Source organism: Lethenteron reissneri, unplaced genomic scaffold (genome assembly GCF_015708825.2).
Source record: "Lethenteron reissneri isolate LAM-NWPU_2019-01 unplaced genomic scaffold, ASM1570882v1 scaffold_1640, whole genome shotgun sequence".
Taxonomy (NCBI): domain Eukaryota; kingdom Metazoa; phylum Chordata; class Hyperoartia; order Petromyzontiformes; family Petromyzontidae; genus Lethenteron; species Lethenteron reissneri.
This window is the reverse complement of record NW_026891378.1, coordinates 4,153,518-4,279,555: the sequence shown is the minus strand read 5'-3', so window position 1 is coordinate 4,279,555 and position 126,038 is coordinate 4,153,518. Positions and strand designations below refer to the sequence as shown.

The following is a 126,038-nucleotide window of genomic DNA, read 5'->3' as shown; positions in this document are numbered from 1 at the left end:
CAGCCAGTCGTTTTAGTCAGTCGACCCGTGGCACCTGGGTCTGCCCCGTGACCTCCTGCAAGCAGGCGTTTGATACTTCACGTGGCCTCAACGAGCACCTAGCCTGGTACAAGCTTCGTGGTGACGTTACCGCCACTTAGTGGCAAATGCCGGTTGTTGTAATTTTTCTGTGTGCATCTGTCTGTGTGTGTATATCTGCGTGTGGATCTGTGTATATGTATATGCATTTGTGTGTATCTGTATGTGTACACATGTCTCACACTATAACTATGTACACAGCATAACCAATGCTAAGTGCACCACTTTTTGCACGCGTGCCACGATATTCATGCAGTTAGCATAGCGCGAAGTAGAGGGGGGAGACACAGAGACACAAGGCTCCACTCGGAGACACGGGGTGGGAGACACGGGGTGGGAGACACGGGGAAAGACACGAGTAGAGACACGTGAAGAGACACGGCGGAGACAAGGCAGAGAGTCACATGGAGAGAGACAGGGAAACACGGGGAGACACAGGAGGAGAAACGGAGGGAGACACGGAGGGAGACACGAAGGGAGACAGAGGGGAGACACGAGGAGATATGGGGAGATACAGAGAACACACGTGGAGACACAAGGAGACGCATTCTGACACAGTCTCACACACAAATACAAAACACGTGGAGAGATATTGGGAAACAGAGATACATACAGATGGAAACAAAAAAAAAGTTACCCCGTATAGCCTCTAACAGACTGTTGGGGAAGGTGCTGTTAGTAAGCACCTATGAAGGCCAGCGCTGTGGCACATGAGGGGGTGGGTGGCTAGCACCACACCAGGTTGTCTTTGTCTCCCTAATGGCGATGTTTACTACATACGCACCGCTGCACCCAGTACTCATTTGAGGCTGTGTCTGCCTAGGGGAGACCCATAACCGGTTGTTCAGATAGTCGTCACTGGTCTTGGTGGACGTGAAAGGGAATCAAACTCGGGTCTCTGCCAGGTTTATAGTGCAGTGCGCTAACCGTTGTACCATCGCTCCTCACAGATGATGAAAACGCACACTTAAAGACACAGACACGTGGAGACAGACAGAGAGACACACACATGTGTACACATCACCACGTCGCCTGTGCCAGGCTAGCTGCACTCCAAGGCCATATGAAGTGTTGAAGGCTCGCTAACAGGTTATGGGACACGGTATATACCCAGGTGGTGCCCATGGATTGACTGACTGAGATGACTCCGGGAAAGAAACACACAAATACAAAGATCTCCCGTATACCCTCACCAGGCAGTTGGTTCAAGTGCTGTTAGCGAGCACCTATGATGGCCGGCAGATGCTTAGTTTTGTTAGGGCTAATGGTAAGGCCCCACCTCTTAGTGGCACATTCAAGGTTCAGCAACAACATATCCATCTCCTTCTCCTAGTGTGCATCACCAAACCATCAGCATACATGTGGGAACCAGAAGACATCCCTGCCGCACCCCAAGGTGAATAAGTAATGGCTCTCATTCTGGGTCACGTGGCTTTACCCGAGCCTGCCCACCATCATGAAGGCCCTTAATGATTGTGAGCAGAGAGTCAGAGACTCATAATCAACGTTTTTGGGTTTAGATCGCGTTATTTATAAATGTGTCGTAACCCTCCACCACCCGACACGGCCAATCAGTAAAAAAGTGTCACGTTGACAAAGGACAATTAGTTCACTGCTTTAGCCCACCGGTGTGTTGAAGCGTGAAACCAGAACATTTACAATTTGAGTACGACGTTTCGCTGGTAATTGCATCCAGCATCATCGGGCAATTCTCCAGAATGGTGAGGCTCTGCTCTGTCTCCCGTTCTTATATAGAGCAGCAGCAGGGTGACGTCATCATTGACTCATTAACTCATCAGGTGCAAAGATTTGAGGGGGGGGGGTTATTGTAATTATATACTAGATTAGTAATCAGGCTATTATAAATAACGCGATCTAAACCCAAAAACGTTGATTATGAATAATATTGGTCGCGAAAGCCTACGTGTTAAACAGTCAGAGACTCCCAAAGCACAAAAAAACAACCCAAAACCCTCACCTATTGATGGTGTGATAGGCCTTGATCAGGTCAAAAAAGCTGATGTAGGTCATGTTGTAACTCCCTACACCTTTCCTATAGCAGAAGGATGTAGAATACGACATCTGTGCAGAATATCCCTGGCCTTAAACCACATTGGGGCTCCACAAGCCTCTCCTCAGCATGCCTGGCAAGGCAAAGTTTGATTAACCTTTTCTGGCATCGTGAGGAGGGAGATCCCCCCTGTAGTTGTTACAATCTGTGCCTTCCCTCTTCTTAAACAGAGGGACCAACAGGGCAACCTTTCAATACTCTGGAACCTGTCCTGTGGTCCAGTTAGTTGTGATGTCATATAAGGCAGTCTGCCCACAGACGCCACCCTCTCTCAACATTTCGCTTGGGAGATCGTCTCTGCTTGGCGCTTTTCCTGGTCTCAGACTCCGGATTGTCCCGCGTACTTTTCTCCACAGATTGCACCTCAGCCAACCACTCGGAAGGTTTGGTTACTTTTGCCAATGTTTGAGGCACCACAACCCCAGCAGGGTTGTCCCCCAAGACCTCGTAGAAATGCTCAGACAACCTGCAGACCCGTTTTTTGGGGTTGGAGATCGGATCACTGTTATTTGCCTTAAGGGTGATGATAGGTGAGGTACTGCAAGTAACTTTTTTGATGGACTGAAAGAGTTATTTATGATTGTGGGCTGATTAGGCAGATTCCATGCAGCCCTGCACAGCTCTCTAAACCTCCGGGCGAAGGCTGCAGTAAGCTTTCTCATTCTCCAATATTGGATGTTGTAGACGACGGTAGTGGGCCTGTCGTTTTCCTTTAACCAGCCAGAACACCTCCTCCTTCAGCCGTGATCTCTGGGGAGTTCTAGACCACATTCCCAATGCAGCAATTATCTGCATGAGCCACAGTCCTGAACATCACCTATTTCCCTGTGCAACAAGTGGAGGGGGGGATGATGTTGAAATTCCTACTCGCAACTTTCCTCAGCTAGTTGAGACCAGGCTACTGTGGGTTTGAATGGGGTCCTCGATGGACACCCACCACCGTAGTGGAAGGATGCCAGGTGCATCTTACAGATGACAAGGCGACGGTCAGTGGGCAGATCAGCTCCACGGACAGTCTTGGTATCAAGGCCATGGGCCCGCATCCACTTGGCCATCACTATATAGTCCAGAAAATGTTTTTGGTTGGAACCGGCGTGCATACATGGTGTTGCGTGGATGTGCCAATCCCAAAACCGTGTAATTACAAGCCATTCAGCTGCACAGAAGTCTAGCAGCTTAATACCGTTATTTTCGAGCCAATCTGGCCCATGCCTTTCAATCACTCTGTCCCAGGTGTCCACATCATCACCCACTCAGGAATTAAAGCCACCCAACACGATGACTATCCCAAGGGGTCAATTTAGCTCACAGTTGGGACAAGAGGTTTATAAACAGCGTCTGACTCATCAGTCTTATCTAGATTCCTCCACTGATGTTCATCTTCGGTGGTGGGGCAGTAAGCAACCACCAACACTATTCCTCACAACCAACACTGACACACAAAAAGGTGGATACACAAAGACAAAAAAAATGATACCCCGTATAGCCTTAACATACTGTTGGGGCAAGTGCTGTGAGCGAGCACCTATTACGGTCGGTACAGCACATGAGGGGGTGGGTGGACAGCACCACGCCCGTCTGGCTTTGTCTCCCCAGTAGCGATGTTTGTTTTCTTTTACACATCGTACCAGGTACTCATTTGATGCTGATTCGACCTAGAGGAGGGCCCAGGACCTGTTCAGATAATTGCTATCACTAGTGTTGGTGTCCTTGAGTGGGAATCGAACTCGGGTCACCGGGTTAGTAGCAGCAGCACACTAACTGCTGCGCCACTACTTCTCCACATACAAGTACAGTTGGACACACAGACTGGTGGACACATACACACATATACACATAGGTGGACACACATTAACACAGGTGGACACATAAAAACTAAAAGACGAAACAAAGATCCCCGTATAGCCTTAACAGACTTGGAGACAAACACAGGTGCACACACACAGGTGGACACGTACAGATGGACACACATGTACAGGTAGACACATACACTTAGGTGAACACACGTATACATATACACTCAGGTGGACACATAGATGGACACACATACGGGTGGACACGCACACACAAACAGGTGGACACACATACACATAGGTGGACAGACATACAGGTAGACACACATACAGGTAGACACACAGGTGGACATATGCGGACACACACACGACACACACGGCTGCCACGTGGGAGCCAGCACGCTGCTGCTGCCGCCGCCGCGGTGGTTAACAGGGCGATGACGTCACGGCGCTGTACTCAGGGCACTTGAGCATCTCCGCGCCACGCCCGTCGCCCCGCCCCCACGACTCGAGGCCCCGCCCCCACTCGTCCAGGCCGCGCCCCTCGCCCCACTCCTCGTCCACGTACACGGGGACGACGGCATCGGCAGCGAGCCCCACCCCACCACGGCCCCCACCCCTACCCACTCCACCACCACCACCCCTCCCCCAGGCGGAGGCGTCGACCACGTAGCGCTCCCCGCCCCACTCGTCGCCCTTGGCCAATGGGAGCGCGAGGTGCGAGGAGCTGTCGGAGAGGGTGCGCGAGCGAGGGGGCGGCGACGGCGGGTGCAGCATGCGCGCCGATTGGTTGGAGCCGTCCGAGAGGCGGGGCCTGTTGCGGTGGGCCCCGCCCCCCATCCCACCGGCCCCGCCCATCCCCCCACCCATCCCACCCCCCGCCCCGCGTGGACCTCCCCCCGAGTAGCGGCGGGTGAAGAGGTAGACACACAGAACCCCAGCGCCCTGCGGAATATATAAAAATATAACTATTAAACTAAAATAACATTTTTTTTTTACCATTTGTAAGGCCCACACAGCTATACTGTAAACTATGAACTGTGTTTTCTTATTTTTGCAGGTGTAAGGCCCACTGAGCTATACTCTAAAGCAGTGATTCTTAACCTTTCACTTGCACTCCTTACGTTTCTCAAGCGTAATTTTTTTAAATAATATTAATAAATACATTGGGTTTGATGAAACAAAGTAGTTGTACTTTAGGTGCCCAGAAAGGGCATGCGCCCAAGGTTAAGAACCACTGCTGTGAAAGGACCACTGAGCTATGCTGTAACCACCTTTTTAATTTTACCAGGTGTCAGGACAACTTTTTAAGAATACATTAAACTATAAAAAAAAATTTATGAACCTCGTGAAAAAAAACCTCTATTACAGACAATATTGGTCGCGACAGCCCTACTACAGAGCACCGTTGTTTGCATGTTTTGTTAGTCGCCCATCCCATTGACCTAACCAGCCTCTCCCACTCCTCCCATTAGCCCCTCCAACCATTCCCTCCTATTCCCCACTTGCCCCTCCCACTCCCCAGAAGCATCTCCCACACTCCACTAGCCCCTCCCACCCTCTTCTCCCATTCCCCACCCCAGCATCCCCACCTCGCTGAGGAAGAATGATGCCCCAGCGAGGAGGAAGGAGACTCCGTAGCGGTAGTGGAAAGCGAGGGGCGCCGGGCCGGCCCTGGAGCGCACCTCATCATGGACGTCGTTCACGCCCGAGATGTAGAGCACCAGGCCGAGCACTAGCGACAGGCCTGAGGAGAGCAGCGGCGTCAGCATTAGCATCGTCAGTGGTATCGTCAGTGGGATTATCAGTAACATTGTCAGTGGGATTGTCAGTAGCATTGTTTGTAGCATTGTCAGTGGGATCGTCAGTAGTATCATTATAACACTATGTCACACAATTTTTGTTCCTGGGTACTAAGTGTTATTTATTTTTTATGCCTAAAAAGTATAGAGAATGGCTATTATTCCCAACAAACTTTGCTTTTGTGACCAGCACTTATTGTGAACGAAAGACATCAATGCACATGTTTTCTCATTGAAAATAGTAAAATTTCGAAATATCGATGTCACGGTCACAAAAGCAAGGTTTGTGGGGAATAATAGCAATTTTTTTTTACTTTTGAAGCTTAAGCAATTAGGAAATAACACTACTCAGGAACATTTTTTGTGACGCAATATAATCATCAGGAGCATCAGCAATGGCATCGTCAGTAGCATCGTTAGCATGAGTAGCATCGTTAGCATGAGCATCAGCAACATCATCATCAAGAGCATAAGCAATGGCATCGTGAGTGTAAGTGGGTGGAATACATGAGTGAGTGGTTGAATGAGTGGGTGAGTGGATTGGTGGGTGAGTGAATGGATGGGTGAGTGAGTTGTATGACGTGTTGGGAGTGGTGGTGGTTGTGCCACACCTGACGGTATGAAGAGCAACACACCATTGAAAGGAGAGGTAGCACGCTGGTATCAGTGAGTGAGTGGGTGAGTGGGTAAGTGAGCGGGTAGGTGAGTGAGTGGGTGAGCAAATGAGTGAGTCAGTAAGTGAGTGGGTCTTTATCTGTGGGTGTTTGTATCTCGGTATTTTTTAGTGTGCGTTCATTTCGCGTTTTTTATTGGTTAACGTTTTCGTTTGTTTTAACGTTAAGATTGTTGAACACTTTAATTTGTTCTTAATTTTGGAGCTTTCGTGACTGCAGGAATTATTCTTTGGTTCTTTCGGTAAAGTCACGTATAACGATAAAATAATAAATTAAATAATAGCATACTACGACGTTTTGATTGCAACACAAGCAATCATCATCAGGTATAAAAGAAATAGCAACAAAAATCTAACCAGAAAACTATAGACAGAAATATAAGCAGACAGATATCACAAAGATACACAGAGAGAGAACACGTATCGGCACAAAGAGAGAGGGATCGTCTCTGTGACGAGGCCTTAAATATAGAGGGGGGGCGGGGGCTGAGAGAGGGAGGGGGCAGAGAAAAAATTAGCATGTCAATGAGTGGACGACGACGTGGTACGGTACCGCAAGCTTGAAAATTAGGAGAAAGACACACTAAAATTAAATAACCTAGCATAATATCGAAATGTAATGTAATGCAACACAGAGAGTCGGTCAACACACAATTAACGCATAGCCTGCTTAGGTGGGTTGGATGAGTGAGTGAATAGGTGGGTGGGTGGATGAGTGAATAGGTGGGTGGGTGGATGAGTGGGTGGGTGGGTGGGTGGGTGGGTAAGTGGGTGGGTGGGTGGGTGGGTAAGTGGGTGGGTGGGTGGGTGGGTGGGTGAGTGGGTGGGTGGGTGGGTGAGTGGGTGGGTGGGTGAGTGGGTGGGTGGGTGAGTGGGTTGGATGAGTGGGTGGGTGGGTGGGTGGATGAGTGGGTGGGTGGGTGAGTGGGTGGGTGGGTGGGTTGGTGAGTGAATGGGTGGGTGGGTTGGTGAGTGAGTGAGTGGTAGTGGTGGCTGCTGTGCCACACCTGAGAGTATGAAGAGCACCCCGCTCAGTAGAGGCAGCACGCTGGTGTGAGCCCTCACATGGCTCACGGCATTGAGGAGCAGCCCCAAGGACATGAGCAGAAGACTCGCGAGTGGAAAGGGGGTGAAGTTACGCACCATGCCTGTGTAACACAGTGTGTAATGATGTCACGCAGTGTGTAATGATGTCACACAGTGTCACATAGTGTCACACAATGTATCACACTGTCATCTATTCCCTAAATGACTACTTCACTCCGTACTCACTCACACATTTGCCCAGTCAAACACCAATTTACTCACTCACCCACTCAACCACTCGCTCATCTACTTAGTGCACACTCACTCACCCACCCACTCACCTAGAAACCAATTGACTAATCCACAACCGACTCCCTCAACCATCCACCCACCCATACATACATGCACTCACCCACTCACTCAGCCACTTTCTTTCTCATGCACCGACTCATTAAATCACCCACTCACGTACACATCCACTGACCAACTCAATCACTGACTAATCCACCCGCTCATCCACCGATTAATTCACACAATCACCCAACCACTCACTAAACCATGCACCCAATCACTAATCCACCAACTCACTAATTTATTTACCTACTAACTCATCCATCCAACCACTCGCTCACGCACTCACCCACTTCCTCATCCACCGACTCACCCACCCACCAACCAACTAACTCATTCACCCACTCACTTACCTAACTCACTCCCTGACCCACTTCTCACCCACTCACCTGCTAACTCACGCTCTCACCCACTCACCAACTCACTCAGCTCACATATTCACCCGCTAACTCACACCCTCACCCATTCACTCACCCACTCACGCATCTACTCATTCACTCACTCCCACACTCACCCACTCACGCACTCTCACCCAATTACTCACCCAATTACTCACTCAGCCACCTACTTACTCACGAACCCCACTCACTGACCCACTCACTCATCTTCTCACCCACTCAGTCACCCATCCACTCACTCACACAGCCACTCAGTCACTCACCCACCCACTCACTCACCCATCCACTTATTAATTCAACGACTCACTCAATCACTCACCCACATATGCACGCCCTCACCCACATATGCACGAACTCACTCACTCATGCACTCACTCACCCACTTTCTCATGCACGCACTCATGCACCTAATCACCAACTCACCCACGCACCCAATCATCAACTCACTCACTCAATTTCCCACTCACGGACTCACTCATCCACTCACTCACTCAATCACTTTCTCACTCATCCACCGACTCACTCAATCACCCATGCACTCACACACTCACCAACCCACTCACTCCCCAACCCACTCACTCACCAACCCACTCACTCACCAACCCACTCTCTCACTAATCCACCCACTCACACACCCACCCACTCGCTTTACCACTTTCTCACTCATCCACCGACTCACTCAATCACCCACCAAACTCACCCAGTCACTCACCCACTCAATCACGCACTCAATCACGCACTCACTCACCCGAGCAATTACTCACTTAACCACCCACCCACTCACTCCTCCACTCACCTACTCACCAAAATATGCATCCACTTCCTCACTCATCTACCCACTTACCCACTCATGCACTCACTCACCCACTTACTCATCTACTGGCTCACTCAATCATTCACACAGCCACGCACTCACTTACCCACTCAATCACCCATTCACTCATTCACACTCCCCACTCCCACTTGCTCACACACCCGCTCACTCACCCACGCAATCACGCACTCACCATTCACCAACTCACTCACGCACTCACTCACCCACTCACTCATACACTCACGTAGGAAGTTGGCTGTTGCCTCTGATCCTGCGAATTCTGAACTTTCAAATCCCGGGATACTGGAGCAGCGTTTAACACCTGGAAGACACACACACATATATATACACGTAAACATACGCTCGTGTACATACAAATACGTGTATGCACACGTGTACATGCACACACACACACATATACACACTCACCCGTGTGTGGGAGGTTGATTGAGTAAATCGGTGTATGAGTGGATGGGTGAGTGGTTGATTGAGTGGGTGGGTGTTTTAGTGAGTCGGTGGATGAGTGGGTGGGTGAGTGGTTGATTGTGTTGGTAGATGAGTCGGTGGATGAGATGCTATGTGGGTGGGTGAGGGAGTGATTGAGTGTATAGGTAGGTGAGTGAGCTAGTTTGCGAGTGTGTGGGCGAGTGAGTGGGTGATTGAGTTGGTGAGTTGGTGGATGAGTCATTCGATGGGTGTGTGTGAGTGAGTTGGTGGATGAGTCGGTGGATGAGTGAATGAGTAAGTGTGTGAGTGAGTAGATAAGTGTGTGAATGAGTGAGTGGGCGAGTGATTTAGTGAAGATTGTGAGTGAGTGGGCGAGCGACTGAGTGAAGATTGTGAATGAGTGGGCGAGAGATTGAGTGAAGATTGTGAGTGAGTGGGCGAGCGATTGAGTGAAGATTGTGAGTGAGTGGGCGAGCGATTGAGTGAAGATTGTGAGTGAGTGGGCGAGCGATTGAGTGAAAATTGTGAGTGAGTGGGCGAGCGATTGAGTGAAAATTGTGAGTGAGTGGGCGAGCGATTGAGTGAAGATTGTGAGTGAGTGGGCGAGCGATTGAGTGAAGATTGTGAGTGAGTGGGCGAGCGATTGAGTGAAGATTGTGAATGAGTGGGCGAGAGATTGAGTGAAGATTGTGAGTGAGTGGGCGAGCGATTGAGTGAAGAGTGTGAGTGAGTGGGCGAGCGATTGAGTGAAGATTGTGAGTGAGTGGGCGAGCGATTGAGTGAAAATTGTGAGTGAGTGGGCGAGCGATTGAGTGAAAATTGTGAGTGAGTGGGCGAGCGATTGAGTGAAGATTGTGAGTGAGTGGGCGAGCGATTGAGTGAAGATTGTGAATGAGTGGGCGAGCGATTGAGTGAAGATTGTGAGTGAGTGGGCGAGCGATTGAGTGAAGATTGTGAGTGAGTGGGCGAGCGATTGAGTGAAGATTGTGAATGAGTGGGCGAGAGATTGAGTGAAGATTGTGAGTGAGTGGGCGAGCGATTGAGTGAAGATTGTGAGTGAGTGGGCGAGCGATTGAGTGAAGATTGTGAGTGAGTGGGCGAGCGATTGAGTGAAAATTGTGAGTGAGTGGGCGAGCGATTGAGTGAAAATTGTGAGTGAGTGGGCGAGCGATTGAGTGAAGATTGTGAGCGAGTGGCCGAGCGATTGAGTGAAGATTGTGAGTGAGTGGGCGAGCGATTGAGTGAAGATTGTGAGTGAGTGGGCGAGCGATTGAGTGAAATTGTGAGTGAGTGAGCGAGCGATTGAGTGAAGATTGTGAGTGAGTGGGCAAGCGATTGAGTGAAGATTGTGAGTGAGTGGGCGAGCGATTGAGTGCAGATTGTGAATGAGTGGGCGAGCGATTGAGTGAGATTGTGAGTGAGTGGGCGAGCGATTGAGTAAAGATTGTGAGTGAGTGGGCGAGCGATTGAGTGAAGATTTTAAATGAGTGGGGCGAGCGATTGAGTGAAGATTGTGAGTGAGTGGGCGAGCGACTGAGTGAAGAGTGTGAGTGAGTGGGCGAGCGATTGAGTGAAGATTGTGAGTGAGTGGGGCCGCGATTGAGTAAAATTGTGAATGAGTGGGCGAGCAATTGAGTGAAGATTGTGAGTGAGTGGGCGAGCAATTGAGTGAAGATTGCGTGAAGATTGAGAGTGAGTGGGCGAGCGATTGAGTGATGATTGTGAGTGAGTGGGCGAGCGATTGCGTGAAGATTGAGAGTGAGTGGGCGAGCGATTGAGTGATGATTGTGAGTGAGTGGGCGAGCGATTGAGTGATGATTGTGAGTGAGTGGGCGAGCGATTGAGTGAAGATTGTGAGTGAGTGGGCGAGCGATTGAGTGAAGATTGTGAGTGAGTGGGCGAGCGATTGAGTGAAGATTGTGAATGAGTGGGCGAGCGATTGAGTGAAGATTGTGAGTGAGTGGGCGAGCGATTGAGTGAAGATTGTGAGTGAGTGGGCGAGCAATTGAGTGAAGATTGTGAGTGAGTGGGCGAGCGATTGAGTGAAGATTGTGAGTGAGTGGGCGAGTGATTGAGTGAAGATTGTGAGTGAGCGAGTGAGCGATCACCGTTACCCACCCATATCTGTACACACTCGCCACAAGCCCGAGTGCAGGGAGACGCGGACGCGACGGGACAGGTTGCGAGCATGCGTCTCCAGCTCCTGGGCATGGAGCCACCAGTCCGTGCTCACAGCCAAGAGCAGCGATGCCACAGCAAGCAGAGCGGCGCACGCGCTCAGCAACGCCAGGGCGCGCGGCCCGCACGCGGACATCTAGCAGCGGAGGGACAGGTTGGCATCATCGACGTACACGAATAGCAGTCGAGAGAGACTGGCATCATCGTAATACACAGCTCGCAGCGGAGAGACTGGCGTCACTGTGATACAGAGCTAGCAGTGGAGAGAGACTGGCAGCAACATAGTTATCATCATCAACAACATCATCAGCAACATCATCGCCATCCCCACCATCACCAATATCATCACCAACATCACCGCCATCACTATCACCACCACCAATATCATCATCTTTGCCATCATCATCATCACCATCACGAACATCATCACGAACATCACCATCACCGACTGATAGCCAAGTCGCTTCTGAAAAAAAGACCTATACAGCATAGAGCTACCTGGTAAATCAATAAATAAAATTTTAATCAGAACAAGAGTTTAGTTCTTATCAGTCTGTACACGAGAGAATCGCTATGTGAACTCAGTTCATTCGCGAGCTTAAATCCCACGATCTCAGCAGTAAAAAAATATATATTTAAGTTACAGACAGTCCTTAACTTACGACTTACGAACACCACAACAACAACCGCCATTCGCCACTAAGTGGCGGTGACGTCACCACGACGCTTGTGCCAGGCCATGTGCACCTTGAGGCCACGTAAAGTGTCGAACACCCGCTGGCAGGAGGTCACGGGGCAGACCCAGGTGCCACGGGTCGACTGACTGAGATGACCAAGATGACTGGATGATGCACCACCTGTGCCCCCTACTGTGCCAACTTGCTGTGCTTTAGCCACCCGGCGCTCCGCTCGTTGTTGTGAGCATCGCTCCTCCGCCCTCCGTTGTTGTTGGAGGGCGACTGCCTCCAACTGCCCTGTAGCGTCCTTCACGAGCCTCCTCCACAGAGGCCGATCTTGCCACCACTGGTACAGTCATCGGCAAGTCCACTCACCTCCACATCCTCCTGTACCACATCACTCCATCTCTTCTCTAGCCCATACTGCGCCGTTTAGCCCCCTCGATCCGGCCGAACAAAAGTAGTTTAGGCATGCGGTGGCTGGGCATGCGGGCTACATGACCCAGCCAACGCAACCTTGTCTGCCGGAGGAGCTCACCAATGGGACTTTGCCCAGATCTTTCAAGGATTTCTTAGCTCCTCATTCAATCCAGCCTGGTTGAACCCAGGATGGATCGTAGGCAGGCCAGCCTAAATGTTTCTAACCGGCGCAGATGCTCCATTAGGGGGGTCCACGTTTTGCAAGCGTAGAGCAGGGAGGGAATGACTGTGGCCGAGAAGACCTGAAGCTTCGTGCGGAGCGACAGACCAGGTAGCTTCCACACAGCGTTACGCAACTGATAAAAAGATATTGCCGCTCGACTGATTCAGAGTGAGACCTCTGCCGTTAAACTGGAGCCGGCCATAAGCACACTGCCCAGGCAGGTGCTTTGGTTTGGTGGGGCTGATGGTAAGGCCCCACCACGAACACCACCCACACTTACGAACACCCTCAGTTACGAACATCACCCACACTTACGTACACCCTCACTTACGAACACCACCCACACTTACGAACACCCACACTTACGAACACCCACACTTACAAACATCGGCATTTATGAACATCCCCCATCACCAATATCATCATGGCCATCATCACCACCACCATCACCAACATCTTCACCATCACCGACTGTGATAGCCAGGTCACTTCTCATGAAAGACCTATACACTATATAGTTCCCTGGTAAATCAATCAATATAATTAAAATCATAGCTCTTACGTGAACTCAGTTCAATTGTGGAGCTTAAACAGAACTCCAAGATCCCAGCAGTGCCACTACCTCAGCGCATCTATAGCAGGTTAGCGCTACACTACGAACTCAGCAGAGACCCGAGTTCGATTCCCGCTCACGGCCATGAACACCAGTGACGATTACCGGTCCTTGGCCTCATCTAGATCGACACAGCCTCAAATGAGTGCCTGGTGTGGTGTACAATAAACATCGCCACTGGGGGAGACAAAGCCAACCGGGCGTGGTGCTGGCCACCTACCCCCTCGCTATGAACAGCATTTGCCAAAAGAGTACGTTGCAGGCGATATGGGGGGTTTACCCAGAAAGGGTAAAACCTATTCTCATTTTGTCATCCGTATGAGGACCAGAATGGGATTTTAACTTTTAAAACATAGGCATTACCGGCAGTCCTCGACTTACAAACACCCGACTTACCAAAACCAGCACTTACAAACATCCTCACTTACGTACACCTGACATAAGAACAACCGACTTACAAACACCCCTACGTGCCAACACCCACACTTACAAACACTCAACTTACGAACACCCAAAGCCTTAACAGACTCTTGCGAAAAGTTATGTTCATAGTGAGTAGCAGCGCCTATGAAGGGCAGCACTATGGCATACGAAGAGGTCAGTGGGTGGACCAGCACTGCCACGCCCGGCCATCTTTGTTTCCCCAGTGGTGATGTTTAAACACCACTACACCAGGTACTCAATGGAGGCTAAGTCTACCCAGGGCAGGCCCAGGTACTGGCTATCACTGCTCTGGGTTGCCGTAAGCAGGAATCAAACTCGGGTCTCTGCCAGGTTCGTAGCACCAACTCTCTCCCCAACTACCGCTGTTTTTCCAGAAGTCCCGTACAGAGACTGAGATGGACTTGACTCGCTCACCCACTCACTCACTCGCTCATTCACACTAAGCAGAGCAGGGAGCATCTCTCACCTCCGATTTGCACTACATTAGAGACTCAAAACTGTCAATAGGCTCAACACTACCCATAGACTCAACAATGCCCATAGACTAAATACTACCCATAGACTCAACAATGCCAAAAGACTCAACACTACCCATATACTCAACAATGCCCAGCGACTCAACATTACCCATAGACTAAACAGTAACCATAGACTCAACACTACCCAGAGACTCAACAATGCCCAGAGACTAAACACTGCACCATAGCCTCAACACTGCCCATAATCTCAACACTACCCATAGACTCAACACTACCCATAGACTCAACAATGCCCAGAGACTCAACACTACCCATAGACTCAACAATGCCCAGAGACTCAACACTACCCAGAGACTCAACACTGCCCATAGTCTCAACACTACCCATAGCCTCAACACTGACCATAGTCTCAACACTACCCATTGACTCAACACTACCCATAGACTAAACACTCTCCATAGACTCAACACTACCCAGAGACTCAACACTGCCCATAGACTCAACACTACCCATAGACTTAACACTCCCCATAGACTCAACACTGCCCATAGACTAAACACTAACCATAGACTCAACACTACCCAGAGACTCAACACTACCCAGAGACTCAACACTATCCATAGATTTTTCGATTTAAAGCTTTCGTGACTGCAGGGATTCATCTTCTTGGTTCTTTCGGTAAAGTCACGTAGAATGGAAATAATAAAATAACAAAATAAAACATAATAAAATAATTCTCACGACGTTTCGGCCACAACGCAAGCAGACGCTGTCTCCACGACAGACCTGGTCTTCACCTGAGGACGGCTGCTTGCGTTGTGGCCGAAACGTCGTGAGAATTATTTTATTATGTTTTATTTTGTTGTTTTATTATTTCAATTCTACGTGACTTTACCGAAAGAACCAAGAAGACTATCCATAGAGTCAACACTACCCATAGACTCAACACTTCCCAGTTACTCAATAATGCCCATAGTTTTCTACATACCACTGCACCAGGCACTCATTTGAGGGTCAGGCTTAATCGACCTACGAGTGTAGGTCCCTAGTTACCGCTGTAAGCTTTCGCGACCAATACGATGCATAATAGAGGTTTTTGTTGGTCAGATCGTGTCAATATAAATGTTTTGTTACTCCCGCCACCACCTGACACGGCCAATTAGTGAAGAGTTTGTCACGTAAACCAAACGTTCCAAATTTGTTACCAGGACAGCACTAATTGGTTGTGTGTTGTAGAGTAAAATCACCACAACATCTACAATTCGATTACGACGTTTCACCAGTTATTTCAACAAGCATCGTCAGGCGATAGACAGATTTATGGAGAAATCTTCATCCTGCTTCGTTCTTAATTAGAGGGATAGATAATAAACATAGTAGGTACATATAACTGCTATTTATATTTATTTTACCAAGTAAGGCCCCACTGAGCTGCTATATAGACAAATCCATGCGACCATGGGGAGCGAAAGAGAGAAGCAAACTTCAAATATACAGCAGCAGGCATTATCTGGATGGGGATCTAACCCAAGATTCGACTCACACTGCAGCATAGGATATCATACAAATTCCACTCACTCACTCTGTAGAACAGGGGGATATGATACAAACTGAACTCACACCACTTTGTAGAGCAGGAGGAGAACATAAAAAAACTCCACTGTAGGACAAGGGGAGATCATCCAAACTCCACTCCCTCACTCTTTAGAATACGGGGAGATCATACAACTTCACTCACTCCCCACTCTATAGAACAGGGGGAGATCATACAAACTACACTATCACTCTGTAGAACAGGGGGATATCATGCAAACACCACACTCTCATGAAAAGACAGCCTTCAGCAGGCTGCTATGGCAAGTGCTGTATGTGAGCCGCTATAAAGGCTGGCACAAGACACGAGAGGGAGGGTGGCTCGGACCACGCCCGGCTGCCTTTGTCTCACCAGTGACAATGTTTACTAAATACCGCACGAGATATTTATTTGAGACTGAGTCGTCCTAGGGGAGGCCCAAGACCGGTTCAAATAATTGTCAAATGTGTTGGGCGAGAGCGGGAATCGAACACGGGTCTCAGCCGGGTTCGTCGCGCAGCGTGATAACCGCTACTAGACTACAGCTCACCACTTACACTCGCACACCAAGACAAAGATCCAAAGTATAGCCTTAACAGACCGTTGGGACAAGTTCTCTTAGCGAGCACCTATTAAGGTCGGCACTGTGGCATACGAGGGGGTGGGTGGCCAGCATCATTCGAGACCACCTTTGTCTACCTAGTGGCGATATTTACACACCCCACCAAGTACTTATTTGAGGCTGAATCGACCTAGGGGAATCCGAGTACCGGTTCAGATAATATAATCACGATCACTGGTGTTGGCCGTGAGCCAGAATCGAACTCAGGTCGCGAGATTCGTCGCGCAGCGTAGCGCTAGCCACTACACTTACAACAACAACAACCGCCATTCGCCACGGCACTTGTGCCAGGCAAAGTGCACGTTAAGGCCACGTGAAGTGTCGAACGCCTGCTGTCAGGAGGTCATGGAGCAGACCCAGGTGCGATGAGTCGACTGACTGAAAGGACTGGCTGATGCGCCACCTGTGTCCCCTACTGTACAAATTGCTGTGATTTGCCACCCGGCGCTCTGCTCGTTGTTGTGAGTGTCGCTCCTCTGCCCTCCGTTGTTGTTGGAGGGTGACTGCCTCCAACTGTCCAGTAGCGTTCTTCACGAGCCTCCTCCACAGAGGCCGATCTTGACACCGCTACTACCAGTCATTGGTAAGTCCACTCAGAGGGTCAGGGACTCCGAAAGCACGAAGAACAACCCAGAGCACAGGCCTACTGATGGTATCATAGGCCTTGACCAGGTCAATAAAGCAGAGATGTAGGTCTTATTGGAATTCCCTACACATCTGCTGTAGCAGACGGACAGAAAATATGGCATCTGTGCAGGACCGCCCTTTCCTGAAACCCCATTGGGGCTCCGCAAGCCTCTCCTCAGCGTGCCTAGCCAGGCAATGTTGAATAATCCTTGCCAGGACCTTTCCCGGCACACTGAGGAGTGAGATGCCCGTCTAGTTGGTATAGTCTGTGCGGTCTCCCTTCTTAAAGAGGGGGACCATCCAGGGCATCCTTCCAGTCCTTGCGGAACCCGTCCAATGGTCCAGATTGTTGTTATGATGTCATGTAGGGCAGTCTGTGCACAAACGCCACCCTCCCTCAGCATTTCGCTTGGGAGATCATCTCTGCCCGGTGCCTTTCCTGGTCTCAGACTCTGGATCGCCTTCAGTACTTCCTCAACAGATGGCACCTCAGCCATTCACTCACAGGAGGTGACTACTTCTTCCAATATTTGAGGCACTGTAGCCTCAGCAGGGCTATTCCCACGTTGCCCCATGATGTTTTCCATGCTGAGGGAATTGCCCTCCCCCAACACCTTACAGAAATGTTCAGAAAATTTGCAAAGCTGTTCCTGGGGGTCGGAGTTACTTTTTTCATGGAATTAAATAGTGATTTGTGATCGCAGGCTACTGAGGCAGACTCCATCTCCTCAGCAACCCGCGACCACTACCTATCCTTGCAGCGCCTCACGGCTCTCCAAACTTCCGAGCGAAGGCTGCAGTAAGCCTCCTAATTCTCTGACATGGGATGGTGTAGACCCTACACTACACGCACAGACACACATATACTACACACACTGCACACACACTACACATACAATACACACACTACAAACACACTACATACAAACTATATACGCACAACCCCACACACTACACACACACTACACACACACTACATACACTCTACACACACTACTGCACACACATTACACACACTACATACACACACTCTACACACACTACGCACACACACTACACACACACACACTACACACACTCTACACACACTACACACACACACTACACACACACTACACACACTACATACACTCTACACACACTACGCACACACATTACACACACTACATACACACACTCTACACACACTACGCACACACACTACACACACACACTACACACACTCTACAAACACTACACACACACACTATACACACACTACACACACACACTACACACACTACATACACTCTACACACACTACGCACACACATTACACACACTACATACACACACTCTACACACACTACGCACACACACTACACACACAAACACACTACACACACTCTACACACACTACACACACACACTACACACACACTACACACACTACATACACTCTACACACACGACGCACACACATTACATACACTCTACACACACTACGCACACACACTACACACACTCTACACACACTACACACACACACTACACACACACTACACACACTACGCACACACATTACATACACTCTACACACACTACGCACACACTGCACACGGGGTTCAGTGTGTCTCGCTGATCTCGTCAACGATCATCACGCGAACTCGGCTCGGTCATCCTCGAAACAGCAGCAGCAGCATCGGCGGCTTTTGGCTGTGAGCCGTAAAACAATGAAGGTCACTGCAGCATTACGCCGCGCTTGTAGATGCTATCTATATACTACATACTACTATACACTACACTATACACTACACGATATAGTACTATACAATACTCTATACACTTCACTATATAGTACGATATACAACACTAGTATACACTACACCTTTATACACAAAACTATACACAACTATACACTATTCTATATATACTACCATACATTACACTATACTATATACCACTATACACTACACTATACACTACACGAGTATACACTAGACTATATACTACATTATACACGACAATACTCTACACTACACTATTATACACGAGATACTACCCTACACACTACATCATATACTACCCTACACACCTCACTATACACTATACTATACACTACACTATTTTATGCTGCTATACAATACACTACACAATAGACTATACGCGACACTAAAACACTACACTGTTATACACTGCTTCTTCTTCTTGTTCGTCCATCATAGTTGATGATGACCATGGCTCGTTTGTCATTTTGTTGGGTTTTGATGAGTGCACAGATGGCTGAACAGGACAATCCGAGCCCGGAATTATCTGTGGCACACTGGACAGGTCAGGGAGGATGTAGAGCTCTGAGGTGCAGCCACAAGTCCTTTCTTGGTAGATTTGCGCTGCTGCCTCTTCAAGATGGCACAGGAGCTTCTCCTACTCTCACAGAGGACTGCACCGTCCTGTACTTTTCTTCTCCAGGCAGGTCGGTCCTGTGCTAGGGATTCCCAGCTTTTCAGGTCGAATCCAAAGCTCTTCAAGGAAGCTTTAAGGATGTCTTTGTAGCGCTTTTTGGGGCCACCTTGTGCTCGCTTGCCATTCTTCAGCTCGCCAAAGAAGACTTGTTTTGGAAGTCTCGCGCAGGGCATTCTGGTCACGTGGCCAGTCCATCTAAGCTGTTCCTTCGCAAGCAAGGTGTAGATGATGGGGATATTGGCCTTGCTGAGGACTTCCGTGTCAGGGATTCTGTCTTGCCACTTAATCCTCAGCAGTTTCCTCAGAAAACTCAAGTGGAGATGATTAAAATTATTGGCATGGCGCTGGTAAACTGTCCAGACTTCGCACCCATATAGAAGAGTTGCACACGATACCAATGAACTTGTCTGAAACACCCATACTTGGTCATTATTTTTCATAGGCACTCCCGGCTGACTGTGTCGAATGCTTTTGTTAGATTAACGAAAGCATATATAGATCAAGATTTTGTTCTTGGCATTTCTCCTGTAACTGTCGGGCAATAAATACCATGTCAGTGGTTCCACGGTCTTTTCTGAAACCACACTGACTCTCAGGTAGCAGACCCTGGTCTGGGTGGACAATTAGGCGGTTCAGAATGATTCTTGCCAAGATTTTGCCAGCGATTGATAGTATGGAGATGCTTCTATGGTTGCCGCAGTCCTGCCGATTGCCTTTCCTCTGATAGAGATGGATTATAGAGGCATCCATCTTCTTGGTTTTTTCGGCAAAGTCACGTAGAAGGGAAGTAATAAAATAATAGAAATAAAACATAATAAAATAATTCTCACGACGTTTCGGCCACAACGCAACTTGAGGCAGTCTCGCAATTGCCTCCTCATTTATGCATGCTGACTGGTTGAGGACTACGCTGAAGTGTTCAACCCACCTTGCAAGTATTTTTTCCTTCTTTGTGAGGAGTGTTGTTCCATCTGCATTCAGGAGAGGTGAAGTTCCTGAGTGTTGCGGACCATAGACCTGCTTGAGTGCATCATAGAGGCACTTGGTGTTGTTACTGTCAGCGTAGGACTAAATCTCCTCAGCTTTTGCGCACAGCCAGGTGTCTTGCATGACTCTGAGTCTCCGCTGGACAACCCTGCGAATGTTGAAGAAGGCAGATTTCTTTAAGCTTGAGCAGCTGTCATTCAGATATGCTTCATGCAGGTGGTGTTTTACGTCAAGGAGTGCTCGGATTTCTTCATCGTTTTCATCAAACCAATCTTGATGTGTACGTATGGGGACACCAAGTGATTCAAGGGCTGTAGAATGCACCACGGTCTTGAGAGCAGTCCAGTCTGTCTCAGCGTCTGTATTCTCGAAGCTTAGAGACTCCAGGTGATGGTCTAGAGCCTCAACAAAGGCCAGTCTGGCGTGTTCCTCTTGTAGGCGAGTGATGTTAAGACGCTTGACACGTCTTTTTCCTTGTGGGCGTCTGGGAGGCTTAATCCAGATGTTAAGTTTGGAGATGATGAGACGATGGTCATTCCAACATTCAGCACCACACATTACCTTGGTCACCCTGACATCGTGCCGGTCGCTCCTGTTCATGATGACGTAGTCAATTAAGTGCCAGTGGTGTTATCGAGAATGCATCCATGAAGTTTTCTTGCGCTTTTGGTAGTTGGAATATCGTGTTGGTGATGAGCAGGTCAAATTCAGAGCATATTTTCAGCAGTAGAACACCGTTGCTGTTACATTTTCCAATGCCATGTGCACCTATGACGCCATTCCATGATTGATGGTCACTTCTAACTCTGGCGTTGAAGTCACCAAGTATCAGGAGTTTGTCCGAGCTGGCTGTGGCAGCAATAATGACTTCCAGGTCATTATAAAACTTGGTTTTGATCTCGTCAGATTTGGTCATGGTAGGGGCATAGGCACTGATGATGGTGGCCTCCTTTTCACCCAATAGGTGGAGCTTTAAGGTAATTCATCGATCGTTTATCCCCTTGGGTTGGCTTGCCAGTTGGTTGACCAGGTGGTTTTTTACTCCAAAACCAACACCAGCATCACGTTTCTCCTCCTGGCCTCGTCCGCTCCAGAAGAATGTGTAACCTGCACCCACTTCAGTAACCTGTCCAGTATTGGCCAGTCGGGTCTCACTAAGGGTAGCAACATCCACATTGTATCTGGCGAGCTCTCTGTCCACGAGGGCGGTGCGTCTCTCAGGTCTTTTTGATCCAGATGTGTCCATCAAAGTGCGCACATTCCAGGCGCCAACAGTGAGTGGTATCACTTTGGTCTTTTTCATTTCATTTGTTTTTCTTTTTGTTTTTCGATCGCAAGTATGGGATCCCGCCAGCTGCGGTAGGCTGGCCAGGATGTTTTGAAGCAGGCAATGTTTAGGGTACCTTTTCTAACCCTTTCCTCACTACGGAGGTGAGCAGTGTGATCCTGAATAGGGCTGCCCAGTCACTCAGGGTGCTGCCGGACCTCACTGCTGCTTCGGTCCAGTGAGGGAACGACCAATATCCTGAGCCGCCTGCGTGCAGGTTTGCGGCTACAGCTTCCAGCATATCCGTGCCTGCTGCATCGTCGCTCACCCATCGCCACAGGACTTGGATAATGACGATGGTAAAAAGTGCCATGACTTGCGCAGAGAACTTGGATTTAAGTGAGGGTGATTTGCGAAGCGTCAACCTCACTCTCTCGATCAGCCCCATCTGTACCCAGTGGCAAGACGTAGTCAAGACGACTGGAGATGGTCCTGGTTGCAGTGGAAGGTCCAAAGACCCTTTTTGGTGGAATTTCCTCCACCAGGGGTTCCACACGCCCAGGCTCAGACAAGCTGAGTTTTCCGGGTTAGTTAACCGCCGCCCGGGGTTCGGCGTTGGCAGCTGCTGACTATACTGACTCACCAGGGATGTTGAGCCTGGTGTGCGCCTACGGTAGCAGCTAGAGGACCGGGCCAGATGGAACAAGCCTGAGGCACAACTAGCTGGTCAGACACACTACACTGATAAACACTACACTATACACTACTATACAATACACTATACACTACACGACTATATTCGACACTAATTTACACTATACTACACTAATATACATATGTATACTATGCTTTACATTGCACTACTATACACTAAACGAAAACTCTAAATTGACAAACTAATTTCTTTAGAACTGCTTCTTGTTGTTGTGTTTAGTTTGTTGTCCTTCACCCCACACCTACATTTAGCATGGTTGGCTACGTATGCTGTGAAATAAGTTCAACAAACATGTATACTGCCCATGAACTCAACACTACCCGAAGACTCCACACAACCAATGAACTCAATGTTACCCATAGACTAAACACTGCCCAAAGACTCAACACTGCCAATTGACTCAACACTACCCATAGACTCAACACTGCCCATAGACTCAACAATACCCATTGACCCAACACTGCGCATAAACACAACAATAGCCAAAAACTCAACACTACCCATAGACTCAACACTACCCATGAACTCAATGTTACCCTATACACTCAACACTACCAAAAGACTCAACACTGCCAATAGACTCAACACTACCCATAGACTCAACACTACCCATAGACTCAACACTGCCCATAGACTCAACACTACCCATAGTCTCAACACTGCCCACAGATATAAAACTGCAAGTAAACTTAACAATACCCATAGACTCAACAATACCCATAGACTTAACACTGTGCATAAACTCAACAATACCCAAAAACTCACCACTACCCATAGACTCAACACTACCCATAGACTCAACACTACCCATAGACTTAACACTACCCACAGACTCAACATTTCGTATAAACTCAACAATACCCAAACACACAACACTACCAATAAATCTTGATTTTAATATTTCGTGACTGCAGGAATCCATACTCTTTGGTTCTTTCAGTATAGTCACGTAGATAGAAAATGAATAGTTCACAACGTTTTGATCGCAACACAAGCAACCGTCATCAGGTGAGACAGCAGTTGTCCTGTTGTGTTTGTCTCATCTGATGACGGTTGCTTGTGTTCCGATAGAAACGTCGTGATCTATTAATTTTCTATCTACATGACTTTACCGAAACTACCAATAAACTTAAGACTAAATTTCGATTTAAAGCTTTCGTGACTGCAGGGATTCATCTTCTTGGTTCTTTCAGTAAAGTCACGTAGAAGGGAAGAAATAAAATAATAAAAATAAAACATAATAAAATAATTCTCACGACGTTTCGGCCACAACGCTAGCAGCCGTCCTCAGGTGAAGACCAGGTCTGTCGGGGAGACAGCGTCTGAATCAAACGCTGGCCGAAACGTCGTGAGAATTATTTTATTATGTTTTATTTTTATTATTTTATTACTTCCCTTCTACGTGACTTTACCGAAAGAACCAAGAAGATGAAACTTAACACTACTAATAGACTCAAAACTGCCCATAGACTAAACACTACCCATAGACTCAACACTTCGCAAAAACTCAACAATACCAAAAAACTCAACACTTCCCAAAGACTCAACTATCCATAGACTCAGCACTACCCACCACAATAACCAACATCATCACCATCACCAACATCATCACAGCCGTCACTAACATCATCATCACAATCACCGACATCATCGCCATCCTCATCATCACCATCGTCATCATCACCATCGTCACCATCACCACCTCCATCATTGTGACCACCGTAATCATCAACAACAACAATCGCCATTCACCACTAAGTGGCGATGACGTCACCACAACGCTTGTTCCAGGCTATGTGCACCCCGAGGCCACGTGAAGTGTCGAACGCCCGCTGGCAGGAGGTCACAGGGTAGACCCAGGTGCCACGGGTCGACTGACTAAGATGACTGGAGGATGGAACACCTGTGCCCCTTACTGTGCCAACTTGCTGTGCTTTAGCCACCCGGCGCTCTGTTCGTTGTTGTGAGCGTCGCTCCTCCGCCCTCCGTTGTTGTTGGAGGGCGACTGCCTCCAACTGCTCAGTAGCGTCCTTCACGAGCCTCCTCCACAGAGGCCGATCGGCAAGTTCACTCAGCTCCACATCCTCCTGTACCACATCACGCCATCTCTTCTCTAGCCCGTGCCACGCTCGTTTAGCCCCCTCGATCCGGCCGAACAAAAGCTGTTTAGGCATGCGGTGACTTGGCATGCGGGGTACATGGCCCAGCCAACGCAGCCTTGCCTGCCGGAGGAGCTCACCGATGGGACTTTGTCCAGATCTTTCAAGGATTTGTGGGTTCCTCACACAATCCAGCCTGGTTAAACCCAGGATGCATCGTAGGCAGGCCAGCCTAAATGTTTGTAACCGGCGAAGATGTTCCATTAGGGGGGTCCAGGTGTCGCAAGCGTAGAGAAGGGAGGGAATGACTGATGCCGAAAAGACCCGAAGCTTCGTGCGGAGTGACAGACCAGGTAGCTTCCACACAGCGTAACGCAACCCATGAAAAGATAAAGGTGCTCGACTGATTCGGAGTGAGACCTCTGCTATTAAACCGGAGCCGGTAATGAGCACACTGCCCAGGTATGGGAAACTCTATACTCTCTCCACAACTGCCCCATCACCGATTTGGAGTTGTGGGGGTGGAGTGCCCGATGGTACAAAATACCCTGGCAGGTGCTTAGTTTTGGTGGGGCTGATGGTAAGGCCCCCACCTCTTGGTGGCAAGCTCCAGGTTTAGCAGCAGCACCTCCAACTCCTCCTCTGAGTGAGCAGCAATCACCAGATCATCGGCATACATAACATGGTTGAGCAAAAGGTAGCCATCCCTTTACCGCACCTGGGCATCGATCAGCCTCCCATTATATCTGTACCAGATAGAAATTCCTCCAGTGTGGGAGCCAGAGGACATCCCTGTCGCACGCTAAGGTGTACAGCGAATGGCTCTGACTCCCGGCCACGTAGTTTTACCCGGGCCCGCTCACCATCATGAAGGTCCTTAATGATCGTGAGCAGAGGGTCAGGGACTCCGAAAGCACGAATAAAAACCCAGAGACCAGGCCTACTGATACTATCATAGGCCTTGACCAGGTCAAAAAAGCAGAGATGTAGGTCTTGTTGGAATTCCCTACACCTCTGCTGTAGCAGACAGACAGAAAATATGGCATCCGTGCAGGACCGCCTTATCCTGAAAGCACATTGAGGCTCCACAAGCCTTTCCTGAGCGTGCCTAGCAAGGCGATGTGGAATAATCCTTGCCAGGACCTTTCCCGGCATACTGAGGAGTGAGATGCCCCTGCACGGTCCCCCTTCTTAAAGAGGGGGATCACAAGGGCATCCTTCCAGTCCTGCGAAACCCATGCAGTGGTTCAGACTGCTGTTATAATGTCATGTAGGGCAGTCTGTGCACAAACGCCACCCTCCCTCAGCATTTCTCTTGGAAGATCATCTCTGCCTGGTGCCTTTCCTGGTCTCAGACTCTGGATCGCATGTATTACTCATTCAACAGATGGCACCTCAGCCAGCCACTCACAGAGTGTGAATTCTTCAAATATTTGAGGCACCGCAGCCTCAGCAGGGTCATCCCCACTTTGTCCCATGATGTTTTCCAAGCCTAGGGATTCCCCCTCCCCCAGGACCTCACAGAAATGCTCAGCAAATCTGACAACCTGTTCCTGGGGGTCGGAGATTGGATCACTGTTCTTTCCCCTAATGATGGTAATAGGTGTGGTGCTGCAGGTTACTTTTTTGATGGAGTTAAATAGGGATTTATGATCGCGGGCCATTGAGGAGGACTCCATATCCTCAACAACCAGCGACCACTACCCATCCTTGCAGTGCCTCAGGGATCTCCTAACCTCCGAGCGAAAGCTGCAGTAAGCCTCCTCATTCTCTGACGTGGGATGCTGTAGAGGATTAGAGTGGGCCTGTCGCTTTTTCTCAACCATCTGTCAGCCAGGGTCTTTGGGGAGGTCTGGACCGCGTACCCAAAGCAGCCATTGCAGCTGCATGAGTCACGGTCCTAAACCTCGCCCATTTACCCTCGACATCAGGAGGATTGGGGGACGATGCCAACCCTAGCCGCAAGCGATGATGAAATTCTCGCTTGCAAATTTCATCAGCTGAGACCAGGCCCACCTTAGGTTGGAATGGGGTCCTGGGTGTACACCCACCACCGGAGTGGAAGAATGGCAGGCGCATCTTACAGATGACTAGTCGATGGTCAGAGGGCAGATCAGCTCCACGGTAGGTCCTGGTGTCAAGGACATGGGCTCGCATCCGCTGATCCGTCACTATGTAGTCCAGCAGATGTTCTTGCTTAGACCCGGCATGCATCCATGATGTTGTGTGGGTGCGCCGATGCCAGAACAGCGTGTTGGTAATTACAAGCCCATGAGCTGCACAAAAATATAGCAGCCTCCTACCGTTTGTATTGAGCTGATCTGGACCATGCCATACAATCACTCCAGACCAGGTCATCATCACCAACACCACCATCACCACCATCATCGCTACCACGATCACCACCATCATTAAGACACCATCATCATCACGATCATCATTACCAACATCATCACCACCTTCATCACCACCATCATCACCATCACCACCATCACGATCATCATTACCACCATCATCACCACCACCACCATCATCACCACCATCATCGCCATCACCACCATCACCACCATCATTATCACCACCATCGCATTTCATCATCATCACGATCAACACCAACACCATCACCACCATTGTTGCCACCTATCACCACCATCATTATCACCATCATCGCCTTCATTACTACAATCATCACCACCACCATCATCACAAACATCAACACCATAATCGCCATCATCACCAACATCACCAACATCATCACCACTACCATCACCACCACGATCACCATCATTACCATCACCACCATCAGCACCACCAAAATAATAACCACCACCATCATCATCACCACCATCACCACCACCATCACCACCGTCACCATCACCACCATCATCACCATCATCATCACGACCACCATGATGACTACCACCATCATGATCATAACGATCAACACAACCACCATCATCATCACAACCACCATAATCAACATCATTGCCGTCATCATCACCACCACAATCATAACCACCACCATCACCACTATCAACAACATCACCATCATCACGACCATCATCACCACCATCATCATCACCACCATAACCGCCACCAATATCATCACCACCACCACGACCATGATCACTGCCATCACCACCACCATCATCACCACCACAATCATCACCACCATAATCACCATCAACACCACTAACACTTTCATCACCACCATCATCACCACCAACACCTTTATTACCACCATCATCACCATCACCATTATCACCACCACCATCCTCACCACCAACATAATTACCATCACCATCACCTTCACCACGACCACCACCATCCTCACTATCATCATCACCCTCATCACTACCACCATCTTCACCATCACCACCACCATCATCACCATCACAATCATCACCACTACCATCATCATCATGATCATAATCACCACCATCACCACCACGGTCATCATCATCACCACCACCACCACTAACAAAACCAACACCACCACCACAATCATCACGACCATCATCACCATCACCACCATCACCGTCATCATCACGATCATCACCATCATCATCATTAGCGCCACCACCATCCTCACCATCATCACTATCACCACCACCATCATCACTATCATCACCACCAACATCACCACCAACATCACCACCAACACCATCATCAACACCATCATCAGCGCCATTATCACCACCACCATCTCCATCACAACCACTATCACCACCATCAATACCACTAACACTATCATCACCCCCATCATGACTACCAACACCATCATTACCAACATCATCGCCATCACCATTATCACCACCACCATCCTCACCACCAACATAATGACCACCACCATCACCTTCACCACCACCACCATCCTCACTATCATCAGCACTATCATCGCCAAAAACATCACCATCATAATCATCACTATCATCACCATCATCACCAGCACCACCACCAACACCATCCTCACTATCATAACCACCATCATCACCACCAACATCACCACCAACACCATCATCAACACCATCATCAGCGCCATCATCACGACCACCATCATCACCACTATCATCACTATCACCACCATCATCACCATCATCATCACCATTACCATCATCACCATCCCCATCACAACCACCATCATCACCATCACCACCACCAACACCACCATCAACACCATAATCACCACTATCATCACCACAATCATCACCACCAACACCATCATCAACACCATCACCATGACCATCACCTTCATCACCATCACCACCACCACCTTCACCACCATCCTCATTATCACCACCATCACCATCCTCATCATCACCATCATCACTACCAGCACCAACGCCATGACCATGACCATCACCATGATCACCATCAAACCATCCCCATCATCACCATCACCACCATCACCATGGCCATCACCATCATCACCATCACCACCACCACCACAATCATCACCACCATCATCACTATCACAACCATCACCACCATCATCACCACCAACATCACCACCATCATCACTATCACCACCACCATCATCACCAGCATCATCATCACCACCACCATCACCATCCCCATCACAACCACCATCATCACCATCACCACCACCAACACCACCATCAATACCATAATTACCACCATCATCACCACAATCATCACCACCAACACCATTATCAACACCATCCCCATGACCATCACCTTCATCACTATCACCAACACCATCATCACCACCACCACCACCACCATCACCACCACGATCATCATCACCATCATCACCACCACCTTCATCACCATCCTCATCATCAACACCATCCTCATCATCACCACCATCACCATTCTCATCATCACCATCATCACTACCAGCACCACCGCCATGACCATGATCATCACAATGATCACCATCAAAACCATCCCCATCATCACCATCAACACCATCACCATGACCATCACCATCATCACCACCATCAGCACCAACACCATCACCACAACCACCATCACCACTATCATCACCACCATCACCCCGATCATCACACCATCATCACCACCGCCTTCACCAGCACCATCAACATCACCACCATCATCACAACCATCATCACCATCAACACCATCATCATCACCACCATCACCACTATCATCACCACCATTACCCCGATCATCATCACCATCATCACCACCGCCATCACCAGCACCACCACCATCATCATCATCACAACCATCACCACCATCCCACCGCTAATTTAAGCGGCACGCACGGAGGAGGGGAATTCCTCGGTCACGTGACGCTTGGGACGTGGGCTGCATGCTGATGCTGATGGTGACGATGGTGATGGTAGTGACGGTGTCGGGTGATGATTTTGGTGGTGGTGGTGATGATGATGGTAGAAGTCATGATGATGATGGTGATGATGATAATGGTAGTGGTGACTGTAGTCGTTATGGTGGTGATGATGTTGGTGATGGTGTTCGTGATGGTGTTCGTGAAGACTGTGGTGGTGATGGTGGTGATGATGGTGATAATGGTGGTCGTGATGATAGTAATAATGGTGGTGATGATGATGATGGTCATGGTGATGATAGTGGTGATGGTGGTGGTGATGGTGATTATGATGATGGTGATGATAGTGATGACGGTGGTCGTGATGATAGTGATGATGGTGATGGTGGTCGTGATGATGGTGGTGATGGTTGTCACGGGAACCAAAACCAGACAGTAACACAATGCACGCATCCCGTATCTCTCCCCGTGTCTCTGTGTCTCTCCCCGTGTCTCGGTGTCTCCCCCCTGTCTCTCCCTTATTCCCTCCCCATGTCTCCCCGTGTCTCCGCATGTCTTTCCCCGTGTCTCCCCGTGTCTCTCCCCGTGTCTCACCCCATGTCTCCCCGTGTCTCTCCCGTGTATCTCCAATGTCTCTCCCCGTGTCTCACCCCGTGTCTCTCCCCTTGTCTCACCGCATGTCTCCCCTGTCTCTCCCGTATCTCTCCCATGCCGCACCGTGTCTCCCTCCGTATCTCCCACCGTATATCCCCCGTGTTCCCCCCCCCCCCCACCATGTCCCTCCCTGTCTCCCCGTGTATCTGTGTCTCCCCCTACGTCTCTCCCCCGCATATCCCCGCGCGTCTCCCACCGCGTCTCTCCCCGTGTCTCCCCCCGTGTTTCTCTCAAACCCCCCCCCCACCCCGTGTCTCCCCCGTGTCTCCCCCGTGTCTCCAAGTGTCTCTCCCCCATGCCCCCCCGTCCGTCCGTGTCTCCCACCGTGTCTCCCACCGTGTATCACCGTGTCTCTCCCACCGTGTCTCCGCGTGTCTCACCTTGCTTCTCGCTGTCTCCGCTGCGCGATGAAAACCCACGGACTGAAAATGAGATCTCAAACCCCTCCCTCTCTCTCTCTTGCTCCCTCTCTCGCTCGCTCGCTCTCACACACTCCCTCTCCTTCTCTAGCTCTCTTGTAACCTTCTCCCCCTCTCTCTCTCCCACGCTCCCCCTCTCCTTCTCTAGCTCTCTATTACCCCTCTCTCCCTCTCTCCCTCTCCCACGCTCTCCCTTTTTCACTCTCTCTTATTTTTTACGATCAGAGGAAACAAGAAGATGCTCGGTGTAGTCGGCACTTTGCTTCGTTCATCACTTCGTATTATTTTGTCTTTTTTCGTCTTTTTTTATGCTTTGCTCTATGTAAACCCCTTCCCCCCCTTTTAAATGAAAGATTTCACGATAGATTTCACGCCCCCCCCCCGTCCCCCCCCGTATCTCCCTCTATATTTTGTAAGATCAAAAGAAACATTCAAAAATTACTCAGTGATTCGGCGATTTCTTTCTTTCATCCTGTCGGTATTTTTACGGCCTTTTTTTGGAGGGAGCTCTGTCTAGCTTTTTAAATACAAGAGACGCAACATTTACACGGTGCAAACACAACAACAACAAACACCTCGGAAACCTCAAGCTCAGCTCCCCCCTCCATCGGCAATCGAACATAAAGCACACTCCTCTAGCCCAACGCGTCAAGAAGGCTGGGGACACCTCCTCGTCAACCGAGCTTAGAGGAATGTTTAGCCACGTTCTGGCAGAAAACCTATGGGCTTTTGAAGATGCGACAGTGGCTTGGTTGAACGATTTCCTTCAATGGAAAATTCCCCAGCCCTATGGATAGCCAGTTTAGCATTGTTCACCAACCCTTCTATATCGTTGGTGCCCTCGTTCCCCCTATAGTAGGATATTTCGTAGCAGCTTATAGAGGTGAGTCTAGGCGTTTTGCAGTGCGCACATCGATCCGCTCCTGTTTCGATCTCACCACAGGATACACACATTTTTGTTTTTGTCTCTGTGAAATGTGCCAGAAATGTGTTCATGGTGGTCACCGTCCCATGGGCAATGCTTCCAGCTCAGGTCATCCTAGCGCATATACGATGGATTGGAGTAAAAGAGCTCCCAATGAGGCCTCACGCGATCAATGCAAGGGCATCGTCTCCCCCAAAGCATGGCCTTTGCGTGACATTATTATTTGCTAATGATGGAATTGGAGCATTTGAGCGCAACAGCTTCCTCCGCTCTACATCTGAGAAGCACCCCCTCCTGGCCATTCCCTGAGGTGTGTGCCCCAAGTGCTGCTTTGAAGAAGAGAGTTGAGTACTTCCTTTGCTGGGACGATATTCAGCTTTGGTGACACTCGGCCACCGCTAGCAGACTCGTCGCCAGCACTCAGGGCAGGTACGCTCCCCACTCCTATTGAGAAAGCCTTACTATGTACTTCATTCACAAGCTTCGCAGCAAGTCTACCCGAGTGCATTCCAGTCATTGCAGCTATCTTGGTAGGGAGAACCCACTGCCCCTCCGTGCCTGGTTTCACCAGATCGCCCACCCGCATGAGACACGTGCCTACCACGCGTTTCTCCATGGTTGGGCCTAAACAAGAGAGGGATAGTGCTCTGTTGGGGTTCCGCAACAGCGCCTCGTGAGATAATTCTGATGCTGACCGGGGGTTTATTCCGTCGGGGTAGTGACGAGAAAATCCCTGGTCTGTAGGCCACTCCTGTAGAAGTGGGGAATCTGCATGAGTGGAATAGCCCGTCATGTCCATACAAAAGAGCCGTGTGATGCACTGCAGGCCCCCCAGGTTATTTAGAAATAAGTATTATTTTAGAAAACTTTTTTGAAAACACGCTTTTATGAAATGTACTAGTAATGGCAAAACTCCATGACTCCAGGAAGTGGCCCTGAAGCTTGCCTGTAACGTAAGGGACCGTGGCCAATTCAATTACAACCAACGTCAGTTGACCGTGGACAATTAGACCCAAGTCGAAACATAACATATACAAATATAGTTTTTTTTTGTATGATAGAATGTAGTATTGGCATGACTATGACATAAGTACAGGTAGGAACAACAGTTCCACACTGCCCACCAGGGATTATTTGTCTGTCTGTCGTGCATAGCCACGCCCTCGATTTGTATTTCATAGAGCGCTTCGGGCGGGCTCAGCACCTCTTCAAAACGATCCCAATTATTATGTAACGGTTTATATCCCCAGGTTCCAGGAGCATGCTGCAATGGCGCAGACACTGTTTGCTCCACAACAGTGTTTTGGCCAACTCGGGGAACTGGCTTTGTCCCACTTTCCCCCACAAGAAGCCCACTGCACTTCACAAAGGTTATCCTGGAGGAGGACGCACGAGAATATACCTCTTGGCACTCGTGTAGCCGTTCGATCTTGCCAAAACTTTGTAAAAACAGGAGAATGTCATCGGCATGTGCTGGTGAGAGTCACTCTCATACTGGGCCCCTTCAGAGTTTAGTCGGCGTCAAGTAGACGCGGAAAAGGCTCCACAATGAGGGTGTTAGATCTGTCCTGACATAGGACACCCCTTGCCTGATACCTATTTTAAAGTGTATAGGAGCAGTTAGCGCACCGACAACTTTGACGAGACACCGGAGCATACTGTAGAGCAACCCAATTAACCAAATGAAGCTCGTGCCAAAACCAAAACCGAGTAGCCCACTGCATTTCTCTCAATTCATCCGGAGGAAGACGCACGATAATATATCTCTTGGCACTCGTGTAACAGTTCAATATCGTCAAAGCTTCGTAAGAAGAATGTCGTCAGCACATGCTGGAAGAGTCTCTTTCATATCGGGCTCCTTCAGAGTTAAGCCGGTGATCTCTGTCAAAGTAGACAGAAAAGGTTCCACCACGACGGTGGAGAGCTGCCCTGACACTGGACAGCTCTTGACTGAATACTCTTATGAAGTCGATAGGAGCAGTTAGTGCACCGTTAACTTTGACGAGACACTGGGCCATGCTGCAGAGAACCCCAACTAACCGTATGAAGTTCGTGCCAAAACCAAAAGCTTTTAGGGTGCCAAGTAGAAACCGGTAATCAACCCTGTCCAAGGCTTTCTCTTGATCAAGGGAGAGAAAGGCAAGTGAAAAGTAAAAATGCTCCGACAGTGATCAAATATCTCACTTAGAAAATACCATCATGGATGGTCCTCCCTGGACTAGTGTATAACTGGCCATTGCCAATAACCTGAGCCAACACCCTCTTAAGCCTTGCAGATACAGCTTTCACAAGAATCTTACAGTTTATGCTCAGCACTGAGACTGGACGCTAATTCTTCAGGTGTCTGAGGTCACCCATTTTTGGAAGTAGTGTGAGCACGGCTTTCCTCCAGGATTGAGGCATCACGTTGGTATCCACGGCTTCATTTTAATAGCTTTGTAATCATGCCACAGGGAGTGCCAAAAATGGCGATAACACTCCCACATCAGCCCATCATTGCCTGGATATTTGCTCCTGGCCATGGCATTCACTGCCATGTATAGTTCACCCTGTTTGACCTCTTCTTCCAGAAAGTATTCTTCACCCAAAGTACACAGGTCCTTCCAGATTTCATCTTGCGTCTGTGTGGATATATACTCTGGAAAAATAGATTTATATTGTACTGGGCTACTGTTGAAGCTATTTGATTATTGTATTGAAACAAGGACCCCCTTGTCATCAAATAAAACCTCCATAGCTTTGTGCTTACCATTCTGCTTCCCTAACGAGAAGAAAAGTGTTGAGCTAACATGCATATCCAGCGTGTATGTAAAACGAACACGTAAAAATGACCCTTTTTGCCTTTTCTTTCGGAAAACCTTTTAGACATTCCAGAGTCTCCACGTATTCCTGTATTATGCCTGGATTGTCCCCAATCTTCCACCTTTGCTCTACGTTATGGAACCTTCTCTCAAGCTCCTGCATTTCCTGGTCAACGTGTTTTGTGTTTCCCCATGTAACGACTGACACAGTTTTTGTAAATTGTACTTTCCCTATGTCCCACCATTGTGCTACGTTATTAAAGCAATAAAAAAACGACAATGATTAACGAAGTAAAGTGCCAAATAAACAAGCATGAACAAAATAATAAAAAGTAGGGATGGAGGCGCTTGTGTGCAGACTGCCCTACTTGACATCACAATGACAACAACAACAGTAGTCTGGAGCTCTTGGACGGGTTCCACAGAATTGGAGGGATACCCATAGTGGTCCCCGATTCTTATAAGAAAAGGGACTGCACAGATCGTAACAACTCCAGAGGGATATATCTCTCTCCTCCTCCTCAATATGTGGCCAGGAAAGTATCCTGGCAATGATTATTCAACATTAAAAGACAAAGATCCCCCGTATAGCCTTTAATAGGCTGTTGGGGCAAGTGTTGTTAGCGAGCACCTTTAAAGGCCAGGCATGGCACACGAAGGAGTCGATGGGCAACACCACGGCCGGCCGCCTTTGTCTCCCCAGCGGGAATCGAATTCGTGTCACCGGGTTCGTAGCGCGGCACACTAACCACGACTAGACTACCACTCCCCACTTATTCAACATCGTCCCCTTTGCCAGCAATGCTAAAGAGAGGGTTGTGGAGCCCCTGTATGGGTTTCAGACGGAAGCGATCCTACATGGAAGCTACTTTGTTTATCTGTTTGTATGCTACAGCAGAGTTCTAGAAGATTTCAACTGGTATTAACATCTCTGCCTTATTTGCATGATTAAAGGCATACTAATATAACGTCAATGTGAAGTCCCAGACTGTCTGCTTGCAATCATTAAGGACCCGTTGAATCTATGGACAGTGTTGAGTCTATGAGCGGTGTCGAGTCTAATGTTTGTGTTGAGTCTATGGATAGTATGTATGTTGAATCTTTTGGCACCGTACGTAGCCAACCGTGCTAATTGGAGGTGCAATGTTGAGTTTATGGATAGTGTTGAGTCTATGGGTAGTGTTGAGTCTATGGGTAGTGTTAAGTCTATGGCTATTATGTATCTATATTTAACTTCTTTGACACCGTACTTATCCAACCGTGCTAATTGGAGGTGCGGCGAAAGACAACAACCTAAACACAACAACAAGCATTTATAAAGAAGTTAGTTTTAAATCTAGATGATTTAAAAGTGCATATCTCCCATGACTTCCTAGCATTGAAATGAAGAGCATTCCAGACGACCATTTTATGTTCATCTGCTACAAGGAGATATTCAGGGAATTTTAAACGGTACCAACATCTATGTTTATTGACCGAGCCAAAGGCCCTATAATATCTTTAGTAAGCCAGGCTTTGGAATATTATTTGTACTGACCATCTGCTCAGGATTGTGAAAATTAACTTCACGATGGTTGGGCAGGGTCCCGCAGTAAAGCCGAATAGCCAGGAGCCAGAGCCATTTACTTTTCACCTTATCGGTGAAACGACGGGGGGGGGAGATGTACTCTGGCCCCTACAATTATTTAACTTCTTCTTTGACCCCCTGCGCTAAACGTAGATTCGAAAAAGCTTTCCACGGCGGCTGTACGCGAGGGATTCGCCTGTGTGTGCAGGTGTAATTTTGAATCAGGTAGAGTGGCACGACCATTCCATTGGTTTGTGTAGCACTGTGCAGAAGATATTTAAATAATATGTGTATTTATTTACTAATTCCAAGTAAGGCCCCCATTGAGCTGTATTGGTTAGTTTTCAGAAGCGACCTGGCCATCACAAATCATAACTCAGCAAAGTGGGCTTATGATCATCACGTGGCAATGTATAGCAACGGTTGAATAACTCTGAAGGCATGTTAATTCTAAATTTAGAGGGGAAAAATTGGAGGACGTAGAAAAAAACCCACGCGACCACGGGGAAAAAGAGAGAGACACACAAACTTTAAAATACAGCAGGCAGAGAAACGGTGGAAAAACGTTTCAAACCCGTTTATAAATTGGTTCTGTGTATCGAGTAGTAGTGCTGGGTTTAAACGACACACATTTATGTTCGCACGATTTAACTTCACCAACAAAAAACAACCTCTATTTTGGGTGGTTAATGCCACTTGCTTATGTTGTGTAGTGATCTAATTACAACCGAAAATACTCACCCGACGTTATGAAGACGGCGTGAATGCAGGGCCAGGTTAAAGTTATTGTAGGCACTAGGCACTTCTGTTTTGTTCGGTATTCAGTGAAAACTCTCTCCAGTTGGCACTAGTGCCCCATGTCATTACTACCACTGCTGTCACTGTTTGTTTCACGCGTTGCTTCGTCCAGCTGCTGGACAGATCTCGCTCCTGATATTGTCCATTATTTAGTCTGTGCCATCATTGAATGTCGGCGCCCTGTGTGCCGCAGATAAGTAGTTGTTGAGAAAAAACAAGGCAAGCCTAAAAATATAAGCAATACAATCTTCAACTATGTTGTTAACTTTGATAATCATATCAGATTACGCAGCTTTAAAATTATGCTGTTCATTTTCATCAATAACAAATCTAAAGTTTTGACACATGGCAAACGCCATATTGCTTTGCATTCGTTTAAGCCTTAAAGATTAGTTTGAATGTTATGTGAGGTGTAATATGCCTCACAACGAGTCAATGACTTGTTACCACTGCTAAGAATTTGCAACGAGCAGCCATATGAATATATTTATTCAAAAATATATCTTGGTTATATGTTTGTTATCATACAAACAAAACATTATCAAACCTTTTTCATAGGCCCTAGACACAGTGCAATTGGATAATACGGACCTGGTGGATGGGTGAATGAGTGAATGTGTTGGTGGCTGGGTGAGTGGGTAAATGAGTAGACCCTGGGCACAGTGCCTCAATATTGTGGCCTATTGGATAATACGGTGCTGATGGGCGGGTGAATCATTCAGTCAGTGGGTGGCTGAGTGAATGGGTGAGTGAATAGACCTGAGGCACAGTGCCTACTTTGACGGTTGGATAATATGGCCCTGCGTGCATGACACGGACAGTCAGGAAGTATAACACGTAGGCTTTCGCGACCAATATCATCCATAATAGAGGTTTTTGTGTTAGATCGCGTAAATATATGAATGTGTCATTAAAACCCTCTGGTAACGAACAAAGGTTTAGCCAAATGTATCCCAAGACGAGCTGAACACTGTCTAAAGAACACTTACTTCTTGTGGCAAGGTGACTTCTATAAACAAAAGGAAGGAGCAGCAATGGGCTCTCCTTTGTCTCCTGTGATAGCGAATTTGTACATAGAAGATTTTGCAACAAAAGCAATAGCTACAAGCACACTCAAACCATTTGATTGGTTTAGATATGTGGATGACACATTGGTGGACTGGCCACACGGCAAAGTACACTGGATGCATTTCAAAATCATCTCAACTCGCAAAACCCATCTATCCAGTTCATCATAGAAATGGAAGCTGACAAAACTCTACCATTTCTGGATATTCTGCTCAGACGGGGTAGAAATGGTAAAATAACACTGTTTACCAAAAGAAAATACATACTGACGCTTATCTGAATGCAGAGTCACACCATTACCCCGCACAGCAATCTGCTCTTATGAAGACGCTCATTCATCGAGCTAAGAAGTGTTAGATGGTGACAGTCTGAGAAGTGAAATTCAACACGTTAAAGAAGCGCTGCAAATCAAATAACAAGAGAATTGAAACTGCCAAAGTAATTAAAACGATCAAAATACCATACATTGCGGGAGTAACTTATTAACTAGCCAGATGTTTGGAAAAACAAAACATCCGAGTCAGATTTGGCACGGTACATAAAATACAGAAATTAATATCTGGTACAAAAGATGTATTACCGAAGCTATCAACAAAAGGTGTGCACGGGATTAACTGGGCGTGTGGTAAAAGTTATGTTGGGCTAACAGGACGAATGATTAGCACGAGACTAAAAGAACATCAGAGAAATATTAAATTATCCCAAATATAACTGTCAGCAGTAGCAGAACACGCATGCCAACAAGGACACTCAATTGATTTTGATAATATCATGAGGCCTTATTTGGCAGTACCAAAATATAATAATAGGGTCTTTCCCCTTTTTTCTGGCAAAAGGTTTCAATTTTGTCGCCAGAAAAAGGGGAAAACCCCTATTAGTATATTTTGGTACAGGCAAAGGAGGCCTCATGATGTAGATGCTTACCTCGAGCACTCATTACTCTGATATTGCGTTGTCTTTGAACTGTGCGCCTTTTGGCGTCATCTGGTCGAGCACCGTATGAGACTAGGCTCTAAGGAAAGCTGTCTCTGGTGTGGACTAATCAGTTCCAAGGACAATGCATAAATTATCAGAGTGTTGTTTTTTGTTTGCATTCTGACTGCAAGTATTGTGGTTAATGTAAACATGATTCCTTGCAAAAGGTTTCAGTTTTGTCGCCAGAAAAAAAGGGGAAAACCCCTATTATTATTTATTTTGATAATGTTCAAGTTTCGTGCAAAACAAGTTACTACTGGCCAAGACTAATTAAAGAATCTATCGAAATTGAAAGAAGTGCTGCGTGGAAGCGAATCAGCAAATAGTACATTATTTAAATGCATTGCCGACAAAGGGTAGCATACTTCAATAGGGATTACCATTGGTAGAGCTATTTTAATAAGCACTCCTCCCCAGGAAACTTTGGCCGACGGAAGGCTAAAGCTGTCTCAGCAGATCTTGCGTCACAATTCACACTCTTAATTCAATATAATAAAAAAAGAGGAACTTAATGCAGAGATTTAAATAATAGCACCAAACGTGAATTCATTAACCACTGACACCCCTCTGGTCTTCGCACCTGATTGGGCTCACAAAGTGACGAGATCACATTTATCCCCATCCATTTAATACTGGTGTAATACGAGAGTTCACCGCCGATCACCGATCGGTGGGATAGGCTCCGCCGCCTGGGCCATCAACCAATCAGAGGGATGAGCCAACGTTCGTCACTAGTACAGCACACCGGTGTGTTGGAGAGCCAAGCCACAACATTTACAATCTGAATACGACTTATAGTCCGTAATTCCAACTAGCTTCATCAGGCAACAGCCAGATTTGTGAAGTCCACCTGTTTCGTTCCTTATATAGAGGCGTAGATGTGGTGAACACACGTGCACGCTCTTGTTGCACACAAGAATGGAGGGCAGAGAAGCGACGCTCACAACCACGAGCGGAGCGCCGGGCAGCTAAAACCGCAAGTTGGCACAGTAGTGGGCACAGGTGGTGCATGGGTCAGTCATCTTAGTCAGCCAACCCATGGCACCTGGGGGCCGTCCATAAATGACGTCACGCGATTTTGGACGATTTTGTCCCACTCCCCCCCATTGTCACACGGCGTCACAAAAAGTCAGACCCCCCCTCAGATATGACGTCACAAAGCTCTGCCCCCCCCCCCCCAAAAAAAAAACATGCTTCAATATTAATTTTGGAGCTTTCGTGACTGCAGACATATGTCTGTCTATAGTTTTCTAGTTAGATTTTTGTTGCTATTTCTTTTATGCCTGATGATGATTGCTTGTGTTGCAATCGAAACGTCGTAATATGCTATTATTTAATTTATTATTTTATCTTTAGACGTGACTTAACCGAAAGAACCAAAGAATAACATGCTTCAAATCGCTTTGAACTATTGTCATTGTAGTGTGTATTTAATGTGGCACTGCACTCTGATGTTGTAGGAGAAAACATTTATAAAATATATATTTAATTAAGTAGAACGTGCTGTCTATATTTATTTCAAGTTGCGCATTTTGATGTGACGTCACATTTCTCACCCCCCCCCTCCCCCATTGTCACACATCGTCACAAATGTCTGACCCCCCCCCCCCCAGGTGCGTGACGTCATTTATGGACGCCCCCCCCCTGGGTCTGTCCCGTGATCTCCTGCCAGCGGGCGTTCGACACCTCACGTGGCCTTAACGTGCACATGGCCTGGCACAAGCGTCGTGGTGACGTCACCGCCACTTTAGTGGCCAATGGCGGTTGTTGTTGTTGTTGTGTGTATGTCTGTGTGGGGAGCGGTCGTGTAGTGGTTTGCGTGCTGCGTTACGAACCTGGCGACCCAGGTTTGATTCTGGCTTATAGCCACCAACACCAGTCACGATTATCTGAACCGGTGCTGGGCCTCCCCTAGGTCGACTCAGCCTCAAATTAGTATCTGGTGCGGTGTGTTGTAAACATCGCCACTAGGGAGACAAAGGCGGTCGGGCGTGGTGCTGGCCACCCACCCCCATGCGTACCGTTCAAGCCTTCATAGGTGCTCCTTAAACAGCACTTGCCCCAACAAGTATGTTAATGATATACGGGGGATCTTTGTCTTTGTGCATGTGTGTGAGGCGTCTCTGTGTGAGTGTGTATATGCGACTGTTTCTACGTGTGATGTGTGTATACGCGTGATGACGCCGCTAGTAACCCTGATAAGATTCTATTCATAGCAGCGGTGACTCCTGCTCAATGACGGAGCGAGAGAGAGTGTGTGTGAGAGATAAAGAGCGAGAGAGAGAAAATAAATATATTGTGAAATCTTTCATTTAAAAAGGGGGGTTTTACATAAAGCAAAGCATTAAAAAAAAACAAAAAAAAACGAAATGATGAACAAAGCAAAGTGCCGACTACACCGAGCATCTTCTTGTTTCCTCTGAGCGTAAACAAAGGAGAGAAAATGTGTGAGAGATAAAGAGCGAGAGTGTGAGAGAGGAGAGAGAGAGGGAGAGAGAGCAAGATAGAGTATGTGTGAGAGAGAAAATGCATTCTTCATCATTAGACCTCCTTTGCCAGTACCAAAATATAATAATAGGGTTTTTACCCTTTTTTCTGGCAACAAAACTGAAACATATTTTTACACGGAATCATGTGTGCATTAACCACAATACTTGTATAATATATGCATTTATTATCAGTGTGTTTTTTGTTTGCAAAACAGGGGGGAAACCCTATTATTAAATGCATTATTATGATCGTTATTGTTGCGTTAATAATACGACTCACACTCGCACAGAAACGCATCGACTCACACAAACATTCATAGACTCACACAGAGACCTATAGACTCACACAGACATTCATAGACTCACATCGAGACCCATGCACTCACACAGAGACCTATAGACTCACACAAACATTCATAGACTCACATCGAGACCCATGCACTCACACAGAGACCTATAGACTCACACAAACATTCATAGACTCACATCGAGACCCATGCACTCACACAGAGACCTATAGACTCACACAGACATTCATAGACTCACACAGAGACCCATAGACTAACAGAGAACCCGTACACTCACATCGAGACCCATGCACTCACACAGAGACTCATAACGTCACAAAAATAATAATCGAATCTTGGGGTCACTTTGTGAGTCTATGGATCTCTCCGTGTCTCCCCGTGTCTCTGTGTAATCAGTGTATCCCCGTGTCTCCCCGTGTCTCACCGTGTAATCAGTGTCTCCCTGTGTCTCTCTGTCTCCCCGTGTCTCTCTGTCTCCCCGTGTCTCACCGTGTAATCAGTGTCTCCCGGTGACTCACCATGGGATCAGTGTTTCTCTGTGTCTCTCGGTCTCCCCGTGTCTCCCCGTGTAATCAGTGTCTCCCTGTGTCTCCCCGTGTCCCCCCGTGTCTACCCGTGTCTACCCCGTGTCTCTCCCCGTGTCTCCCCGTATCTCCCCGTGTAATCAGTGTCTCCCCGTGTCTCCCCGTGTCTCTCCCCGTGCCCCCCTTGTCTCCGCGTGTAATCAATGTATCCCTGTGTCTCCCCGTGTAATCAGCGTCTCCCCGTACATTCCCTTCGTCCCTCCCGTGTCTCCCCATGTCCCAGTGTCAGCATCACCCCGTTTCTAAAAATAGCCTCGCCACAGACCCCCAGAGGGCTGCCCCCACTATTCCCACCACCCATCCCCCCACCCCCTCAACCATCTACACAGCCAAAGACGACCCAGATAGCATTCTGGAGATTCTCGAGGCAAGTGCAGTGAGCGTCTGTGAAGACACAAAATGTTGCAGGTGCTGGAATATTTTTTTTTGCCAGCACTGCATCCGGCCGGCCGCCCGAACGCCTTTGTCTCACCTTCGTTGACGAATCATTGCTACACAGCGCACCCCGTGAAATGCACGCTATGCAACACACACTATGCAACACACACTATGCAACAAAGATCCCCCGTGTAGCCTAAGCAGACTGTAGGGGCAAGTGCTGTTAGCGAGCACCTATGAAGGCCGGAACGGTACACGAGGGGGTGGGTGGCCAGCACCACGCCCGACCGCCTTTGTCTCCCCAGTGGCGATGTTTACACACCGAACCAGGTACTCATTTAAGGCTGAGTCGAACTAGGTGAGGCCCAGGACCGGTTCAGATAATCGTCACTGGTGTTGGCCGTGAGCGGGAATCGAACCCGGGTCGCCAGGTTCATAGCGCAGCGCGCTAACCGCTACACTACCGCTCCCCTATGCAACACACACTATGCAACACACACTATGCAACACACACTATGCAATACACACTATGCAATACACACTATGCAATACACACTATGCAATACACAGTATACAACACACGCTATGGAACACACACTATGCAATACACGATATGCAATACACGGTATTCAATGCACGCTATGTAATACATATTTTCCAATTCACACTATGCAATACCCGATATTCAATACACTGTATTCAATACACGCTAAGCAATACACGCTAAGCAATACACACTATGCAACACACACTATGCAACACACACTATGCAATACACACTATGCAATACACACTATGCAATACACACTATGCAATACACACTATGCAAAACACACTATGCAATACACACTATGCAATACACACTGTGCAATACACACTATGCAACACACACTATGCAATACACACTATGCAATACACACTATGCAATATACACTATGCAATAAATACTATGCAATACACACTATGCAATACACACTATGCAATGCACAGTATACAACACACGCTCTGGAATATACACTATGCAATACACACTATGCAATACACTGTATTCAATACACGCTAAGCAATGCACGATATTCAATACAAGACATACAATACACACTATGCAATACACACTATGCAATGCAAGCTATGCAATACAAGATATACAATACACGCTATACAATACACCCTATACATTACGCACTATGCAATACACGCTAACTCCTGTGTGGGGATTTGCTAGCAGAACATTCTACAACAATCGCCTAGCGGTTGCAAAATTGTAACTGGGTAACCTGTTAAAACAGAAAATCGTTTAAAAAAAAGAAATCTGGTCATCGTTTCTGAATGTCAAGGATCACTCGACCCCATCACTCCATTCACAGACACAACTCAACAAACGCAGCTCTTCGTTATTAAGAGTATTATTGGGGTATAAAAAATGATTGTGATTCTGTGGGTCTCCGTGTGAGTCTGTGTCTCTTTGCGAGCCTGTGGGACTCTCTGTGAGTCAATGGGTCTCTTTGAGAGTATATCGGGCTCTCTGTGAGTATGTGGGTCTCTGTGTGAGTCTGTGGGTGTTTATGTTAGTGTGTGGGTCTTTGTGTGTGTACTTGTAACTCGTTGTAAGTCTGTAGGTCTCCATGTGAGGTTCTGGGTCCTCGTGTGAGTCTGTCGGTCTCTGTGTGGGTCAGTGGGTCTCTTTGTGAGTCGGTGTGTCTCCGTGTGAGTCTGTGGGTCTCTATGTGAGTCAGTGGGTCTTTGTGTGAGTCGGTGTGGCCCAATTTATATCTGCAGGTCTCTACTTGAATCTGTGGGTATCTGTATGAGTCTGTGGGTTTTCTGAGTCAGTGGGTCTCTGTTTAGTCCGTGGATCTCTGCTTGAGTCTGTGGGTCTTTTTGCGAACCTGTGGGTAACCCTGCGAGTCAGTGGGTTCCTTTGCGAGTATGTGGTTCTTTGTGTGATTCTGTGGGTCTCGCCGTGAATCTGTGGGTCTCTGTATGAGTCAGTGGGTCTCTGTGTGAGCCCGTGGGTTTCTTTGCGAGCCTGTGGGTCTCTCTGTGAGTCAGTGGGTCCCGATGCGAGTATGTGGTTATTTGTGTGAGTATGTGGATCTCCGTGTGAGTCGATGGGGCTCTGTGTGTATCTGGAGGCCTCTACATGAATGTGCGTGTCTCTCTGTGAGTATGTGGGTCTTTGTGTGAGTCTGTTGGTTTCTGTTCGAGTAAATGGCGCTCTGTTTGAGTTTGCAGGTCTCTATGTGAATATGTGGGTCTATGTGAGACTTTGGGTCGCACATACACCCAATCAATTACTCACCCACACACTCAACAACAACAACCGCCATTCACCACTAAGTGGCGGTGACGTTACCACGACACTTGTGCCAGGCTATGTGCACGTTAAGGCTACGTGAAGTGTCGAATGCCCGCTGGCAGGAGGTCAAGGGGCAGACCCAGATGCCACAGGTCGACTGACTGAGACGACTGGCTGATGCACCACCTGTGCCCCATACTGTGCCAACTTGCTGTGCTTTTGCCACCTGGCGCTCCGCTCGTTGTGAGCGTAGCTCCTCCGCCCTCCGTTGTTGTTGGAGGGCGACTGCCTCCAACTGCCCAGTAGCGTCCTTCACGAGCCTCCTCTGAAGAGGCCGATCTTGACACCGCTGGTACCAGGTCATCGGCAAGTCCACTCAGCTCCACATCTTCCTGTACCACATCACTCCATCTCTTCTCTAGCCCGTGCCGCGCCCGTTTAGTCCCCTCGATCGGGCTGAATAAAATCTGTTTAGGCTTGCGGTAGCTGGGCATGCAGGCTACATGGCCCAGCCAACGCCTGCTTGCCTGACAGAGGAGTACACCGATTGGACTTGTCCAGATCTTTCAAGGATTTGTGAGCTCCTCACACAATCCAGCCTGGTTAAAACCAATATGGATGGTAGGCAGGCCAGCCTAAATGTTTCTAACCGGCGAAGATGGTCCATTAGGGGGTCCACATTAAGCAAGCATAGAGAAGGGAAGGAATGACTGTGGCTGATAAGACCTGAAGCTTCGTGCAGAGCGACAGACCAGGTAGCTTCCGCACAGCATTACGCAACTGATGAAAATATAATGCTGCTCGACTGATTCGGTAGTGAGACCTCTGCTGTTAAACCGGAGCCGGTCATTGTCCAGGTATGGGAAACTCTCCACTCTCTCCACAACTGCCCTATCACCAATTGAGAGTTGTGGGGGTGGAGTGTCCAATGGTACACAATATCCAGGCAGGTGCTTAGTTTTGGTGGGGATGATGGTAAGTCCCCACCACTTAGTGGCAACCTCCAGTTTCAGCAGCAGCGCTTCCAACTACTCCTCTGAGTGAGCAGCAATTACCAGATCATCGGGATATGTAACATGGTTGAGCAATAGGGAGCCATTCCTTGACCGCACCCGGGCATCGATCAGCCTCTCATTGTATCTATGTCAGATGGAAATTCCTCCGGTTCAGGTATTGAAGGCTTCACGAACAACGTGGTCAAAATAGATGTTAAACAATGTGGGAGCCAGAGGACATTTTTGTCGCACCCCAAGGTGTACAGGGAATGGCTACGACTTCCAGCCACGTAGTTTTACCGGGGCCCACTCACCATCATGAAGGTCCTTAATGATCATGAGCAGAGGGTCAGGGACTCCGAAAGCACGAAGAACAACCCAGCCCAGGCCTACTAATGGTATCATAGGCCTTGTCCAGGTCAATAAACCAGAGTTGTATGTCTTGATGGAATTCCCTACACCTCTGCTGTAGCAGACGGACAGAAAATATGGCATCTGTGCAGGACTGCCATTTCCGGAAACCGCATTGGGGCTCTGCAAGCCTCTCCTCAGCTTGCCTAGCAAGGCGATGTTGAATAAACCTTTACATGAACTTTCCTGGCACACTGAGGGGTGAGATGCCACTGTAGTTGTTACAGTCTTTGTGGTCCCCCTTCTTAAAGAGGGGGACCACCAGGGCATTCTTCTAATCCTGCGGAACCCGCCCAGTGGTCCAGACTGTTGTTATGATGTCATGTAGGGCAGTCTGTCCACAAACGCCACCCTCCCTCAGAATTTTGCTTGGGAAATAATCTCTGCTCGGTGCCTTTGCTGGTCTCAGGCTCTGGATCGCCTTCAGTACTTCCTCAACAGATGGCACCTCAGCCAGCCACACACAGGGGCTGACTTCTTCTTCCAACATTTGAGGCACCGCAGCCTCGGCAGGGTCATCCCCACTTTATTGCACGTTGTTTTCCAGGCTAGGGATTTATCCTCCCCCAGGACCTCACAGAAATGCTCAGCAAATCTGCAAACCTGTTCCGGGGGGTTGGAGATTGGATCACCGTTCTTTCCCTTAATGATGGTGATAGGTGTGGCGCTGCAGGTTACTTTTTTGATGGAATTAAAGAGTAATTTGTGATTGCGGGCCATTGAGGCAGATTCTATCTCCTCAGCAACCCGCGACCACCACCCATCTTTGCATCGCCTCACGGCTCTCCGAAGCCTCATCATTCTCTGACGTGGGATTCTGTAGCCGATGAGAGTGGGCCTGTTGTTTTTTCTCAGCCGGCTTGAACACTTCCTCTGTCAGCCAGGGTCTCTGGGGTGGTCTGGACCGTGTACCCAAAGCAGCCATTGCAGCTGCATGAGCCACAGTCCTAAACTTCGCCCATTTCCCCTCGACATCAGGAGGAGTGGGGGAAGATGCCAACCTCAGCCACAAGCGATGATGAAATTTTCACGTGCAACTTTCATCAACTAGCTGAGACCATATTACTCAGGGTTTAAATGGGGTCCTGGGTGTACACCCACCACTGGAGTGGAAGAATGGCAGGCACATTTAACAGATGACAAGTCGATGGTCAGTGGGTAGATCAGCTACACGATAGGTCCTGGTGTCAAGAACATGGGCCCACTTCCGCTGTTCAGTCATTATGTAGTCAAGAAGATGTTCTTGCTTGGTCACGGCATGCATCCATGATGTTGTGTGGATGCGCCGATGCCGAAACATGGTGTTGGTAATTACAAGCCCATGGGCTGCACAAAATTCCAGCAAACTCTTGCCGATGTTTTTGAGCTGATTGGCCCATGCCTTCCAATTACTCCAGACCAGGTGCCAGCATCATGACCAACTCGGGCATTGAAGTCACCTAACAATATAACTCTATCCCGAGGGGCCACTTTAGCTAACACCTGTGACAGGAAGTCATAGAAGGCCTTGCCTGCATCCCTCCATGGATGTTTGTCTTCGGTGGGGGAATAAGAGACCACGACCACCACTCCTTGCCTCTGGTTGATGGGAAGGTGATCCCAAAGTAGCCTGGGGCTTATAGCTTCCCACACCTCACCTTCACGCTCCACGCCCCCTTCATTCTTTCGTTCAGAAGAAGAGCCACTCCCTGTTGTTTGGCAGTCTGCTGCCCCGAGAAGAGGACTGTCCACCGCTCATGGTGGCAGGAGCCAGAGCCAGTCCACCGGACCTCCTAAATATCACAGAGATCCAGGTGGTACCAGTCCAGCTCCCGACAGATGAGTGGCAGCCTCTCCTCCGCAGTGAGCGTTCGAACATTCCACGTAGCCAGACGTAGTGTTTTTTTGTTGTTTCTGGAGAAGCCCCAAGGGTAAGGATTCAGTCTCCTGGCTACGCCAAATAGGGTTTGGCCAGGAGACATCATAGATGCCTGTTCCCCCGGGGCCTCCGGTAAAAGCTTATTCATTAAATTTTTCCGTCGTGGTTGTGTGGTAATTAATTGAAGGTGGAGGAGTTACCAGCCCCTCGCACCCGTCCAGAGCCCCCATTTGGCCGCTGTGGTGGATACAAACAATGCATTGGGGAAAGGCCAATTTAAATTGGCTCTCCCCCCATGGCACTGCCCACCACAGCGTTGCCACCCAGCACCACGATGAGGTAGGGGGTTGTTTTTGCCGGACTTTGGGTCTCACATAGATCCAATCAATCACTCACCCATACACTCACCCAACCACTCACCCACACACCCACTCACGCACCCATTCATCCACCCACCCACTCACTTACTCATCCACTCAATCACCCCCCCCCCCCCGCCACGTACTCACTCACCCACCCAAACACCCAGCTAAACAACAACAACTGCCATTCGCCACTAAGTGGCGGTGACGTCACCACGACGCTTGTGCCAGGCCATGTGCACCTTGAGGCCACGTGAAGTGTCGAACGCCTGCTGGCAGGAGGTCACGGGGCAGACCCAGGTACCACGGGTCGACTGACTGAGATGACCGAGATGACCGAGATGACTGGCTGATGCACCATCTGTGCCTCCTACTGTGCTTCAGTCATCCAGCGCTCCGCTCATTGTTGTGAGCGTCGCTCCTCCGCCCTCCTGTCGTTGTTGGAGGGCGACTGCCTCCAACTGCCAAGCAGCGTCCTTAACGAGCCTCCTCCTCCTCCACAGATGACGACCTTGACACCGTTAGTACCAGTCCAATTACAAGTCCACTCATCTCCACATCCTCCTGTACCGCACCAATCCATCTCTTATCTCGCCTGTGCCGTGCCACTTTATCCCCATCTCCACTGGCTGAACAGAACGAGGTTACAAACACATATGTGTAACACATTGACAATGCAATGCATTATGAATGTGTTAAGTCTTAAGATGTAATCTAAACTATAAACTACTTATATTTTACCTGGGTAAGCACCACCACTGAGCTATGTAGATATTTATCAGAAGCGACATGTCTCTCACAAATGACAGCGTAACGAATTGGCTTATCATCATCACGTGGAAATGCATAGTAGACAAATACTCTAAGCACGTGTTTTTGCTTAAATGTGAAGGGGAAAACCGGAGCATCTGGAGAAAATTCCAAGCGACCACGGGGAGAGAGAGAGAGAAAAACGCAAAATCTAAATATATAGCAGGCATCGTCAGGGTCGGGATCGAGCCCACGATCGCCTGTATACCAGGCAAGGTGAAATGTGATATCCTCTTCCCTGTGCATTGCAAGGGTTCCATCATGTGCAGTCACTAACTTGGACATAATCAATACAAAATTGACTACAATTGATCTGCTGCAGTCGTATGCATCACACTTAGAGGTCGTCCATAAATGACGTCATGCACCTGGGGGGGGGGGGGGGTCAGACATTTGTGACGATGTGTGATAAGGGGGGGGGGTTGAGAAATGTGACGTCACATCAAAATGCGAAACTTTAAATAAATATAGACAACACGTTCTACTTAATTAAATATACTTTTTAATACATATTTTCTCCTACAACATCAAAGTGCAGCGGCACATTAAATACGCACTACAATGACAATAGTTTAAAGCGATTTGAACAATGTTTTTTGGGGAGGGGGGCAGAGCTTTGTGACGTCATATTTAAGGGGGGGGTTTGACTTTTTGTGACGCCGTGTGACAATGGGGGGGGAGGGGGTCAAAAATCGTCAAAAATCGCGTGACGTCATTTATGGACGGCCCCTTACATGTGTATGTGAACGAGAATGTGTAGAACGACACTCCTGCATTGGCTCGTTATGGGAGCTGTCGGCAGGTGTCACGGGGGTCGTGTCGGGCCGTGACACTCTGCGTGAACCCAACAGGACACGTGACCGGATAAAGGGGGGCCCCAGGGGGGTCATGTGGTTGGGATTCGGGCCTTCCCGAAGAATTGGGAAGGGAGGCGTGGCCTGGGGCGGAGCCGGCCACGCCGGAGTGGTTATAAGCGGAGTGTGGACGGAGAGCTGGGCTGCCCTACCCCACACCCCCCTCTCTATCTCTCCTCCCTGGCTCCTCCCCCCTCTCTTACCTATATAGGCTCTTGTCACAGCAGCCCTCTTGCCCACTTCAGCTATTGTTTCTTGCTGTGGTTGTCTAACCTGATGACGGACGCTTGTGTTGCGCCCGAAACGTCGTGATTTAATATATTTTATTTTATACCTACGTGACTTTACCGAAATAACCAAAGAGTATGGCTGTTCAATGCTGTTCTGCTGGGTCAACTCTGGGATGAAGCCACCATCTACGATCCTCGAACTCCGGTCCAGAAATGTAGTATCCCCGTGTGTTAGCTAAGTTCGGAACGGTGGTTACCACCCTATGTCGTTATCCTGTCAATGTCAAGAGTTACCCGTTGTGTTTAGCTAATAAATAGTGTTGCCTCCAAAGTTCCAGTGTGCACCTGAATTGAACCCTACACTTTGTTTTTTTTCGGTAAAGTCACGTAGGTGAAAAATAAAATAAAAAAATGAAAACTAAATAAATTTAATCACGACGTTTCGGGTGCAACACAAGTGCCCTTCTTCATGTGGAACAACGTAGCACAACCGCTTAAGCTATGTTGTCCCCACCTGAAGAAGGACGCTTGTGTTGCGCCCGAAACGTCGTGATTCAATTTAATTTAGTTCACCTGAGGACTGCTGCTTGCGTTGTGGCCGAAACGTCGTGAGAATTATTTTATTATGTTTCATTTTTATTATTTTATTATTTCCCTTCTACGTGACTTTACCGACATAACCAAGCAGATTAATCCCTACAGTCACGAAAGCTTTAAATCGAAATTTAATTTAGTTGTTTTCATTTATTTTATTTTATTTTTCACCTACGTGACTTTACCGAAAAAAACCAGAGTATGAATCCTTGCAGTCACGAAAGCTTCAAATCTAGAATGAATTGAACCCACTACAAATGTGTAGAGTGGCAGTGCGCTGCCATACGAAACCCAGGCGACCCGAGTTCGATTTCCACTCACTGCCAACACCGGTGGCGATTATCTGAACCGGTCCTGGGAATCTCCTAGGTCGGCTCTGCCACCAAATGAGTACCTGATGCAGTGGTGTGTAATAAACATCGCCACTGGGGAGACAAAGGCGGCCGGGCGGGCGTGGTGCTGGCCATCCACCCCCTCGTGTGCCACGGTGCCGGCCTTCATAGGTGCTCGCTGATAGACTTTGTCCCAACAGTTTGTTCAGACTATACGGGGGGGTCTGTGTCTCTGTGTTTCTTTTATATCTGTGTGTATCCCGCAAGGAAACCACCAGCGGTTTTCAAGTTCGGATTTTAGTGTGGAAAGGTTTGTGATATACGTGACTGGGCAGTAGGAGGCAGTCGCCCTCCAGCAACAACGGAGGGCAATGAATGGAGTGCCGCTCACAACGACAATCAAAGGAGCGCTGGGTAGCTTTAAAGTTGGTCCAGTGGGGAGCACAGCCCACAGCTGGTGCATCTGCCCAGTCATCTCAGTCGGTCAACCCATGGCACCTGCTGGGTCTGTTCTGTGACCTCCTGCACCTAGCCTGGCACAGTGGGGTGCACAGATGGTGCATCTGCCCAGTCATCTCAGTGAGCCAACCCATGGCACCTGCTGAGTCTGTGCCATGATCTCCTGCACCTAGCCTGGCACAGTGGGGAGCACAGATGGTGCATCTCAACCCATAGCACCTGCTGGGTCTGTTCCATGACCTGTCAGCGGCAGGCCTTGGACACTTTCACTCAATGACTTCAAAGTGCACCTAGCCTGGCACAACCGCCGTTGTTGTTGTGTCTGTGTGTTAGTTTATGTATATGCGTGTGTGTCTATGTGTGTGGGGAGTGGTAGTGTCGTGGTTAGCGCGACGAACTTGGCAGACCCGAATTCGATTCCCACTCACGGCCAATACCAGTGACGATTATCTGCACCGGTCGTGGGCGTCCCCTAGGTCTACCTAGCCTCAAAAGCCTTTTTTCATGTATAATTTTAATAACCGGCAAACACATTCCTGCGGAGGGAGCTGATAGGAACCAGCCCCACCCTCCCCACCTAACCCCTCCACACCCTCCCCTCCCCACCCAGCCCCTCCCTCCCCACCCAGCCCCTCCCCACCCTCCCCTCTCTACCCAGCCCCACCCCTCCCATTTTTGGATTCACGACGGACAGACACAATAATCCCCTGTGGGCTGGTGTAACCAGGACGTTCCTACCAGTAAAAGGGGTTCCGTAGATGTAGCCCCTCCTACTACTCAATTATTCCCGCCCACTATTCGGGTAGCCCCCCCACTATTAATTTCGCTCCCACTACTCAGGAAGCCCCTCCCACTACTCGCGTAGCTCCTCCCACTACTCCGGTAGCCCAGCCCACGTCTCGGGTAGCCCCACCCAGGACTCAGATAGCCCCTTCTCTTGGGCTAGTGCTTGAGTCGAGCACAAGCCCACGCTTCGTTCAACACCGGGACATGGCCATTGTTAACCGACCCAGAAGGTTTGTTGACGTTACTCAAAGTACCCTCACGCATAGGTCTCGGCAAGATAAGGTAAAAGTTAAAAGGTAAAAACAACGAGCCTACCTTAACCCTCCCTTTTACCTTACCACAATACAATCACTCTACCCTTACCTTTTGCCCTTTAGCAGGTAAGGTAAAAGGTAAAAAGCAACGAGCCTACCTTTACCCTACCTTTAACCCTTACCCCATACAAATTACCCGATTACAGGGTAATTACTGGGGAACTACTACACATGAAAAAGGTTTATAATGGTAAATGCTAGGTAGAGCGCTTTATTTATATAGAATACTCTCGATTATTCCCATTTTACACACTTTCTTTTAACTCACTCTGTCTTTTGTTGTTGTCGTTGTTGTGTCCTCAAATCTTGTAACTCAATTTTAACCCACTTCCAAATGTGGTATCGACTGCAAACTTGGTATACTTATGTCAAACTGATGACAATATATTCTATCATAACAAATATATATTTTTAAACATTCTTTTTTATATGTTATGTTTCGGCTTGGGTCTAATTGTCCACGGTCAACTGACGTTGGCTGTAATTGGCCATGGTCCCTCACGCTATGGCAAGCTTCGGGGCCACTTCCTGGAGTCGTGGAGTTCTACCATTACTAGTACATTTAATAAAAGCGTGTTCAAAAAAAAAGAGTTACTTTAAATATTGCTTATTAAATGGAGGCCACGGACTGCGCCACGGAGCTTTTGGCGGTAAACAAGGTACTGTGTTTACCGGGTAATACTTCACGCTACCTTTACCCTACCGGGTAATTCTTCTGAGCTACCTTTACCCTACCCTTTACCTACCCCTTGGCATGTCGACACCTTTACCCTTTACCCTTTTACCCGGTAAAAAGGGTAAATTACCTTACCTTGCCGAGGCCTACTCACAAACCCTACCTCGTCGTCTATCCCCGCCCACTAGTGCATACAAGCCACGCCCCACACCCACACCATCCCCACCCACTATCACACAGAGCCACACTCACCCTACCACTATTCGCGCCCACTGTCCCACACAGCCGCACCCACCTGCCCACTACCCCCACTAACTATCGCACTGAGCCACACCGACCTGACGACTATTCCCACCCACTATCACACATAGCCACACTCACCTGCTGACTATCCCCCGATCCCCACTATCCCAAAGCCACACTCCATCTGCCCACTATCCCCAAACACTATCACGCATACACCACCCACCCACTATTCTCGCCCACTATAATACGGAGCTAAAATCCACCCGCCCACTATTCCCGCTCACTTTCGCACACAGCCACACCACCCACCCACTATCCCCCCCACCACTATCCCCCCCACCACTATCCCAAAGCCACACCCGACCTGCCCACTATCCCAGCCCACTGTCACACACAGCCACACCCACCCACTATCGCACACAGCTACACCCACCCACCCACTATATCCACCCACAAGCCCAAAGCCACACCCACTCGCCCGCTGATCCCCACCCATCTATTATACCTCCTGCTCCACACCGCCCTACAGACTTCAAGCCTCACACACATTCACGATTCTGAGCATCACACGCGTTCGGTATGGTAAAGACACGCCGTTTAATTCACCTCTGCGCAACAAAGGGAGAGTATTTACAGATTCAGAAAACCAATATTAACGGTTCCGACATGGAGAAACATCTCCGAACCGCATCTTTCATGGACACATACGCGCATAGATTTACAATTGAACATCGCCTCTTCACATCCTCCTACGGACTCTTCCGCACCAGCAGTTAAGAGACAGATATAATGCATATGAAATGTTCTGCAGTACCATCGTGTAAGTGTATCGTGAATGTTTTACATGTAGCAGAATAACCATGTTGGTGTATGTCATGTACGTTAGATGCGTTGGGAAGCAGTTATATTATGTACAATATATAACAGACTCACATACAGAATCGCAGATTATAAACAGAGAGACCCGTAGACTCGCATAGAGAATCGCAGACTCACACAGAGGCCCATAGACTTGCATAAATAATCGCAGACTCACACAGAGGCCCGTAGACTCGCATAGAGAATCCCAGACTCGCATACAGAATTGCAGACAACCACACAGAGGCCCATACAAACATTGCAGAGCCCCACAGACTCACACAGAGAATTATCGACTCACACAGATACCCATATACTCACAGAGAGAGACCCATAGATTCACATAGCGACCTATGACTTTTCTCCTGTCTCTCTCTCTCTATAAAGATCTAGCCTTTTGCCCATCCAAGGACGGGTGTATTGCAGTACATCTGAAACTTGCAAGCAAAAAGCAGACAGCGACATGATGTTCATTGCATTAATGCGTGTGCAATTTGTAAGGGCGCGGTGACACAGACCTATTTCATTTTAAGGTTATAATCCCTTATTCATCACGTCCGCTTTACTTTGATGTCTCAACAGAGTTCTGGAGATCGGTGACGTGAGGGTTCTGCCTTTGTAGTGAAGGTTGTATGTGGAGTGACGTCAGCCGCTTATTATTATTAATGTGGGGGGGGGGGGTGTCCATTTGGAGGACGTCACCTTACAATGATTATTAAAGAGGGGGGCTGTTTGATGTGGAGTGACGTCACTTGCACATGATTATTAGTGAGGGGGGGGGGAGTACTCCATATTGAGTGACGTCACCCGCTCATGATTATTAATGAGGGATCGGGGGGTGTCCATTTGGAGAACGTCACCTGCTCATGAATATTAATGAGGGGGGCTGGTCGATGTGGAGTGACGTCATGAGCGTTAAGCACAGACATTCCTGGGTGATTATAGTCGGTATATGACCGATAGTCTAGCCTCAAAAGGTATTTTTATATATTTTTTATATTTTTTTGGGACCCATTTTGCCAGTTAGTCTGGCTTTGGGGTCTTCAAAGGGTGGTGGTGCTGCTGGATGGTGGTTGTGGTTGGTGGTGGTGATGGTGGTTATGGTGGGTTGCGGTCATGGTAAGTGGTGGTGGGTGGTGGTGGTGGTGATTGTGGTGGTAATGGTGATGGTGGGTTTCGGTGGTGGGTGGTGGTGGTTATGTTGGGTTGCGGTGGTGGTCATGGAAGGTGGTGGTGAGTCGGTGGTGATTGTGGTGGTAATGGTGATGGTGGGCTGCGGTGGTGGGTGGGTGGCTGGTAGTGGCGGATGGCTGGTAGGTGAGTTCCGTTGGTGGCAGCCAATCAGCAGCGTCCTCTTCGAGGGAGCCAGCCAGACACCCAATCAGCCAGCCAGCCCAAATCACCAACCGCTATTCCTCCGCGCTCCGAGCGCGCGACGGCTCGCCCGCCACTCCATCTCGACGAAGGCGAGCCCGGGAACGTGCACAGCGCAGGCACCCAGTGCCCGGAAGCCCGCGCGTGCGTAGAAGCCCACCAGCTCGCGCTCGCACATGAGCAGCGCCCGCCTGGGGTACACGGCAGGGGTAGGAGGAACCACAGCCGCAGCCACTGCAGTTGTGGCGGCGGTGGTCGAGATGTCCCTGACCCGCGTAGGAAACGCCGGAGTGCCCCTGGGCCAAGTGGGCGTGGTCACGGGCGAGGTGGGCGTGGCCAGGGGGGAGAGTGCGTTGGGTCGTCGCGGCTCGCCAACGCCACTTCCGCCACCGTGCTCGAGGCGCGCCAGGAAACGCCACAGCAGGGCGGAGCCCTTGCCCTGTTGGCGGCAGGCGCGGTGCACTGCCAGCACGTGGATGTGGGCGCACAAGCCGCCTGGCACGTGTGTGTCCAGGGACTCCTTTTGTTGATGTTGGGTGGTGGATGGTGGGGAGGAGGAGAGAGGGGAGAGAGAGGAGGGACGAGAGGAGAGAGAAGGAGAAAGTGGGGGGCCAGAGACAAAGGTCAGAAAAGTACGAGTAGAGGGCGCGTGTGGGCGGGTGGGTGTGGCTCCCGTGTCTCCTAGTCACTCCCCGTGTCTCCCTCTCCATAGAATCCCCGTGTGTCTCTCACCAGGCCTCCTTGAGACCCTCTCCATGGCATTCCCGTGGCCCGGTGTCTCCCCGTGTGTCTCCCTGTGTCTCTTCATCACTCCCCGTGTCTTCCTCTCCATGGCATTCCCGTGTCCCCATGTCTCCCTCCCTCTCATCCCTGTGTCCTCTCACCAACTCACGCTCCCACACACCCACTTGGTCATACGTAAACGATCATCACGTGAACTCCGGTCATCCTTGCAGCGTTGGCTAGCCATAGAACAAAGACGGTTACTGCATTCCCATACTTTCAGATTGCGCTGCTTCTGCGGCCGTCTGGAACACTCTCTTCCCTCGGATATTAGGATGCCACTCGGGGCTACACGCTTTTAAATCAGCACCTAGATTGGCAAACTAATTTCTATAGAACTGCTGATTATTTTTGTGTTTAATTTGATGTCCTTCCCCCGCAACCTGCAATTAGTGCGGTTTTCTACATACGGTGCCGAAAATGTTCAACATATGCACATACAAATTACTATCCACTGCACACTACACAACTATCCACTACACTATACACTACACTGCTATACATTACACAATATACAACTGTATACTACACTTTACACTCTACACTACTACACTACACTACTATACACTACTCATGGCTTGGCTTCGCGAATAAAGATCTAGGAAGGACATCCACGTATTCTGCAGGCACGCTGGTGGCTGACGAGGCCTATGTGGGACAGGCAGGTCCTGCCACAACGGCTGCAAGTCTAGGTCTGATCTGGGATGGGTGCTGAGGGGTCACGGTTCTTCCTCCTTCTCCTTTTTTCCTCCATACAGGCCCTGTGGGTATCTTCGAAGAAGGAGGTGGCCTGGTGGACTGTGTGCCGCAAGGAGTTGCGATCAGCTGCGTGTGTTGCCCACTGACAGTGATCGATGCAGCAAGCAGTGAGGGACTTCTTCAAACTACTATCCCTCCTCTCGCTCTCCTACACTACACGACTATACACTATAATACATTATACACTACTTTACACATTACACATGTACACTACACCATACACTAAACTACTATACACTACAATGCTCTCCGGTTGGCTACGTACGATGCCAAAGAAATTCAACACACACGCACAAACCCAGCCATCCACTGACCCCTGCGTGTCTGCCCGTGCGTCCCACTGGCCCGTTCGGTGCGTCTCTCTCCGTCTCACCTGAGACAGTCGCCGCTTGTCCCAGCGCGACGCGATGATGAAGGCGGAGAGACGTCCCTGCTCGAACCAGCCGAGTGAGAGCTCGGGACACGCTCGCAGGAAGGAGCGCAGCTGCGGTTCGCGCAGGGGGCACTCGCCAGACACCGATACGAAGGCTGCGATCCGCGGGGGGACAGGGGAGGTGGAGGGTAGAAAGGCGCGGTCAGCATGGTCACTCGGGCTCCTGCATCACCCACCCACCCACTCATCCACTTACTCACCTACTTACCCACTCACTCACCCACTCAGTCACTCGGTCACTCACCCACTCACTAAGTAACTGCCTCAATCACTCATTCACTCACCCACTCACCCACCCAGTCATCCACTTATTCACCCACTAATTCACCCACTTACTTAGTAAACTAAACTTTGTATTTTACCAAAGAAAGCCCACTGAGCTCTGTAGCTCTTTTTCAGAAGCCACAAATTATATATCAACAAAGTAGAGTATTATCACGTGGAAATTCATAGCAGCCAAATACTCTAAGCACATGTTAATTAAAAAAAGTGGAGGGGAAAACCCAGGAGGATTCGGAGAAAATTCCACGCGACCACGGGAGAAAGACATGCAAATACCAAATATACGGGCATCAGGGTCGGGATGGAACCCATGACCTCCTGAATACCAGGCGAGGTAGTTAACATCTTCTAACCACCGTGGCGCCCAATCCACCCATATACTCACTCAATCACCCACTCACTCATTCACCAACTCACCCACTCGTCGCCCTCCTACTGGCAGACCAATGCTCAGAGACAACCGTCACTGACGAAGACAAAGATTCCCCCTCAAAGCATTAAGATACTCTTGGGGCAAGTGCTGTTAGCGAGCACCTATGAAGGCCGGTACAGCACACAAGGGGGTGAGAGTGGCCAGCACCACGCCCGGCCGCCTTTGTTTCCCTATTCACGATGCTTACACACTGCACCAGGTACTTATTTGAGCCCGAGTCGACCTAGGAGATGCCCAGAACCGGTTCAGATAATCGTCACTGATGTTGGCCGTGAGCGGGAGTCGAACTCGTGTGGCCAGGTTCATAGCACAGTGCGCAAACCACTACACTACCACTCCCCACACACACCTACACACACGTACACGTGTATTCACACGCACAAAAACTCGCAAACAGACTCGCGCACAGACTCGCGCACAGAGACACACACGGCCACGCGCTCACCTTCTCTCTCGATTTCGAAGACGCTGGTGGCGTCTGCCTCGCACAACTCCCGGAACTCACTGGCGGGCAGCGTGTGCCTACGGGGCCTCAGAGCGCCACACCTTACGATGTCCTCCTCCTCATCCTCCTCCTCTTCACCCGCCTCTTCATCCTCCTCATCGTGATCATCATCATCATCATCGTCGTCGTCGGACCGTCGACCTTCTGTCGAGCCGTCGTCCTCCTCGCGGCCGCCGTCTTGATATTCGCGGCGCCTGAAGATCTCCTTGATCTTCTGGAGGTCTAAGGTCTCCACCTCCTCTTCCTCCTCCTCCTCCGCCACCACCTCTTCTTGATGTTCGTGGGACATCAACTTCTCCGCCTGATGTTCTAACGTCTGGTGATCTTGAACCTCCTTCTCCTGTTGTCTCAACGTCTCCCCCTCTTCTTCCACCTCCTCCTCACGTCTCACATCTTCTCCCTCCTCCTGATGTCCAAAGGACCCTTCATCCTCTCCCTTCTCTTCGCGAAGGAGCGAGGAGGCGAGGGGCTGTGAGGAGGTGGTGGAGTTCGAGCAATGCTGGTGCTGCGAGGAAGTTTTGCTCGTCAGTGAGTGCATGGGGACAGAGAGAGAGGGCATGGCTGTCCCTTGGCGTGTCTCTGCGTGTCTCCGCGTGTCTCCTCCTGTCTCCGCGTGTCTCTCCCCTGTGTCTTCCCGTGTCTCGGCTTGTGTCTCTTGCCTCCGCGTGTGTTTCCACTTTTCTCTCTCTCTGCCTCTCTGTGTGTCTCTGCACCCTGTCTCCACACCTTAAATAACCACCATCCCCCCCTTCATCCTCCTCACCCCCACCTCTAATCCCCCCACCCCATCCTGATGCTAATCACCTCCGCACGAGCGCACGAGATTAGGGCTCGAGGGAGGAGGGGGGACGCACGTGTTTGACCCCTCCTCCTATCCCCCACCCATCCCTCCTTCCAACTCCCACCCACCCAACGAGGCTTATCCACTCCACTCACCCAGAGCACTGAGCTAAGGCTCGTAGAGACTCGTCAGAGAGAAAGACACGTAGAGGCTCATAGACGTGCGTAGAGACTTACACGTGTGTCAGTGTCAACGATTCAGAGTTTCTAGGAGGCACCTTCTTTATTAACAACTTTCACGGTCTCGTCCACACACTCTCCACCGTTACTTAGTCTAGCCTATACATAGCGCGAGCCGTCTAACTGGCTGAGATAGACAACTACTGTCCTTCGTAGCGCAATATCTAGCAGAGACGATCAGCGACGAGACAACAGCAACGACGAGACGAGTCCACTTCCAGAACCGGCAGCCGCGAGCCGCCGCTCTCAGCTCCTTTCATTCTCCCAGTGCGGCCTGGCTGCCCCGACCTGACCGTACCTCCCTTCTCGAACCCGCTAGCAGGTTCCAGGGGCCTCCAGATGGGGTCCTTTACTCTGCCATCACACCAACATGCTCATGCTCACCGGCGTGTGTACTGTCTGTCCACCACAGCTGCCGCTGCTGTCCAGCGCTATTACACTACACGTGCATATATACTTATATACACTCACAGACATATGTTTGAGACTCATGGACATCCTTAGAGACTCATATATATGCATAGAGATACGTTGACATACATAGAGGATCATAGAGAGACACGTAAAGACTCATATACATCTCTAGTGAGCTCAAATGAGTCGCAGATGTAGACTTGGAGGCAACACATTTATTTAACTCCAACACATGGGGTAACTTCCCCTTAACGGAATAACAACCTTTGGTGGTGACCACCAAGCTAACGACACTAGCTACAACGTAACTGCTACTATGAACCGGGACCAACAGCTCGGGTCCAGGTCCACGTGTTGGTAGACTCGTTGCGCTGAAGAATGGAGACGAAGGTTTCTTCCAGGATGAACAAGAATAACCCTGGTCCCTCTCGGGACCCGGCTTATATTCTCTGCAGCATGGCTGGCTCCATGCTTGGCCACGGCCACCTTCCAGAATCCTCGGGAAGAATCTGTCGGTAAAGGGTAACTGTAGTGTTAGGCGTCACGAGGCCACGATAGACATGAGAGGGGGGCATCTAGGGTTAAGGTCACAGAGGGGGGGCCCATCGGGAAGTAGGTTCCAGAGAGGGGGCATGGCCGGAGCGGACCCAGGCCACGCTGAGAGTATGAGAGGGGCCTCTGTTAGGGACTTCGTGGCTGTTGCTGGAAGTGGGATCCCCATCGTGCTTTCAAGATGGTCATCATTACCATCTCGTCGCCATCGTCACTGCCATCTTCACTCAATATTGCGCTGCTAGATAGTTGTTGGCTGTCTAGGGTTCGGTGCCGTCAGTGTTAGACAGGCTCGTGTTGTGTATAGGCTAGCAACAGTAATAGTGTGTACCCACGTAGGGTGTGTATTATCCCGATGGTGCTCGTTAAATAAAATAATTGCCTCCAAGTCTTACTGTGTCCTAGTTGAGTCACTACATTTGGTTTCAGAAGTGCTGAGAAAAAAAATTCGCCATTTCAAAAGCAGCGAAAAGGAAATGCGTCATCCCCTCAACAGCCCCAGGATCCGGGCCCCAGGTCATCTGTCCCGAAGCTGCGGCACCTGCAGAGCAGCGGGAGCAGGATGCCGGCCCCTCGCAGCCACCAGCCGACGAAGGGTGGCGCGACCTCACCGGGCACCTCGCACACCTGCTCTCCTCTGCTGCACAGCTGGTCGTCCAACTTGAGTCGGCTGCACCCCTCCAAAGGAGCCGCAATGCAGAGGGCTGCAGATGGACGGCTCACCTTCCACCGCCGCGCCAGCGTGGAAACCGGCAGGTTTCTTGCCCCGCCTAAGCGGCCGCCATTTCGCCCGCAGCAAGTGGCTGCCATTTTGTCAACGGCGTAGAGCCTCATGGACATGCATAGAGACTCATTGACATACGTAGAGACTCATTGACATACACAGAGTCTCACTGAGAGCCACGTAGAGACTCATATGCATATGTAGTCGGCCCAACTAAGTCTAAGATGTACTTCTTAGAGGCAACACATTTATTACAGCAACACGAATACACAAATGGGTAGCTCCCCGTTTACCAGATAACAGCCTAATGTGGTGGACCACCCGGCTAACTACACTAACACACTGGGAGCTAGCTACAATGGACTGGACGTGTTGGAGACTCTTCTAGACGTAGAACGTCGATCTTCAGATGACGGTAGCAACAACAAACCCTGGTCCCTGCGAGGACCCGGCTTATATGCTCCCGAGTCGGGGCCGGCTCCGCCCTTGGCCCTTCGAGAGAGCTCTGGCTCTCTCTTGACTCTTCTTGAGACAACTTTGCCCGGACACGTGACTACCCCTTAGCCCCCCACCTGGGGGCCCCCCTGTAGACTTTACCGGTCAAGTGCCTTCGGGGTCAACCAGAGTGCCATGGCCCAGGGTAACCCTGTCCCTGGGCTGACATTCTCCCACTCCCTGCGGTAGGAGACAGCACTGCATGCCATGCGTGGTGCCATTGCGCGATCCCAGCGCTCACCAAGCCCTCACTAGGGCTGGTACTACACTCACCAATGGGGTATCTGCGATGACGGTGCATCGCACGCTGGCACCATCCAGTGACATCCGTGATGTCACTACACATACATAGAGGCTGATAGATATGCATAGAGACTCATGTACATGCATAGAGACTCATAGGCATAGAGACTCATGGACATGCATGGAGACTCATAGACATAGATACTTATGGACATGCATAGAGACTCAGACATACATACTCATAGAGAGACACTTAGAGACTCGGAGGCATACATATAGCTTCATAGACATAGATAAAGGCTCATAGACATACGTATAGACTCATAGACATGCATAGAGGCTCATAGAGAGGCAAGTCGAAACTCATAGAGAGACACGTATAGTCTCATAGACATACATAGTTTCTCATAGACATACGTAGATACGCATGTGCATGCATAAAGACTCAGAAATACATAGAGGTTCTTAGAGAGACACGTAGAGACTCATAGACATACATATAGACTCATAGACATGCATGAATACGTATTCCTTCGTATACCATTTTGGGGGATTGCAGCAGGGCTACAAATTGATGTCGAGATTTGATATCCCCCATTCGACTGATTCAGGAGTAAGCCACCTGGATATGTTTCAGATCGCCTTCGAATGATCTGATTGGGGCAGTCTGTTCACGATTCTGTTTTACACCAGTCTGAGGATTTCGCACCACCATGACAGTCACAAACTCGACCTCTCGTTCATAAGAGGTACGTACAAATGTGTCGTTAACCCGCCACCACCCGACACGCAGCCAACCGGCAGGGTTTGTCACGTAAACAAGACGACTACTGCAGCCCCACCTGTGTGTTGGAAAGTTAAGTCCACAGCATTTACAATTTGAGTACCCTGACGTTCCGCTGGTAATTACATCAACCAGCCAGCACCATCTGGCAAATCGACACGTTTTGTTTACGTGACAAACCTTGCCAGTTGGCTGTGTCGGGTGGTGGCTGCCAGGGTTTAAAGACGCATTTATATTTGACGCGATCTAACCCCCACCCCTACCCAAAAAAAACACCTCTTTATTACGAATAATATTGGTCGCGAAAGCCGTGCTGCTGCTGCTTCCCCACTACTACGTGCCAAACTGGACCTCTCATTAATAGTTCCTTTCGTGGAGACAGTGTCCAGACGTCTATCCATGGGGTGTCTTGATCCGATTTGAGAAGGAGGAGGAGGGAGGAGGAGTAGCCGGGGACCTATCCTCGGTAGGTCACATCCTGGCTTTGGAGGATTGTGGTGGTTGGCGTCTCTGACGATGGATTTCTGCATCAAGGTTGCTTGTTTTTGCCCCAGGGCTTCCCGCTCGTCATCATGCTTCGGTGGTCATTGTCGTCATCACGGAGGTTCTTTGCATATTTGCCTGAGAGGGGGGGGGGGGATTTGTCAGGGATTTGAGCCACTCTGTGCGGTGGTGGCATGGCGATGTCCTCGTTTATTTGGGACCTTTTGGATTTCTGACGGCCTTTGCGGTTGCCCTCATGGCTGCATTCAGCCGCGTATCCACCAGCTGGTTTTGTGCAGACGCTTCTGCTCGAGACTTGAGGCGCAATGTTCTGCCACAGAGAAGACCTAGTAATGTGATGGCCGTCCATATACGTAGGGACATACCTAAAGACTCGTAAACATACATAGATAATCATCGACATGCATAGCGGCTTGGAGACATACGTCGAGACTCATAGACATCGACTTGTTTTGAATATACTGTATGTCGACAATCAAACTTAAATCATCTTCGTGGCTATAAGGGACTATTACAGATGGTCAAGAATACAGGCAGAGCTCACTTAGCATTGACCCTGTAGAAAGCTGATTCGTTAAAGTGCTCTTTTTGTCTGGAGAACATGTATCATCATTATCATTATTCTTGGTTCTTTCGGTAAAGTCACGTAGAAGGGAAATGATAAAATAATAAAAAATACGTGACTTTACCGAAAGAACCAATAATATAAATCCCTTCAGTCACGAAAGCTTTAAATCAAAATCATCATCATTACCATGACAATCCATGGTTGCAGATATCCCATAATATCCCAATACTACCCATAGACTCAACACTACCCATAGACTCAATACTACCCATAGACTCAATACTACCCATAGACTCACCACTACTCATAGACTCACCATTACCCATAGACTCAACACTACCCATAGACTCACCACGACCCATAGACTCACAACTACCCATAGAAACAATACTACCCATAGACTCACCACTACCCATAGACTCAACACTACCCATAGACTCACCACGACCCATAGACTCAACACTGCCCATAGACTCACCACTACCCATAGACTCACAACTACCCATAGAAACAATACTACCCATAGACTCAACACTGCTGATAGACTCACCACTACCCATAGACTCAACATTGCTCATAGACTCAACACTACCCATAGACTCACCACTACCCATAGACTCAACACTGCTCATAGACTCAACACTACCCATAGACTCACCACTACTCATAGACTCAACATTGCTAATAGACTCAACACTGTCCATAGACTCAATACTGCCCATAGACTCAACACTCCCCATTGACTCAATACTGCCCATAGACTCTACACTGCACCTGCGATTAGCATGGTTGGCTATGTACGGTGTGAAATAAATTCAACATACATACTACCCATAGACTCAACACTGCCCATAGACTCAACACTACTCATACACTCAGCACTACTCATACACTCAGCACTACCTACATACTCAACACTGCCCATAGACTCAACACTTCCATAGACTCTGCATTGCGCCTACGATTAGCGTGGTTGGCTCTGTACGGTGCAAAATAAGTTCAACATACGTACTTACCTAGAGGTCGCCTGGCCCAATCCATTTAAAACTAAACGATTGTTATTTTACCAGGTGTAAGGTCCACTGAGCTACGTAGCTCTTTTACATAAACGATCTGGCCATTATAAATTATAATGAAGTGGCTTATCATCATCATGATGTAGAAATGTCATGATCATCCTCACCACTATCATCACAATCCATGGGGCAGGTGGCCCGTAGTCGGCACATTTCGTCTTTTGTTATTTGCGCTATCATCACTCTGTCTTGTAAGTGACAATCTTGCTCAATTAGTGCACATCCGAGGAGTGTAGTGTATAGTATTGTATAGTAGCATAGTGTACAGTAGTGTAGTGTATAACAGTGTAGTGTATATCGTAGTGTATAATAGTACAGTTTACAGTGTAGTGTATAGCACCGTGTATAATAGTGTAGTGTATAGTGTAGTGTATAGCATAATGTATCTATATATATAAAATCGTTCATGTCTGTCTGTCTGTGTGTGTGTGTGTGTATTTCGGCCCATACGCACTTTCATTGGACGGCGGTTGCCCCTGGCAACGGCTAGCCACGCCTTCGCCGCTTTCATTGGACCTGGCAACGACTAGCGACGACTTCGCCAAGGGCTGCAGTTTCATTGGACTGCGGTTGCCCCTGCCAACGGCTAGCCACGCCTTCGCCACTTTCATAAGCTCCGTATTTAATTAAATAATAGCCATTACACAGTATTGTTGGAGCGCTGAGGGGGGGGGAAGGAACGCCACCCGTACCCTGCCTCTTCCAAGCCGACAATTTTAGGCGAGGCCGCAGGCTTTGCACGCTACTAGGCCTCGACACCCACCACGCCACTCTGAGGTAAATTCATCAAAGTTTTTCCTACTCTTCACTACACCCCCACCACAATGTGTGCTATTAATATTACTTTTAAACCCAACGCGCCAACAATCGATTACTTTAATGTTCACTGTACAAATACTCATTAAGCTGGGTGAGCGTACTGCCAGTCTATCATGTACACTGTAGCCTGCTTATTAAGCTCGGTGAGCGTACTGCCACTCTATCATGTACACTCTAGCCTGCTTATGAAGCTGAGTGCGTGTACTGGCAGTCTATAATGTGGACTCTTGCCTGGTTATTATAATCGATTCTTTATATGTTCTTTGTACAAACAGTCATTAAGCTGCTTGAGCGACCCCAGTTCGATTCCAACTCACGCCCACCACCGCTGACGATTATTTGAAACGGACCTGGCCCTCCCCTAGGTCCACTCAGCCTCAAACGCGTAACTGCTGTCGTGTGTGAACATCGTCACTGGGGAGACAAAGGCGGCGGGGCATCGTGGATCCAAGTCCCGGGCGAAGCCGGGTCATGTGTATGTGTGTTTGTGTTTATGTGTATGTCTGTGTGTCTCTATGTATGTGTGTATGTATGTGTATGTATGTGTGTGTGGGGAGCGGTAGTGTAGCGGTTAGCGCGCTGCGCTATGAACCTGGCGATCCGGGTTCGATTCCCGCTCACGGCTAACACCAGTGACGATTATCTGAACCGGTCCTGGGCCTCCCCTAGGTCGACTCAGCCTTAAATGAGTACCTGGTGCGGTGTGTAAACATCGCCACTAGGGAGACAAAGTCGGTCGGGCGTGGTGCTGGCCACCCACCCCCTCGGGTACCGTTCCGGCCTTCATAGGTGCTCGCTAACAGCACTTGCCCCTACAGTCTGTTCAGGCTATACGGGGGATCTTTGTCTTTTTGTATGTATGTGTTTGTGTGTATGTGTGTGTGTATGTATGTGGGTTTTTTTTTATGTCTTTATGTGTATGTCTGCGTGTCTCTATGTATGTGTGTATGTACGTGTGTGCATGTGTTTGTGTGTATGTATGTGTGTGTCCGGCAAAACAACCTCCTACCTCCTCGCGGTGCCGGACGGGCAACACTGTCGTGGGCAGTGCTGTGGGGGGAGGGCCAATGCCCATTGGCCTCTCCCCTCATGGCGTCTGTGACCACCACAGTGGCTAAACGGGGGCTCTGGACGGGTGTGAGGGGCTGGTAACCCCTCCACCTTCAATTCATTACCACTAAACCACGAATTAAACATAAACCTGTAACAAATAAGCTTGTGCCGGAGGCCCCGGGGGGTCAGGCTTTTATGACGTCTCCTGGCCAAACCCCATTTGGCGGAGCCAGGAGATTGAATTTTCACCCTCGGGGCTCCTCCAGAAACAACAAAAAACCATTGCGGATGGCCACGTGGAATGTTCGAACGCTCACTGCGGAGGAGAGGCTGCCACTCCTCTGTCGGGAGCTGGACCGGTACCGCCTGGATCTCTGTGGCATTCAGGAGGTCCGGTGGACCGGTTCTGGCTCCTGCCACCATGAGGGGTGGACAGTCCTCTACTCGGGGCAGGAGACTGCCAAACAACAGGGTGTGGCTCTTCTTCTGAACAAAAGAATGAAGGGGGCGTGGGAGCGTGGCGGTGAGGTGTGGGAAGCTGTAAGCCCCAGGATACTTTGGGCTCGCCTTCCCATCAACCAGAGGCGAGGAGTGGTGGTCGTGGTTACTTATGCCCCCACCGAAGACGAACATCCGTGGAGGGATGCAAGCAAAGCCGATGAGTCAGACGCTTTCTATGACCTCCTGTCACAGGTGCTGGCTAAAGTGGCCACTCGGGACAGAGTCATCTTGTTGGGTGACTTCAATGCCCGAGTTGGTCATGATGCTGACACCTGGTCTGGAGTGATTGGAAGGCATGGGCCAGATCAGCTCAATAATAACGGTAGGAGGCTGCTAGATTTTTGTGCAGCCCATGGGCTTGTAATTACCAACACGCTCTTCCGGCATCGGCGCATCCACACAACATCATGGATACATGCCGGGTCCAAGCAAGAACATCTGCTGGACTACATAGTGACGGACCAGCGGATGCGAACCCATGTCCTTGACACCAGGACCTACCGTGGAGCTGATCTGTCCTCTGACCATCGACTAGTCATCTGTAAGATGCGCCTGCCTTTCTTCCACTCCGGTGGTGGGTGTACACCCAGGATCCCATTCCAACCAAAAGTGGCCTGGTCTCAGTTAGCTGATGAAAGTTGCAAGCGAGAATTTCATCATCGCTTGCAGCTGGGGTTGGCATCGTCCCCCACTCCACCTGATGTCGAGGGTAAATGGGCGAGGTTTAGGACTGTGACTCATGCAGCTGCAATGGCTGCTTTGGGTACGCGGTCCAGACCTCCCCAGAAACCCTGGCTGACAGAGGAGGTGTTCAGGTTAATTGAGAAAAAGCGACAGGCCCACTCTCATCGCCTACAGCATCCCACGTCAGAGAATGAGGAGGTTTACCGCAGCCTTCGCTCGGAAGTTCGGAGAGCCGTAAGGCGTTGTAAGGATGGGTGGTGGTCGCGGGTTGCTGAGGAGATGGAGTCTGCCTCAGTGGCCCGTGATCACAAATCACTATTTAACTCCATCAAAAAAGTAACCTGCAGCGCCACACCTATTACCATCATTAGAGGAAAACACGGTGATCCAATCTCCGACCCCCAGGAACAGGTTTGCAGATTTGCTGAGCATTTCTGTGAGGTCCTGGGGGAGGGAAATTCTCTCAGCCAGGAAAACATCATGGCACAAAGTGGGGATAACCCTGCTGAGGCTGCGGTGCCTCAAATATTGGAAGAGGTCACCCCCTGTGAGTGGCTGGCTGAGGTTCCAGCTGTTGAGGAAGTACTGAGGGCGATCCGGAGTCTGAGACCAGGGAAGGCACCGGGCAGAGATGATCTCCCAAGCGAAATGCTGAGGGAGGGTGGCGTTTGTGCACAGACTGCCCTATATGACATCATAACAACAGTCTGGACCACTGGACGGGTTCCGCAGGACTGGAAGGATGCCCTGGTGGTCCCCCTCTTTAAGAAGGGGGACCGCACAGACTGTAACAACTACAGGGGCATCTCACTCCTCAGTGTGCCGGGTAAGGTCCTGGCAAGGATTATTCAACATCGCCTTGCTAGGCACGCTGAGGAGGGGCTTGCGGAGCCCCAATGCGGTTTCAGGAAAGGGCGGTCCTGCACAGATGCCATATTTTCTGTCCGTCTGCTACAGCAGAGGTGTAGGGAATTCCAAAAAGACCTACATCTCTGCTTTATTGACCTGGTCAAGGCCTATGATACCATCAGTAGGACTGGACTCTGGGTTGTTCTTCGTGCTTTCGGAGTCCCTGACCCTCTGCTCACGATCATTAAGGACCTTCATGATGGTGAGCGGGCCCGGGTAAAACTACGTGGCCGGGAGTCGGAGCCTTTCCCTGTACACCTTGGGGTGCGACAGGGATGTCCTCTGGCTCCCACATTATTTAACATCTATTTTGACCGCGTAGTTCGTGAAGCCTTCAATAGCTGTACCGGGGGAATTTCCGTTTGGTACAGATATAATGGGAGGCTGATCGACGCCCGGGTGCGATCAAGGGATGGCTCCCTATTGGTCAACCACGTTATGTATGCCGATGATTTGGTAATAGCTGCTCATTCAGAAGAGGAGTTGGAGGCGCTGCTGCTGAGACTGGAGCGTGCCACTAAGAGGTGGGGCCTTACCATCAGCCCCACCAAAACCAAGCACCTGCCTGGGTATTTTGTACCATTGGACACTCCACCCCCACAACTCCCAATTGGTGATGGGGCAGTTGTGGAGAGAGTGGAGAGTTTCCCATACCTGGGCAGTGTGCTTATGACCGGCTCCAGTCTATCAGCAGAGGTCTCACTCCGAATCAGTCGAGCGGCAATATCTTTTCATCGGTTGCGTAACGCTGTGTGGAAGCTACCTGGTCTGTCGCTCCGCACGAAGCTTCAGGTCTTCTCGGCCACGGTCATTCCCTCCCTTCTCTACGCTTGCGAGACGTGGACCCCCCTGGTGGAGCATCTTCGCCGGTTGGAAACATTTAGGCTGGCCTGCCTACGATCCATCCTGGGTTTAACCAGGCTGGATTGTGTGAGGAGCTCACAAATCCTTGAAAGATCTGGGCAAAGTCCCATCAGTGAGCTCCTCCGGCAGGCAAGGCTGCGTTGGCTGGGTCATGTAGCCCGCATGCCCAGCCACCGCATGCCTAAACAGCTTTTGTTCGGCCGGATCGAGGGGGCTAGACGGGCGCGGCACGGGCTGGAGAAGAGATGGAGTGATGTGGTACAGGAGGACGTGGAGCTGAGTGGACTTGCCGATGACTGGTACCAGCGGTGTCAAGATCGGCCTCAGTGGAGGAGGCTCGTGAAGGACGCTACTGGGCAGTTGGAGGCAGTCGCCCTCCAACAACAACGGAGGGCGGAGGAGCGACGCTCACAACAACGAGCGGAGCGCCGGGTGGCTAAAGCACAGCAAGTTGGCACAGTAGGGGGCACAGGTGGTGCATCAGCCAGTCATCTCGGTCATCTCGGTCAGTCGACCAGTGGCACCTGGGTCTGCCCCGTGACCTCCTGCCAGCGGGCTTTCGACACTTCACGTGGCCTCAAGGTGCACTTGGCCTGGCACAAGCATCGTGGTGACGTCACCGCCACTTAGTGGCGAATGGCGGTTGTTGTTGTTGTCTATGTATGTGTGTGTCTATGTATGTGTGTGTATGTGTGTGTATGTATGTGTGTTATGTGTCTGTCTGTGTCTGCATGTATGTGTGTGTGTATTGTGTATGTGTTTGTGTGCATGTATGTGTGTGTTTGTGTGTATGTGTATGTCTGTGTGTATGTGTTTGTGTGTATGTGTGTGTATGTATGTGTGTGTATGTGTTTGTATGTGTTTGTGTGTTTACGCTCGCATTACACAAATGTGTTGCTGGTCTAAGGCGTTCCTCGCACAGCATTGCCGCTTTATTATTTCAGTCGTTTACTGCCTTACGCACCCTGAAAGTCGTGTGTGTCTGCAGCAAGCGCGTGTATGTGTACCTATGGACGCGCGCGCGTGTGTTGTGTAGGGGGAACGGTAGTGTAGTGCTTAGCGTGCTGTCTGTGTCTGTGTGTGTGTGTGTCTGTCTGTGTCTGTCTGTGTGTGTCTGCGTGTGTCTGTGTGTGTGTCTGTGTGTGTGCGTGTGTGGTGTGTGGGGAGCGGTAGTGTAGTGCTTAGCGTGCTGTCTGTGTGTGTGTGTGTCTGTCTGTGTCTGTCTGTGTGTGTCTGCGTGTGTCTGTGTGTGTGTCTGTGCGTGTGTGGTGTGTGAGGAGCGGTGGGTGTAGTGCTTAACGCTACGCTGCGCTACCAACCCGGCGAACCCAGTTCCATTCCCGCTCACGGCCACCACCGGTGACGATTATTTGAACCTCCCCTAGGTCCACTCAGCCTCAAACGAGTAACTGGTGTGGCGTATTAACATCGGCACTTGGGAGACAAAGGCGGCTGGGCGTGGTAGATCCAAGTCCCGGGCGAAGCCGGGTCATGTGTATGTGTTTATGTGTATGTCTGTGTGTCTGTATGCATGTGTGTATGTATGTGTGTGTATGTGTTTGTGTGTATGTCTGTGTGTGTATGTATGTCGGTTTTGCCGCCGTGGTGGATCCAAGTCCCGGGCGAAGCCGGAGTCATGTGTATGTGTGTATGTGTTTATGTGTATGTCTGTGTGTCTGTATGCATGTGTGTATGTATGTGTGTGCATGTGTTTGTGTGTATGTATGTGTGTGTGTATGTATGTGGGTTTTTTTGTATGTGTTTATGTGTATGTCTGCGTGCCTGTATGTATGTGTGTATGTACGTCTGTGGATGTGTTCGTGTGTATGTATGTGTGTGTCTATGTATGTGTGTATGTGTTTCTGTGTTTGTATGTGTGTGTATGTATGTGTGTTATGTGTCTGTCTGTGTGTCTGCATGTATGTGTGTGTGTATGTGTTTGTGTGTGTTTGTGTGTTTTCGCTCGCATTACACAAATGTATAATGCGGGTCTAAGGCGTTCCTTACACAGCATTGCCGCTTTATTATTTCAGTCGTTTACTGCCGTATGCACCCTGAAAGTCGTGTGTGTCTGCAGCAAGCGCGTGTATGTGTACCTATGGACGCGCGCGCGTGTGTTGTGTAGGGGGAACGGTAGTGTAGTGCTTAGCGTGCTGCCTGTGTGTGTGTGTCTGTGTGTGTGTGTCTGTGTGTGTGTCTGTGTGTGTGTCTGTGTGTGTGCGTGTGTGGTGTGTGGGGAGCGGTAGTGTAGTGGTTAGCGTGCTGTCTGTGTGTGTGTTTCTGTCTGTGTGTGTCTGCGTGTGTCTGTGTGTGTGTCTGTGTGTGTGTCTGTGCGTGTGTGGTGTGTGAGGAGCGGTGGGTGTAGTGCTTAACGCTACGCTGCGCTACCAACCCGGCAAACCCAGTTCGATTCCCGCTCACGGCCACCACCGGTGACGATTATTTGAACCTCCCCTAGGTCGACTCTGCCTCAAACGAGTAACTTAACTACTGTAGCGTATTAACATCGCCACTGGGGAGACAAAGGCGGCCGGCCGTGGTAGATACAAGTCCCGGGCGAAGCCGGGTAGTACAGCTAGTACTAGTGTAGAATATAGTGTAGTCTATCATCATAACGATCCATGGGGCAGACAGACCATCGCAGGTATGTCCACCACTACACATTTTCTCTTTCGTTGTTTCCACTTTCCTCTCTCTGTGTTGTAAGTGCCAATATTTCTTAAATAGTAGCGCCACATCTTTCTGGCGCCGATCTCTCTCATGACGTTGTCATTGTCAAGCCTAATTACTCTGTGATTAGCAGGTTATTCTTCTCTTTCACGGATTCCTTATAAGTGTGTGTGTGTCCAAATAGTGCCAGTTTTCCTTCTCATCACTGCCTGCAGGTCGTCTTCTTCTATGTGTGTAACCTTTTTTCTTACTTCTAAGTTGGAAACTCTTTTTTTACACGCAGTAGAACTCTCGATTATCTGCATTAGTGACCAGGACACAGCCAATCATAATCAATAAAACTCCATGCCCACTAAGTGTAAAGATATGCAACTACTGTACTGTAGAGTTGATCGCCTGGATTTTTGATGAACCGGAGGCAACATATTTGTTCGGTTTCAGCACGTGTGACTTGTAATCAACAATTCTAAGACTAATAATATGCAGTATAACAGTTTTTTTTAGATTATTAATTTGGGCTTAGGGGAAAAACATCCAAAAGTTGTTAATTCATGTCAAAATCTTAACCATTAACGGTGGCGTTAACTCCGTGAAATGTGCAGTGTGTCATAAACATCGCAACTGGGGAAACAAAGGCGGCAGGACGTGGTCCTGGCCACTCACCGCCTCGTGTGCCATACCGGCCTTCAAAGGTGCTAGCTAACAGCACTTGCCGCAATAGTCCGTTAAGGCTATACGAGGGATCTTTATATTTTCCCTGGTCAGTATCAGCTGTCCCTGTGCATTGGTCTGCCAGTAGGAGGTCGATGAGTGGGCGAGTTGGTGAGTGGGTAGGTGGGTGGATACGTGGATGGCTGAGGGGGTTAATGGGTGATTGGTCGAGTGAGTGGGTGAGTGAATGAGTGGATGAGTGGGTGGGTGAATGAGTGGGTTGATGAACGAGTGGGTGGGTGAATTAGTGGCTGAGTTGGTGAGTGAATGGGTGAGTTGGTGAGTGGGTGGGTGAGTTGGTGAGTGGGTGGGTGGGTGGGTGAGTTGGTGAGTGGGTGGGTGGGTGGGTGAGTTGGTGAGTGGGTGGGTGGGTGAGTTGGTGAGTGGGTGGGTGGGTGGGTGAGTTGGTGGGTGGGTGAGTTGGTGAGTGGGTGAGTTGGTGGGTGGGTGAGTTGGTGAGTGAGTGGGTGGGTGGGTGAGTTGGTGAGTGGGTGGGTGGGTGGGTGAGTTGGTGAGTGGGTGGGTGGGTGGGTGAGTTGGTGAGTGGGTGGGTGAGTTGGTGAGTGGGTGGGTGAGTTGGTGAGTGGGTGGGTGGGTGGGTGAGTTGGTGAGTGGGTGGGTGGGTGAGTTGGTGAGTGGGTGGGTGGGTGAGTTGGTGAGTGGGTGGGTGGGTGAGTTGGTGAGTGGGTGGGTGGATGGGTGAGTTGGTGAGTGGGTGGGTGGGTGAGTGAGTGGGTGAGTGAGTGAGTGGGTGAGTGAGTGAGTGAGTGGATACGTGAGTGAGTGGCAAGACATTAACTCCCTCACCTGGAATACAGGAGGTCGTGCGTTCGATCCCATCCCTGACGCCGGCTGTATATTTGGAGTTTGCCTGTCTCTTTCTCTCTCCCTGTGGTCGCGTGAATATCTCTCCAGGTTCTCGGGGTTTTTCCCCTCCATATTCAGACTCAACATCACACGTTAAGAGTATTTGGCTGCCACTATAAATGTCCACGTGATGATAAGCCACTTCGTTGGGCTATGACCTGTGATAACCCGGTGGCTTCTGAAAAAAAATCTATATAACTCAGTGGGGTCCTACCTGGGAAAAAAAAATGTAAAAATGGATTAACATCGTAAATCTTCCTTTAAAAAAACATATCCTATAGCGTACTATATAGCGTGTATTGCATATTGTGTATTGTATAGTCTGCATTGCATCGTGTGTATTGAATAGTGTGTATTGCACAGTGTGTTGTGTATACCGTGTATTGTACAGTGTGTATTGCACAGTGTGTATTGTGTAGCGTGTTCTGGCTAGAGTGGGAGTGATAAGGGCATGTCCAGAGAGTGAGTGACATGGCGGGTGAGCAGTGTTAACGAGCGGGTGTTCGCTATAGGGCTATGGGATAGGCTTAAGCGCCAGTGAGAGTGATCGGGGCTTCTCAAGTCCACGTGCACGCGGTGCCTCGTGCCTCCGTCGCCCACGTGTACGCCACCCCCCACAAGTCACGTGTGCGTGCCTCGTAATCTCCCCCCCCCCCACCACATCCTCTGCAGTGTGCAATTCCACTGGCTCCACGTGTCCACGTGCACGTGACCTACTAACACCCCCACCCCCCACGATCGCCCCACGTGGCACGTGCCTCCTCCACCGCCCCCGCCCCGCCAATCCATAACATCACGTGCCTCCGTGTGACTTAAGAGCCGTCGAATGATTTCCATCGTCGGACTGTGAGCGTAAAAACCAATTCCGCCTTTCTTGCCGACGATTAGATGCGTGTAAAGCACACACATAGACACATATGAGAAAAATACATGTCACCATGCACCTACTCATTCGTCCACTTATCCACCTACCTACTCGCTCACCAACTGGACACTCACTTATCCACCCACCCACTCATTCACCACCCACTCACTCACCCACTCATTTAGCCACCCACTCACTCGTCCACTCACTAAATTACCCACTCACTCATTCATCCGCTCATTCAGTCATCCACTTATCCACCAACCTAATCACTCACCAACTCACCCACTCACAGCTGTAACTAACCAAGACAAACGTCCCCCGTGTAGCCGTCTGAAACTCTTGGGGCGAGTGATGTGTGTAGCAAGTAGCAGCGCCTACAAAGACCGGCACTGTGGTACACGAAGGGGTAGGTGGCCAACACGACGCTGGGCCGCCTTTGTCTCCACCCGGTGGCGATGTTTACTACACAAACACACCGCTGCACCAGATACTCATTTTAGGCTGAGTCGACCTAGGGGGGTAAGGGGAGGTCCAGGACCGGTTCAGCTAATCGCTATCACTGGTGTTGGTCCTGACACACACAGACAAAAGCACCAACAACTGCTATTCACCACTTAGTGGCGGTGACATCACCATGGTGCTTGTGCCAAGCTATGTGCACGTTCAGGCCACGTGAAGGTGACGAACTCCGGCTGGCAGGAGGTCACGGGACAGACCCAGATGCCATGGGTTGACTGACTGAGGTGATTGGCCGATGCACCACCTGTGCTCCCCACTGTGGCAGGCTAGGTGCAGGAGGTCACGGGACAGATCCAGGTGCCATAGGTTGACTGACTGAGGTGATTGGCCGATGCACCACCTGTGCTCCCTACTGTGCCAACTTGCTATATTTTAGCCACCCGGAACTCCACTTGTTGTTGTGAGCATCACTCCTCTGCCCTCCGTTGTTGCTGGAGGGCGACTTCCTCCAACTGCCCCAGTAGCGTCCTTCACGAGCCTCCTCCTCCACAGACATACACATAGAAACAGATACGCACAGCCATACACAGATACAGAGACACACGCACAAACACAGGAATATAGCTAATCTACTAATCTGCTTATTCTTGTTCCGTGCGTCTGATCTGGGCCAAGCTGCAGGTGGTGCTGGGGTTCGGAAAAAGGAGTGAGCTATGTGGGTTTGTGTTTCAGAGTGTGCGTGATTTCGTGTGTGTATGTGTGTGTGTGTGCGTATATATGTGTAGTGAAGAGTGGTTGTGTAGCGGTTAGCGCGCTGCGTTACGAACCTGCCGACCCGGGTTCGATTATGCTCACGGCCAACACCAGTGGCGACTATCTGAACCGGTCCTGGGCCTCCCCTAGGTCGACTCAGCCTCAAATGAGTACCTGGTGCGATGTGTAAACATCATCACTGGGGAGACAAAGGCGACCGGGCGTGGTGTTGGCCACCCACCCCCTCGTGTGCCATGCTGGCCTTCATAGGTGCTCGCTAACAGCACTTGCCCCTATAGTCTGTTAAGGCTATACAGGGGGTCTTTGTCTTTGTATATGTGTGTTAGGGCAGTTGTGGAGAGAGTGGAGAGTTTCCATACCTGGGCAGTGTGCTCATGACCGGCTCTGATTTGACAACAGATGTCTCTCTCCAAATCAGTCGAGCAGCATTATCTTTTCATCGGTTGTGTAACGCTGTATGGAAGCTACCTGGTCTGTTGCTCCGAACGAAGCTCCATGTCTTCTCGGCCACAGTAATTCCCTCCCTTCTCTATTCTTGCGAAACGTGGACCCCCTAATGAAACATCTTGCCGGTTAGAAACATTTAGGCTGGCCTGCCTACGATCCATCCTGCGTTTAACCAGGCTGGATTGTGTGAGGAGCTCACATATCCTTGAAAGATCAGGACAAAGTCCCATTGGTGAGCTCCTCCGGCAGGCAAGGCTGCGTTGGCTGGTTCATGTAGTTCGCATGCCCAGCCACCGCATGCCTAAACAGCTTTTGTTCGGCCGGAGCGAGGGGACTAAACGGGCGCGGCATGGGATAGAGAAGAGATGGAGTGATGTGTTACAGGAAGATGTGGAGCTGTGTGGACTTGCCGATGACTGGTACCAGCGGTGTCAAGATCGGCCTCTGTGGAGGAGGCTCGTGAAGGCTACTGGGCAGTTGGAGGCAGTCGCCCTCCAACAACAACGGAGGAGGGAGGAGCGACACTCACAATAACGAGCGGAGTGCCAGGTGGCTAAAGCACAGCAAGTTGGCACAGTAGGGGGCACAGGTGGTGCATCAACCAGTCATCTCAGTCAGTCGACCCGTGGCACCTGGGTCTGCCCCGTGACCTCCTGCCAGGGGGCGTTCGACACTTCATCTGGCCTCAACATGGCACAAGCATCGTGGTGACGTCACCGCCACTTAGTGGCGAATGTCGGTTGTTGTTGTGTATATGTGTGTGCGGGAGTGAGTGAGTGTGCGTGCATATGTGTGTGTGTGGGGAGCGGTAGTGTAGTGGTTAGCACGCTGCGCTATGAACCTGGCAACCCGAGTTCGATTCCCGCTCACGGGCAACATCAGTGGTGATTATCTGAAACGGTCATGGGCCTAGGTCGACTCAACCTCGAATGAGTACCTGGTGCGATGTATAAACATCGCCACGAGGGAGACAAAGGCGGCCGGGCGTGGTGCTGGCCATCATAGGTGCTCGCTAACAGTACTTGCCCCCACAGTCTGTTACAGGCTATACAGGGCGTCTTTGTGTGTTAGTGTGTGTTAGTGTGCGTGTATGTGAGTTTGTATGCGTGAGAGTGTGCGTCTGTGTGTCCGGCAAAACAACCCCCTCCCTCCTCGGTGTTGCCAGATGGTAATGCTATGATGAGCAGTGCCATGGGGTAAGGCCAATTTCAATTGGCCATTCCCCTCATGGCATTTGTAGCTACCACAGCAGCCAACGAGGGCTCTGGATAGGTACGGGGGGTTAGTAACCCCTCCAACGTCAACCTAAGTACCACTAAACTACGTGGAAAAAATTCTAACTAAGCTTGGCCCGGGGGACAGGCATCTATGACATCTCCTGACCAGACCCCATTTTCCAAAGCTAGGGAACTGACTCCACATCCTCGGGGTTCTTCCATGAACAGCAAAAAGCCACTGCAATGTGAAATGCTTACTGCGAAGGAGAGGCTGCCACTCCTTTGGATCAGTATCGTCTGCATCTCTGCGGTATTCAGGTGGACCGGCTCTGGCTCCAGTCACCATGAGGGGTGGACAGTCCTTTACTCAGGGTAGGAGACTGCCAAAAAACAGGAAGTGGCTCTTTTTCTGAACAAAATAATGAATGGGAAATGGGAGAGTGGCAGTTTGGTGTGGGAAGCTGTATGCGCCAGGTTATTGCGGGCTCACCTTCCCATCAACTAGAGGCGAGAAGTGGTGGTCATGGTTAATTAGGCCCCCATCAAAGGCGTACATCAGTAAAGGGATGCAGGCAAGGCCGATGAGTCAGATTTCTCCGATGACCTCCTCTCACAGGTACTAGCTAAAGTGGCCCCTTGGAATAGAGTGATCCTGTTGAGAGACTTTCTTGCCTGAATGGGTTATTATGCTGACACCTGGGCTTAAGTGATTGGAAGGTATGGGCCAGATCAACTCAATAACAACGGTAGGAGACTACTAGACTTCTGTGCAGACCAACACGCTGGTCCGGCAATGGTGCATCCGGCAACATCATGGATGCAGGCCGAGTTCAAGCAGGAACATTTGCTGGACTATATAGTGATCGAACAGCAGATGCGGGCCCATGCCCTTGACACCCGGACCTACCGTGAAGCTAACCCACTGACCATCTGCTTATTATCTGTAAGATGCACCTGCCATTCTTATACTCTGGTGGTGAGTGTACATCTTGGACCCCATTCAAACCCACAGTTGCCTGGTCTCAGCTAGCTGATGAACGTTCCAAGTGAGAATTTCATCATCGCTTGCAGCTGGGGTTGGCGTCGTTCCTACCTCCTGCTGATGCGGTGGGGAAATTGGTGAGGTTTAGGACTGTGGCTCATGCAGCTGCAATGGCTGCTTTTGTTAAACGGTCCAAATCTCCCCAGAGACCCTGGTTGATGGAGGAGGTGTTCCAGCTGGCTGAGAAAAAGCGACAGACCCACACCTACTGTCTACAGCATCCCACGTCAGCAAACGAGGAGGCTTACTGCAGCCTTTGCTCGAAGGCTCGGAGAGCCACGAGGCCCTTCAAGGATGGGTGGTGGTCGTGGGGTTGCTGAGGAGATGGAGTTTCCCTCAGTAGCTTGCGATCACAAATCACTGTTTAACTCCATCAAAAAAGAAACTTGCAGTACCACACCTTTCACCATCATTAGGGTAAAGAAAGGGGATCCTATCTCCGACCCCCGGGAATAGGTTTGCAGATTTGCTGAGCATTTCTGTGAGGTCTTGGGGAGGGAAAATTACTCTGCCTGGAAAACATAATGGGGCAAAATAGAAATTACCCTGCTGAGGCTGCTGTGCCTCAAATATTGGAAGAAGTAGTCACCCCCTGTGAGTGAATGGCTGAAGTGCCGTCTGTTGAGGAAGTACGGAAAGCGATCCAGAGTCTGAGAACATGAAAAGCACCAGGCAGAGGTGGTCTCTCAAGCGAAATGCTGAGGGAGGGTGGCAGTTTGTGTGCAAACTGCCCTATATGACATCATGATAACAGCCTAGATGACTGGATGGTTTCCGCAGGATGCCCTCGTGGACCCCCTCCTGGGCCCCCTTCTTTAAGAAGGGGGACCACACAGACTGTAACAACTACAGGGGCATCTCCCTCCTCAGTGTGCTGGTAAAGATCCTGGAAAGGATTATTCAACATCGCCTTGCCAGGCACGCTGAGGAGAGGCTTGCAGAGCAACATTTTTCTTTCAGGCCAGGGCTGTCCTGCACAGATGCCATATTTTCTGTCTGTCTGCTACAGCAGAGGTGTATGGAATTCTAACAAGACCTACATCTCTGCTTTATTAACCTGGTCAAGGACTATGCTACCATCAATACGCCTGGGCTCTGGGTCGTTCTTCGTGTTTTTGGAGTCCCTGACTCTCAGCTCACAATCATTAAGGGCCTTCGTGAAGGTGGGCAGGCCCAGATAAAACTACGTGCCCGGGAGTCGGAACCATTCCCGATTCACCTTGGGGTGCAACAGGGATGTCCTCTGCCGATTACCTAATTTGACATGTTTTCCAACCACGTCGTTTGCAAAGCCTTCTATGACTGTACCAGAGGAATCTCTATCTAGTACAGATACAATGGAAGGCTGATCGGTGCTCAGGTGCGGGCAAGGAATGGCTCCTTATTGGTCAACCATGTTATATATCATGATGATCTAGTGGTTGCTGCTCACTCAGAGGAGGAGTTGGAGGTGCTGCTAAACCTGGAATGTGCCACTAAGAGGTGCGGCCTTACCATCAGCCCACCAAAACGAAGTGTCTGCCTGGGTATTTTGTGCCATTAAAATCTCGACCCCCTCAACTCCACATTGGTGATGGGGCAGTTGTGGAGAAAGTGGAGAATTTCCATACCTGGGCAGTGTGCTCATGATCAGCTCCAGTTTGATAGCAGTAATGTGACACAAGAGTACATGGAGATGAGTGTACTTGCAGATGACTGGTACCAGCAGTGACAAGATCGGCTTATGTGAAGGAGGCTCATTGGGCAGTTGGAGGCAGTCGCCCTCCAACAAGAATGCAGGACAGAGAAGCGACGCTCACAACAACGAGTGGAGCGCCGGGTGGCTAAAACACAGCAAGTTGGCACAGTAGGGGGCACAGATGGTGCATTGGCCAGTCATCTCAGTCAGTTGACCCATGGCACCAGGGTCTGTTTTACTTTAGAAGGTAAGGCCCCGCTACTGAGCTACGTTGCTTATTTTTTCAGTAGCCCAAAGAAGTTAGCTTATAATAATCATCATCGTCGTGTGGAATTGCATAGCAGCAGACAAATTTTACTACAAACGCGTGGTGACGTTGATTGTAAATATGGAGGGGGGGGGGGGGAACGGAAGGACCCGGAGAGAAATTCACGCGACCATGGGGAGAGAGAGACACCGCAAACTCCAAATATACCATGAACCTGGCCGCTCACAGCGACCAACACCAGCAACAATTATTTGAACCGGTCCTGGGCCTCCCCTAGGCCGACTCAGCCTCAAATGAGTACCTGGTGCAGTGTGTGCAGTAAATATCGCCACTGGGGAGACAAAGGCGGGCAGGTGGGCGGGCGTGGTGCTGGCCACCCACCCCTGGCATGTGCCACAGTGCCGGCCTTCATAGGTGCTGCTATTCACTACGAGCAGCACTTGGCAAAACAGTCTGTTAAGACTGGTAGAACAAGTGAGTGGTTGAGCATGTGAATGAATGGGAGGTTGAGTGAGCGAGTGGGTGTATGGGTTGGTGAGTGAGTGAGTGTGCAAGTGACTGGCTGCTTGGGTGATTAAGTGATTGAGTGGGTGAGTGAGTGAGTGTGCAAGTGAGTGGTTGCTTGGGTGAGTGAGTGGGTGAGTATGCAAGTGAGTGGCTGATTGAGTGGGTGAGTGGATGGGTGGGTGAGTGAGCAGGTGACTGAGTGGGTGAGTGGGTGGGTGAATAGGTGGGTGAGTGGGTGGGTGAGTGAGTCGGTGAGTGAGTCGGTGAGTGGGTGGGTGAGTGAGTCGGTGAGTGAGTCGGTGTGTGGGTGGGTGAGTGATTGAGTGTCTAATTTGGTGAGTGAGTTAGTGGGTTGTGTGGGTGAGTATTTACTGTGGTGATGGTGATTACACTGAGAGACGGATGAACACATGGATTAGAGAACACATGCAGGGTAGAGACATCATCGTCATCCCATTGATCTTCAAGCAGCAGTGGATAGACCATGCTGATGGTGATTACACTAAGGACACGCGCAGGGTAGAAGACGTACTCAATAATGATTTTATCTTACGAGGTGTAATGCCCTACTGAGATATGTCGCTTTTTTACACGCTTTTATTTAACTCACAATATAAAACATGTATTTTTTTTATTGTTTCCCTCCTACGTGACTTTACCGAAAGAACCAAGAATATGAATCCCTGCAGTCACGAAAGCTTTAAATGAAAATTTCACTGTCTGTTGTATCCTCAACTATGTCTGTTGTCTTATCCTCAAATCTTGTAACTCAATTTTAATCCACTTCCCAATGTCGTATCGACTGCAAACTTGGTATACGTATGTCATACTGATGACAATACTATATTCTATCATTAAAAATAAAAAATATTTTGAAGCAATCTTCTGTATATCCTATTTTTCGGCTTGGGTCTAATTGCCCACGCTCAACTCACGTTGGCTGTTAATCACCACGGCCCCTTACGTTATGGCAAGCGTAGGGGCCACTTCCTGGAGTCGTGGAGTTCTACCATTACTCGTACGGTACATTTCATTAAAGCGTATTTATAAAAAAGTATTTTTAAATATTACTTATTTCAGAAGCAACCTCGCCATCACAACGATAGCTGCTCAACGCAGTGGCCGCTTGTCGTCATCATAATGTGCGAATGTATCGAAGCCAAATTACTCTAAACGCGTGACCTTGATTCTGAATGTGGAGGAGGGAAAACCGAGGAGGACCCAGATAAAAACTCCACGCGACCATGGGGAGAGAGATACAGAGACGCAGGTTCCAAATGTACAGCAAGAGGCCTGAGGGTCGGGATCGAAGCCACAAGCCTCCTCCATACCAGGCGAGGGAGTTAGCATCTCGTAGCCACTGCGGTACACATTTAACTGAGTAAGGGAGCGGTTAAGTGTGTGTGTGGGGTGGGTGAGCGGGCGGGTGGGTGAGTGGGTGTGTGAGGTGGGTGGGTGAGTGAGTGAGTAGGTGAATGGATGAGTGAGTGGGTGATTTAGTTTGTAGGAGAGTGAGTGTGTGTGGGGTGAGTGAGTAGGTATGTGGGGTGAGTGAGTGGGTATGTGGGTTAGTGGGTCAGTGGTTGGGTGAGTGAGTGGGTGTGTGTTTGTCTGGGGTGAGTGAGTGGGTTAGTGAGTGAGTTGGTGTGTGTAAAAGTAGAGTGAATAGGTGAGAGGGTGAGTCAGTGGGTGAGTGAGTGGGTGAGTTGTTGAGTCAGTGAGTGGGTGAGTGGGTGGGTAAGTGGGTGTGTGTCTGGGGTGAGTGGGTGGGTGAGTGCGTGTGTGTCTGGGTAGAGTGAGTGGGTGTGTATGTGGGTGAGTGGATGGGTGAGCGAATGGGTGAGTGGGTGTGTGCGGTGTGGGGTTAGTCGATGGGTTGTTTGAGTGGGTGGGTGAGTGTGTGATTGAGTGAGTGGGTGGGCGGATGGGTAGGTGGGTGAGTGATTGAGTGAGTCAGTGGGTGCGTGGATGAGTGAGTGGCTGTTTAGGTGGCTGGGTGGGTGAGTGAGTGGGTAGGTAAGTGAGTGAGTTGGTGGGCTGTTGGTTGAGTGGGTGGTTATGTGGGTGAATGAGTGAGTGAGTAGGTGTGTGTTTGTCTGGGGTGAGTGAGTGAATGGCTGAGGAAGTGAGTGGTGTGTATGGGGTGAGTGAGTAGGTGAGTGGATGAGTGAGTGAGTGGTTGGGTGAGTGAGTGGGTGGGTGAGTCATTGAGTGGGTGGATGGGTGACTGAGTGGGTTGGTATGTGGATGAGTGTATGGTGAGTGGGTGTGTGTGTGGGGTGGGTGGGTCAGTGAGTTTGGTGAGTGCGTGGGTGGGTGAGTGAGTGGGTGGATGGGTGATCGAGTGGGTGGGTGGAAGGGTAGGTGAGTGAGTCAGTGAGTGGGTGAGTGGATGGGTGAGTGATTGAGTGCGTCAGTGGGTGGGTGGGTGGGTGAATGAGTGGGTGAGTGAGTAAATCGGTGGTTGAGTGAGTGGGTGGGTGAGTGAGTGGGTGAGTGAATAAATGAGTGGGTGAGTGAGTGAATTAGTGGGTGGGTGTGTGGGTCGGTTAGTAGGTGAGTGAGTGGGTAAGTGAGTGAGTAAATGGGTGAGTGAGTGGGTGGGTGAGTTACATTATTATCATAGCCCTGCTTCAGTGGAATGTCTCAAAAGGGGTTTGAATCTTTTCAGATGTAATCTTTACAAGCTATAACGTACCTCAAGCAAGCAAAACACTATGGTAGGCAATATTCACGAATTTTTTTTATATTGTAACATTGTATTTGTATCTATTATATCTATTTTCGATACATATTTTATTCTTCATAGCTTCTTAATTATTATTAGTATTATCTATATTCGAAATACTTTTTTAAATGTGTTATTTGTATTATATATGCTATCTATCTTCTTTCTTGTATATCTTCTTTATTATTATTTGTATTATCTATCGATCTTATATCACTATCTTCGATCTGCTAGATAGGCGTTCGTCGCGCCGGGTAGAAAAATGATAGCGACTACTGTAACATTACCTATCTATCCTCTATCTATCCTGTGTCTTGTATATCTTATTTAGTTATATTATCTATCGATCTTCTTTGGAGACACGTCACGCGAGGCAGTAGTAATAATGCTTATATGGGAAAACCCCGGCCGACACGACATTGGCGTGCACGCAGACTCCTTTGCTAAGTAATTAGGGATAAGGATTAGCATTTATGTGGCGCTCAAGTGCCCTTAGCATCTCTGCAAAGAGCGGCTTACCCAATAATCCATAAAATACGGAGCACTGAGGTGCAGAAAAGAGGAAAATGGGGTAGTGGGGAGAGAGGAGGGGCCGGGGGGGGAGAGAGAAAAAATACGATCCGATTTCATCCGTTGAGTTGATTAATCTACGTGGGATTAGTCGATTTATGATTGATCGATATGTGACCGATCGATATCTGTATTATCCCTGACGTTTCTATTCGCTTCGTTATTTTTGTTATTGCCTTTGTCCTGATGACGACCATTGAGTTTATTACTCGATATCTGATGAGTCAATATCTGATCCATCGATATCCGATCAATCAATATCTGTACAGGAGGAGGAGAGAGGAGGAGGAGGAAAGAGGGGTGAGATGGGGAAGGAGGAGGGAGGAAAGGGAAGGAGGGAAAGGGAGTAGGGGGAGAGGAGCGGGGAGGGTGGAGGTAGGAGGGGGGAAGAGGAGGGGGAAGATGGAAGAGGGGGGGGGAGCAGGGAGAAGGAGGGGGAGAGGTGGTAGGAGGGTGGGGAGGAGGGATACATAGGAGGGGAGAAGAGGGAGGAGGGGGTGGGAGCAGAAGGGAGGAGGAGGGGGGAAGAGGGGGGGGGAGAGAGGAGTAGGGGGGAAGGGGGAGGGGGGAGGGGATGGGGGAGGAGTGGAAGAAGGGAGTGAAGGGGGAGGTGGGGGAGGGGGGAGGGGATGGGGGAGGAGTGGAAGAAGGGAGTGAAGGGGAGAGGGGCAAAGGGGGAGGGGGTGGAGGGGGAGGTGGGGGAGGTGGGGGAGGGGTGGAGGGGGAGGTGGGGGAGGGAAGGAGGGGAGGGGTGGAGGGGGTAGGAGAGGAGGGGATGGGTGGAGGGGAGGGAGTGAAGAGGAGAGGGGCAAAGGGGGAGGGAGTGTAGGGGGAGGTCGGGGAGGGTAGGAGGGGAGGGGTGGAGGGGAGGGGGTGGAGGGGTGGAGGGGATGGTGTAGAGGTGAGGGAGGAGGGGGGAGGGGATAGGGTGGAGGAGGGGAGGGGGAGGAGGAAAATGGGGGGGTGGATGGGGGAGGGGGAAAGAGGGAGTGGGTGGAGGGGTAGAGGGGGGAGGAGGGGAGGGGGAAGAAGGAGGAAGAAAATGCCCCAATAGTTGTTTAATATCACTGTAGACCCCTTTCTTAAAGAAGGAGGAACCACTAGGGCATCCTTACAATCCTTCTGAACCCATCATGTGGTCGCGACTCTTATAATATCGGGGAGTCTGCACACAGACGCCACCCTCCCTCAGCAGTTCGCTTGAAGCGAGTCATCGCTACCTGGTCTCAAGCATCCCCGGATCGCCATTCAGCACTGCCCTCAACAGATGGCACCTCAACTAGTCCACTCCACTCACTCACTCATCCTTATTTCTCCTAACTTCTCCCTCGTCCTCTCCCTACTCCAAATATTTCGTCTTGTGGTGCGTGCGAGTTGTAAATTTGCCACAGGTCAGGGCAGCGTGCCTACAATGACTTTACGTTTCTGATCAAGAGGTTCACGGCTCTTTTGATTTCCTCCAGCCTAAAAGGCAGATTTTTCTATTTTCAACACGTAGTAAGGCTTTCACGACCAATAGTATCCATCAGAGATGTGTTGTTTGGGTTAGATCGCATAATATATAATGTGTTGTTAAACCCACCACCACCCGACACAGCCAATTAGTAATGTGCAAGCAAAATGTGCATGCGTAATATTACCCTATGAATAACCCAATCGGTAATGGATACTCATTGTAATGTATATGCAAATGTAGTGAGTCCAACTGAGTCGCAGACGTTGTTCCTTTTTAGAGGCAACACATTTATTTGTAACACAAAGGGGTAACTGCCCCATTCACCAGATACAGCCTAGGGTGGTGATCACCCAGCTAACTACTCTATACAGAGGAGTTACTGCTACGAAGGGTCGGGCCTCACTCGGGTCCGCGACCACGTGTTTGCCTCGTAAGACGTAGAGCTTCAAGCTTGAGATGTAGAGCTTCAGCCGGTGCACGTGGAGCTTCAGCTTGTAGAATGCAGCGACCCCGGTCCCTCTCAGGGACCCGCCTTATACCCCTCCACGGGTCGGGGCTGCTCCGACCCTGACCCCGCCCACCTTCTGGAGCCTTCTCGCTCCCCCTCGATCCCTCTCGAGAGCTCTCCCCAGACACGTGATCACCCCCTAGTCCCCCCACCTGGGGGCCTCTCTGTGGACACTCTAGATCACGTGTCTGCAGGGTCAACCAGAGTGCCATGGCCCGAGGCAACTCTGTCTTTGGGCTGATACTCTCACGCTCCCCCTCGTGGGAGACTGCACTGTACGCGATGTGTCGTGCCTGTGCTATCCCAGCGCTCACCAAGCCCCGCTGGGGCCAGTGACATTGGGTCTGTACACACATGATGTCACTGCTATGTCGGGTCGGTCCGAATGACGTCACTGCCAGGTCGGGCAGTGTGGAGGCTGTTGACGAGTTCCAAGGGGGTCGTGTCAGGCCGTGGCACTCTGAGTGAACCTGACCGGACACGTGACTGGATCAAGGTGGGGGCCAGGGGCCCCTGGGGGACCTTGGGGGTCACGTGGTCGGGGAGAAGAGCCTTCTCGAGGGTTTGAGAAGGTGGGCGTGGCCTGGGTGTGGCCGGCCACGCTGAGGCGCATATAAGCGGGCTCCGCACGCAGAGCGGGGCTGTTCATGTCCGGGATGAAGACGCCTCATGAAGACTGAAGACAGAAGCCTCAAGTCGTCGTGGCCAAGCATAAGCCCTCCTGGCTTGGCCACGTTGAGTAGTACCCGAGTGTTCGAGTGTTAGTGAGATTTCGGACGGTGGTCACCACCTTATATATAGTGTGTGTGTTACAGTTTTATTGCAGTTGTGTTAAATGATAGTGTTGCCTTCATACGAGTGTGTGCGCCTCTGTCGAACCATTACATTTTGATCCCGACTCTGACGATGCCTTCTGTTTATATTTGTAGTTTACATGTGAACGACCTCGCCTTGTATACAGGAGGTCGTGGGTTCGATCCAGACACTGACGATGCCTGCTGTGTATTTGTAGTTTGTATCTTAACGACCTCGCCTGGTATACAGGAGGTCGTGGGATCGATCGCGACCCTGATGATACCTACTGTATATTTGGAGATTGCATGTTAGCTACCTTGCTTGATTTACAGGATGTCGTGGGTTCGATCCCGACACTGACGATGCCTGCTGCTATATATTTGTAGTTTGCATGTTAACTACTTCGCCTGGTATACAGGTGGTCGTGGGTTCAATCCTAACCCTGAAGATGCCTGCTGCTGTATATTTGGAGTTTGCAAGTTACCTACCTCGCCCGGGATACAGGTGGTCGTAGGTTCGATACTGTATATTTGGATTTTGCATGTCTCTCTTCCCCCGTGATCACGTGGATTTTCATCTGGGTCTTGCGGTTTCCCCCTCCACGTTTCTAATCGGCATCACACGTTCAAAGTTTATTTGGCTGCTCCTGTAAATTGCCACGTGATGATGATGAGTATCCACTTTGTTGAGCAGCTATCATTTGCGATGGTCAGGTCGCTTTTGGAAAATAGGTACATAGCTCGGTGGTTGCCTTACACCTGGTAAACATAAAAAATATATTATCGTTTGCAAGAAAACAGTGGTCTGGAGTTAAGGTACTCAGTGCAGCCAGCCATTGCAGCTGCGTGAGCCACTATGTCCTGACAGACCGGACCCAATTTCCCTACCAGCCTCAGGTGGAGAGAGAGGGAGAGACACGGGTGGAGGGGGATAAGGGATGGAACGATCCAGAAGGCCAAGCAGCGCGCAATGATGAAATATTCCATTTATAACCTTCATCGGCTAATCAACAGCAGCCTATTTTTGGTGGGTTTTTAAATGAGGCTCCTCAGGCTTGACAACCCTTACGAGCGCGGTTAGACGAACTGTGGTAATGGGGGGCGCATCTTTATGGATAGGCGAGCCCACTCTTTTCAGTTAGTTGGATGCGTCATAGGTCGCGTGGTAGGATTTGTGCGAGTCAGGAACAATAACAACAACACATCGTGGGGCTAACGGCCATTCGTTCGTTCGCTCGTTCTCACAAATCCCCTTACGCGGTCCAGGCAAGATGTCAAAACATTGCCGCTCTAGGGCAGGGCCGAATGTAGGTTATTGTAGGCCTTCAGTGATCAATTTCCAACAGTTGGTTAATGCTGCCCCATGTCACCGCTACTACTGCCACTGTCACGCCTCTTGTTTCTCGCGCATTAGTACTTCGTCAAAGTCGCGGGATTAAACGTAACATAACATGCTTGACCAAGAGGGAGCCATATGCTTTGACTGTATCCAGCAGGCATCGGTCACCCTCCCATTAGCATCTGCACCAGATGAAAAATACATCTGGCGCAGCTATGGCTGAATCAAAGTTCTTGTAGGTCCTAGGCACTTGCGTTTCATTTGGCTTTCAGTGATGACTTTCCAACAGTTGGCACTGCTGCCCCATGTCACCGCTACTACCGTCGCTGTCACTTTGCTTGTTTGTCACGCGGTAGTACTTCGAATTGTGAATGGGGAGCGTTCTTTTTCGCAGCTAAAGCTGATTTTTTTTAAAAACAGGTCTTTTTCTTCTTGGTTCTTTCGGTAAAGTCACGTAGAAGGGAAATAATAAAATAATAATAAAACAATAAAATACAATTCTCACGACGTTTCGGCCACAACGCAAGCAGCCGTTCTCAGGTGAAGAACAGGTATGTCGGAAAGACGGCGTCTGAATGTCACGAAAGCTTTAAATCGAAATTTAAAACAGCCGGTGTTAAGATGTCCAAACACCAAATAGATACCCGGTGTTGTGAGGAATCAAGGAGTGCATTAACCACACACAAAGTACTTGTGGTCAACATTCAAACAAACTCTAATAATATATTGCCCTGTCGTTGAAACTGATTGGCCTACACCTTCTTTGAAGGCTGTCTCTGGTGTAGGCCAATCTGTTTCAAAGACAATGCGGACATCATTATCAGCATGTTTATTTGCACGTTCACCACAATTAATGTGTGTGGTTAAGGCAGTACTTAATTCCTTCGAACAGCTATAGTCTAGTTCAACACGTAAGCTGGTTGTAATTATTGGCGAAACGTCGTACTCAAATTGTAAATGTTGTTGCTTGGCTCTCCAAAACACCGGTATGCTGTACTAGTGACGAATTGGCACGTTCTGTTTACGTGACAACCCTTACTAGTTGGCTGCGGCGGGTCGTGGTGGGTTTTAACGACACATTTATATATTTACGCGATCTAACCCAAAAAACCTCTATTAAGCTATAGTCTATTTGGTGTTTGAATATCTTAACACAAATCCTGTTTTAGTTTTCCCAGAAAGGGGTAAAAACACCAAATTCTTATTTGTCACACTTTGATCGCTGGGCACAAAAGAACGGTCCCATGGTTTACTTTTGGAAAGTAAAAATGGAATGAATGCTTGGATTTTGAGCAGACGAATAGCGCCGATGCGTCAGGTGTTTATTATTAAGAGCGACATGCAGAAGCCTCAGCAGCCTCTTACCATTATTGTAGTGGCTACGGCTGCAGTGGTGAATCCGCTGCTAATCTGGCACCCGGCGAGGTTCCAATCAATCACTCGTGGCCGAGTGTGAGCCCGAGCATCTGTTGACCCACTGTGGCATTTAAAACTTACCTAAGATTTTCCCTCTGTTTCCCGCATTAGGCACCACTGTCCTGTGACACACAAAGATTCCCAACCTCGTCGCAGCTGTGCGCTTAGCCTACATATATTTTCGGCGACACGGTGACGAGGTACATGTTAACTACCTCGCCCGGTATACAGGAGTCGTGGGTTCGATCCCAACCCTGACGACGCCTGCTGCTGTATATTGGAGTTTGCATGTTAACTACCTCGCCTGGTATACAGGAGTCGTGGGTTCGATCCCAACCCTGACGACGCCTGCTGCTGTATATTGGAGTTTGCATGTTAACTTCCTCGTCCGGTATGAAGGAGGTTCAATGTGATCCTGAATATGCCTTATTTATATTTGAAAGTTGCGTGTCTATCTCTATTTCTAATCACCATTATGAACATAACGGCGGCTAGGGGGTGTTAACTACCTCGCCTGGTATGCAGGAGGTCGGGGTTCCATCCCGACCCTGACGCCTGCAGTATGTTTGGAGTTTGCGGTGTCTCTCTCCTCGTGGTCGCGTGTTTTTTTTCCCCTCCACGTTTAAAATCAACCTCACTCGTTTAAGAGTATTCAGCTGCTGCTATACATGTCCACACCATGATGATGATGATGATGATAAGGAGCCACTTCGTTGAGCTAATATTATTTGTAATGGCCAGGCTCAAAGCGTGGTGCGCTCGCCGCTGTGCCACCACTCCCCACACACTCACACATACACACAGGCAGACCATGTCTGCTTAACTCAAATACTTAACTTATCGTCATGGAACGCAAATGGGGAAAACCCCAGGATTAACCCAGATCCGCGTGACCTAAATATGCACAAAAAAACAACAAACAGCTACCTTCAATCGCCACTAAGTGGTGGTAACATCACCACGGCGCCTGTGTCAGGCTAGGTGCATGTTTTAAGTGCCACGTGCAGTGGTTGAACGCTCGCTGGCAGGAGGTAATGGGCCAGATCCAGCAGGTTCAATGGGTTACATGACTGAGATGACTGGCAGATACTCCATCTGTGCTCCCCTTACTGTGCCAGGCTAGGTGTAGGAGCTCACGGGACAGACCCAGCAGGTGCCATGGGTTGACTGACTGAGATGACTGGCCGATGCACCAGCTATGCCTCCTACTGTGACAACTTGCTGAGTTTTAGACGCTCCACTCATTGTTGTGAGCGTCGCTTCTCCGCCCTCCATTCTTGTTGGAGGGCGACTGCATCCAACTGCTCGGTAGCGTCCTTCATGAGCGTCCTCCACAGAGGCCGATCTTGACACCGCTGGTACCAGTCATCGGCAAGTCCACTCAGCTCCACGTCCTCCTGTACCAACATCATTCCAACACTTCTCTAGGCCGTGCAGCGCCCATTTAGCAACCTCTATTTGGCCAAACAGAAACTGCTTGGGTATGTGGTGGCTGGGCATGCGGGCTACATGACCCAGACAACACAGCCTTGCCTGACAGAGGAGCTCACTAATGGAACTGTGTTCAGATCTTTCAATGATTTGTGAGCTCCTCACACAATCCAGTCTGCAGGTTAAACCCAAGCAGGCCTGCCTGAATGTGTCTAACTGGCAAAGATGTTCCTTGACCGGGGTCCACGTTTCTCAAGCATACAGAAGGATGGGAATGACCATGGCCGAGAAAACCCAAAGCTTCGCGCAGAGCGATAGACCAGGTAGCTTTCACAAAGCAGTGTTGCGCACCCGATGATGATATAATGCCGCTCAACTGATTCGGAGTGAGACCTCTGCTGCCCAATCGGAGCTGGTCATAAGCACATTACCAAGGTATGGAAATTCTCCACTCTCTCCACAATTGTCCCATTACTCAAGGAGAGTGATGAACACAAAATACTCAGCAGGTGCTTAGTTTTTGGTGGGGCTGATGGTAAGTCCACACCTCTTAGTGGCACGCTCCAGGTTCAGCAGTAGCACCTCCAACTCCTTCTCAGACAGAGCAGAAATGACCACATTATCAGCATACATAACATGGTTGACCAAGAGGGAACCATATCCCTTGACTTCATCCAGCAGGCATTGATCAGGCTCCCATTGCATCTGTCTCAGATGGAAATACCTCTGGCGCAGCCAGCTCGTGTAGGCCCTAGGCACTTTTTTCGTTTAGGCATTCAGTGATAACTTTACAACAGCTGTCACTGCTGCCCAATGGTTACTACTACCACCGTTGTCAGAACGTTTGACTTCCCTTGGACTGCGACTTTACTCAGAATGAGATTGTGCGGACAAAGCACCATTTGGAGATGTTTATTTGCAAATTTTTACCATGAAAAAACATCTCTAAAATTGTTCGTTTCTCTCTCACCTAATGAACTGATTGTCTCGTGCTAACAACTAATCGCTGAACGACGGGCTTCCATAGAGCCAAATGTGTAGTATATATTCTTTGGTTCTTTCGGTAAAGTCACGTATAAAGAAAAAATAATAAATAAAATAATAACATACGACGTTTCGATTGCAACACAAGCAATCATCATGTATAATGAAATAGCGACATAAAATCTAACCAGAAAAAATTATAGACAGACATATAAGCAGACAGATATCACCAAGATACACACAGCGGGCAACACAGGTACAGGGAGGGGTGATCGTCTCTGTGGGGTGGCCTTAAATAGACAGAGGGGGTGGAGGCAGCGAGAGGGAGGGGTTAGAGACAAAATTTACATGTCAATGAGTGCAACCAAAATGAGTGAGCAGGCTTAGGGGGAGAAAGAGACACACTAAAATTAAATAACCTAGCAAAGTATCGAAATGTTATGTAAAACGACACAGAAAGTCGGTCAACACACAATTAACGCATAGCCTGGTCGATTACGTATTTCAAACATTGCTAAGTTAGAATTTAAGTGTGAAAATTTCAAAGAAAGACAAAACATAAAAACAAGAGGAACGGAGACAAAGCAGAACCTAAGAACGACAAAAAACGAGTGTAGACAGAAAAAATTACACTAAATAAACAGGCAGAGAGAGAGAATAAAAACCCAGAGAGAGAGAAAAAAGGTAAACTTGGAACTTCCCCGTAGAAGTGGTTCAATCTTAACTTTGGAGCTTTCGTGACTGCAGGAATTATTCTTTGGTTCTTTCGGTAAAGTCATGTATAAAGAAAAAATAATAAATTAAATAATAACATACGACGTTTCGATTGCAACACAAGCAATCATCATCAGATATAATGAAATAGCGACATAAAATCTAACCAGAAAAAAATTATAGACAGACATATAAGCAGACAGATATCACCAAGATACACACAGCGTTTTGTTTTGTCTTTCTTTGAAATTTTCACACTTAAATTCTAACTTAGCAATGTTTGAAATACGTAATCGACCAGGCTATGCGTTAATTGTGTGTTGACCGACTTTCTGTGTCGTTTTACATAACATTTCGATACTTTGCTAGGTTATTTAATTTTAGTGTGTCTCTTTCTCCCCCTAAGCCTGCTCACTCCTTTTGGTTGCACTCATTGACATGTAAATTTTGTCTCTAACCCCTCCCTCTCGCTGCCTCCACCCCCCTCTGTCTATTTAAGGCCACCCCACAGAGACGATCACCCCTCCCTGTACCTGTGTTGCCCGCTGTGTGTATCTTGGTGATATCTGTCTGCTTATATGTCTGTCTATAATTTTTTCTGGTTAAATTTTATGTCGCTATTTCATTATACCTGATGATGATTGCTTGTGTTGCAATCGAAACGTCGTATGTTATTATTTAATTTATTATTTTTTCTTTATACGTGACTTTACCGAAAGAACCAAAAAATAATTCCTGCAGTCACGAAAGCTCCAAAGTTAAGAGTGTAGTATATATTGAAGTGTATAGTATTGTAGTGTATAGTGTGTTGTATAGTCGTGTATAGTGTAGTGTAGTTTATAGTGTAGAGTATAGTATAGTAGTGGTATATAGTATTGTATTGCAGTGTATCGTGTAGTGTATAATATTGTCGTGTATAGTAGTGTATGGTAGTAGTGTAGTGTATAGTAGTGTATAGTATTGTCGTGTAAAGTAGTGTATGGTAGTAGTGTAGTGTATAGTAGTGTATAGTATTGTCGTGTATAGTAGTGTATAGTAGTGTAAAGTGAAGTGTATAGTAGTGTAGTGTATATTAGCGTAGTCCATAACATGAGATTTTTGGGTTAGATCACGCAAATATAAATGTGTCGTTAAACCTGCCACCACCCGACACAGCCAACTAGTAAGGTTTGTCACATCAATAGAACATGCCAATTCGTCACTAGTGTAGCACACCGGTGTGTTGGAGAGCAAATTCACAGTATTTACAATCAGAGTACGATATGTTGCCAGTAATTACAACTAGCTTCATCAGGCGACAGACAGATTTGTGGAGAAATACTCCTGTTTCGTTCCTTAAATAGAGGGATAGATGTGATGACGTCACTTGTGAGCCCTTCTTGTGAGAAGGGGGGGGGGGGCAATGTATGGATAAAAATTACGATGGGTGTCCATTTCCGGTTGGGATATTCATATGGTAATCAATGTACATTATGCATGCACATAGTTCTATAACCTCCTGTCGTTTGCGTGCAATAAAATATCAGTACCTGTTATGGTCTGCTTACACGTAATCCCCATTGATGGATGGTGACCTGTTTAGTCATACATTTAAGCAATGTATTATTTTATGATTCGCTTCCAAGCAGCACTAAGCCAGTAGCTATCTGAACGATTAGAATAAAATGTATTTCTCTCAATTTCGATAGAGTCTCTATTTAGTCTTGGCCAGCAGTAATTCGTTTTTGTGCAGAAATTCGCGAAGGCTTACATGTTTAACTGATAGTAGTGTAGTGTATAGTAGTGTATAGCGTAGTGTATAGTCGTGTATAGTGTAGTGTATAGTAGTTTAGTGTATCGTAGTGTATAGTAGAACCCCTCTGAACGACCACCCCTGTTAACGACTAATCACTGAACGACGAGCCTCTATAGAGCCAAATTTGTTCGCTTACTGAACATTCCCCTGTTTACGATGGGCTGATGTATGTAGGGTAAATGTTAATTAATGCATTTATTAACCATGTTTTTTGTAATGTTATGTTTATACAGTTTTTTGTATATTTACGAATTAAAATCCATTAATTAAATATTATAATGATGGCTCGTTGGGACATTCTGTCTACAGGAAAGCCACCCACATGGATGCCTATCTAAAGCCTGACTCTCACCACCATCCAACCCAGAAGAATTCCCTCATCAAAACTCTAAAGTGAGTCTAAACCATAGGGCCCATTGCATCTCCGACCAACACCACCTAGCGAGTGAGTTAGAGCACGTACACCAAGCCCTCAGGATGAATGGATATTGGATATTCTGACCATACAATCCTCAAAGCTGTCTCCCCAGCTATGGGGAGACAACAATCTGAGGACCCAATCAAAACCATCACCTTGCCATACATAGCAGGGGTTACCAATTTTTTTTCCCAAATCTTAAAAAAACACAAGATCCAGGTTCGTTTCAACACAGTACACAAAATACGTGAATTGATCCCATCTGTAAAGGATGTGATTCCTGACATGCGGTACCTTGGTGTCTACAAACTAAGTTGTGGATGCGGCAGCAGTTACATTAGGGAAACGAAACGACATGTCTCGGACCGTGTTCGCGAACACAAGGCAGATCTGAAACACGGTAGAACCAATACCTCTGCCGTTGCTGATCATTGTTTTAACGCTGTGGGCTCACACAAAATAGATTTTTCCAAGACGAAGGTACTCTGCAATCCCACTGGCTATCATCAAAGATTTGTTCATGAAACCATCCAACACAGACACAACTTCAACCGAGAAGATGGGTACAAATTGAGCAATCATTTGAAGGACGTGATTAACCAGGCTGGATGCCCCACTCGCTCAGTCACTGATGCTGCGACGTATTAAGGCAAGTCACCGATGCTGCGACATACTAAACTCGTACATTGACATGCTAATTTCTCACAATACAATGGCCACTTCCACAGCCTCAGGGAGACCATCTCTAGCCACGCCCTCTTACCCTGAGGCTGCACCCATCTCAGGCCTATATAAGACCGTGTTTCAGTAGCTTTATCTCTCACACCTGAAGACGATTGTTTGTGTTGCCATCCAAACGTCGTGATCTATTAATTTTCTATCGACGTGACTAATTAAGCCTTTAACATGTATTTTCGTTATTCGATTAATGACCAAATCACTTCATGACCGGTTTTGTGGAACCAATTACCGTGGTTTAGAGGGGTCCTACAGCAATGAGGAATGAGTGAACGCAGCAATAACAGGGGATCACGAAAGGGGCTAAAGGGGAGGGACTGGGAAGGCATGGAGGGGCAAGGGGAATGGGTGGTGGAGAAAAGGTGAGGCTTTGAGAGGGGAATGGAAGGAGGTTATGGAGGGGGACTGCTTCATGTACAGGGGCAGTCTATGAGCAGTGTTGAGTCTATGTATAGTGTTTAGTCGATTGCCAGTGTGGAGTCGATGGTCAGTGCTGAGTTTATGGGTAGTGTTGAGTCAATGGGTAGTGTTGAGTCTTTGAGTAGTGTTGAGTCTATGGGCAGTGTTGAGTCTATGGCAGTGTTGAGTCTATGGGCAGTGTTGAGTCTATGGGTAGTGCTGACTCTATGGCTAGTGTTAAGTCTGTGCGGTGTTGAGTCTATGTGTAGTGCTGAGTGGGTAGTGCTGAGTCAATGGGCAGTGCTGATTCTATGGGTAGTGTTGAGGCTATGGGTAGTGTTGAATATATAGGAAATGTTCAGTCTACGCCCAGTGTCGAGTCTATGGGTAATGTTGAGTCTATGGTTAATATTGAGTCTATGGGCAGTGTTGAGTATATGGGTAGTGCTGACTCTATAGGTAGTGTTACGTCTGTGCGGTGTTGAGTCTATGCTGCAGTATTGAGTCTATGGGCAGTGTTGAGTATTTTTGGCAGTGTTGAGCCTATATGGAGTGCTAAGTGGGTAGTGTTGATTCTTTGGGCCATGCTGAGTGACTGGGTAGTGTTGAGTCTATGAGTAGTGTTGAGTCTATGGTGCAGTGTTGAGTCTATGGGTAATGTTGAGTCTTTGAGTAGTATTGAATATATGGGTAATGTTGAGTCTACGCGCAGTGTTGAGTCACTGGGTAATGTTGAGTCTATGGGCAGTGTTGAGTCTATGGACAATGTTGAGTCTATGGGTAATGTTGAGTCTATGAGTAGTATTGAATATATGGGTAATGTTGAGTCTACGCGCAGTGTTGAGTCACTGGGTAATGTTGAGTCTACGGGCAGTGTTGAGTCTATGGGCAATGTTGAGTCTATGGGTAATGTTGAGTCTATGAGTAGTATTGAATATATGGGTAATGTTGAGTCTACGCGCAGTGTTGAGTCACTGGGTAATGTTGAGTCTATGGGCAGTGTTGTGTCTATGGGTAATGTTGAGTCTATGTTTAGTGTTGAGTCAGTGGTGTAGTGCTGAGTCTATGATGCAGTGCTAAGTCGATGAAAGGGTATTAAAACCTATTCTTATTTTTTCATCATTTTGGATACTGGAAACAGTAAAATAAATATACCCATAGATCTATTCGCATCTGATTTGCACAGCTTTTGTGACGAACAGACGGTGAGCTATTGAACGTCCAACGGAATTCATCCTTGGGTTGCAGGCTTCGAAAAGCCACAAAAGCTCATCGTCTCTCGCGCGCAGATGTCCAGTAGGTGGCACTGGGTGCTGGCGGCCAACTACAATGGAACACACAGTATTTACACGGTGGGGTCCCGTATCTATTTAATGAAAATGTCCATGTTTATTTCTCCAGGTGTTAGGCACCACTACTGATATGTTATGTAGTTATTTTTTCAGAAGCGACCGCCTAGCTATCACAAATGGTAGCAGCTCAACTAAGTGGCGTGTGATCATCATCGTGTGAAAATGTATAGCCGCTGCCAAATAACTCTAAATCGCGTCCTTCTCCAGACTCATAGAGACGTATAACCCACAGAGACCCATACTCAGAGATCCACAGAGACGCCATATAGAACAATAGAGACCCACATAGAACCTTGGAGACCCATACTCATCGAGACCCATACTAAGACTAAACTATGATAACTTTACGAGGTGTAAGGCCCAACCGAGCTGCGATGTAGCAGCTCGGTTGGTTGAGCTGCTATCACGAATGACAGCAGCTCAACCAATCAACCAAGTGGCAACTGACATCATCATCATCAAGACGTGGGGCATTTGACCCTCATGGTGGGACTCCGCGGTTCCGAATAAACGGAAGTCAAAATCGTTATTTTTTTTGCGACTCCGTCTCACCGCGCACATTAACGCCATGACCCACAAGAAATCCATCCTCTCGTTCTTCACCGAGCACCCATCATTACCAAATTTGCCTTAGTCACAAACAAAACGTTCAAACTTTGATCAGCGCATCGTGTATAGCTCGTCGAGAGGAATAGGTTGCCATATCGTGTGCCTTTGACAGACATAAAATGATGCGAGATCCGGGGGCTTATGGGACACTGGGGTCCCACCATCAAGGTAATTTACAGCAGTAGCTAAATTACTCAAAAAGGAGTGTTTCTACAGACTCATAGAGACCCATAGACCCACCGAGACCCAAAGAGACCTATACTCAGATATCAACAGAGACCCATAGAGACCCACACACTCACAGAGACTGATACTAAAACGAAACTAGTTAATTTTACCGGGTATAAGGGGCCGTCCATAAATGACGTCATGCGATTTTAGACGCTTTTGACCCCCCCCCCCCTCTCGTCACACGATGTCACAAAAAGTCAGACCCCCCCCCCTCAAATATGACGACACAAAACTCTACCCCCCCCCCCCCCTCAAAACCATACTTCCATTTTGAAAAATAAAACATGCTTAAAATCGCTTAAAACTATTGTCATTGTAGTGCGTATTTAATATGGCACTGCACTCCGATGTTGTAGGAGAAACCATTTATTAAAACGTCTATTTAATTAAGTAGAACGTGTTGTCTATATTTATTTAAAGTTGCACATTTTGATGTGACGTCACATTTCTCAAACCTCACCCCCCCCTCGTCACTCATCGTCACAAATGTCACGCCCCCAGGTGCGTGACATCATTTTTTGATGGCCCCCAAGGCCCCACTGAGCTGAAATTTTGCTCGTTTTCAGAAGCAACCCCTGGCTCTAACAAATTATAGCTCAACAAAGTGGATCATCATCACCATGTGGAAATTTATAGCAGCAGACATATTACTCTAAATCAGATGTTTCTCCAGACTCATAGAAACCCATAACCCACAGAGACCCATACTCAGAGATCCACAGATACCAATATAGACTAACAGGGCCCACATAGACCCATAGAAACCCGCACTTAACGAGACCCATACTAAAACTAACCTATATATTTTTTTCCAGGTGCAAGGCCCCACTGAGCTATGTAATTATTTTTTCAGAGGCGACTCCTGGCTATTACAAATGATAGCTCAATGAAGTGGATTATCATCATAATCATCGTCTGGAAATGTATTGCAGCAGACAATTAGGCTAAACGCGTGTTTCTACAGATGCATAGTAACTCATAGACTGACGGAGACCCATAGAGACCCATAGAAACCCACACTCAGAGATCCACAGATGTCAATAGAGACCCACAATCACAGAGATTGATACTAAAATTTAACTAGTTTAATTTGACTAGGTACAAGGCACCACTACTGAGTGAATTTGTAGCTGTTTTTCAGAAGCAACCTCTGGCCATCACAATTGATACCTCAATTGAAGGGGCTGGTATCACCATCGTGTGGAAATGTATGATTGCAGCCAAATACGCTAAACGCGTGTTTCTAAAGACTCATAGAGACCGATAGACCCACAGAGACCCATAGAGACTCATAGGTAGAGATTCACATATACAGATAGAGACCACACGCACATAGACTGATACTAAAACTAAACCATTTTTTTTCATTTTAGTAGGTGTAAGGCACCACTACTGAGCTGCTATGCATCTCTTTTATAGAAGCGATCCTGGCCATCACAAATGATATCATCATCATCATCATCATGTGTAAAATTAAAGGCAGCAGCCAAATAACTTTAAAACTCATGTTTCTACAGACTCACAGAGACCCACAGAGACCGATGCTCAGAGACCCATAGAGATACAGAGACCCATATAGAACAACGGAGACACATGTAAACCCATGAAAGACCCATACTCATCGAGAACCCATACTAAAATTCAAATATATTTTGTATTTTACGAGGTGTAAAGGCCCCGCTACTGAGCTATGTAGCTCTTTGTCAGAAGCGACCTGGCCACAAACGAATCTATTTTTATCTTCTCGTGCGTAAGGCCTCACTGAGCTGCAATGCAGCTCTTCTTTAGGAGTGACCTGGCGATACCAAACAGAGGCTTATCATCATAATCACTTGGGAAAATGTACAGCATCGGCCAAGTAACTATAATACGTGTGGTGATGTTCCTTTTAAATGAGGCGGGAGGCAGGGGTTGGGTGATAAAGGATGGGAATGCATTCAACATCCGATTATATGAATCCCGAACGGATATCTACAAACTCAACCTACACATTGTTAAATATTGGGGAATATAGAGGACAACATGGGGTGACATGGCTTTGGCGTGCCAATGATAATTCCCCAGACGAGTGTTCTGGACTGTTCCGGCCTGGAAATAATCACTGGCCAATGCCCGCTAATAGCCTCCAATAATCCTCCGTTCCACTCCCCACGACGCATCACATCAGAGCCCCATGCTCTTACTGAAAGTAGCCTCAGTCGTGTCTGAGTCTCAAGGGATATAGAGATGGGGGTGGAGTAGATACCAGGGCGGGTGGATGAGTGAGTGGGTGAGTGAGTGAGTGAATGGATGAGTGAGTGGGTGGATGAGTGAGTGAGAGAATGATCGAGTGAGTGATTGGGTGAGTGGGTGGATGAGTGAGTGAGTGAGTTGGTGGATGAGTGAGTGGGTGAGTGAGTGAGTTGATCAGTGAGTGGGTGAGTGAGTAGATGAGTGAGTGGATGAGTGAGTGGGTGGGTGGGTGAGTGAGTAAGTGGGTGGCTGAGTGACTGAGTGGGTGAATGAGTGGATGAGTGAGTGGATGAGTGAGTGGGTGGGTGAGTGAGTGAGTGGGTGATTGGGTGTGTGAGTGAGTAGGTAGATTAGTGCCAAGGTGAGTGGGTGAGTCATTGGACGAGTTGGTGAGTGAGTGGGTGGGTGGGTGAGTGAGTGGGTTAGTGAGTCAGTGGATGAGTGTGTGGATGAGTGAGTGAGTGGGTGGGTGAGTCGGTGAGTGGGTGGATGAGTGAGTGGGTGGATGAGTGAGTGAGTCGGTGAGTGAGTGGATGAGTGAGTAGCTAGATGAGTGATTGAGTGAGTGAGTGGATGAATGAGTGGGTGGACGAGTGATTGAGTGAGTGGGTGGATGAGTGAGTGGGTGAATGAGTGGATCAGTGAGTTCGTCAGTGAGTGGATGAGTGAGTGGATGAGTGAGTGGGTGAGTGAGTAAGTGGGTGGCTGAATGACTGAGTGGGTGAATGAGTGAGATGAGTGAGTGGGTGAGTGAGTGAGTGGGTGAGTGATTGGGTGATCGATTTTAGAGGGGGACAAGCCATTTTTGGCAGAGGTTTCCGATGAGCTCATTCCGTGCATCCTTTTAAAACATTATGGACGTCTCCTGCCATCCCGGGCCAGAAGAAGGTCAGCCGGAGAGTCGACAATGTCTTTTGGACACCAAGATGCATTACCCGTTCATGCGTCGCCCATATTACTTTGCCCCGCAAAACGGTGGGCACAACGATGTTGTATTTCATGAGGCCTCCTTTGCCAGTACCAACATTATCTAATAGGGTTTTCCCTTTTTTTCTTGCAACAAAACTGACACCTTTAGCAAGGAATCATGTTAACATTAACCATGGTTAATGTTAACCTTTGCCAGTACCAACATTATCTAATAGGGTTTCCCCCTTTTTTTCTGGTGTAGTGTTGTAAAGGACGGACTTCTACACTTCTTTATGGCACACACTGTTTATTATCTTAACACACAGTCTCCTGACCCTGCACAGCTCACACTCACTCTTCGCTCCTATTCTACGAAGGAACAAGCCTTCGGACTTCTGTCTATCTAATCTTCCCGCTAGCCTAGAGTCCTCCGGCTGGGACCTAGGGGAGGCACACTGACCCGCCGCTGGCCCGGCGGGTCCCCGACCTCTGGTCGCTCAGGACCTTCGCCCTCACAAGGACGGGAAGGCTGGGAGCCAGGATCCTATCCAGGACCTATCTCCCCTGACCACTGGTTACACTGAGCCCCAGCCCTGACAAGGGCTGGAAGGCTTGGTCCAGGGTCCTAGCTGTCTTCAGCCGACTTGGGTCTTCGTGTAGCAGAACTAACCAAGAGCTCTCAGCGCTCTGGCTTTTATACCTGTTCGTGGCCGGGTTGTCCAATCCCCGGCCACCTTGTGGAACCCTCCGATTGGTCCTTCCCAATCTGGCAATTGGATCCTACCTCACCCCATTTGACCTTGACCGTTTGATTGAGTGGGAAAACCTTGTTTACGATCCGCTCTCTCAGTTTGCGAACAGCGAGTAGTTAACGCCACTACACTGGCAACAAAACTGACACCTTTAGCAAGGAATCATGTTAACATTTACCATGGTAAACCATGGTTAATGTTAACCATGGTTAATGTTAACCATGGTTAATGTTAACCATGGTTAAAATGAACATGATTCCTTGCTAAAGGTGTCAGTTTTGTTGCCACAAAAAATGGGGAAAACCATATTAGTAGATGTATTTTTGCAATTCCCCGTCCCACCTCATCAATAGACACCCTCTAAGGATCACCATGGGCAATGTTTATCGGCTCCCACCCTCCTCGAAGTCATTGATATGGCGCCTTATTTTAAATAAGGAGGCATCCTCTATCTGGAGTCGCCCCCATGTGGATGAGGCCAATTGTGTGGTCCCGTATGTCAGCAGCGCTTGTGCGTGCAACGTCCGCTGCAGCCACAATAGTAGTGCGAGACGCACCCGTCTCAGCGGGCTTGCAACGCTCCGCACCCGTAATGCACGCACACTAATCACTTGGTGGCAGTCGTGACAGTGCGTCAGCGTTTACATGGCGAACACCCTTTTCATATGAAACCACAAACGAGTAGTCCTAAAGGACTTCTAGCCATCGGGTTAGCTGGCCAGACGGCTGTTCGACTCGTAGCCGCATGATCCGAGGGTACCTCAAACTTCCTTCCATAGAGGCACAGACGGTGCTCCTGAACGAAGTGAACGATAGCCAGCAACTCACGGTGCGTCAGGCAGTAGCGCTGCTCCGCTGGGGACAGTACTCTACTCCCGTACGCAACCACATGCTCCACTCCGTTTACAACCTGGGATAACACGGCGCCAATGCCAGTGTTACTGGCGTCGGTATCCAGGATGAAGGGCAAAGAAAGTCAGGGTACCGTAGGGGAGGTGCGTTGACCAGGTCATCTCGCAGCGCGGCAAACGCAGCCTCCTCCTCCTCCTCCCATCGAAATGTTTGTCCTTTAGCCGTGAGGACATGGAGAGGCTTTGCGATCATGGTGAACCCGGGAACAAAACGTCGATAGTAGGAGGCGAACCCAACAAAACTATGCACTTAACCCACCGATTTGAGGGTTGGCCATGTGCGCACGCACGCAGTTTTATCAGGGTCTGTCGATATCCCGGATTCGCTGACAATGTGCCCCAGGTACCGGACCGACCTTTGTAGCAAATTACATTTCTGCTGCTTAAATTTGAGTTTCGCAGTCCACATTTTTTAGAAAAAACACACGCAACCTCTACAGGTGTTTCTCGAAGGTACGGCCAAAAACAATGACATCATCGAGGTAAATCAGACATGCGTCCCATTGGAGCCCCGCCAACACCAACTCCATGAGCCTCTGGAACGTGGCAGGGGCCGAGTGAAGACCCATCGGGAGCCAGTTAAATTTGAAGAACCATTGGTGTGTGTGGAACACAGTCTTAGGTTTAGAACTGTCGTCATAAGGGCAAATGCCAGAACCCCGACAACAAATCAAGGGTGGAGAAGAAACGCGCCCCTGACAAAGCGTCCAAAGAGTCATCCATCCATGGGAGCAGGTACGCGTCAGCCACGGAGACTTTGTTGAGTGTGCAGAAATCGACGCAACATCTCAGACTCCCATCCTGCTTTTTCATAAGCACAATGGGGGCCTCCCACGGACTGTTTGATGGGGAAATAATGTCAGCGGCCAACATCCCATCAACCGCGTGGCGCACGTGGTCTTTCTCCTTGGGACTTAATCTGTATGGGATTTGGCGAATGGGGGCGGCGTTTACCGTATCATTGTGGTGATGTAACAGAGGCGTGCAGCCAATATCGTATTAGCTTTTACTAAAAACGTTGGAAAAATCTGTCAAAAGTGCACGCAACTCGAACCTCTGTGCCTTGGATAAATCCGGGCTCTCGGAGCAGAGTGCGTCAATACATGACTCGTCACATTTCTCCCCTTGCCCCACAGCCGCCGCAACTCCCACAGTCTCAGTGTTTGCTCCCTCGCAACACGCGGCCGACGCGTGAGCCAAAACAGTACCCGCTTGTATGACGGACGTCTCCGAACCAACGTTCAAAACCTGGAAAAATGGGTGCTGGTCGTTTGCCACTAAGGTTTGCGCATACACTAAGGTTTGACCTCGAACCGCCTTGTTGGAGGGGACTAACAGCATCCCTCCCGCGGTCGTTTCCCAGTCGAGTTGTTTCCGCAGACACAAGGGGACAAGCATCTGTGCACCGAGGGGGATTTTAATAGTTTGTTTGGCCAGCGCTTGGACCGAGGTGTTAGCTGTGCGAAACTGAGTCGGGGAGGACAAAAACGTCATTCGGTGGCCCCACGGTAACTCAATGCAGCCTTGATCCACAAGGATCTTCAGCGACATTTTCCCTAGAAAATGTGTTACTTTAAAATGGCGGCCCGAGCTGTCACGGCGGCCAGAAGGTCGTTCATGCACGCGTTCCGCGATCGGCGCTCCCTCTCTAGTAGCGACGGCGCGGCGAGATCCGGGCTTTTTCCCTGCTTCGCCGGCAAAATATCTTCGCGCTCCATCTCCGGGACTGCAACTCCCGGGGCTGTCTGTGGAATCACCCCGTCGTGCTCCTCCTCATCTGAATACGACTTGGTGGGTTGTTTCCACCTAGTTAACATTATTTCATGCTAGGTTATCACCTATCTATTCTGTTTCAATTTCAGTTTATTTTATTTGGTATAACCCTGTGAGCCATTTGGCTCTTGAATCGGGTGCAACCGCAACAAACAAAAAACAAAAACATAACTCCAGTTGTAGTGTTCTTCACAGAGGCACACACTTGATTTGGAGGCAACACGTTTATTTCACAGCCCTAACAGGTTTAGCTACGTAAATGTGCACACGCCAACTAGACCCCAACAGGGTAACTACATAACCGGGTCCGTCAGTAACATCCTGACTGACCCACGATGCCGAGCGGAGACCGAAGATTGCAGAGACGTAGCGTCGAGGGCTGATTCCAGAAAACAGCCAAGAATGCTCCCGGGACTGCCCCTTTATGCTCCTGAACGTGGCCTCGCTCCAGCCTCGGCAACGCCCCCTTCGGGATCTTTTCCAAGGGATCCCGACCGAGCATCACGTGTCCCTCAAGCCCCCTTCGCTACCCTGTCCTGGTCACGTGCCCTCTCTCAGGCGGTCACCAGGACTATGCCCCTAGGGCCCGCTCGCATGCCGTACTCACTCTGCCCCCCGAGAGAGGTTTCAGACGCACAGTAGCACTCTTGTGACAGTGGCTAGCGCTCACACCACAGTGACACCATTAACGTCACGACATATGATAATTGGTTCTTTACCCTTCTATCTGGCAACAAAACTGACACCTTTTTGCAAGGAGTCATGTTTGCATAGACCGCAATACCTGCAGTCATAATACAAACAAAAGAACATAACTCTGATAATGTGCACTGTCCTTGAAGTTGATTGGTCCACACCCGAGACAGCTTTCCTTCGAGCCTAGTCTCATATGGGTTGGACCAGATGACGCCAAAAGGCGCACAACTCAAGGACAATGCACCATCAGAGTATGAGAGCTCGGGGCAAGCATCTACACTATGGGGACCTCATTTGCCAGTAAAAATATGATAATTGGTTCTTTACCCTTCTATCTGGCAACAAAACTGACACCTTTTTGCAAGGAGTCATGTTTGCATAGACCGCAATACCTGCAGTCATAATACAAACAAAAGAACATAACTCTGATAATGTGCACTGTCCTTGAAGTTGATTGGTCCACACCCGAGACAGCTTTCCTTCGAGCCTAGTCTCATATGGGTTGGACCAGATGACGCCAAAAGGCGCACAACTCAAGGACAATGCACCATCAGAGTATGAGAGCTCGGGGCAAGCATCTACACTATGGGGACCTCATTTGCCAGTAAAAATATGATAATTGGTTCTTTACCCTTCTATCTGGCAACAAAACTGACACCTTTTTGCAAGGAGTCATGTTTGCATAGACCGCAATACCTGCAGTCATAATACAAACAAAAGAACATAACTCTGATAATGTGCACTGTCCTTGAAGTTGATTGGTCCACACCCGAGACAGCTTTCCTTCGAGCCTAGTCTCATATGGGTTGGACCAGATGACGCCAAAAGGCGCACAACTCAAGGACAATGCACCATCAGAGTATGAGAGCTCGGGGCAAGCATCTACACTATGGGGACCTCATTTGCCAAAAAGGTGTCAGTTTTGTTACCAGATAGAAGGGTAAAGAACCAATTATCATATTTTTACTGGCAAATGAGGTCCCCATAGTGTAGATGCTTGCCCCGAGCTCTCATACTCTGATGGTGCATTGTCCTTGAGTTGTGCGCCTTTTGGCGTCATCTGGTCCAACCCATATGAGACTAGGCTCGAAGGAAAGCTGTCTCGGGTGTGGACCAATCAACTTCAAGGACAGTGCACATTATCAGAGTTATGTTCTTTTGTTTGTATTATGACTGCAGGTATTGCGGTCTATGCAAACATGACTCCTTGCAAAAAGGTGTCAGTTTTGTTGCCAGATAGAAGGGTAAAGAACCAATTATCATATTTTTACTGGCAAATGAGGTCCCCATAGTGTAGATGCTTGCCCCGAGCTCTCATACTCTGATGGTGCATTGTCCTTGAGTTGTGCGCCTTTTGGCGTCATCTGGTCCAACCCATATGAGACTAGGCTCGAAGGAAAGCTGTCTCGGGTGTGGACCAATCAACTTCAAGGACAGTGCACATTATCAGAGTTATGTTCTTTTGTTTGTATTATGACTGCAGGTATGGGGACCTATGGGGCCGTCCATAAATTACGTCACGCGATTTTGGACGATTTTTGATCCCCCCCCCCACCTTCGTCACACGGCGTCACAAAAAGTCAGACCCCCCCCTCAAATATGACGTAACACATCTTCCCCCCCCCCCCCCCCACAAAAAAATATAAAAGATCCTTCAAATCGCTTTAAACTATTGTCATTGTAGTGCATATTTAATGTGGCACTGCACTCTGATGTTGTGGGAGAAAACCTTTATTAAAACGTCGATTTAATTAAGTAGAACGTGTTGTCTACATTCATTTAAAGTTGCGCATTTTGATGTGACGCCACATTTCTCACCCCCCCCCCCTCGTCACACATCGTCGCAAATGGCTGGTTCCCCCCCCACCCCCCTAGGTGCGTGATGTCATTTATGGACGGCCCCTATGAGTCTCTATGCGACTCTGTATGGGTCTGTGGTCAGAGTATATGGCTGGTATACTTTTCCACGCCATGAACCATTTTCGTTGAGCGAGCATTTGTGATGGCCAGGTCACTTGTCTGAAAAAAAATTGCAGCTCAGTGGCCCCTGACTTGGTAAGCTAAAAATAGTTTAGTATGTATCTACCCTGCGTGTGTTCTCTAGTCCACTGTGTTCCTCTCTCTGTGTGTCTCTCAGTGTAACTATCATCATGTGCGCACAGACTCACAAATAAACCCAGACTCACACACAAACTTACATAGAGACCCAGAGACTCACACAGGGACCGACAGACTCACAGAGGGGCTCACAGACTCACACAGAGACCCACATCCACGCAGATCCCCACCGACTCACACAGAGACCCACAGGCTCACAAAGACCCACGAACTCAAACAGAGACCCACAGACTCAGAGAACCACAGACTCACACCGAGAATCCAGAGAATCACACAGAGACCGACAGACTCACACAGAGACGCACACGGAGACCCACAGACTCACATAAAAACCCACAGACTCGCACAGAGACCCAAAGACTCACACAGAAATTCACACAGAGAGACCCACAGCGCTACATGGCGACTCAGCGGGGGGGGGGGGGGGGTGCTCACCTTACCTGATAAAATAAATAAAACTATAACCGTTAAGCCCGTTAAACATCGGGCCAACGTGGGGCGAACGTTGCATTGAATGTTTTTGTGACTGGCAAGTGCACCTCGGTGTCCCTTTCCGAAGTAAGAAGCAAGATTCGTGGAGACTTCTGCCTCCCATTTAAGGCGGATAGGTCCCTTTAACAGGATGGACCGTTTCCCTTTAAGATCGTGTCCAGGATCCCTTCAAGAATAGACACCGGGTGCCTTTAAGAGAAGTGAGCGTGTCCCTTTAAGAAAGGGGAGCGGGTCCCTTTAAGATGATGGAGCAGATCCCTCTAAAGGTAAATACCAGGGTCCCTTTAAGAAAATTGGTCGTGTCGCTTTAAGAGAAGGGACCGAGTTCCTTTAAGAGAAGATACCGAGTCATTTTAGGTGGTCGTCCATAAATGACGTCACGCGATTTTGGACGATTTTTGACCCCCTCCCGCCATTCGTCACACGGCGTCACAAAAAGTCAGACCCCCCCTCAAATATGACGTCACAAAGCTCTGCCCCCCCTCCCCAACAAAAATAAAACATGCCTCAAATCGCTTTAAACTATTGTGATTGTAGTGCGTATTTAATGTGCCGCTGCACTCTGATGTTGTAGGAGAAACATTTATTAAAAAGTCTATTTTATTAAGTAAAACGAGTTGTCTATATTTATTTAAAGTTGCGCAATTTGATGTGACGTCACATTTCTCAGCCCCCCCCCCCCCCTCGTCACACATCGTCACACATCGTCACAAATGTCTGACCCCCCCCCCCAGGTGCGTGACGTCATTTATGGACGGCCCCTTAAGAGAAGGGAGCGAGTCCCTTTAAGAAAAGATACCGGTCATTTTAAAAGGGACTGGAATCCTTTAAGCGAATATATTGGATCCCTTTAAGAAAATTGGCTTGAACCCTTTAAGAGAAGAAACCGGCTCCCCTTATTAGATGCAAATGTAGCGTAACCCTTTAAGAGAGAAACGGCCGGGTCCCTTTAATGGGGAGGGGCCGGATCCCCATTCGGGAAGGATCTGGTGCCTTTGAGAGGTAAGGACCGGGTCCCTTTAAGAGAAGGACCTGGCCCCTTTAAGACAGGAAATTATCGCTTCCCTTTAGATTTTAGAAGATACGGGGCGCCTTTAAAATAATAACGCTATGAAATGACCGGGACCCTTTAAGAGATGAGACCCGGTTGGTGTTCCTTTAAGATGAAGGATGGGGGAGTGGTCCCTTCAAGAGCAGACGTCCCTTTAAGAGTGGGTGGAGTGGGGTAAGGGGAGTTGTCCTTTTAACATGATTAGGGAGGGGGTCCCTTTAAGAAGAGCGATGGGGAGCGTCTCCCTTTAAGAGGATTGGACTGAGGCGGTGTCCCTTTAAGAGGAGGGATGGGGGAGTGGTCCATTTAAGGGCATTAGGGGGTCCGTTTAAGAGGCGGGATGGGGGAGTGGTCTCTTCGACGAAGATTGGGGGGGTCCCTTTAAGATGCGGTACTCTGGGGCCGGTGTCCCTTTAAGAGGAGGGATTTGGGAGTGGTCCCTTTGAGATGATTTTGGGGGCATCCCTTTAAGAGACGGGACTCTGGGGCCGGTGTCCCTTTAAGAGGAGGGATTTGGGAGTGGTCCCTTTATGAGGCAGGACCCGGATCCAGAGACCCGGTTCTGTGGTGTGGAGAGAAAACGCCGAGACGCAGCAGAGAGACATCGGGGCGTGAAGATCTCTCCCCTCGGCCGTCTTTGTCTTCCCGCGTATCACCCCCCTCCCCCTCTCTCCTCCTCCATCCCTCGATCCCCCACAACCCATTTGTCTCCCCTAGAATCCTTTCATCTCGCCGCGGCCGCCTTTGTCTCTCACTGTCGTCTCTCACCTCCATCACTATCTCGTCTCTCTCCCAATCTCACCTCGTCTCTCTCCCAATCTCACCTCGTCTCTCTCGCTCACCTCGTCTCTCTCACCTCGTATCTCTCTCTCTCACCTCGTCTGTGTCCACCCGCGATGTCGGGAGAGAATCGAGAGGAGCCCGAGGCGAAGCGAGCGCGGACGGAGGGGCCCCCGGTGAGGTTCAGCAGCTGCATCATCAGCTACATCATCATTAATCAACATCAGCAGCTGCATCATCAATAATCAACATCATCAGCTACATAATCAACATCAGCTACATCATCAATAATCAACATCATCAGCTACACCATCAATAATCAACATCATCAGCTACATCATCAATAATCAACATCATCAGCTACATCATCAAGAATCAACATCAGCTACATCATCAATAATCAACATCAGCTACATCATCAAGAATCAACATCAGCTACATCATCAATAATCAACATCATCAGCTACATCATCAATAATCAACATCATCAGCTACATCATCAATAATCAACATCAGCTACATCATCAATAATCAACATCAGCTACATCATCAATAATCAACATCATCAGCTACATCATCAATAATCAACATCAGCTACATCATCAATAATCAACATCAGCTACATCATCAATAATCAACATCAGCTACATCATCAATAATCAACATCAGCTACATCATCAATAATCAACATCATCAGCTACATCATCAATAACCAACATCATCAGCTACATCATCAATAATCAACATCAGCTACATCATCAACAATCAACATCATCAGCTACATCATCAATAATCAACATGAACATCATATCATCAGCTCCATCAGCATCAATCATCAACATCATCATCAGCTACATCATCATCATCAGCTACATCATCATCAATCATCAACATCATCAACATAATCAACATCATCAACATAATCATAATCAACATCATCAGCAGCAGCAGCTACATCATCAGCAGCAGCTACATCATATCATCGGCTACATCATCATCAGCTACATCATCATCGGCTATATCATCATCAGCAGCAGCTACATCATCAGCAGCAGCTACATCCATCACCATCAACATCACAACCACCACCATCATCACCACCATCAACAACACTAACATCACCACCAATATCATCATCACCATCAACATTACCACCATCATCTTCAGTATCGTCATCTTCACCATCATCATCAAACTCATTAACGTCATCATCACCATCATCTTCACCATCATCACCACAATCAACAACACCATCATCTTCACCATCATCACCACAATCAACAACCACACCATCTTCACCTTCATCACCACCACCACCATCATCATCACCGCCATCATCATCATCACCGCCATCATCATCATCATCACCGCCATCATCATCATCATGACCGCCATCATCATCATCATGACCGCCATCATCATCATCATGACCACCATCATCATCATGACCACCATCATCATCATCATGACCACCATCATCAACAGCACCACCATCACCACCATCACCACCACCACCATCATCAACAGCATCACCACCACCATCAACAGCACCACCATCACCACCACCATCAACAGCACCACCATCACCACCACCATCAACAGCACCACCATCACCACCATCAACAGCACCACCATCACCACCACCACCATCAACAGCACCACCATCACCATCATCAACAACACCACCATCATCAACAACACCACCATCAACAACACCACCATCAACAACACCACCATCAACAACACCACCATCAACAACACCACCATCAACAACACCACCATCAACAACACCACCATCAACAACACCACCATCAACAACACCACCATCATCACCATCATCACCATGACCACCAACATCATCACCACGACCATCAACATCATCACCACCACCCTCTTAACCACCACCATCATCAACACCATCATCATCATCAACACCATCACTACCATCATCATCAACACCACCGCCACAATCATCATTATCATCACCACCACCACCATCATCGTTATTATCATTATCATCATCGTCACCATCATCATCGTCACCACCATCGTCACCACCATCATCGTCACCAACATCATCATCATCATCGTCACCACCATCATCGTCACCACGATCATCACCATCACCACCATCATCTTCATTATCACCACCACCATCTTCACCACCACCATCACCACCACCATCACCACCACCATCTTCACCACCATCTTCACCACCACCATCACCACCACCATCAACACCAACAACAAACCACCACCACCAACATCATTGCCATCATTATCACCACCACCATCTTCATCTTCACCATCTTCATCTTCACCACCACCATCTTCACCACCACCATCTTCACCACCACCATCTTCACCACCACCATCTTCATCACCACCATCTTCACCACCACCATCTTCACCACCACCATCTCCATCATTATTATCAACACCACCGTCACCACCGTCATCACCACCATCGCCATCTTCACCATCTTCATCACCACTACCACCACCATCATCATGACTACTACCACCATCATCATCACTACTACCACCATCATCATCACTACTACCACCATCATCATCACTACTACCACCATCATCATCACTACTACCACCACCACCACCATCACTACCACCACCACCACCATCATCATTACCGTCAACACCACCACCATCGTCATCACCACCATCTTCATCATCACCACCATCACCACCACTACGATCATCACCACCACTACAATCGCCACCACCATATTCATCTTCACCACCACCGTCTTCACCACCACCACCACCAGGTCACCACCATCTTCACCACCACAGTTACCACCACCATCACAACCCCTGCGTGTGTGTGTGAGTGTGTGTGTCTGTGGGGAGCTGTAGCGGTTAGCGCCCTGCGCTATGAACCTGGCGACACGGGTTTGATTCCCGCTCACGGCCAACACCAGTGACGATTATCTGAACCGGTCCTGGGCCTCCCCTAGGTCGACTCAGCCTCAAATGAGTACCTGGTGCAGTGTGTAAAAATTGCCACTAGGGAGACAAAGGCCGTCGGGCGTGGTGCTGGCCACCCACTCCCTCGTGTACCGTTCTGGCCTTCATCGGTGCTCGCTAACAGCACTTGCCACTACAGTCTGTTAAGGCTATATGGGGGATCTTTGTCTGTGTGTGTGAGTGTCTGTGTGTGTGTCTGTGTGTGTTGGCAAAAACAACCCCCTACCTCCTCGCGGTGCCGGACGGGCAATGCTGTCGGGGACAGTGCTGTGGGGGGGAGGGCCAATTCCGATTTGCATCTCCCCTCATGGCATCTGTGACCACCACAGTGGCTAAATGGGGGCTCTGGATGTGTGTGAGGGGCTGGTAACCCCTCCACCTTCAATAAATTACCACTAAACCACGACTAAAATATCTAACTAATAAGTTTGTGCCGGAGGCCCCAGGGGGCCAGGCGTTTATTACGTCTCCTGGCCAAACCCCATCTGGTGGAGCCAGGAGATTGAATCTTTACCCTTAGGGCTCCTCCAGAAACAACGACACGCCACTACGGATGGCCACGTGGAATGTTTGAACGCTCACTGCGGAGGAGAGGCTGCCGCTCCTCTTTTGGGAGCTGGACCGGTACCGCCTGGATCTCTGTGGCATTCAGGTGGACCGGCTCTGGCTCCTGTCACCATGAGAGGTGGACAGTCCTCTACTCGGGGCAGGAGATTGCCAAACAACAGGGTGTGGCTCTTCTTCTGAACAAAAGAATGAAGGGGGAGTGGGAGCGTGGTGGTGAGGTGTGGGAAGCTGTAAGCCCCAGGCAACTTTGGGCTCACCTTCCCATCAACCGGAGGCGAGGAGTGGTGGTTGTGGTTACTTATGCCCCCACCGAAGACGAACATCCTTGGAGGGATGCAGGCAAGGCCGATGAGTCAGATGCCTTCTATGACTTCCTGTCACAGGTGCTAGCTAAAGTGGCCCCTCGAGATAGAGTCATCTTGTTGGGTGACTTTAATGCCCGAGTTGGTCATGATGCTGGCACCTGGTCTGGAGTAATTGGAAGGCATGGGCCAGATCAGTTCAATAACAACGGTAGGAGGCTGCTAGATTTTTGTGCAGCCCATGGGCTTATAATTACCACACCCTGTTCCGGCATTGGCGCATCCACACAACATCATGGATGCATGCCGGGTCCAAGCAATAACATCTGCTGGACTACATAGTGACGGATCAGCGGTTGCGAGCCCATGTCCTTTTGACACCAGGACCAACTGTGGAGCTGATCTGCCCTCTGACCATCGACGAGTCATCTGTAAGATGCGCCTGCCATTCTTCCACTCCGGTGGTGGGTGTACACCCAGGACCCCATTCCAACCTAAGGTGGGCCTGGTCTCAGCTGATGAAAGTTGCAAGCGAGAATTTCATCATCGCTTGCGGCTGGGGTTGGCATCGTCCCCCACTCCTGATATTGAAGGTAAATGGGCGAGGTTTAGGACTGTCACTCATGCAGCTGCAATGGCTGCTTTGGGTATGTGTTCCAGACCTCCCCAGAGACCCTGGCTGACAGAGGATGTGTTCAGGATGGTTGAGAAAAAGCGACAGGCCCACTCTAATCACCTACAGCATCCCACGTCAGAGAATGAGGAGGCTTACCGCAGCCTTCGCTCGGAGGTTCGGAGAGCCGTGAGGCGCTGCATGGATGGGTGGTGGTCGTGGGTTGCTGAGGGAGATGGAGTCTGCCTCAGTGGCCCACGATCACAAATCCCTATTTAACTCCATCAAAAAAGTAACCTGCAGCGCCACACCTATTAACCTCATTAGGGGAAAAAACGGTGATCCAATCTCCGACCCCCAGGAACACATTTGCAGATTTGCTGAGCATTTCTGTGAGGTCCTGGGGGAGGGGAAATCCCTCAGCCAGAAAAACATCGTGGCACAAAGTGGGGATGACCATGCTGAGGCTGCAGTGCCTCAAATGTTGGAAGAAGAAATCACCCCCTGTGAGTGGCTGTCTGAGGTGCTATCTGTTGAGGAAGTACTGAAGGCGATCCAGAGTCTGAGGCCAGGAAAGGCACCAGGCAGAGATGATCTCCCAAGCGAAATGCTGAGGGAGGGTGGCGTTTGTGCACAGACTGCCCTACATGACATAACAACAGTCTGGACCACTGGATGGGTTCCGCAGGATTGGAAGGGTGTCCTGGTGGTTCCCCTCTTTAAGAAGGGGGACCGCATGGACTGTAACAACTACAGGGGCATCTCACTCCTCAGTGTCCCGGGAAAGGTCCTGGCAAGGATTATTTAACATTGCCTTGCTAGGCACGCTGAGGAGAGGATTGTTGAGCCCCAATGCGGTTTCAGGAAAGGGCGGTCTTGCACAGATGCCATATTTTCTGTCCGTCTGCTACAGCAGAGGTGTAGGGAATTCCAACAAGACCTACATCTTTGCTTTATTGACCTGGTCAAGGCCTATGATACCATCAGTAGGCCTGGGCTCTGGGTTGTCCTTGACCCTCTGCTCACGATCATTAAGGACCTTCATGATGGTGAGCGGGCCCGGGTAAAACTACGTGGCCGGGAGTCGGAGCCATTCCCTGTACACCTTGGGGTGTGACAGGGATGTCCTCTGGCTCCCACATTATTTAATATCTATTTTGACCACGTAGTTCGTGAAGCCTTCAATAGCTGTACCGGGGGAATTTCCATTTGGTACATATATAATGGGAGGCTGATCGTCAAGGGAAGGCTCCCTATTGGTCAACCATGTTTTGTATGCCGATGATTTGGTAATTGCTGCTCATTCAGAGGAGGAGTTAGAGACGCTTCTGCTGAAACTGGAGTGTGCCACTAAGAGGTGGGGCCTTACCATCAGCCCCACCAAAACGAAGCACCTGCCTGGGTATTTTGTGCCATCGGACACTCCACCCCCACAACTCCCAATCGGTGATGGGGCAGTTGTGGAGAGTTTCCCATACCTGGGCAGTGTGCTCATGACCGTCTCTGGTTTGGCAGCGGAGGTCTCACTCCTAATCAGTCGAGCAGCAATATATTTTCATTGGTTCCGTAATGCTGTGTGTAAGCTGCCTGGTCTGTCACTGCGCACGAAGCTTCAGGTCTTCTCGGCCACAGTCATTCCCTCCCTTCTCTACAGCTTGCAAAACGTGGACCCCCCCAAATGGAGCATCTTTGCCGGTTAGAAACATTTAGGCTGGCCGGTTAGAAGCATTTGGGCTGGCCTGCATACGATCCATCCTGGGTTTAACCAGGCTGGATTGTGTGAGGAGCTCACAAATCCTTGAAAGATCTGGGCAAAGTCCCATCGGTGAGTTCCTCGAGCAGGCAAGGTTGCGTTGGCTGGGTCATGTAGCCCGCATGCCCAGCCACCGCATGCCTAAACAGCTTTTGTTCGGTCGGACCGAGGGAGCTAAACGGAGAGATGAAGTGATGTGGTACAGGAGGACGTGGAGCTGAGTGGACTTGCCGAGAACTGGTACCAGCGGTGTCAAGATCGGCCTCTGTCGAGGAGGCTCGTGAAGGACTCTACTGGGCAGTTGGAGGAAGTCGCCCTCCAACAACAACGGAGGGCAGAGGAGCGACACTCACAACAATGAGCGGAGCGCCGGGTGGCTAAAGCGCAGCAAGTTGGCACAGTAGGAGGAACAGGTGGTGCATCAGCCAGTCATCTCAGTCATCTCAGTCGACCCGTGGCACCTGGGTTTGCCCCGTGACCTGCCAGCGGGCATTCGACACTTCACGTGGCCTCAAGGTGCACATGGCCTGGCACAAGCGTTGTGGTGACGTCACCGCCACTTAGTGGAGAATGGGGATTGTTGTTGTGTGTGTGTGTAACATGATTAGAGACGAGCCGAGATTGAGAATGAAGGCACTTTCCTGCACTTGCCCCTAGGCCTCAAACGGGTTACCTGGTGTGGTGGTGTGCAGTAGTTAAACTTTGCAACTAGGGCGAGGAGACAAAGGCGGCCGGGCGTGTTGGTGCTGGCCACCCTCCCCCTCGTGTAGCCACAGTGCCAGTCTTCAATAGGTGCTTGCGAACAGCACTTGCCCCTACAGCCCTGCTAGAGGCTACCTGGGGGAGCTTTGTGTGTGGTGTGTGTAGTACATAGACACTGCTGCTGCTACTCGCTAGCTAACATCACTTGTCCCGACAGCCCTGCTAGAGGCTACCTGGGGTAGCTTTGTCTATGTGTGGTGTGTGTAGTACATAGGCACTGCTGCTGCTACTCGCTCGCTAACAGCACTTGCCCCCGACAGTTTGTTAAAGGCTATCAGGGGTGGGGGGGGGGTCTTTGTCTTTGTTGTGAGTGGATAAGTGGGCGAGTTGGTGCGTTGTTGTGAGATCTTGCGTTGTGTTGGTGGCGGTGGTGGTGGGTGAAGCGGTCAAAGCAAGGCTGTAGCCATGGAGTCAATATTGGGGGGGACCAAATCTTCCAGAGGGTCTGGGGGTCCCAACCCAGAAAAAAAAATCTAAGTTTGAAAACGAATTTCCTGCCTAAAATATATTTATTTAGTTTTTACAATAATGTCTAATAGTGTATTGTATTGCATTGCTCCGTTTTTGCTTTTTTTGACATTTCTTGATTTATTGTATGTAATGGCAGAGATTAGGGATGGATAAAGTACAATCATAACCACAATCATATAAACAAAAATCGATGCATTGATTTATATGAAGACAAGTCCAGATATTGTGGCCAAGTTTGAGCAAATTGTTCTTTTTATTTACATAGCATAGCAATATTTTTTATAGCAATATATTTGGGGAGACATTTTGAGCATATTTAATATTGGGGGGGGATGTGTCCCCCCATTATATATTATAATTACGGCCTTGGGTCAAAGTGTATGGTCAGACCCAAGTCCTCAACGTCGGAGGGGATAAATCGGCATTGAGAAATTCACAGGGAAACGGCAGGCAACCAACGTTGAGTAGCAAGAGAAGAGTGACTGCGAGGTGACTGATCACCCACATAGGTATACACTGGAGGTCTCGAAGGGATGATACGTGGAAAGTCTCGGCGAGTCTGTGGGTCTCTGTATGCATCTGTGGGTATCTGTGGTAGACAATGATTTGTGAGAGTCTGTGGGTCTCTGTGTGAGTCTGTGGGTCTGTGTGAGTCTATGGAAGGATACCCTTCAAGAGGGGGACCACAGACTGTAACAACTACAAGGACATCTCTCTCCTCAGTGTGCCGGGAAAGGTCCTGGCAAAGATTATTCAACATCGCCTTGCCAGGCACGCTGGTTTTTTAACCTGGTCAAAGCCTATGATACCATCAATAGGCCCGAGGTCTGGGTTGTTCTTCGTTCTTTCGGAGTCCCTGCATCTCTGCTCATATCATTAAAGAGCTTCAGGATGTTGGGCAGGCCCCAGTAAAACTACATGGCCGGGAGTCGGAGCCATTCCCTGTTCATCATGGGGTGCGACAGGGATGTCCTCTGGCTCCCACATTATTTAACATCCATTTTGACCACGTAGTTTGTGAAGCCTTTTATGGCTGTACCGGAGGAATCTCCATCTGGAACCAATACAATAGGAAGCTGATCGATGCCCGGGTGTGGTTAAAGGATGGCTCCCTATTGGTCAACCATGTTATGTATGCTGATAATCAGGTAATTGCTGCTAACTCTGAAAAGGAGTTTGAGGCGTTGTTGCTGAACCTGGAGCGTGCCACTAACAGGTGGGGGCTTACCATCAGCCCCACCAAAATTAAGCACCTGTCTGGGTATTTTGTGCTATCAAACACTCCACCCCTCATCTCTCCATTGGTGATGGGGCAGTTGTAGAGAGAGTGGAGAGTTTTCCATACCTGGGCAGTGTGCTTATGACCAGCACCAGTTTGACAGCAGAGGTCTCACTCCAAATCAGTCGGGCAGCAATATATTTTCATCGGCTGCATAACGCTGTGTGGAAGCTACCTGGTCTGTCACTCCACATGAAGCTTCAGATCTTCTCGGCCATGGTCATGCCCTCCGTTCTCTTTGCTTGCGAAACGTGGACCTCGCTATTGGAACATCTTCGTCGGATAGAAGCATTTAGGCTGGCCTACCTACGATCCATTCTGTGTTTAGCCAGGCTGGATTGTGTGAGCAGATCACAAATCCTTGAAAGATCTGGACAAAGTCTCATCGGTGAGCTCCTCCGACAGGCAAGGCTGCGTTGGCTGCGTCCTGTTGCCCGCATTCCTAAATAGCTTTTGTTTGACCGGATAGACGAGGCTAAACGGGCGCGGCACGGGCTAGAGAAGAGTTGGAGTGATGTGGTACAAGAGGATATGGAGCTGAGTGTACTTCCCGATGACTGGCACCAGCGGTGTAAGATCGGCCTCTGTGGAGGAGGCTCGTGAAGGATGTTACTTGGCAGTTGGAGGCAGTCGCCCTCCAGCAACAACGGAGGGCGGAGGAGCGACGCTCAGAACAATGCGCAGAGCGCCGGGCGGCTAAAACACAGCAAGTTGGCACAGTAGGGAGCATATTTGGTGGTGCATCTGCCAGTCATCTTAGTCGATCAACCCTTGGCACCTGGGCTGTCCCGTGACCTCCTGTCAGCGGGTGTTCGACACTTCCCGTGGCCTAAAGTGTACATAGCCTGGCACAAGCACCGTGGTGACGTCACTGCCACCTAGTGGCAAATGGCAGTTGTTGTAGGGTCTGTGTGAGTCTGTGGGTCCGTGTGAGTGTCTAGGTCTCTGTATATGCCTGTTAGTCTCTGCGTTTGTGTGCATCTATGCGTCTGTGTGCATCTATGCGTCTGTGTGAGTCTGTGGGTCTTTGTTGTCGTCTATGAGTCCCTAATGCAAGTCTGTGGGTACATGTGAGTATGTGGGTCTTTTTGTGTGCAACCAGCACTTGCCACAACAGTTATTTTGAGGCTATACAGGGGGCGGGGTGCGGTCTTAGTGTCGTTTTTGAGTGTCTGGGCTGATGATGAGCCATCTGCCGCGGAGGTTTGAAAGGTCGATCCAGAACCTGATGGGACATGGGTCAGGGTGGCAGCTGCAATGGCTGAACTGGGTTACTTACCCCAGACCTCTATGAGCTTTTTCTTTGTATTTCAAACGATAAACATGTTTTTTTATTTTATTTAACAGATGTAAGGCCCCACTGAGCTATGTAGCTTTTTTTCAGAACAACTATAAACTATGTTTTTATTCTCACCAGGTGTAAAGCGCTCTTTTCTCTATGGTTGCGAGACCTCCTAAAGGAACATCTCCCCGTGGTTTGAAACATTCAGGCTGGTATCGACCTACGATCCACCCTGGGTTTAACCGAACTGGAGTGCAGTGTGAGGACTTTGCAGACCTTGAAAGCGCTGGTACACCGTTCCATCAGTGAGCTCCTCTGGCAGGCGAGGCTGTGTTGGCTGGGTCATGTAGCCAGCAATGCACAGCCACCGCATGCCCAGACAGCTTCTGTTTGTCCGGATTCAGGGTGCTAAATGGGCACGGCACAGGCTAGAGAAGAGATGGAGCTGATGCGGTACAAGACGATGTGGAGTTGAGGTGACTTGCCGATGAACGGTACCAGCGGTGTCAAGTTCGGCCTCCATGAAGGAGGCCCAGGAAGGACGCTACTGGGCAGTTGGAGGCAGTTGCCCTCCAGCAATAACAACAGGACAGCGGAGCGACGCTCGCAACAACGAGCGGAGCGCCGGGCGGCTAAAACACTGCAAGTTGGCACAGTAGGGGAGGTACCAGGTGGCGCATCTGACCAGCCATCTCAGTCGGTCAACCCCATGGCACCCGCAGGGTCTGTCCCGTGATATCGCTGTCAACGAGCATCGCACACTTCATGTAATGGGCCCCAAAGTGCACCTGGCCTGGCACAAGCGCCGTTGTGACGTCACGGCCACTTAGTGGGTGAACGGTTGGCTGTTGTGTATATCGGAATCGGAGTACGCACATTTGTGGACCCCGTTTATGGAATAACGCCGCGCTTTGTTCCTTGGTCCTTTCTGTTGACACTCGCGAGGCAATTTTGGGGAATAACGTCACCCGGAATATGACGTACACGCGTCCACCCCATGCCTGGCATCGTGATACCACCATGCCTGGCATCGTGGTCAACCCATATGGTTTACCCGTATTCTTGTACAGGGAAATTGAGTAAAAAAAAAATGTTTGCATTTCTTCCCACATGATGGGACTTTGTATGATGAACGTTGAGATTTATATGTGGCACGGGGGTGACCATTAAGGTCTGAATTGGTCTGTAATAAGGTAGGGCATTGATCAGGGTTTGACAGGTTTCCAGTGGCATTGCCCGCAGCCAGTGTGGTAACTTAGTCTACTACACCGTGCAGCATCGCGCCGCACGTGGACAACCGCCCTCTTTCCCTTGATGTCAACAACGCAAATCAAGCGTAGTGACGAATACTGTAAGTTTAAGTAATACCGTGTTTCTTTATTTTTCTTTTATCGGAAGTATATTAGAGTTTACGTGATTTTCTAATTTTAAGTATTGTGTGTGTGTACATGTATTGTATTGATTTCGGCTAGGATAATGTAGGCGATTGTGTCTACGAGTGCGAGTGGAATTCCCTAAACCCCCCCTCCTTCACCATTATTTCTTATGGGAAAATGGCTTTTGACATAAGGCGATCTCGAGATACGCGCGCTGTTCCAGGAACGCATCCATCTTGTATGTCAAAGAGTGCCTGTATTTATTTATACTTGAGGAATCAGATGAGCTACAAAGCTTTTTCACAGATGTCCAGTAGTCATGGCCGTGTTATCCAGTAGGCCACCGTGGTAGGCACTGCCTAGGGCCTGCACACTCACCCAATCACCCAGCTACCCACTCACTCATTCACCCACCCACTCATTCACTCACCCACTCATTCACCCACTCATTCATTCACCCACCCACTCACCCAGCTACCCACCCACTCATTCACCCACCCACTCATTCACCCACCCAATCACCCAGCTACCCACTCACTCATTCACCCACCCACTCATTCACTCACCCACTCATTCACCCACTCATTCATTCACCCACTCATTCATTCACCCACCCACTCATTCATTCACCCACCCACTGACCCACTCGCCCAATCCACCAAGGACGTATTATCTAATAGGCCACAGTAGTAGGTACTGTGCCTAGGGCCTACTACCGGTGTGTTGAAGAGTGGATCCACAACATCGGCAAATCGCCCGATGATGCTGGATGTAATTACCTGTGAAACGTCGTGCTCTGATTGTAAATGTTGTGGATTAACTCTTCAACACACCGGTGGGCTAAAGCAGTGAACTACTTGTCTTTTACTATGGGAACCTCATTTGCCAGTAAAAATATGATAATTGGTTTTTTACCCTTCTATCTGGCAACAAAACTGACACCTTTTTACAAGGAGTCATGTTTGCATAGACCGCAATACCTGCAGTCATAATACAAACAAAAGACATAACTCTGATAATGTGCACTGTCCTTGAAGTTGGTTGGTCCACACCCGAGACAGCTTTCCTTAGAGCCTAGGCTCTAAGGAAAGCTGTCTCATTATCAGAGTTATGTCTTTTGTTTGTATTATGACTGCAGGTATTGCGGTCTATGCAAACATGACTCCTTGTAAAAAGGTGTCAGTTTTGTTGCCAGATAGAAGGGTAAAAAACCAATTATCATATTTTTACTGGCAAATGAGGTTCCCATAGTATAGATACTTGCCCCGAGCTCTCATACTCTGATGGTGCATTGTCTTTGAGTTGTGCGCCTTTTGGCGTCATCTGGTCCAACCCATGTGAGACTAGGCTCTAAGGAAAGCTGTCTCGGGTGCGGACCAACCAACTTCAAGGACAGTGCACATTATCAGAGTTATGTCTTTTGTTTGTATTATGACTGCAGGTATTGCGGTCTATGCAAACATGACTCCTTGTAAAAAGGTGTCAGTTTTGTTGCCAGATAGAAGGGTAAAAAACCAATTATCATACTTGTCTTTTGTCAACGTGATACTTTTTTGCTGATTGGCCGTGTCGGGTGGTGGAGGGTTACGACACATTTATAAATAACGCGATCTAACCCAAAAACGTTTATTATTAATAATATTGGTTACGAAAGCCTACACGTGTTAAACTGCATTGTCCTTGAGCTGTTCGTCTTTTGGCGTTGTTCTCTGTTCTGACACTGCTGGTGAGACTCGGGCCCTGAAGGAGGCTGCCGCTGTCTCTGATATAGGCCAATCAGTTTCAAAGACTGCATTACAGTGGTACCCCGGAGATCGAACTTAATTCGTTCCAGAAGGCCATTCGAACACCGATTTGTTCGAACACCGAATTAATTATCCCCATAAGAATGAATGTAAATTACATTAATTGGTTCCAGACACAAATCTCTCATTGTAAAGCATTTTTACAAGAAGTTTACAGTAATTACATGCATAAAATCATACAAAAAACAAGAAACACAATAAATAAATGGAATAAATATATGGAATAAATGAAATAAATGAACATTGAACTTCACTTTACTTGTAGTAAGGAGAGTTGATGGCTTGAGTGGAAGGTGATGAGGAGGAGGTGGTGTCATGCACGCTGGCCATACGCGTCTCGGCTGTGGGTTCTTTCAAGTCGCGATTGCCCGTTCGACCTCCAAATTTCGTTCAGCTTCCGGGGCAAAAAATGTTCGGAAATATTGTTTGAACACCGATTTGTTCGAGTTCTGGTGCATTCGATCTCCGAGGTTCTACTGTATATATCATCAGAACAATGTTTGTTTGCATGTTCACAAGTAATGTGTGTGCTTAATGCAGTACTTGATTCCTTGCGAAAGGTATACTCTATTTGGTGTTTCAACATCTCTAGACAACTCTCTGTTGTTTTATTGCCAGAAAGGGTCAAAAGGTATCCCATGATATCTTATGACGGCGCTTTGTCAGACGATGTCATTCTCAGTGGAGAGTCGAGGGCAAGGGAAGACGAGGCGGGGTTTTTGTTGTCCTATGGTTGATCGGAGACCCGTTTGATTTATCGGCTTTAGCGAGTTTACAGTGACGGTAGTAGCAGTGACAACTGTTGGAAAGTCATCACTGAAGGCCAAACGAAACGCAAGTGCCTAGGACCAATCTTGATTTGAAGCTTTCGTGACTGCGGGAATCCATACTCTTTGGTTCTTTCGGTAAAGTCACGTAGGTATAAAACAACAAGAACCTTGATTCAGCCCTGGCTGCGCCAGATGTATTTTTCATCTGGGACGGATGCTAATGGGAGGCTGACCGATGCCTGCTGGGTACAGTCCAGGGATATGGCTCCCTCTTGGTCAAGCGTGATATGTTATGCGATGTCTTGTCCAGCGGCTTTGACGAAGTACTGACGCACGAGAAACAAGCGGCGTGACGGTCACAGTAGTAGCGGTGGCATGGGGCAGCAGTAACCAACTGTTGGAAATTGATCACTGAAGGCCTAAACGAAACACAACAACCGTCA

General features: G+C 49.0%; 3 protein-coding genes and 1 pseudogene across 3 annotated transcripts in view; 2 read left to right on the top strand and 2 right to left on the bottom strand.

The window, feature by feature from the left end:
* Positions 1–4,368: 4,368 nt before the first annotated feature.
* Positions 4,369–31,253, bottom strand: LOC133339084 (voltage-dependent calcium channel gamma-5 subunit-like). The gene is made up of 7 exons (XM_061547202.1): positions 31,129–31,253; positions 11,572–11,767; positions 9,251–9,328; positions 7,425–7,565; positions 5,535–5,689; positions 4,609–4,887; positions 4,369–4,497 (listed from the first exon to the last, which is right to left on the bottom strand). Exons 2-7 carry the CDS (start codon positions 11,765–11,767, stop codon positions 4,369–4,371), a joined length of 978 nt encoding a protein of 325 aa, XP_061403186.1. The 5' UTR covers positions 31,129–31,253.
* Positions 31,254–43,538: 12,285 nt separating this feature from the next.
* Positions 43,539–44,285, top strand: LOC133339083 (dynein heavy chain-like; annotated as a pseudogene).
* Positions 44,286–54,864: 10,579 nt separating this feature from the next.
* On the bottom strand, positions 54,865–60,391 carry AANAT (aralkylamine N-acetyltransferase). The gene is made up of 3 exons (XM_061547210.1): positions 59,654–60,391; positions 58,434–58,588; positions 54,865–57,038 (listed from the first exon to the last, which is right to left on the bottom strand). Exons 1-3 carry the CDS (start codon positions 60,270–60,272, stop codon positions 56,544–56,546), a joined length of 1,269 nt encoding a protein of 422 aa, XP_061403194.1. The 5' UTR covers positions 60,273–60,391; the 3' UTR covers positions 54,865–56,543.
* A 51,003-nt stretch (positions 60,392–111,394) lies between these two features.
* Positions 111,395–126,038, top strand: part of LOC133339102 (RNA binding protein fox-1 homolog 3-like) — a 36,147-nt gene continuing 21,503 nt past the window's right edge. The window contains exon 1 of the mRNA XM_061547221.1: positions 111,395–111,803. Coding sequence (XP_061403205.1) covers positions 111,744–111,803 — 60 coding nt within the window. The 5' untranslated portion in view covers positions 111,395–111,743. The remainder of the gene's footprint in view (positions 111,804–126,038) is intronic.

Bases quoted from the DNA above. Each gene is read 5' to 3' on its own strand.
- LOC133339084 (XM_061547202.1), bottom strand. From the start codon at position 11,767: ATGTCCGCGTGCGGGCCGCGCGCCCTGGCGTTGCTGAGCGCGTGCGCC. The intron at 5,690-7,424 runs GTGTGGCACAGC...TGCTCTCCTCAG, and splicing joins GGTGCTCTTCATACTCTCAG to GCCTGTCGCTAGTGCTCGGC. The intron at 4,498-4,608 runs GTCGACGCCTCC...TACGTGGACGAG, and splicing joins GGGGCGGGGAGCGCTACGTG to GAGTGGGGCGAGGGGCGCGG.
- AANAT (XM_061547210.1), bottom strand. From the start codon at position 60,272: ATGCCCTCTCTCTCTGTCCCCATGCACTCACTGACGAGCAAAACTTCC. The intron at 58,589-59,653 runs GTGAGCGCGTGG...CGCGGATCGCAG, and splicing joins CTTCGAAATCGAGAGAGAAG to CCTTCGTATCGGTGTCTGGC. The intron at 57,039-58,433 runs GTGAGACGGAGA...CATCAACAAAAG, and splicing joins ACAAGCGGCGACTGTCTCAG to GAGTCCCTGGACACACACGT.